This window comes from Hemibagrus wyckioides, linkage group LG03 (genome assembly GCF_019097595.1).
Source record: "Hemibagrus wyckioides isolate EC202008001 linkage group LG03, SWU_Hwy_1.0, whole genome shotgun sequence".
NCBI classification, from domain to species: domain Eukaryota; kingdom Metazoa; phylum Chordata; class Actinopteri; order Siluriformes; family Bagridae; genus Hemibagrus; species Hemibagrus wyckioides.
Window position 1 is genome coordinate 24,132,679 of NC_080712.1, and position 125,779 is coordinate 24,258,457.

Below are 125,779 nucleotides of genomic sequence, written 5' to 3' on the forward strand. Positions count from 1 at the left end.
CTAACTTAGTAAATGTCTCCGATTACTTCTTGCATTTTAGGTATAAAACACACTGTACATGGAACATAGTTATACATTTCGCTCATATTATTTCTTATTATTTCTACTCATTTACTAATATTTTTAATATAGTTTTTTTTTTTTCTTTTGTTTTTTAAGTTTGGTTTTAATTGAGTTATTTATATGCATAGCCTAGGAGGAACAAGCCAGGATTTTATTTCACTGCAAGTTGTAAAATTGTACATTGTATTTAGCTGCCTAATATTGTGTTGGTCCCCCTGTAGCTGCCAAAACAGCCCTGACCCATCGAAGCATGGACTCCACTAGATCCCTATAGGTGTGCTGTGGTATCTGGCACCAAGATGTTAGCAGCAGATCCTTTAAATCCTGTATGTTGCATTCATATCTTCCATTGCTCCAGGGTCCAGTTTTGATGCTCACATGCCCATTGCTGGTGCTTTCGGCGGTGTACAGGGGTCGGCATGGGCACCCTGACTGGTCTGCAGCTATGCAGCCCCATATGCAACAAACTGTGATGCACTGTGTATTCTGACACCTTTCTATCAGAACCAGCATTAACTTCGTCAGCAATTTGAGCAACAGTAGCTCGTCTGTTGGATCGGATCACACGGGCCAGCCTTCACTCCCCACGTGCATCAGTGAGTCTTGGCCACCCATGAATCACTTGAATAAAAATCTGAATCACTGAAACATTTATATGAATTTCAGAGTTTTTTAGTATTTAATATGTCTCCTTTTTGCTTTAATGACAGTGTGCACTCGGGCTGGTATGGACTCCACAACTTTGTATAAAATCTGATGTGACCTATTGTTGATCAAATCCATCAGTCTGAACACATGATTCAACAGAGATGAAGAAAATCTTTTGCTCAAAGCAGTTAATATGGTCAGTATCCCACATTTGCTTACATTTAAATACGGAAATAGAAATAGTGCTTTGAAGTCCAAGATTTTCATTGTGGTCCCAGACATTTGGACCCCACTGTATATGTGTCAGTAAAGTCTGTTTTTCTTTGTTTGTTAAAAGAAAAGAGGATTTGTGAATGCCAGATATTTTAGCACACTCATATTCCATACAAACCAATCCCGTATGGCAATATCTCAAGAAACGTATTATCTTCTGCGTGTAGACGGAGCAGCTGAATGAATGTCATTGGAATCAGCAGCGAGCTTCATGGAGAGATGATAATTGAAGTTTTCCCCTTCTCCAGGCGTGCTCCCTCTCCTCTGTGTGGTATTCGGTGTAAGCGGCTCTGGCTCCTGCTGAGTGCTGTGTTGAGGAAGACCAGGAGGGGCTTCGCTCAACATGCATTTTGATTGCTTTTTGCATAGAGCTGCTTCCTCTCACTTTCTCTCAGCCAGGTCATGTGCCACCCAACTGGGTTTGCTAAGATGTGTGATCCTGGGTCACCATTTTTGTTGATTTTGTTTTTGCTTTCTAATTGTGCGATCTTAGAAGCTTTTTTATGCTTTTCCCCTTGTGCCATGACGTTCTCTGCTTCTTTATTTTTCAAGACCTCTGCATTATGAGGTTCTTCCTTGAGATTTTTTCAAAAGTGATGCTAGAGTTGATGCTGTAACTGTTATTTACAGTGTCACAAGAGGGAGACTGAGACAGTTACATATGCACATGGTGCAGTTTTATATATTTAACAATAGCAGGCAGTCCAAAACACTCGGCAATCTCAAAATCATAGACAGAGGCACAAGTCAGGTGATTGACAAATGGAACAAAACCACAGGAACTGTAGGCAAAACAGGATCGATAACCAGATAAGCAACACATAAACAAGGCTTGGGATTATCAGGACACAAAGTAAGATGAGCAGGGTGTGTGTGTTCTGGGTTGTGGAGTCCACTGTGGTCATCTTTGTAGATTGCAGAGCATGATGGGAAATGGAGTTCAGGGATTAGGTAGTCCTAGCAGTGAGCAGATTTACACATTTTTTCAACATAATGTTGAAATGTTGTAGCTAATGTACATTTTTTATTTTGTTGGGTTTTTTTCTAGTGAAAAATGAATATACTTATTGTCCACTTTATTTGGAACACCTGTAAATTTATGCAGTTATTATCCAATTCATCCAAATCATGAGGCAGTAGCACAATGCAACAAATTATACAGATACAGGTCATGAAATTCTGTTAATGTTCACATCAAACATCAGAATGTGGAAAAACTGACTTTAACTGGGGCATGGTTGCTGGTGTGAGTGAGAAGCTGCTTAGAATGGGTGTCAGCTCATATACCATCTCCTGGATTGCTGACTACCTGTCAGATAGGCCCCAGTTTGGGGCCTCCCTGTCTGACACAGTGGTCAGAAACAGAGGAGCACCTCAGGGGACCTCATGCCACCTGCAGAAGTTTTCTGACAACACTGCAGTGGTGGGGTGTATTAGGGATAGACAGGAGTCTGAGTATAGAGGACTACTGGATAACTTTGTGGACTGGTGCACTAGGAATTACCTTCACCTAAATGTGATGAAGACCGAGGAGGTGGTGGTGGACTTTAGAAGGACTAAAACTTGAGCCCATGACCATCATGGGTGAAGAGGTTGGAATTGTTGACAACTACAAGTATTTGGGTGGTACACTCAAAATCATTGGACATCTATCATTAGATCTAGCATTGGACACTGGAGATGTTTGAGTCGTTGAGGATCAGGAGGTAACTGAACAAACTGCTCTCCATTATCTCACCCACTCTACAACACACTACAGAGTCAGTGGAGCTTATTCTCCAAAAGACTCATTCAGATTTACAGGAGGTCATTCTTAACAATCACAGTAACATTGTACCACAGCTCACCTGTGTGTGGCAGGTGATAACACTTTCATGTTGCACTACTACAACTATTAACATCACAATATTCCAGACTCTCAAGATATACATTATTTAATATATTCTGCCTGCTTGCACATGTGTACTGATGTAAAAACTGATGTAAATATGGTTAAATTCACAACTGTGTTTCATAGAAGTCCACAATGCTCACTGACTAATGAAAATCAGACATTACTTTTGAATTGTGGTTCAACAGAAGCATTAAAAAGAACTAATAAAACTGGCCTGGATAAAAATGATGGTACCCTTTATGTAATATTTTCTGGCATTTATTGCACAACCTTTTGAGGCAATCAGTACAATTAAGCGATTTCTGTATCTCTCAGTGAGACTTCTGCACCTGCCGACAGGTATTTTGGCCCACTCCTCATGAGCAAACTGCTCCAACTGTATCAGGTTTGAAGGGTGTCTTCTCCAGACTGCATGTTTCAGCACTTTTCACAGAAGTGCAATAGGATTTAGATCAGGGCTCATAGAAGGCCACTTCAGATTAGTCCAATGTTTTGTTCATAGCCATTCTTGGGTGTTTTTAGCTGTGTGTTTTGGGGCATTATCCAGTTGGAGAACCCATGACCTGCAATTGAGACCAAGCTTTCTGACACTGGGCAGCACATTTTGCTCCAGAATGCCTGGATGTATTTCTGCATATATTAATTACCATGTTTATCTTTTCTTGTATGAAAAACACAAAAAGGGTCCAGAGAACACATCTCACCAGAGAATATCCTGTTCGCTAGTCTACCTGTACTTCCAGATTAACTTTGTTCACATTTACTTGTATTGCAGTGAGCATTTTTTCAAAATTGGATTCATGAATATTTGATTTCTAGTCTGAAAGATGAGTCAGTATTTAAAAAAATAATTTTTTATAAAAGTATTGATCTCTTATTTTTGTGTGTTCCAAGAAAGCCGCAATCAAATCAAATTTGTTTTCCTTTTGAAATGAAAATCGACTGACCCTGATGTACACAGTCCTTGATTTTGAGGCTCACTAATGGTTCATTATATTTTACTTCAACTTCAGCTACCTTTTTTTCCTGTCCTTCACTCCTTGTCCCAGTGTGCCATTTGTGTATAAGAAGAGGTGCTAACAATCAGAGACATCCTGAGCCAAAGATCCTTGCACACCAAAGAACAGAGGATTGAGAGCTATTTACAATCAACACCCAGCAAGTTCAGTTCAGACAACTTTAACCCTTATTGCAAGTACACAGTCGATCAGTTCCTCCAGTATAAGCAAATTAATTATTTTATATCTATAAGTGTGATGTAAAATTAGTCAGGACACAGCATTCAGTGTGAGACGTGTTTTTTATCTCTGTTAGATAATAATAAATAAATAATTAGATTAAAAGCATGCCAAAAAAAGAAAAAGTTACAGTTAAAGAAAAAATATATATATATATATATATATATATATATATATCATTTTAGATTTATGCATTAACTTGTGGTTTTAGAGCCACCAGGGGTCTCTAATGGGAATAATGTTTCTGATCCCTATTTAAGTCATTATAACTGACCTTCGGTCTTTATTTTATTTAATTAGCTACAACCATTTTTCACCCTAATGTCCATCTACTGCATTTTAGTGCATGAGCAATTATCATGGACAATAATTTGAAAGATAAGAGCAGAAAAGCTGTTTAGTTGATTAGAATAGAATTCTAAAAATGGTGGTTAATATAATAAAAAATACAAAATATTTACAACATGGGAATATATTGTATAATGAAAATATAACACTACGGGACTTGCATTATTATTAAAGGACAGAACAAACATGAGAGAATATCTTGCTTATGTAGTTTAAAGTACTTATTCAATATTACTGATATTACTGATCAGAGCCAAAGCAGGGAACACTGGCATACCCTAGATAGGGAAACCAGTCCATGGCAGGGGATCATACAAATCCCTTTGCAGGCTCATTCCCTGCAATTTAGAGTCATCAGTCCACCCACACACATGTTTTCAGAGGTGGGAGGAAACCAGAGTATCAAAGGAAGTTCTGAGAAGCAGTTCAGTCATTTATTTTCAGTAAGTGCTTCACCTCTTCAAGGTTGTGGTGGATCTGGAGCCTATCTCATGAGCACTAGATGTAACTAACACACACACACACACACATATCTAGGGACATCTGGGGACTTAGATGTAGCCAATTTAGAGTAACCTTCTGCATCACCATGCAGTGCTGAAGTAATACAATAGAAAAGAAATTTCAGTTTGTGGTATCCATAAACAATCAGTCAGAAATCTCATCCATCCATCCATTTTCTGTATCGCTTATCCTACACTCCTACACAGTGTCAAAGAAAACCAAGGGCACACTAATATGGGGGACACCCTGGACAGGGTGCCAACCCATCACAGGGCACACACACTCCCACAACACTACAGGCAATTTATAGACTTTGGACCGAGGAGGAAACCTTCAAAGCTGAGGTAGAAGATACAAACTTCATGCACACAGAGGACAGCCAGGAAGCAAACCAACAACCCCAGACATGTGAAGTAAACATGCTTACCATTAAGTCAGTGTGTCCTTCAGTCAGAAAGTGATGCATGTTTGAGGTTATGATGTCACAAATTTTTCCAGAAATGCAAAAAGAATCTCTGACAGGAAGCATTACACAATTCAGAGATTTATTTTTTTTTGGTTCAAATAAATTAGACTGAAGAATTCATGATGCTTTACAGAAATCCTTCCTCACTGCCCAGAAAACTGCTTTCATGATTACAATACTTGAGTTCAAAGTTCCTTTTTATTTGTCATGTTAAATGCTGTAGTATTGACATGACTGTGAGTCTCGCTTCATAAGTGAGCCCTTCAGTCCATTCTGTTCACATGGTGACCAACTCCATACATATGGCCATAATGGCTGAGTATGAACATCCATCACCAGAGTTAATCAGTAAAGGAAAAAGGCACCAAAATCCTGAAAATCTTTAGTATAAATCATTTTTGACCAAACATCCCCATTACAGTTTTGCTTTTTTGTTACCCAAGAGTTCTTAACTAGAGAATGATGAGCAGTATTAACATCCATGGCTGAGGTGCAACAGCTATCTGGATATGGATGATGTGAGGATAGAAGCGAAATGAGGATTGAGAGGGGTGAGTATGATGACGGGGGCTGTTTCCGACAGGCCCGTCCCCTTTCATTCATCATCATTTGGCATTTTAATGGCCTGACACGGCTGGCAGTACTGAGGAACTGCTGTCTCTCTCTCTCTCTCTCTCTCTCTATCTCTCTCTCTCTCTCTCTCTCTATCTCTCTATCTCTCTCTCTCCATCTCGGTCGTCCGCCTACAACTGTTGTCGCAGTGTCGCTCTCTCTCTCTCACTGCAGATGCCATGCTGGCTTGCTTCCCGCTGGCACGGAAGGGCCAGATTGGTACCGGGATCAGCTCCAAGATGTCCAAGATCCGCTTCAGATTCAGGAAAGTCAAGCAGGACAGACATTAGCTGTGACAGATTTACTGGGCATATTGTTGAACTATAATACTGTTTGAGGGAAAAGTGATTTTGTGTGCATATCATGTGTGTATAGTGTGTACAACTGCTCGGTTAGGCAAGGGTTTGTAGTGTGGGTTTAGGATATTGCCCAATTTAGGCAGTGTACTATTACTGCACAGTTGTGTTGTAACAAAATGACATGATCTCTATCTGTTTAGTGCTTAAAAATATTTATATCTGTATCTAAATTTTGACTTGAGCCCAAAGTATGCGTACATATTTAGATACAACATACAACATACTTTTAATGGTTTTGTTTTAGTTGGCTCTATTTCCCAAAAAATGAACTATCTAGAAGTGTACTTTAAACTCCAGTGACTCTGACCAAGTAGATAGTATGTACAGGGAACCTCAGAGGTGACGGATATACAAACAGTGAGTACAAAACATACAGACTCTGAGCAAAGCCGTGGAAGGCAAAGCAACAAACAAAACACAGCATCAACAGGAGCGTGACAATGGTGTACACAGAAACCAGAATTCAAATAGGAGTTCTGATTAGAGGGAGCAAAGGACAGTTGTGAGTGTTTATTGTGACACGTGACATGCAGGGGCTGATGGGTAATGTATTCGAGTGTCAATTTTCAGCATAACCATGACATACGTTTTGTGTTGTGCCCCTTTTTTTGTTAATGAACATTGTCTTTCTTTTTTTAAGCACTCACATTTGCTGCTTCCGAGTGCATCTCTAGTCTCAACCAGATGCCCTGTGGAAAACTCTTTATAATCTGCTAATGCAAAGTCTGTCTGATTTGGATTGGAAAACATATTACTCCACTGTAGAAAAGCAACCATCACTAGCAGGGAATCTCAGGTGTGATTTCCATTACCGGGCACTGGCACCCCTGCTCTTCAACTTCATCAATCGTGATTCCCTCGGTGCCTCCTAGCCCCTCTGAAAGATAGACCCCAGGCCTTCAAAAAGGGGGTGGTGGTGGGGATTATTCAATTATCTTCAGCCACACAAAATGAAGTATGACAGGCTCCCAGCGAGCATACCGTAGGCTGCATGTCAATGTCAATGAAAGGATACCAGGCTATTAAAAGCTTTGGTCCTCAGTTTAGTTAACCTCTTTCCTTGCAGTATGTGGAACATAGGGAATTAAAATGTCCACTATTAATGGGATGCGATGGGATGAGCAGAAATGTTCTGAAAAATATAAGCAGTTCTAGAGATCTTCTATACTAGGAAATGGAAGATCATTTGCTCTTTTCAAGCTATCCATTCAGCTCTCTGTCATCAAATGATGCTTGGTTGATATCTTCACTCTGCAAGGATGAAGGTTAGGTCAAGGACAGCAAGATCGATTAGAGCAGGGTGATAGCAGTGGCCTCTGAGATGAACATAATACTTCAGTTTGCTTAATAGTTGTTTCCGTCAAATAAATCAGCGAGACTTATAGAAATTCTTCCTCAGAAGGAATGTTCTTTCAAACTTACCAACTCAAATAGTGGCCAAAAATGCATGTTTCTGTGTAGTTCTTTTTTTCAGTAGAAACAAGAAACGCAAAACAATGGAATTTTGTGTTGTGAACAAATAGTGAATTGTGCTATTAGGCTAAGATGTTAGTCCAAAAAGTGATCTCATTAAAGGATTTTTTATTACTTTCCCTTTGATCACAGAGACACAGTATCACTGTGTCGAATCTAAATTGTGTTCCATTTAACAGTATGCATTTAGATGAGAGTGTTATATTTTTTTTATTTATCTTTTAGGCATTTGTATTGTCACTTCATCGTCCCTTTTCTGTTGTGTTTCCATGGCAGAATAAAATGCAAAAGACATGCGAGTGTAATTTGGACCCGAGCTGTGTGCTCACTAATGGAGCGCTATGATGTAAATGCCACCAGAATTAAAGATTCTATTAGATCTCATATCTCTGTTCTCTGTTCATTTTGTGTCTCATTAATGAATTAAAGATTTTGAAGGTTAGCTCTAGTCGTAGCATAATTACATCTTTCTGAAGCCATGCTGTGATGATTAAAGCACATGTAAATTGGATATATGTATCAAATGCATATTAAGGTTTAGAACTGAGCCATGGAGTGTAGAAGGAAATCCGGTGTTATTTGTTACTGCACTTATTCAATCATATATTACCTGAAAGCTCAAGTTTCGATTTTCTTCATTCCTCTGCAGCAGCTGTACCTTGTATTTGCCATATCAGCCAATGTTAATCAAGTGCTGATTCAAAAATTATTTAAGCAAGCAAATGTCAACTTCCATTCATCTGACAATCCATCCATCCATCCATCCATCCATCCACCTAACCACTCAAACACCCCACCACCCCACCATCCATCCATCCATCCATCCGCGCAACCACCCACCCATACACCTAACCACCCAAACACCCACCCATCCACCCACCCACCCAAACACCCACCCAAACACCCACCCATCCACCCACCCAAACACCCACCCAACCAGCCCACCATCCCACCATCCCACCATCCATCCATCCATCCTCAGTAAACTGTCTTGATACAGCAACTCAAATAAGCATGTCAGAACAGAATTTTAAGAAAAGGATAAAAAGTGCATTTGTTGTTCTGGTTTTTTTTACATAGTTTCTACCTCAATGTTAAATTTTCCTCCTTCCTCAGAGTTCAGTAGCCTTTTCATGCTTTTTAGATTATTCATTTCATTCTTTGTTATTGTTCTTTTATTTGTTATTTTTTTATTTTAATTGGTTTCTTTTTCTTGAGAAAAACAATCATAGTTCTCATAACAGAGCTTCTAATTCAGTTGCTGTCTGAGGAATCAATAGTGGGTCTTCTGATGCTTTCATTTATCAGCACAAAACAAGATGTGTCCTCCGGTCAAAGGCCAGGCGACGCAGCATGCTAGAAGAAATCATCAATAATCATAGAATGTCAGCTCAAAGGGGAAATAATAAAAAGGAGGGGAAAAAACCCAAACACCTCTCTTCAGTGAGAGACAGGATTCTCAGAGTGCATTGTCCTTGTCAAATGCCAAGTGTTTGGTAGCCTGTTGGTATGTTGCTAACAACAGAAAGCAAAACTTTGCACTGTTTGTGTTTCAGTGGTTAGAGAACCTGATAGTTATGCAAGAAAACAAGGTATAAATATTGCCTTGTGGTTAACGTGGGAAAACTGTGGTTAACTTTGAAGAAAACTCACTGATTTGCTCGTGTATGTCTCATGCTCATTCTAATTTAGAAAATATACTACAGTTATTATGTCGTTCAGTAAAAACTGTTGAATTACATAATTCCTATTTTCGTCCTGCTCTGCTCGTTTTATTCATCCCTGGACATCTATAAGGTTATTTGGTTTGTTCCATTTAAAAAAAACTGTGTTTTTGTGATGATATAAGATGAATACAAATCCACCGGGGTTCTATAGAATCAAGTGTGTCTGAAACCAGATCAGTGCTGTGGGGAAACAGTCACACTGGTTTGGACCATAGCAATTGTGTCCAGTGTGAAGACGATTTTAAAAGAATGGTTATGTTTTTGTTGCTCATCTAGGGGAAACTCTAAAAGATATTATGTAGAACACCTGCTATATATGACAAATAAAGGTTTCTTCTCATTAGAATGAGTTACAAACTGAAGATTAAATACACAAAGAGCAATTTGAAGCACTTTTGGGTTTTTTTGTGTACATGAAACCTCTGATATGTGCAAATAATATATTGTAATCCTCAACTAGTCACACTGACTGTCTGAATGTGTACCTTTTAGGAAAAAAAGAGGTTCTTCAGCTTATCCTTCTGGGGGAATCCTTATGTATAAAACATGTTTTAACACTCTGTCAAAGAACCCCTGGGAAAGCTTGTTTTCAAGTAGTGTAATCCTCTGCTGTATGTTCTTGCCTTGAGATCTGTGTAACGTGTTTCATTATGTGTGTGTGTGTGTGTGTGTGTGTGTGTGTGACTGTACTATATCCACTAGAAAAACTCCAAACTCCAAACAACACTCTGAATACGCTTCAACCATTTATACAAACTTCAAGCTACAATTAATTGTATGATTGTTTTCAACCTTAGGTATTAGACATAAAAATGATCTTCTAAACTGTCCATTTAGTTTATAACTTGAATATAGTTACATTCATTTTTTATTTTATAGAATATCTAGACATAGAATATCTACATATTAAACAAACCACAAAGTAATTAGCTCTCCAATTCATTTATCTAATGCAATCAATTCAGTTTTATTTTTATTTATATAGCGCTTTTAACAATGGATATTGTTACAAATCAGCGTTAAAGAAACAATTAAATTCAAGATAAAAATTATACATTTAAAATGTATCATTAATGAGCAAGCCAGAGGTGATGGTAGCAAGGAAAAATTCCCTGAGACGATTTGAGAAAGAAAGCCTTGAGTGGAACCAAACTCAAAAGGAAATCCATCCTCATCTAGATGACACCAGAGACTGAAATTATAAATAACTGTATACTATCTGATTAAAAAGTAAAATTGTATGATCCGGAATGTCAAACATAATGCTATGTTACTATATTAACGTGTATGTAAGTTTTCTAGTTGTTTAATTGATCTAATTCTCCATAGCAAATAAACAACAATGCAATTCACATTTATCTGATAGTTTTGAACAGTTATAATGCTTTGTCCCCACAGTGTAAAATACTGGATATTGGGACCCTACCAGCAGATGGTGCACTAACTCTGGTGCTTTTGGGGTCATAACACAGCTAAAGTCTTCTAGAAGTTTTAGACACATTAGTGAAACTGCATGAAGCTGTGCGTATACACAGATTTTTGTGGCAAAGTTATTATTTATGTATCATTAAGGGGAGATTTTGTTCAACAGAATGCTGGCTCCTCAAGCATTCGCACAGACCCCTCATGATTTTATGAATTAAGCAATTACTATATAAGACAATCTGGCATGATTTCCATGTCCATGTCCGTTCCATGAGTAAAAAGCCTCATTTGCAAGTGTAATAGCATTAATGTGTTTGCTGCAAGCATCACGTTATCCTATTAATTATTAAAATAATGGGTGATAGGGTTCTCCATTAATCACTGTTGCTTTGGAGTGCAGCCTGTCAGGACAGCCTAATCATTTCAACGGCGAATAATTAGCACGCAGAACGCAGCCCAGCAAAAAAATATGCAGAGCCTGCTGAAATCAACCTGTTGCATGATTTCTTGTAATGGAGGAAAACATACTTTATGTTTTGAATGTAGATATGTAGATTTGTCCTGTGTGATGTAATGAAGTACTGCTTTGCAGTTTTGACACAGACAGACAGACAGACAGAAAGAAAGAAAGAAAGAAAGAAAGAAAGAAAGAAAGAAAGAAAGAAAGAAAGAAAGAGAGAGAGAGAGAGAGAGAGAGAGAGAGAGAGAGAGTTGCTTGTGAGAATCTGGACAGGATCTGGTTCAGGACCTCCTCATTGTCCCCTCGTGCTTGGCAGTACTCTCCAGAACCCCTAGTTCCCTATGTGTCATTCACGGGAAAAGAATACAATATTGTCTTCAGGCAGGCTCGATGTTAGGAAGACTGTAGCGAGAGGGCAGAGGGGAGGGCTCACAGAGAGGGGGTAATGAACAACTGAGCAGAATCTTAAAGCCTTAAAGTCTTTGTTTCTCTCACTTTATGGTCACTTACTGTGGAGATTCATATTCAAATGGACCTGGGCTGTGAATTGACTGTTCACACATTCACAGTCGTATACTCACCTCCACCCATCAACCCCTCTTAATAAAAAGAACACCCCCCCATGAGTAGAGCTAATTAGAATGAAGGTTACAATCTAAAAAGAAAGCATCTCAATCCAATAGTCACTCATGCATTAAGCACAGATTTTTTTTGTCGGCTCTTGAATGCCGAGGTGCCAAGCTTGAAAAAAAGGGTGGCTGGTGGAGGTTTGAATATAAGACCTGTGTTTGACACTAGCTCTATCATGAATAAATAGTCACACAAGTTAGACAACAATGTTTTTTTTCCCTAGTACTATAAGTTTTTAGTCAATAAATTTTAGTCAGATCTTGGATGACCTCATCTGAAAGTCATTCTCTGTGAAAAAATGTGTCATGTGAGGGAAAGCGCAGTAATGTGTTGGACATGCCTCGCTGAATAGATTAAAAAAAAAAAAAAAAAAAAACTCAGTGTAATCTGTAGCCTATGCAGCCCATGAGAGCTCTTCAACAACATGCTGGGAAGAAAAACACAACAAGCTGAAGGAAATGTGCTTTGATGCCTGCATTCTGTGCTTGCAAGTCAATTTTCCAATACACCTCCTAACAGACGTGCTGCTCTTGGATCCTCGGACAATATATATCCATTAGTGCATGTTGTCTTACAGCCTTGACAACTGAGCCATCCAGTCAATCCAAGCATTCACAGGTGTGTCTGTGCATTTGTGTGTGTGTGAGAGAGAGAGAGAGAGAATAAAGGTGAGGGGGTCACCACTCCTGATTCCTTCCATTCTAGTGACCCTTCCTTCTCCAGGGTTGTGCCTTGTCTGACAGAGATCAAATCACCTGGAATCCTTCAGATGTCTCTGGTGAGCCTGGCTTCCCTGCCGGCATTCAGGGGAGTTCCTGCAGGAAAACAGGCAGACATACTGACTGTGCTGCATGTCTCAGTCAGCAGTGAGAAGAAAAACCCAGAAGGTCAACACCCTCCAGCAGTCACAAATCATATCAACGTGTGAGGAGGATTTCCATCACAGCTGCTTCCTCATCTGGATAAACAGGACAGGAAATGTGAAACCTCTTCTTCCTCTGGCTGGCCTGGTGCAGAGAGAAAAGACAAGAGAATAAGGGGAGGGATCCTATGGTGCTCAATAGCTGATTTTTTTAACGTAAAGAGGGATGAGCTTTCAGGTCAATGTCATTCAGCCTACAGGGGGGGAATATTAGCTCAGCAGTTTTAGTGATAGTGACTGGAATGATTGCCAGTTCAAATTATAAGAGAAGCAGAAAACCAATACTGGGTCCTCAAGCTTGAACTGCTCATAAATGCTTGAAGTGCATTCTGCATTACATGTAAAAGCATTGTCCTAATGAGTGCATAAAAATGCAGTGTTCCCAAGGCACCAAGTAAGGAATAAAACATGATGTGGCATGCTATTATTGGAAAGTAATCAACAGTGAGGTTAAGCTGACCCTGCACCATCGTATGACATACTCTAAGATGAAGAAGAGAGGAATCAATAAATAATCAAAAATTATATAATTGATTTAAAAAATGTATATATATTTTTTACTTTAAGTTTTTTTTTTATTTATTTATTTATTTATTTATTTATTTACAGTTTTATAGTTTTACATTATGGAACATTCATAAGACTAGTGAGTTGCTGTAACCACTTACATTGTAGCAACTATAATCAGGTTTTCCTTCACCAGGAGCAGGACACTGGACTTTTATCTCTCTCTTAAACTCATAAAAGGAAAAAATGCTGCTTTTACAGAGGAACGGGAAAGTACAACATCCTCTGTCCTAAAGATATAGACTGACTCTTACAAAGCTACAAATTTACTCACACTGGTATCTCCTTCCATTAATGTCAAATAAATACCACCTTTCAGAAAGTGCTAACACTTCAACAATTAGATGTTTGTTCAGTAGCAAAACACATTTAAAATATGCTTATTATTAGCCATATCTCACATCAAACTGATAACGCATTTGAAGGAGCATATTTACAGAAACCTGTGATTTCCTTTCTAAGCAGCCCTTTGATTTAAAGTTTTTTTTTTGTATTAGATTATTAAGTTCTAATCTTTCAGTCATAGGTCTTTATCATATGTGATGAAGTCACTTTAAAGTAAAATGTTAGTGTTAAGTAATTACACTATGGAATCTAGAAGCCATGCCTCATTATTATTTCCTGACAGAATTCATAAGAAAATGGTGCGGTTTAGAGTCAATAACAGCTGAAGTGATTTGTTATCTCATTTCCTATGTTATGTGCATTACTAATAGGAGGTTCTAATAAGTGGCTGCAAGAACAGCAATCAGCCACTGAATGTGATATTTCAGTTGATATAAACCACCATATGCACTCCAGCATATCTAAGATGGCTCATTTGCATGGGTTTATATGATAGAACTCCCAGTGCCCTTAAGAAAGATGCTAATGGGGCCATGATCTCTAAATCCTCCCCTTCAGCTATGCGGTTTGTTCTCCTCGAAGCTCAGGTTGCTCCTCAACAGCGTATGTCGAGTCCTTTCTGTGCTCTTTTTTTTACTGGGTGCACTGGAGTGTGGGTGTTGCAGTGGTGTTGTGATATAAAACCAGACTTTTCAGTGGGATGCGTACTCTTTGGCATGCAGAAAGGAGGAGGCAAAATGCACAGCGGCCTGATGAGGCCCGGGGTAAGAGTTAAGTGTCAAATTGATGTGATGGAATTTTAATTGTTGAACTGAATAGTCGAATTAATTTCCCACTGAAAGCCTAATAGACAGTAATGCATGAAATATGATGGTCTTAATGAGTTGATAGTAACATAAATGAAATACACAAATGATCTGTGCTTTAATCGAGAAGAATTTTTACGCAGTGAGAGAGCCCTCCGAGGGTGTGTTCCAGACTAATTAATTACACTTATCTTGTTGTGTGAGGCGGCAGCAGCATGCTGTCTCTCCAAAAATCAGTGTTTGCATTCTCTGTCTAGTTCCTGTTCATCTTCTGACCCTGTGTGAACTATCTGATTCCACATTCCTCTCCTTAGAGGTTGTCATGCACAACTCTGACGGCCATGATGAGATCTAATCGGCCAGACGTCGCTGCCGATGTGGAGAGCTTTTTTGTAGTTGCCATGCGGTGAATACAAAACTGTCTGTGCTTATTGTTTTCTCTAGTGAAAACCTTTCATGACATTTTGAGATGTTTGACTGTTTTAGAAGGAACGACGTTCTTAGGCTGGTACAGAATGAGTATTTAAACAAACCCAGTGCGGTCAAGCATCACTAAGCACAGATATATGAGAAGAGGCATCCTCGATGTTCATTTATTTCTAGAATTACTTGCTAATCTCACAAGTAATGCCTTGCATCAGGCTTCTTATTAGCTATTCCACTTAATATGCATGCTTAAACTTGCTCAAAGGCTTTCTCGATATTAACAATGCATTCTAAGTGGAATGATTTCTGTCATATTTTTGAGTCAAAACTCTCTGCCTTCCCTTCACCCTGGGATCACTGTTTTCTTATTAACTCTCCCCAGTTCTGCCCAATAGGAAGTCTAGATATGAATGCCTTAAATTCCCTCATCTGCCTTTATGAATGTAAATTACGTAGCCAATGGCATAACGTGAGTTCAGGACGAAAGTAGTGTTGTCCAGGGTAAGTGGCAGCACCGTCTTCTGTCTCTCTGCAAAGCTCCCGACTCCACATGGAAAGCCATCATAGATAAGTGCAGAATAGACAACATGTGCTAGCAGTCAAAACACGCATGAGAGATGATATCAGGAACAGTTGCAGTTGCATCAGCTGGGCGTTGGGGGAAAAAAAAAGAAGAGAAGAGAGCAAAATGACTATCCTAAAGGGGGCAGCAGCTTTAGGTCCTGGTGCTTTGCGAAAAATGTGGGAAGAGCATAAAAAATAAAGCAACACCAACCATCAATAAAAAACACACATGACTGTATAATATGCACATGACAAACAATCACAATGGGCCTCACATGTGGGCAGGCAGCACACAATGGGATTTGACGTGACTATAAAATGCCCTTGCAAAGCATCTGAAATTCCCATTTAATTTCATTCGGAAGCAGACAGGCATTGCCGAAACTGCTCCAAGCTACACACATGCTGCTAATTTACACCAGGTAATGGGAGATAAAATGGTGCAAAACTTGTGGCTGCTATTTGCCACTGCCCTATGGGTATAAGGATAGCACGTCATCAAAGTTTTAGAGCCAGTCAAACTATTAGGTAGTCATTTTTCTACCCTGCAAAAGGTGATGCTGAGATGAATTATATTTTGACAGAACTGGAAGCAATCAAATGTTCAAAACCAACTGACTCATAGTAACAGCTAAAGCCAGCCACTGACTGTGAATAAGATTTGGTCTTTCATGTCATTCTCACTTGCCTTTCAAAACCAGCAGTGATACAATGTAGAGCTCATCTGCCTGCATTTCTATACTCTTGAGTTGCTCCATATCTGAATGTCTTGCCATTTCTTATATACTATCTCCTGTACTACTATCTACTGCATAATCCCTGATATCTTAATTAAAGCATCCCCTGGAATAAGAGCCAGACTGCTATGCCTTGATCTAGCTAGAAAAACCTCCTGCTTCTGCTTCCCTTTCCCTCAGCCTGACTGACCAGAAATATTCAGCAGATTAAGCATTAAGGACATGTGTCTGGGCATGAGTGCAAAAGTCTTCTTCATTTTTTATAGACATTTTATCCTATATATTTATTTTACATCTTCTGCATCACTCTGTCAGTAGAAACGTTTGTTTGCAGCAAAATATTTTTATGTCATTATAGAAATGAACAACATAATGGAGGATCTCTGGAGGATTTCCTTTGTGTGGCATATGTGATATGTGGCAGGATGCTTGAAAAAAAAAATGGACTAGCTAATTTTAATGCAATACTGTTTTAAAGACAAAGGATAGTCATGTCAAATATTGACTTTTCCATGATTTTTTCCATTACTTCTATATCCATCCATTTTCTATATATACAGCATAATTTTTTTAAATGTAGAAATATTCAGTTTCATCATTTTTGCAGGCATCTTTGCTTTATTGAATTTGGCTATATTCTTTACAATTCTTTAGAATTAATTTTCATGTGAATTTCATTTCACTGCAGTTTTATACTGTATATACATGTGTACATGACAAATAAAATCCTGAATAAATTTTGAAACATTTGCACAGTACTATTCTGTTCCATATTTTCTATTCTTAAGACTATTTTCTTTCTATTTGATTCTATTTTTATGACACAGACAGACGCATTTCCTTGCATGTCGTACTCTGTATGTGAGCATTAGGATTTAGAATTTGATTTTGAAAACTACATCTTCATGAATAATTGTTAAGGCTATGGACCTATAACCAGACCCTAACTACATTGTTGTCCAGCTCTCAAATGGCCACTTTAAAGCAATGTACAAACTCAATTTCTGGGCAAACCCTACCCCATAAATACAGAGGGTTCTTCTGTAAATGCTTTAACATCAGCTTTGAATGAAATCAGGAACATTACATTGCAAGCATTAGAAGATTTTGTAGTTAAGCTATTAGCATAAATGCAATTAATATTAAAGTGCACTAGTGGCAGCTGTATGTGTATGTGTGCTCCAGCTGCCTGCAGTGAACACTGGCTGAGTTTGGTCTGAACCTGCTGCACATCTGGGTGATAGTTAGAAGGGGGGAAGGGGTGCTGGGGGAAAGAAGGAAGGCCGAATGAATGGATGGAACACAGAGAAAGAAAGACAGACATCTAAAATGGGCGCTGTTGCTGCTTGGCCCAGGCTGAATGTTGCTCTCATTCTACGTGAGGGGCAAACAAATGGGTCATTGGCTGGCAGGGCCGAGCTTTATCTTCATTTGAAAGTCTTCCGCATTTGGAAGCTCGGCTGCTCTTAGGGAACTATCAAATATGAATGGGGAAGTCTGTGACAGCCTCCCAATGTGAAAACCCCCAATGTGAGTTTCAGTTTATATGAAGAGCAATAAAATGATTTCAGACGCCTCGTAGTTGATAGATGAAGGTGATAAGTATTTAAAATGGCACCGTATTTAAAGCTTTACACCGTATAATTACAGCAAATGTATTCACACATCTAGTCTTGAGGGTGACTTCTCTCTAGCAAAGTGTACTCGCACATTTTGTTGGCATTTGTATAAAAACAAGACAGCCACGCACAGGCACACTGGAAGCTGTCTAGACTGTTCCATTTGTCACTATGTATTTTGTCACTTGCTGCTTTTCAGAGAAATGTTGCCATACTGAATTTTTCAGCGGATTGTTCCACATGGCAGTGTTTAGGTCAACTCTGGCCTGATTACACTGAGTTTAATTTATGTCCTTTCCTCCTCTCTCTCTGGTTTAGGCAAGCCATAAAGTGGCAGCCATGTTCCTCTGCTCCCAATCCATTTAGCTGTCAGAGCATATTAAAACAGAGCTTCATCACCAAATTGTGAACAGGCGCTCCCCCAGCTAACCAAATCAATTCTATCTCTCTGAAAGGTAAAATGTAATTACCTTTTCTGTTTGGTTGTTGTTGCTGCTCATTTAAATGACAATGATCTATGTATACCGCTGAACTGACAGCAGGTAAACATGTTTCCCCAGGGCTGGCTAATAGGCCCTTCAATCAGAAGCTGCTCAGTGCTCTTTGACAAATAGCTGCAAATGAATGTACACACACACCAGCAGAAACACACACACATGCACAAAAAAATATATACAGATTTTATTGGTTTAAAACTGCCAACAAGCAAGTCGATTTATCTTTGATCTGATGCAAGCTGCAATTGAAATGAATGTGCATCATGATTTGTCTATCTGTCGGTTAAATCCTGCCTGCTTCTTAAACCGAATGTGTCATACTTTTCTCTGGAGACAGACAGAATGCTCTGAGTTGTCTTTTGCCTTTGAACAGCCTCATCGCCTGCAGCTACCCACACTATGCAGTGGCTTTTTGGGACTTGTGGGAAAAAAAATGTTCAAACGATGAAATTTTATTTTCTGCATTTATGCAGCCGCAACAATTCAACCCCTCAGCATATGAGCAGATTTAGTTAAAAACATGTTCAAGTTTAATAAAATACTAATGTGTGAATCTTTACACCGTATTTGGATAGGTTTTGTGTAACTATGAAAAGCCTGTTGGTGCCTTTAAGGAAATGCTCTTTAAACATCAAGAGTCTAGGTCAAATCCTAGCATCACTCTTTTCTTTCAGCTGGGAATTCAGCAGAATCTTTTTTTCTTCTGGTAGGTAAAAGGGTGTAAGGTTGCGTTATCTCAAAGCTCCACAAATCCAGGGGATTCAAAGCAATCAGCCTTAACTTTGAGGGAATAATATCAAGCATCACATGCTCCTCCATGTGCAAGCTTCCTCTCTTTAACTCTTCCACTTTCTACGGAAGAGTTTTCCTTGTCTTTTACTCTGAATAATAATCAATAATCAGTCAACATCAGTCTGTTGTGCTGTAGGTTTGCGCAGACGCTCCTAGTCTTACTAAACTTAATGTATTGTAAACTAAATTCTTAATGTTGGAGGACTACTACAGTTGTTCCAAATCACATTTCAGATGTCTGACATGTGGAATCGATGGACCAGGTGCAAATGTAAAACAATTACATGATTAAAGCGGTTTATTCCTTTTGGTTTTGAACAATAGCATAAATATCTGAATTATGAAGAGGGAGGCATTGTGGCTTGGTGGTCAGGTCATTTGGTTAGCACCTCTGGGTATTGGGGTTTGGTGTGTGTGTGTGTGTGTGTGTGTGTGTGTGTATGTGGAGTTGCATGTTCTCCCCATGCTTTGAATCTTTCTTCTATCTCACTCTGGTTTCCTCTCCAGTCATGTGATATAGGCTGACTGGCATCTCTAAAGTGTCTATAGTGTGTGAATATGTGTGATTGTGCCCTGCAATGGGTTGGGACTCCATCCAGGGTGTCCTGGAACTCCAGTGAAATAGGCGCCACAGCCCTGCACAGGTGCAGTTCAGAAGATGGATAGATCCTAATTTTGTAAATGCAATGAAGAAAGTGACGGACCTGTCAGCTACTCCAAGTTCAGTGTCTTTATGCCAAAAACAGAAAAACATCCGGGAGTCTACTGATTAGGAAATAGCACAGGGATAATAATAAATTGATCTGGCAGCAGTGCATATGGATAACCACATGGAATGGGATATGCTATTAGTGGCACAGTGGATTAATGTGGGAAGAGGGAGTGGAGGAATCTGAGTGATCGCCAGTGAGTGATCTAATGAGACTCAAGGTGTCTCCTGTCCCAGAAACCCTGGGGAGGGGGAACTATCAGTAATTACCATCTCATATTACACACAGCCTCCTTTACTCCTCCTGCGGGACCGGAACTCGAACAAGACTCTAAAGCCAGTGGAGCCATCGCAGGAGAAGAGCGGTGCCTTTATTTCTCTGATGTGCACTATTTGTGATGCTGGGGTAATGATTTTCCTCACACAAGCTAATTGACCGGTTTCAGCTCTTAAACCAGTTAACCCTCCGAAAATGAAGGCTTGATTATTTCACTCTGTGAATGTTTACACTGATATTAGCTGCTTTAATATATATTGTGATTTGGGCTAGGGGTTCAAATATTAAGAAATGCATCTGAACAATGTGTAACACTGATTTTTAGTAATGAAATCTTGATGATTTTTTCAACAACATAAAAAAGTGAACATTTTCTGTAATCAACATGTGATTCTAAATAGCAGGGAGTTTCTTTCTGACTGCTCCTTTTACCCTTGGAATAGCAATTTGTAGTGCCACTCCATGGCTTTTCCTGGATGACTCTTATAATGCCAGCTTTTAGAAAACCTGCCTAGACTTGCAAGCAAAGACGAAACAGACGACCATGAAATATATGCATTATTCTAGTGGTACTTTCCCATGGCCCTCTCGAATCAATCACAATGAAAAGCTGAACCCCCCACACCCCCAAACTCCATCCATTGGCCCCTGCTGCCATCCCCAGTAAACAGTTTTCTTTTGCTAAGTAAATAGAGGCAGAGAGAGTGAACAGCAGTAGAGGGACCCATGAGGAAACAAAAGATACAGCCCAATTATCCCTGGCAAGGACAGCAAGTCCGTCTCCTGTCTTCCTCCCAAACAGTCTTAGTGTGAATGTGTCTATCACTCTTCCTTCGCTGCCAACTGCAACTGCATCCTCTGATTTCCCATTGCAGAGATTTCAGTCTGTCCTGCAGTGTCTGCCTAGGCTCTGACAGCCAGTCAGTCCTCTAAGGGTCATACACAGTGTAGCGCAAAAGGACAAATGCAGCTGTTGCTGTGCAGAGATGCAACTAACAGAGTAATTATGCAACCGACAATAATGCACATAGTTGGAGTTTTTCTAAATAGTGAAAACAAGGTTCATTTAGGGACACAGCTTCATCAACCTACTTGAGTACGTTTGGAATGTTGAGCAACAAACCAAGACCAATTCAGTACTATCACTGAAGATATTTACTTATAATATAAATACACTTTCAAAAGATATATAATAACTCGAAATAGATTATACTTCTAATTTCATTTGTTCCAGTGGTACAAAGGAAAGTACCCTTCTTTTTTTTTTGAAGAAGAAGAAAAGGAGTGAATGAGAACTCTTGGGGAAAAGAATACCGAGCCTCAGGCACATCAGCAGGGATTCCTAATAAGAAATATTGATTCCTGTGTTTTCTTTAAATGGGTCCGAAGCACCAGCTGTGAGAAACATAGCATAACGTTTTAAAGGTTTGTGTAACGATCGAGACTACACATGCTGCGTGTCTGAGGGATTAGGTGGGAGATTGAGAAGTGGAACTTCTAGTATGACAGAGAGAGAGAGAGAGAGAGAGAGGGAGAGGCAGCTTAAAGAGAATAAAGAAAAAGAGAACCTGATTGTCATTACAGAGGCAGAGCTATGCTAAATGAAATGGTGGAAAGGACTTAACAGGAAACCAAATAGCTAAATGCAGTCCTAAGAGGTCCTTTTCTGGAGCCAAAGACCTCAGAGAGACATGAGCGAGAGCCAGAGTGAAAGACAAGAGAGGAAATAATTCTGACAGGCCCAGGTCACCTTCTTCCGGTTACCCTATGAAACATTGTTCAGGCCCCTGACATTGCGCTGTTGTTTAACTGCTCGGATGAGAGCACGGGAACAATAGAATATGCCATTGTTTGAAACAATGTCTACCCCACCCCCTGATATCAAGTGCATGTCAGTCATGTGCTTTCAGCAGTGGGTGGCTGCATCCTATTGCGTCTCCCCTTAACACTGTCACCCAACTGCAGTGCTCGATCAGGCAACACTTGCTCAAATTGTTCCTCTCTCTAGAAAACACGATGGGCGGCTGGGCTCTTGAGGCACGGCTGACGATGGGAATATTTGGGCCAGCACACATAGTTCTCCCAAAAGCATTACAAAGGAGTCCACAGTAAGTCCATGCTGCCAATGCCAAATACTGAATAGACCCATGACAGGAGGGGGCTAATAGAAATGCTGCGAATAGTGAGACAAAATAAAAGGAAAGATATATGTTTGTTGTTCGAGTCATGCCAGGCATTTTGAGAAGGGCTCAAATAAGGGGAGTTTTTGTTTTGTTGCTAGAAGTGGCCCCTAAGTCACCATTCATGTCCTCTCGCTCTGTCTGTTTCACACATACACATCTACACACTCATCCATGGTTGGTACATTCGGTCTATTGTGTAGGGGTTGTGAGAAAGGCTGGTTTGTTGAGGCAGAGGCTGAAACAGGGCTTGGAGGAGGACAGGAAGCATAAGCAAGTGATTGTGTTTGTATGTGAAGATGTCGCTGGTCAGCGGTTCCAGTAGGGAGCTGGTACTGGTCATGTGGACACCAACAGCCAGGGCATTATGAGGCCCCTCGCTGCCATGCTGGTGCCATCTGACAGAGCTGTGCTTGGCTGTCTAAAGAGATCCGATTCTTTATGCTTACTAATAACAGTAGCAGATTGTATGAGTATGTATTGATGTATTTTTTCCTCTTTCTTGTCTCTGTGTAGCGTTGGTATCTTTATTTCTGAGATCTGTGCATCTCTTTACATTTAACTGCACAGTAACAGAATGTCTCCACATGCTATCTGTCCTCCCTCCTGGCAGTTTTGCTAATTCTTTTTTTGAAAGACTTTTTTTGCCCTTTTTGTAGGTTGCATTTTGTAGGATATGCAGTAAAATTACATATAAAACCCACTTCCAATTACATGTACCATCATTAATTTAGGACAATAAGATTTTTTTGCCATACTCCTCCCAGCTCTGTGGAGTTTGATGAGATAAAAAAGAGAAAAAAACAAATTAACAGCTGTCTGACTGATCAAGCTCATCTTAACACCTGTGGCCTCCCTCCTCTTCCTCATCATCATCCCTCTCCCCATCAAGGCCTGCTCTGGTCTCCACAGAGACAGCTACCAGGGAAATGTGTCACACTCAGGGCAAGTGTTTTATACACACATTCTCTCTTGCACACACACACACACCTTCACTTGCATATCCTAATGGTCTGGAAAGGTGTTAATGCGTTTTTTTCAGTTAATTAACCACTTCAATTAGTACTGGGAAGCTGAGGAAGAAAGCAAGTGAAAAAAGGGAAGAAATGGAGAGAAAGAGGGAGGAAAGGGATACACCAAGGGAATAAAAGGGGGAGACAGCAAAAAAGAGGGGTAATAGTGTTGAAAGGTAATACCCTCAGAATTAAACCCAGAGTGCATCACTGCTTGTGTTCTTGTCAGAATGAGGATTTGAACAAGAACAAAATGAGAAATACTGTTCATTAATTTGGAGCTTTGCTAATGACCTGTAACTTTTCTAATGTTCTTGTTGACTGTTATTGTCTGCCTACTGTTGCATGTATCCAGAAATTAAACTTTACAAATGAAAGCTGAAATGAATCCTGAAAAGGTCATTCCTAGCAGCATGTTATTTGCATTCACTTATCGTTGGATCAACTGTGTGGCAATGGAGCTCAGGCAATACACCTCTAAAATCGATGAAGTTGCCATAAGAAAAGGACAGAGCTGTGTAAAATGGAGTTGAACGAAAAGCGTCTTATATAGCACTTAATTAAATATAGCATTGATGTATTATTCATCACTAGAAATCTATAAACCTGACTGGAGGGATTCTTATCAGTCTATTGTTGTCTCTACACGATAACCACAGTGCCTCTCATTTTCTTCCCATTCTTCCCATATTTTTCTTTCTCTCTTCAGTTATTTTCTCTGCAAGTCCTCCCTTCCTGTTCTGACCAAACTCACACCAAATCATCTATGTAACAGGTGACACACTACCAGGTTAACATGCTCCAATACATACAAGAAGGTCACATGTTATCCATCAGTGCTCTCATTCCTCTTACTCTCATTCCTCCTACTCTCTGAATGGAATTTGGATTGGATTGATAGGGGTGGTGTAGATCTAAAATAATCCGGTTGTTGTTGTCCTTCAGCTGCTCCCTGTTTGGGGTCACCACAGTGGACCATCCGATTCGCATATTGTGATTTGGCACAGGTTTTACGCTGGATGCCCTCCCTAGTGCAACCCTCACATTTTATCCGGGCTGCGGACCGGCACTGAGAATTAACCCCTCAGTGGCTGGGTTAGTTTCCTGTCCTGAAATCAAGCCCAGGTTGCAACAGTGAGAATGCGGGGACCTGCTACTGGACCACCAGGGAGCCATCTAAATTAATCTGGTAAATAGCAAAAAATTAGCATGTAAGCAAATATTTGAATCAGATTGTTTGTGGTTCATATAAACTGTATAGACCTGTCCAGGGTATACCCCTGCCTTTCACCCTATGTGTGCTGGGATAAAATAGGTGAAAATAGGTGCATGTAAACATACCTCATGCTGTCACTGTTTCTCCTTGTGAGTTGTATCACAGTTCCTATGCTGACAAAGTGCAATGTGCTTCTTCTTTTTGGTTCTGTATCCATACTTCTCTTGTGATTGGTTCTTTTCCTTAATTGCTCAGACACAATGTTCCTTGTTTTCCCTTACTTTGTTTGTTTCTCTACACCTTGTATTTACCTTTGCAGCCAATTCCAAGTCATGTTCCTATATTCCCTTTGTATCTCCAGTTGTGTGATTCTTACTTATTTGATTCTGGACTGTTCCTCTGTTAGTAATTATGGAATTGTCTTGTGTTTGTCTTTGTACTGACCTCCTCTATGTCTTCGGATTGTGGATTTCTAACTAAAAAACTGCACACTGCACACACAAACTCTGCATCGAGTCTTTAAACACCTGTTACAGTTCTAGCACATGTAACAATATTTGTATAGGTGAAGATATCGGTTACATGGCAGCATGAGGTCTGAACATAAACAAACACAGTTGAAGGATATTCATGGACATTTGAAGACCACCAAAGATGCATTTGTCACCTTTGGGTGACCTGTTATGTGCAGCCTGAGGTGGTGTGTGACGAGTGCCAGTGGAATGCTCTGTGTGACATTCTGTGGCTTCACTGTAATTGAATTGGAGCTGAACTGTGAGTTTCAGGAGCTGGTGTGCATATATTCTGTTATGGTTCAGAGGCACATTGGCAGTCCATGGGGAGCTTCATCTATGAACATCAATCTAGTAAGCATTTGGGTTTTAAGATGATTAAAATTAGTCACGCAAAGCATATCGACACAAGAGTCACTGGGGATGTAATGCTCAAGGTTCTCATTTGGTATGTCTATATAGCTCCATTTTAGAGATCAGAACTGACTGTCATGGCCTTGTGTTATGGATCCAGGTTGATTTTATGTTGATTTTTCCTTTTCTTTGGGATTTTAAATTAAATCATGGATTCTTAGAAAAAGGATAGAGACAGACCTGAGGTAGAGAAAGTCAGAGAAAGTCAGACCGCAGCAAAATGAGTAGTTTCAGGAAATGGGTTTTCTCACTCAGCTGTGTTTATGGATAATACCTAACATTCCAGCAGTGCATGACGAGGATTTGCTGCTACACAGCCATGATAAGCAACAACAGTCTATCTCAATGGAATAGTCTCAATGTGGCTCTGAATTTCCCACTTTGGTATACTTACACTTATAGTAAGATGTGACATCTTCTCACAGCATTGCTCCAAATGTCCCTTCAGCTTGTCAGAGGTCACACAAGCCCAACCTCAATCTCTAGAAAATCCTGGAGTGAGTTAATCTAATTTCTTCAACAAATAAAAAACAACAACCTGAAAGTAATCTCATATATCTTTATTACAATTAAAAGCCTGTGTGGGTTCTGTGAAGAGGTATTTAACTTAGAATTAATGGACAATTCTGAGGGGCCACAGTGCCACATTTGCCTTGCACCTCCTAGGGTGGAGGTTTTATTCATGCTAGCATCATGTATGCAAGGAGTTTAGTGTATGTTTCAATTAAATTTATTTGTATTGCACTTTTAACAATAGACATTGTCTTTACAGCTTTATAAAGTTTAAAGTTAAGTTACTAAATGTTCTCCCCATGCTTTGGGGGGGTTTCCTCCATGCCCCCCCCCCTCAAGTCCAAAGGCATGCATGGTAAGCAGATCAGCATTTCTAAATTGTATATAGTGTTAAATTAATGTTTGCAATTATGCACTACGGTGGCTTTGCATCCTATCAAGGGTGTCCACTGCTTTAGTCCACAAACTTTTGCTCATATAGTTTAGCTTATAGTGTGGGGATGTGGTAGCTCCTAGTGAAGGTCAGATGATAAAGACCCAGCTTAGAGAAGCTCTTGAAGATGAAAGTTGTGTTAATCTGCTGAATTTGGACAAAAAGGGATGATTTCCATATTGTTTATAATTTTTAACTCCTCATCAACTCAAAATGTTATTGAGCCCAAGCCCAAGGCATTATTAACCCAAATAAAGCTTCACAGATGACCTAAGAGACCTTAGTTATGTCACCATAACAGTAGACTACATGAGAAGAATCTGCCCAAAAGTTGCTGCAATCAACTCAATTTCACTTAAAAGAAGCATCTTCATCAAGATAGATAGCAGACTTAAAGTCAAACCAAAACATTTGTCAGTCTGAACAAAGAATATTGCTGCCATGGGTAGGTGCATTTTAGTGACAAACCTATGAATTGCATCCTGAGGAGAGGACAATGAGGGTGTGTTAAAAAGAAATGAAGTACCTACTAACTTCTGGTGCATGGCATCCTCTTCATGCATGAAAGTGAATCAAGGACAGCTTTTTACTGCACTGACAAGGTGAACTCAAGACTGCTTAAAGCAGACAATAGAACTGATTTCTACAATATCAGGGAGTGTTGAAGGCATGTCACACATCTGCCTGTATGGGGCTAATTAAATCCCTCAGTAGTTGTAAGTAACCAGAGAGTTAGCAGACATCACACACACACAGACAGACCCACACACACAGACAGACACATACACACAGTATATAAAGCAGTGCTTAAGATAGATTGCACATAGAGAGCAAAACTAGAAAGCAGAACACACTTGGACATAGATGAGGAAGTGAAAAACAGATATCAGCGGATGTACGTAAGCGCTCCACAAACGTGACTGTACTGGCTGCACTGCAAACTTTGTTTTAGTTATGCGCTTCATCTCAGGGAACCTAACAGAAAAAGGAAAGTCACTGTGCAATAAGCAGAACAACATTGAGGTTTTCGAGTGCAATGTATAATACAGTGAAACAATATACTGTATAATTCCTTCCAACTCATAAAACATCCAAATGTTAACAGGGAAAATAGCAAAGTCAATAAAAGTTAAAACTTTAGCTCCTGATTGCAGGAATCCTGACTTGAACTGGAGGAGAGGCTGTCTTGGGAAGGTTCTTCATTAAGCAGCACCGAACTAAAGAGGTCCTTCATTAGCAATGTCAGCATTTAACAATCACACAGGAGGAGAGCAGGCTCATCAGCAGAACCAGTTCCATGTACAGTAAGTGATGCAAAATGTTTTCCTCATTTCCTGTATAGAGAAGGAACCAAATGTGTGTGTGTGTGTCTGCAATGCAAGGCCTCAGATCCTCCACAGCCCTCACCAGGAAAAAGCAGTTACTGAAAGGGAATGAAACTGGTATTTGTTGTTATATTTTGTGAATAAAAGAGTGTTCATTTAAGAGCAAGAGTCCAGTTGCTTATTTGAGATTTGAGACTAAAGCTCCCACAAACGGATCAATGAGAAAGGCCAAGTCTAAACACACTCGTGAGCAGACTTCATGAGCTTTGCTGTGTTGCGTGTTCTCCATCGTAAATAAAAGGAATGTCGTTGTAAAGTCTGACCACTCCGTTATTACATCAGAGTTAGAGCCATGGGGCATACAGTAAAACACACTGCGGTGCTTAATCAGCGAATTCATCCATTCTCAGAGGTTCTGTGTCCACAGAAATAGATTCATCAATTTCAAGCAGATAATATATAGTCATGTTTAATAGGCCTATCTGTGCACGTACAAACAGTAATTTCATTAGATTCAATCAAGTCTTGGTAATAAAATGCTACAAAATTTATTTTAGCTAATATAAGGCCAAGCTGTTCAATTAAAAAAAGGATGTTGAGATGATTTCAGGGGAGATGGTTATAGCATCTGTAGAGAGAGGCTCTTTTAGAGTCATGTCTGAGAAAGCATTTGGATGACACATGCTATAAGACCTTCAACCAGTGCATGGTATCAGCTATTGGAAGGACTGGTATTCAAGCCAAAGCTTTAATCCTTAATCCTTTCTAATCATACATTCTTGCCTATTGTTGTGCATCCACACACACACACACACATTAAACAGGACAGCAAATGTGCAAGCTTGCTCCATGGACTTTATCTGTTAATCAGTAAAGGTGAAAAGGTCAGGAGCAGCAGATAGACTAACAAACACAAAGCCCTACAAAATCTCACATGTACACTCACTTATTTTATCCATCTATCACTCCAAATAAGGTCACTGGGAGTCGGGAGCCTATTGGAGGGTACTCTGTGCATAAGGTGGGTGACACTCTGGGCAGTGTACCAACACATCTCAGGGCAAAATCACATACTACAGACAACATAGAGATGCCAATCAGCCTACAATACATGTTTTTGGACTGGGAAGAACACCAGAAACCTCTGTCACACAGGGACAACAATGCAAACTCCTCACACAGTGCAGAGGAGGGACCTGAACCCCTAACCGCGAAGATTGTAAAGGTCACTGAACTCCACTATCCATCATGTCACATGTCTCAATCACTCTCACCTGTTTCTAGTCATACCTTGTTAACACCTATAGGTAGGTTCTAATTTTTCAGTCTCACCATCCTGCTTCTGTTGTTATTGTTGTCTGTAGTTGGTATATTTTTGCCGTTTTGCCTTATATCCACAGGTCATTTTTATGGTTTCACAACTTTTTGTTTATTGTGTTTGTTCTTTATATAATAAAATTATCTTGCACATGCATCCGCCTCCAGTAATATACAAGATCTAAATTACTATCCAAAAACAGAGCTGCTCAATTTAATGTCAAGAGCCCAACACTGTTTCTTTAGCAGTGTTAGAATTTGTGTTCACCTTCTGGTTGCTAGCGCACAGTATTAACTGTAGCGCTACCACTGATTACGATCCTTAACCTGATGTTCAGTTGCATATACAGAATATAGCCTACATAATCAAGAAATTAGCTCCTGCTGCCAAGTGTCGGGTAGCTCATCTGCTGGAACTGTTCTGCCTTCTTGCACATTAGACTCTCGTTTAGCAGCCATCTGTTTCACATTTTTGTTTGTGACAAGGGTGTAGAGACCTTTCGTATGCAACCAGTACAGCATGTATTTATAGCCACAGCAGGTAAAGTATAGATACACATCTGCAGATCTTTGAAGAAGTAATTAATAATAAATGAAGAAGTAGCAATAATTACAGCATTGCAGAAGAAAATGAGACATTTCCTAATTTCAAATCAGTTCTTTCAGGATTTCACAGTTGTTGTTTTTTTGGTATTGTTGTGGCCAAATCGCTTGATTTTTTTTGCTTGTTTGCAAAAGTTGTGAGTATTTTGGTGCTTTTTTTTTTTCCAGAAAACTACTTGAATTGGGAAAATGGCAAACACAGGATTCTTCTTTTAAACTGCTCACAGTGAAGACATATATATAATTACTTTCTATGATAGCTGTAATGATGTTCGATGAATCGAAGCAGGCTTTGGATGTGATGTGATGATGTCACATGACGTGTCTTGGTGCAAATCAGTGAAACATCGGCAGCAATTTAGAAAAATTGAAAACTCACAGTGTTTGTTGGTTTTATCTGAGAACGCAACATCGCAAAATCCTGTAGGGACTGTCTTCTCTTCCACAAGCCTCAGAACCATTTTTCTTGCACAGTGCATAGAATTTTATCAACAATATTTTTTTTTTTTTCAAGAAAAACGTAGTGTACTGTGCTATTATTTTAACACCTTTTGCTATTAAACACTTTGTTATTCTGTACAGTTATTCTCAGGATTCTTCTCCTTCATATAAATATTTGTTGACTTCATTTTTCATTATGAGTAGTAGTAGTAATAGCACACCTTTTTTTTTTTTTGCAGATCATTCAAAGTTATGACCTAATTCAAGCTAATACACTGTTTCTTGACAGCCTGTCTATCATGTGTTTAAAATAAAATGGAACAACACGGACACATCCATGTGTTTTCTGCGTGTTTATCCCTAGGTTTCTCATTGTTTAATTCATTTATAAATTAAAGAGCATTGTAGTACTAAATTTAATTACCTTCTTGAATTATTTACAGAATGTTAGACATGGAGTTCTGCATAGAAAGAAATTAGACATACCTGCCTTCAAGCACCTCTGGTGCATAATTTGACTATGTGAATACACATGCAATTACAGATGCTTTTGCTGGAGGAGAAATAATTCTAATTTGTTAGTTTAATGAATTAATTTTTGCTCTAACAAATATTATTGTCTAAGAATCATGCAGCAGCGCAATTTCAGTGTGTATGTCGGTATGTATATATATATATATATATATATATATATATATATATATATATATATATATATATATATATATATATATAATTAAAGCGTTTGCTGAAATCAGAGGTGTCCGTTTTTTCCAGAAAGAGATGGTTTTCATTCCACCTGGAAAGAAACACACCTGAATATTTTCAAAGCCAAGATTACTGACGAAACAGGTGGAATCTGGTGAGCTACTGCTTGATTAAAATAAAACCTGAAGCCACACCAAGACTGGCTTAAATGTAAGAGCTTCATATAAAATAATCTGAGCAGAGAAGTGTTTGATGTGATGTAAAGTTTACATGTGATGCACATATCTGTCAGGTAGATTTACACAACTAAACACCTCAGTATACAGGTCAGCCACAAGTTTAGTGTTTAGTGTTTCACACGCCATTGCATACATGAAAATGTTAACAAGGAGATGTCGTCTCAGCAGTTCACTGGCACGGTTTGCACCCTGAAGACGAGAGTGGCGGGCAGCAGTGGGGTGACAGATGATGAGACTTGCTGCACTTATAGGCAACAGCAGCTATTATTCAGGCACTATTCTTAGTAAGCGGTTACTGCTTGTGCTCAAATGTTACGGACTACATTATTCTGTCACTTCAACTCAAAGAGTGATGGCTGTTGTGTGTATTTGTGTTGGTGGGAGTGTGCGTGTGTGTGTGTGTGTGTGTGCATTAGTGTGATAAACTTTAATTAATAATGCCTGTTACCAGGTTGATTTGAAAGCAGAGCACTTTGTGTTTGAACTGGGTTTTTTTTGTTTTGAACTGGGTTTTGACTTGTGCTTTTTTTCATCTGCTCCCTTCTTCTTACTTTAAAACCTCTGGGGTATTCCAGTCTGGGAGTCTGGGAGCAACAAAGACAGGAGATATGCAATGTGGAAGCTTTGTAATTGTAGGTTTCTACAGATTAAATCAGAAAGCAAGTGAGTTTCTGTTGACATTCTGATGCTCTGATGTCTGCCTATCCACCCTGTTTTAAACCTAGAAGTAATCCTTCCTCCTGCTCCATAGCAGCTTGTGACCAAATTTGTAACGACCTAACCTCCAATAAAATGAAGTCTAAAGGGTATCACACTCTAATATACACTCACCATCCACTTTATTAGGAACACCTGTACACCTGCTCATGTATGCAGTGATCAAATCAACTAATCGCTTTAACTGTGGCATGGTTGTTAATACCAGAAGGGCTGTTTTGAGGATTTCACAAACTGCTGTTATCACACAACATCTCTAAATCTCTAGATTTTACACACTATGGTGTGAAAACAAAGTACATTCTGTGTACAGAGGATCTGCAGGCTGAAACAAATTGTTGATGAGAGAGATCAGAGGTGAATGACCGGACTGATCTGAACCTCCTATATCAAATAATCACTCTTTATAACTATGGTGCACAGAAAAGCATCTCAGTATGCACAACACTTAAACCCTTGAGGTGGATGGGCTACAACAGCAGAAGACAACATCAGGTTCCACTTCTATCAAGTCAAGACAGGAATCTGAGGCTATTATGGGGACACACTCGCCCAAACTGGACAGATGAAGATTAGAAAAAATATAATCTGCATTTTTTTTCAGTCTTTGACTAGTTTTGGTAAGTCTGTGCCCATGATAGCCTCAGATTCTTGTTAGTACCTGTAGTTATATGAGTTATTGAAACATTACTGGTAGCTGAAACCAATCTGACCATGTTCCTCTTTTTTTCACCAAACAGAACTGTTGGTCAGTGTTTTTTGTTTTTCTACCCGAACTGTGAAAACTGATACTTGTGAAAATCACAGAAAATCAGACGTTTCTAGAACCAACACTATTTGACCACCAAATTCATTAGTAACACTGTGAAGCTAATAGGGAAGTGAGCTCACTGCTCCATGATTGTGCAATCTATAGAAATACAAGCCATATCAATCCACAAAAAAAAAAGAAATGTCAAAGTCTGTCTGTTAAATAACACATTTAAGACATTAGTCATTCAAAAGAGGTCATTAGGATTTCAACAGAATTGAAAATGTATGAAATTGTTAATGAGGACTCAAACCTGCCCCTGCGGACAAGCCACCACTTCTGTATTTCTAACAACTTCCACTAAGCAAGTTTCCATTCTTGGTTAGACATTTTAAAAAGTGCTCATTTGTTTCCATGTGCCATTTGCGGTTGTTTGTCAGCCTCTGAAATTGGCATCGTCCATTTCATCAGACAAAAGCTTGTCTTCGTCCTTTTATCACCCCTGTGTAAATGAATGCGCATTCACCTCCAGAAATTTCATCTCCATGGTTGGCTGATCCACTAGCATGCTAATCATGCTAATTAGTTGAGACATGCAGTCAGTATGGTCATGCCGTCTGCTAGGCACCTGTGTACATCTGCATCATTTCAGCATATAGGTTTAAGATTTGCAGAATTGAGTAGATGAAGGCATGTAAACTTTATTTTAATGATAAAAAACATATATTTTAGGTGGTTTTACTATTCAGAAAACTTTTTTCAAGTCATCAGTGTGTTACAATATTTTCCAGTAGACATCTCAGTTTCAGCTTCATAACATTATAGTTTCTGGTTCATAAGCTTTTTCTTTACCTGGACCATGAATCCACAAGCACTCTGAGGAGACTGGATGGACAGGATGTCTGGTATTGGGGTTAGAATGTCCCCAATAGGACCATCAGTCTACTTTGGCTATTCACACCCATCCCCCTTTGACAAGGGCACACCTGCTCCTGGTCCACACTGACAGCATGCATCCACGGACAGCGAGCCACAAATAGCTACCTCACTCCCAGCGGCTCACCCAACCATGATTTATGAACTAAGTCTAATATCCACACAACAATGGCCTCACCTTGGGTAACAATGACTTGTCAAGCCGCTGACACTAAATGCCATGTATATTTGTTCTCTGACGTAGAGGTCATTTTAGTTCGATTGGAAGCCAGAAGGGTTGAGAAAAGGCAATTAAAAGGAAGATCTGACAGGTTATTAGATAGTGTTCTATTATCTCTGACACCAAATCTGCTTTAGTTAAGTTTGCAGGATGGAAATATTATTCTAGACATATATTTGTAACCTGCATGTACTGTATATTAAAATGACCACAGAGGGATGTGTTATTGGTTCCAATAAAGAGAATCTTACTCTCTGTATAAACACATCAGTCAATTACTATCAGAAATGCAAAAACATAGAGCAGAAGAAAAGAGGCTTCTCAGGGGGACTTGGTTCATTTCTCAGTTCAAAATCAAATTCTAAACACTATTCAAGCTGTTTAATTAGATGTTCAAATGATACACAACTCTGCAAGCTTCCTGTAGCTCTGGATTTTATGACACTGACAAACTAATGTCCCGAAGCACCACAGGTTACCCTACAGAGATTCATGGGTTTTTTTCTTTCTTCAAACACATAATTTAGCTCATGGGGGCTTTAGTAATGGCATGAGTTGAATCATGTGTGTTAAATGAGGTAGAATGTTTAACTCTTTGTGCTCAAGATCACATGAGACATAAGGAAAGACTGCACTTTAACTTTAAAGTCCAAGTAAAGACCCAGACAAACATGGCTGAATGAATGAAACTAAGTCCACACCAGAAGTTAATTAAAGTTAACAAAGACCCCAAACATGTCAGTTCAAATCAAGACCATGAATCTAAATTTGATTTCCATATTAAAACGTCTAGGTTATTTTACCTTTGGCCACTAATTACAGCTAAGTTGGAAAACAATCACATCAGTGACTTTATCAGTACTTCCTAATGGTATTGTTATTATTTCTAGCACCTAGCTAACATACTATACTATAACATTACATAACATAATATTATAGCCTGTTATTGGTTCACTGATTCTTCCTCTCCTTCCTTGGGCCTCTTTTGATAGGTGCTAGCCACTGTATACTGGGAACACCACCCAATACCTGCTGTTATGGGGATGCTCTGATCCAGTCGTCTAGCCATTACAATTTGGCTCTTGTTGCTGAATATATCCCAATGCTTGACATTTGCCATTGGTAGTATATGTGTATATCAGTTAATCTAGCTTTGTAACCTTAGCTAACCTTACATACTGTTTACATACTGTACCTAACTGTAAAAATTCAATGTAGTGCCCCGGTAAATTGTTTGTTGCACTACACAGGATTTGAAGAGCACCTAATAATGAGAGTGCATAACATTTTGCTACAGCTCCATGAGCAGGTATAGAGCATTTACATAATTATATCCATATTTACCACTATAGCAACAACATCATTCAATCATTCAGTCCAATATTGAATGTTAAACCCATTTAATCCTGGAGCCTTAGCCCAGTCCAAACTTCCAATCCAAGTGTATGACAATATCAGGTGTCAAGACTGATCTTAAATACTACAATACTACTAAACCTATGCAGTACTACAGTACTGTGGGCCACCATGACTGGAGTCTTAACACACTGGTTTGGCGCTGCATAGTCTGGTATTTCAACACTAAACTCCCGGCAGTGTGGAAGTCCAGAAGTGACCTCTCCTCCCTGTGACCTCTAGCTCCAGGCTGCGATGAGCGAATAATCTCAGCCAGAGCAGTTTCTCTGAGGCAAAGGCCTCCTCCACAAGCCCACACCCCGGTATTCTGCTCAGTTCTTCTGGCTCAGCTTGCACACTCGACTGCTTACTGGGGCCCTCGAGCAGCTGTAGAGACCCACCCAGAGGCTTTCTCCTCCTCCGCTTGGAACATTTTGTACAGATGTTGGTGTGCAATAAAGACACAACACTGCTTTAGTTCCATAAGACAGCTCCAGATAGGCAGCTAGAGGTTTAATTGTGCTGCAACGTCTCTTCCACAACGAATTGAAATTGGCTTAGTGAAAGACTTCAAACTTGTTTGACTGTTCAGTGTATGCTGAGGGTGTGTTTCATGGATCATGATCACTTCCAGCTTAACCCTAATTAATATTTGGTTTTTAAATAAATAAATATACCGGAAAAAAGAAACAGATAAATAAAAAGAATTACATAAGAGCCCAGTATCTGGTTACTTTCTAACTTCACTGACACATAAATGAATACGCCCTGATATAAAGAAATTCATTCACGCACCATCCAAAATTGTCAGGAGTCTGGGTTACATTATCTGAAGCTCAGAGTCTCATGCCCAACAGGAGAGATTGATCTTTGGAGACTGCTGACATATTGAGTGGACTGAGGTAATCTGAGGAAAACAGTTTGCTTTAACACTGAATTTTGGTCTGACTGGATAATGTCATCCATTCAAGCCCTGTCTAACCACATTTTCTCTGACAGACGGTAAAATGCGAGTGTATTGTTTGGAATGCTGCATGGACTGGATTAGAATGGGATCACTATGGAAAGATCATGTTTTCTCTGCTCTGCTGCACCTGTGCTGTTCCTGAAATAGTGTATACTCGCTCACCTTCTGAAGAAAACGGAAGGAAGGAATATGATTTTATGATGATTCTATAGATTTTTTTTGTTTGTTTTTATCATGTAAAATAAAATGCATTTTATTTTTTTCAGAATAAAAATCTGAAATGAAATAGCAACGTTTCAACATTGTAAGATAGGTGGAAATGAGGGTCCAAGGGGTTTGTCTCTGCAATCCTTTCTTTTTTATTGAATATTATTGAATTTATTATGTACTGTAAATAGGTATAGATACCTAAACAGTTACAGAAGTGTGCTTTGTATTCATTTTTTCTTTTATTTCTTTTTTAAAATCATTTGGCATCTTCACTTCAAGGTAGTTATTTGATCTACTTTATTTACAACTACGTTTTTATTCCTTTTCAAAAGCTGGTCAGTCAAGTCTAACTGATGTCATGTCTATTTACAGAAGGGAATGTTTGAATGGGAGCACGGTGCCTTAGAATTTATATGGTTGCATCACACCTCTGGTGATTGGGGGTTCAATTCCTGCCTCTGCCCTGTGTGTGTGAAGTTTGCATGTTTTCTCCCTGTGCTTCAGGGTTTCTTTTGGGTTCTCCGGTGTCTTCCTCCAATCCAAACACATAGGCTGATTGACCTCTTTAAACTATCTCTAGTGTGTGAATGGGTATGTGAGTGTGCACCCTGTGATAGGTTGGCACTTTGTCCAGAGTGTCCTTTACCTTGTGCCCTGAGCCCCCTGGGTTAGGCTCCAGGCTTCCTGTGACACTGTGAAAGATAAGAAGTACATGGATGGAAAATATGAATGAATGCTGAATACTAAATTATGCAGCATTTTATATAATGATAGTGTAGCTCAGGCTGTATGCCATAGTACTTATTAATGCTTCTTGTTTTAGCAAACATTCACTTAGGAACAAATAGATAGAGGGAGACAGGAGACAATGGGATTTAGTGCAGTACAAACAAAAGGAAGTTGCTTCATCATTCTGCTCTGGTTTATGGGTGACAGTAGCAGGAGAGATTGTGCATTGTTACAAATAACTAAAGGCACGTTAAATGGCCGTGGCTGTTTTGGACATAACTTTTCATGAACATTTTGGAGAACCATAACTGACAGCCACATGTTGGAACAATTATATTCGAAATGTATTACTTTGGAAGTGCAACATGAACTAGACACTGCTGTTTATGTTTGTTGTGTTTGCAAATCAATGAGGAGTATTAGACATGGCAGAGTTATATATAAGTAGTTACTTTAGAGTGCAAAGGTTTGCATACCTATCCAGGACATTATCCAGTCAATGCCTTAGGTTAAAACAAAATGGCAACAAAATGTAAATCATACAAGACATATAGAGTACTGGGTTATTCAGGTGGTTTCTTAAGCTATCAAATGGTGTATTACAGTTTTATTTGTGAGCTTTTGAATTTGTTATAAACAGTTTCAGATCACTTATAGTGGCATCTAAAAGTCTGTGAGTACTGGTGAAAATGCCATGTTATGAATATTTGGCATTCAATTTCATATTAACACAATTCCTTACAAATGATCTCATCAGCAATAACCAGAGAAAAAATATCTGCCTGCATTAATGAGTTTGTTAGTATTTAGTTTGTCCCAATTTTTGCAGTAATAACAGTGTACTCTCCAGCTGATAAAAACTCCACAAGTTTGTGTAAAACCTGGTGATCTATTTTAAATCAAATCCATTGGCTTGTCGCCTGTACATGTACTTGAATGGATGGGATAACAAACTTTTTTTATGGTCAATAACTTAAATTTGTTTAATATTTATGAAGTGATACAGTAATGGTGCAATATCTTAAATATTGAATAGTCAAGATGTTGCACACTTCCTTTTTTTGTCGTGTTTCCTGTTTGTTTTATAATTTTTGCCATTCTAAAACTTTCTCTTTATTGCCAATTTTGAAAAAATTCCCAGATTTTCAGTGTGGTCTCCGAGTTTTGGACTGTGTTATGCCTGCCATCTGCCTTTATAGCAGCATGGATCCCTACAGTTGTAATATTTCATAGCCCATCCATTCACCCCTGATATAACCTCACCAGATTGCTTGGCAAACTTTGGACTGTTGTCTTGTTACAGGATTCATCCACATGGAATTATATTTTTTGTAAATAATTTGTAAAATCAATGAGGCAACCCTGCTCACTCAGTGAAAATCATTAAACCAATTAAACGTTGTTTTTTGTTGTTGTTGTTGTTGTTGTTTTGTTGGTGGCTCGCTCCAGTAACCCAACCGAAATACTTACTGGGCTCCAAAATAAAAGCATATTTCTACCAAATCTCTGTATAAGCAATAAAAATGATTTTATTTATCAAGCCGTACAGGCTGCATGCCATGCACAGGGAAGAATATCACAGTGAGGAGTCCAAACATAATCATTTATTTTAAAAATGCTAACTTGTACACTTATTGCGTTTTTTTTGTCATAAATAAGTGACAGCTCTCAATCATTACTACGAGAAAATCTTCCTGGAAAATCATGAATGTAATAAAATGGTACTGGAAGGACCACAGAAGCACTCTGAGTTAGTCCAGCTTTAGTAAATATCCTAATTCCACCCATATTTTTCCCACGATTTTTTTTCCAGTAATATAACAGGCACAAAAACTAAAGTAAAGTAAATCTAAACTAAAGTAAATCTGATTAAATGTGATTGGATAGCTATTGTTGTCATTTGCTCGATTTGAGGATACAGGACCTCAGTTTGTTAAATAAATAAATAAATGAATGAATGAATGAATGAATGAATGAATGAATGAATGAATGAATGAATAGATAAACTTGGTTATTATGTGCAAAAAATAACTTTCCTGGGAGCCCTGGTTTTGTTTTTGTTTTGTTTTTTTCATATTTTTTGAGTGTTTTCAAGGCAAAGTGAATAAAAATGCCCTTCAAGTATAAACCATGCCCACTTTCAGTTAAAATATAACCATGAAACAGTTCTGAGCCCTAAATATATTTTGAACTATATTTTAAATATTATGAGCACTAAATACAAATACAGATAGTTATTTTGTGTTGTACCTCTAGTATGTACATCATTCACAGTTCCCTCTTATATAATAGTTTCATAAAAACCTAAAACCATAGTATTATATTAAGTCTAAGAGTAATTATGCTTAACTGAATAAAAGTGGTGTTTCGCTGTTATTATTGAGCTGTAGTCCATAAGAAGGAACATAACATTAGTGTTAAAATGATTTGTATAGGTACAGCTTGGGGTCAGAAACTGTTTCCATGCATTGTCTCTCTGCATTGTGGGTCACTTGGTGGCACACCACTGGGCTGTTTTGCCTCTGCTGTGGCAGTTGGGAGGAGCCCATGTTATCTGTGTATGACTCTTTGAGATCGTCCGTTGTGGTGATGTCTCCATGTTGGAAGTACGCTAATTGTCTTTGTGTCCTGATTCTGCGCTCCAGTCCCTGGCAGGTTACAATGGTGCCCAGTGTTGCTCTCTGAGAACAATCGCTCTCTCTGTCTCTGCTGGACCAGCACAGTCACCATCCGTTCAGATCGTACACACTCCCTGCGGCAATCCAAGAGATGAGAGAAATCCATGCATCATGTAGACAAAGACATTCCAGGACACAGACTCATTTGTAAATATACCTATTATATTTATGTTCATTTATGTGCAAACATGATGAATAAACACAAACACTGTCAAGCTCGCATGCAATATATCAGTGAATAATTCACAAGATAAACTGGCATTAGAGATCCACTTGTCTTTTTTTTTCTTGGAAAAAACAATAGCTATTATGAATGGGTCAATCAAATAGAGAAAAAATAGTATTGTGGTATTTAGGGAGAGAAGTCAGTCAATACTACTGGTAGCCTCTAATAGCACCATATGGATGCCAATTCAGATCTGTGTCTATACAGATCAATATTACCAGCTGATCATTTGAAGCTTATATAGTTTCAAAACAGAGTCTGATTTTGTAAGCCAACAGACTTGATTGTGAACTGTCTAAAGAAACTGCAGTCCAGTTTGAGGGCAAGGCTTGTTTTGTCCAAGGAAAGAAAACAACCTAAAAACATCTTAATGGCATAACTTTAAAATCTTTAAAGACTGATATTTATATCTGCACAGATGAATACAGAAAGCTGAGACAGTATATAGAAATGGCGTGGACTCTGACACAGGGAGATCTCTCAAACAACGCTTCCTCAGACAAAAATGGCCTTGAGCCCTTCTCAAATAAACCTCACCCCCTGCTGTGTGCCTTTTAAATTCAGTCAGCCTTATGATATGCCTGTCTGTACATTTTCTCTTATTTCATGCTTTCTCTTTTTTTCTCCTTTTTCCTAATGCATACACTTTGATATGTCTTCTACTATTCTAGCACTTTCTTCTCAGTTCTCTTCTTGCTCGCTGCCTCTGCACTTTTCCCACTGTTTCTTTCTGTTTCACTCTTTAAATCCTCACATTCTTTGCTACCCTACTAACCCCGTTCTTTCACTTTCACCCAACCGTGTTAGTTGTGATGATATGTCCTATGGGTAGAAGCCTTTTCTCTCAATGACCTGTTAATTACTTCTCTATTTATTTAGCTAGGCGGTCCAGGCGGTTGGGGGGGGTGAACGGTCAGGGATTTGGGTTTGGTTGGGGGCTGTCCATGACCGAGAGGGATTGACTCCTGCATTAAATAGCCCACATTCCAGTCCTCTGATGCCGAAGCGACCATGAGTTCCCCCCTTTTATCTCTGCAGAGCATCAAATTAGCACCCAGCTCAGTCCTAATACACAGCACCCAGTAGCTGAAAAGAAAAAAAAAAGGTAACAACCCCTCAGGAGAACCTATAGGCCTCAGTCTGATCAGCGTGTTCTCTCAGAGCAAGGTTTGTTTTGGAGCTAGAACCCATGATAAATCATCTGCATTTATTGGCGTACCCAAATGGCACCTTCCACTGAAAATAACGTCTGGTTTAATTTTATGGAACAGGGTCAAATTTAATAATGCATTTGCAAATACTTTGCACTGGTAATGAGCCTTGAAGCAGTGTGTGTGAGAAATGATTGTTATTGATATTTTATGGTCATTTTCCTAATGTACTCAATCTGTTTAAACAACAAACTAATGACGTGAACTCTTCATGTTTGTGGAATCAAAACCGTTGATTTATTGCATTTGCAACTTTTCTGTAAAACAACTAAAAGAAGCATTAATTTGAAGGGTTTTAGAATTAAATAAAAACAAATTCAGTACCTGATTTTATCTACTGATACTGTGATGGTATTGAATGAATATGGCATGGTGAATATGTTGTACTCACCAAATGGATTTGGTTTCCGTCAGTTTATGGGGTGTATTTATTTTCGCATCACTCCCACATACTGGCTCAGATGAAGTCACCAAGGAGGAAGCTTATAATGGGATCTAGGTTGCAAAAGCAGAGAAAAACTAGAGTGCTAGACAGGGAGTTTGGTAAAGTTTAGGCATGGAGAGTTGAGAGATAGAGAAGAGGGAAGGTAATAGCAGAAGAAAGTGTGGGGTTTCTCATTAGCATCTTGAACCAGACAGAGACAACCTTACTCTTTGCCGGGATTTGGGATGCATGTGTATAGGAATGCATTCATTAACACTATTCCTTGGCTCTCTCACACAAGGCTTCCGTCACCGGGTAAGTGACTGAGTGGAGAGCACTGGATTGGACGCTGCATGTGAAGGGGGGCAGTGTGCCTCAGTAGGAAGGGTTTTTGGGGTAAATAGCTCCCTCCCACGTACCCGAGAGAGAGAGGCACCCTAACATAGGCCTCCTCATCCAAGGCGATCTGCATGAGAAAGCTCAAGGCCCTACAAAAGATGAAAAGGTGCTGGGCAGGACCTGGACAATCCTTTCCTGTTCTGAACGGTGATTTGTTTCCGTGCCGTCAGGGACTGGGCCGCCTGCCCTCCTTCCCCTAACCTCACAGCCCCTTTCACACATTCTCTCCGGCTTTGTTTTCCAGCACTTTCTAAAAACACTGCCACTGCTTTCTTTCCTTTTTTCATTCACGTGAAAGCAACTGATGGGCCAATATGTGAAATCAAACAGAGACTGGAACGTTTGTTTTTGCAGCCATTTTCTAAAAGCCAGTCAGCTCTGGGCATGGGAAACATTTTGCATAACAAAAGAAGGGAGAAAACATTAAGCCAATTAACGTATATATACTAAGCTGTACTAATGAAGGGATTTAAAGCATTTGTAACTCATGTCCATTGTGTGTTTATTCTGTATCTGAAATTAGTTGTGTCCTGTGAAATACTACATCATTTATAAAATTTTAGCTATATAATTTATATAAGATTAGGTTTATATAAGAGACAAAACTGAAATCTGAAACCGAATTCAAATTCTGTTTTTAGCTAAAATGCATAACCTGCTAACCTGAATGATATGACCTGAGAAAAAAAAACAAATTAAAAGTTTGAAAAATCATAGATATTATTTTTTTTATATCTGAACACTGGGGCATATACAGTGGATATAAAAGTCTACACACCCATGTTAAAAATGAAAACATTTTTTGAAATATGAAATTTTGTGAAAAATGAAACCAAGATAATCCATGTCAGAACTTTTTCAGCCTCAATGTGGAATTATAAAAATTAGTTGAAAAGCAATGCAAAACATTTTGGAGGAAAATCAAGGAAAAATTTAAAAAGTCACTTAGTTGATAATAACTTTGTTAAATAAGTGTGCACACCCCTAAAATAGTACTTTGTTGAAGCACTGTTTGATTTTATTACACTGCTCTTCACAACGGCTTTTTGGGTAAGAGTCTTCTATCTTAACTTGGTCATATTTCCTCACTCTTTCTTGCAAAAACATTCTAGATCCATCATACTATAAGGGCATCTCCTGAGTACAGCCCACTTAGTTGAATTCAGGTCTGGTCTCTGGCAAGGTCATTCAAAAACATTGATCTTCCTTTGGTTAAGTCATTCCTTTGTTGATTTGGATGTATGCTTTGGGTCAGTGTAGTGCTGAAAGGTGAAATTTTTTATCATCTTCAGATTACTAGCAGGCACCTGAATGTTTTGCAATAAAATTGACTGGTATCTGTCGCCATATTCAGTATTTTCTCTTGATAAAAAGCCCTAGTTCTAAAAAATAAAAGCAACCCTATCACCCTGAAAAATCTTTTAACTTAAAGATAAAAGCATGATGCACTGATGAACGCCATCATGCTGCACAGGTGATTTATTAGGAGAATTATTTGTAATTATGGAATTATTATACCATTTGGAATCAGTTTTTTAGATCATAAAATATTTTGCTACAATATTTGGGGTGATTTAGTTGAGCTGAGATGTTTTTTATGACAGGGTTTCTGTCTAGCCACCCTACCCCATAGCTCAGACAGGTGAAGAATATGAGATTGTTGTCACATGCAGAGAGTAATCAGTACTTGTCAGCTATTCCTGTAGCTCCTTTAGTGTTGCTGTAGGTCTCTTGGCAGCCTCTCTGGTACGTTTTTGTCTTGTGCTTTTATACATTTTGTAGCGTGGTCCTGTTCTTGTAGTGCTTTGATTCCTCTAATTGTTGACGATGATATTTTAGAAATTCTTTTATAGCCCTCTCCTGATCAATGCCTTTCGACAAGTGAGATGCATGCATGATTTGTAAGCTCTTTGTGGATCATGTGGATCAGCAGTCAGATGAAACCAAGAAGATGTGAAGATCAGAATCAGAATAATTGAAATGATGTCAGTTGTATAATGATTACTTTTGAACACGAGATTGGTTGTGTTTGCTTCATTATGAAAAAGTGGTGATGAAGTCTAAACTTACATTTATATTTACGGCATTTGGCAGACGCCCTTATCCAGAGCGACACACAAAAGTGCTTTGAAGTCTCTATCAATGAATACATCAACACTGGTTCACTAGGTTACAGACTTAGAATATCATCACCCTAAACTCTGTTGGAAGGATTTATAGCACATAAATAATAGTTTATAGCCATTATAGCCATATGTAATTATTACATAGTCTAGATAGGAATGTTAATTTTAATTCTTGTTTATCTCATTAATTTGCTTGCTTGTTCCACTTATGGCTGGTATAAAATGCCCCTTTAATTCATTAAATGCACGGAACAGGGTCTGTAACAACATTGTACTAGCAGGATCCATTCACTGAGCCTTAGTAAGCCTCACTGTCCAGTGCTTAGCACCTTTCTGTGGAAGTTCTCCATTGAGATAAATGCCCCATTTTCACCATGATTCATTCTGATGTTCCCTGGCATTTATTCTATCACACTTTGTCTCTCTTTCTCACATTCTCACAGTATCGTAGACATTCCCATGCAGTTTGCCAAAAGGATACAAATGCATGGTGTGTCAGCATGAGGTCTATGTGATCAGAGGTGAGAGAGTGGTTAAATCCTGCACTACAGTTAAAATGTGCTTCATTTAATAAATCGGACAAGGAATTGAGTGGAGTAGGAAAAAAGTACAAAAATGGTTTGCTTAATAATTTACAAAGCATGATTAACCTAGTAAAACTTTTTTCATTTCCCCATTAAGATGCATGGATTTAAATACAAAATTTGTAAACTGGCATGTTTAGGCATGTGGTGCAATTATTAGATCTACTGTAGACGACTTAGCTATAACCCATGTGACTGTATGACTAACTCTTAAAGTAGCTTCACCCACTAAGGTCCGGCTATTGACCACGTGTAACCTAAAGTATCTCTATAAAAAAGACACAACTTTATATGAGAAGACTTGCATTTCGCAAGTACTCATTTAATAACTGCCTATGTGTTTGCCGGCGCATATATAGTAAATGTGATTATATTACCCTCTACATATATTTATACAAAGAATGTAACTGATGATAATAATGATCAGTCATGATTGTCTGGTTTGAATAAGAGACATCTTGTTATCATGTAATACGTGTAATATGATAAACGGAGTCACTGTGTGTGTGTGTGTGTGTGCGCGCGCGCGTGTGTGTGTGTGCGCGAGCGCGTCAAATCTTCCCACCCTCGGCTCGGGAGCGCGCGTTCTTTCGGGCCGGAGGGACGCGGACGTGCGGCGCGGTCACGTGACCATGCTGGCGAGTTCGGGCGGCGCAGACGGAGCTGAACGCTGACAGAAGAGCGCGCGCCAGTCCCGGTGAAGAAGCTCCGTTATTGCGAGCAAGACAGAGAGACAGGAGGAACTAGACACATTACACACACACACACACACACACGTTACGAACAGGAAGCCGTGGGGGACTCGGATTGAGGGTCACTCAAAAAAGGAAGTAAAGGACAAATCGGCTGAAATCTCAGCAGAGCGCAGCGCGGCCGGGAGTTGCCTTTCTTTTCCGAGTAACTTGTGGAATTTATCGAGCGAAACTAAAAAAGAAAACTAGATCGGCCTACCTCTGTGCCCTCGTGTACGTTTTTATTTTTGTATAATTTCATTAGATTTTTTTTTTTGCCAGCAGAATAATAGTCGTTGTTATCGAGTAAAATAACTGCAGCAGTGACAGGAAGCAGCAGCTTTTCCTCAGCACGCGAGTCTCCAGAAGTGCGACGAACACTTGCTCTTCTTCAGCGCTTCTTTTCTACTCTATTTAATATTTATACGCTGTTTGGTTTGCGGTGTATCCTGGGGCCTCGGCTGTGATTTCTTGGAATATGGTGGGGGAAATGGAAACGAAGGAGAAGCCGAAGCCGAGCCCAGACTATCTCATGCAGCTCATGAACGACAAGAAGCTGATGAGCAGCCTGCCCAACTTCTGCGGCATCTTCAACCACCTCGAGCGCCTCCTCGACGAAGGTAACGATGTCAGCGATGCGGGTTTAGCCACACATGTATGAAGACTAGTGGGGGAAAATATCACAGTCAAGGAGTGTGTGTGTGTGTGTGTGTCCGAGTCGTTGTAAGGACGCCGATGGTTATACGCGCTCATGTATCCAGCCACCTGTCATTCGTGCCTTTTGGTGCCATCCACCGTTTCTGCGTAATTTCGCTATTTTGTACAAATCCATGATCCGAGGTTTTTGGTCAGCTTGTTATTGCACTAAAATTCCTTCTCAAGTTTGTGCTCGCAGTGACCCGTTATCTCCTCTCAGCCTGACGGTAAAGTCAAGCAGAACCTGTGGAGTGCAGCTCAAAACCGCATGAAAACAAGCAAGCTGTATCCAAAACGTACACATGATTTAGACAATACCCTGCACAGTGCACTTATACAGAGATGTATGACATTTATCAAAACAGAAAAAAAAAATCAAAATGTGTTTCATATCGCCTTCTAAAGCATGCCTTCATCATGGTATATAGCTATAGTACCATAAGAGTTTATTAAACATCACAGATGTTGATTTAGTTTTGTAAAAGTGAATAAATTACTGAGAGGAGAATACAGAACACAGTCTTGGGATCACATAAAGTGTTAAAGTGCACAGTGAAAAGCAGCCCTGTTCATTATATCACGATCCTATTGGCACTGTGATGCCTTTTGGAAAAAATTGCTCCCCAAATCATCACTATATGTATTTTCTCCTAGGATTTTCAACCTGTTTAAATGGCACCTGCTGTAGTTTAGATGTGTCTAATTGCAGTGAACGCATATTTATTTAACCCGTATCACTGATCTTGATGGTCTTACAGGCTATATATTAATCACGTATCTAAAGGTAGATTTATACTCCAGCAGTGTAATACTGGGATGAAGCAAACAATATTTTAATTAAAAGAGAAAAAGTTGTTTAACAAAGCATCCTGAAGTCAATTTTGTCGTATTATAAAGAGACAGAACAGACTCCACTTTGCACGCTGTCAGTGCTACAATTTTTTCTTATCGTTTTTTCTTTATTCTTAATTATATTGGACTAAAAACAAATAGTACTTCTTACATCTTGTGACAGCAGCCTAGCATTAAATTGGCCAGTTTAGTTTATAGTAAATTTGACTGTTTTTGAACACTGAATGTGCTGGAAACTGTCATGGGAATTGCTGGCAAACTGACAGTGTTTAACTGCCGGTAATTTGGAGTAGCAATGCACCAAGGGGCTCCTTTCCAATCCTTTACTGAAGTCTTTCATCCTTTTCTCTGCTGTCGACTTTATGCAGTAGTTAATGTGGTTTATATATCACTTGTCCAAGCATAGTCTTTTCTTCTTGCAGACTGACTGTAAATGTTTTATGGTGCATCAGGCCACATGTCTTTATGGGAAATAAAATCGGAGGGGGAAAAAAATGAGATGCAAGAGAACAATTGCTAGAGATCCGGAATGCTGAGTTCGTGTCATCAATAGCATACCTTAAATCAAAATAACATGCCTGTCTTATCCGAGTGTCCTCTTGAATAATAGTCTATGAAATAAATTTTGTGGTCCGTCTACGTGCTACCCTAGTAACTCCTGCTGAGATGCTTAAGGTGTTCTGTGTCACTTACAAAGTTAAGAAAACTCAAAATTGTTTACAAGTGTGTTTTAGCTGTCAGACGGTGCCTCTCCCGAAAAGTATGACATGTCTTTTCACTGTATAACTGAATTGGCAAAAAAGTGACTCGTTTGCTGGTGCAAAAACTGTGTTTCTCCGAGTTTCTTTTTGCTTTATTAATAATTTTCGTCTTGTGCTTTAGAGAGAAAAAGAGGTATGTCAATGCAATTAAATGTTCCATAAAGCTGGAATGTCTCTAAGCCTATAGTTCATGAGTGGCCCCTTGCCTTTCCAAACTAAGCCATAATCCACTTGTGTCCTTTCAAGTACAAAACACGCATGGGGAGTAATGCATTGTCCTCTTTTCTTAGGCACATTATTGCTGCATTCTCATCGCCTATTGTGATAAAAAGAAATAAAATGAGCAAATTCTACACATTCACAGCCAAACAGAAAAGTTTTAAAAAAGATTTGAATTTGATGTCAGTCATCATTCAACAGTCCAGCAGAAGGAAAGTGGAGGTTCAGAGAGTGGAAATCTCAGCCCTGTGTAACTGCTGAGCGATCACTGGCCAGTTTTTAGTTAGTTGATGGTGTGTGTGTGTGTGTGTGTGTGATAGGCCCAGATTGCATAGTTGACAGTGAGTGAGTGGTGTGTTTATGTGAGGAGACTGAGACATCAGTTTCACTTCCAACACAAAACCTGGACCTCACAGAACCCTGAGCCCCAAACATGAACACACCACGTCATACCACCACACCACACCACACAGAGCAGCAAGATTTCTAAAATTATAGCCACAATAAATATTTATATTGTATAATTTTATATTTGACCATATAATTATTATCTAATATATATATATATATATATATATATATATATATATATATATATATAATACATATACATATATATATATATATGTATATATACAAATGATTACTGCGTGAGTCTCAATTTCTGCAAGGTAGGTCTAGCGTAGCTCATCAGTGTCATAGTCTATTATGATTACTTATTTGAGGAAGTAAAAAATTGCAATCATGATTAAAATACAATGAATAATGCACCGCCGTTATAAATGCGTACGTGAATCGGGGGACAAAGAGAACAAAGACATTTGTCAATGCAGCGAATGGGATTTTCAACATCTCCGCGGTTACAAAATGCTAAGCAAATGAAAACTTTTTTCTTGGCAAGTCTTGGCACATCACCTTCTCCAGCACTCTCTGTTCTTTTTTGGAAAGGGGGGGGGCAAAAAGCCATCACTCTTCCACAAATATTACAGAAGGTGGGAAAAGCTCTAATGGCCAGGGTATTTCCACATATATATACCCACCATCTATCTCGGTAGCGGTGCCGGTGTTGCGGTGCTATCACTAACACTGAGGCTAAATCACCGCTTTTTTGCCCAGTTCAGCATTATTCCACCTTTGTAGGAGCGAGCGAGTGTCAATTATCATCCACAGCTTGGGCCTACTCGCTACAATGATCATACATAAGGCTCTGGGTTGTGGTTTTCTGCTGGGGTCGGTTATTCTAAATCTGTGAAAAGTGCAGGATGAAAACAGAAAACAGAGTATCTTGAAAAAATCATTGGCATCATAACCGGGACAGCGAGCAGTTTGCAAACAGTGCATGAACGGTTTATGTGATATCCCCTGTGGTGGGTGCAGAATTGTAATATTCTGTGTGTGAACATGTGTGTGTGTGTGTGTTGTGTTCTTCATTCTAGTCCCATTGGTAATATCATAGAAAACGAGAAGCTGTAGCTCAGGAGCATCTTGTTTACCGACCCTGTTTCTACCAACTGATGTAATCTCTCTATTGATAACACACTATTATTTCCTCATGGCTGTTACAGGAGTTCGAACCTTTAGCCTTCGGATGATTAGCAGGGATCTAAATTCCTGACTCCACTGGCCCCAGTGCGGAGTCTTTATACATGTCACTACGCTGCATGTATCATTTCAAAAATGTGTGATTGTTATGTACTAAAGTTGTGCAGGTTAGATGTGAGCGCTGCGACCGGCCCTGCCACATTAGCTGTGAGCTGCGCAGTCATGTGGAGCAGACATGATGTGTGTAGGCCAATACACAGTCCAAGCGTAAACTCCTGGTCCCCCGTTAGTGCAGATGAATGCCCTCAATGAGCAACAGGAGCAGTCAGCCATGCCGAGCTGTGCATTTTGCACCATAATAAAGGTGATGAATTTAATCAAGAGAGCACCCGCTGCCCTGCAGTGCAGCACCTAGAATGCAGAGTAGAAGCGAACAGAGGTACTGCCACAGTCGCAAAAATTATAATAGGAAGTGTATTTGTGGCTCTGAGCCAGCATGAGACTCAATAGTTCAGTGCAGCTTGTGTAATAAATCTCTGCTCTCTAAATTATTTCTACTTAACTAACCTTAACTAAATTACCAGAAATCTCAGCTCACAATTACAAATTAAAAATGTCCTGTGTTGTGAAGCTATTCTAAAAACTACTCTAAAGTCCTAATTTTCTGGTTTTGTACTCCTAATGGTGATAGAGTGTGTACAATGTCTAGTGCAGGAGCATTGGACTAAAATTAGTAAATTTTCGGATATGGTTTGGTTGTAATAGCCTAAAGATTCATGAGATTACTGTGGATGGTTCCACTTAGAAAACATGATGATGGCTTTAGACTGCAACTGATAAGCCTCTGGCTTGCTCTCTAGGGATACATTTATACATTTAAAATGTATATCCAGAGTTTAGATATTTCTGTAGTGCTGCTGTGTCAGAGTGTCCATTTTTTAAAAGCTCAAAAGAAATAAAATAAAATTGAATTGAATGGAATTTACATTTTTATATGTTATACACTCTGACAGAGGAGAATTTGACATGGGGAGCATAAACACGTACTTCTCTGTCTATTCATTCATTTATTCATTCATTCATTCAGTAACTGAATTATACTGGACAGGGCGACTGAATCTGGAGACCAGTTAACACACACTGTCTGTATATGTGTGTGTGTGTGTGTGTGTGAGTGTGTCTGGGACTGGGTGGATGGGTCAGAGGGGTGGGTTTGTAGTAGATGTGGTAGGGGGAGTAGGAACATGCCCCTAATGAGATACCAGTCCATTTCAGAGCAGCATGCACACACACATTTACACACCCAGTGACAATTTAGTGTAGCCAGACTGGACACAGGGAAGAAACCATAAGAACCCACAGGAAACTCATACAAACATTACGAGAACACATAAACAGTACCCTGAGCTCAGGCGCAAAACCAGAGAAGGTAAATAAAATGAAGAAGAAAGAAAATCAATGAAAGTTTGTAAAAACTCATCATTTTCTCACTTTACTGTCTCTCTCGCCCTGTAGTGAATCTCTGGTCCAATGAGCTGCCTTCAGCCAAATAATAAACAAAATCAGAAGCCATGCCTGTTCATGTTAGACTACTGGAGTCACTGAGCTATAGCCATTGTTTTGCTTACATTTAATGGCTCTTGTTTTGATTGATTTATATATATTTTACTGGGTCTGCCTCTGTAACACAGTCCACCTGATGATACCTGATCTAGATCTAGGGTCTAGTGTTTAAGCCAAATCAAATGTGTCATCAAGAAAGTATCTGTTTAATCACTGCTCTGAGTCTGCACTGCAAAGACATCTTACTGAGTCTAAATATCTTTAACCTATTTTTATCCACTGTATAAGATTACAATAAATTTCTAGAGATTTAATTAATTGTAAGATTTACATTTCCTATTCACAGACTATTTTGCCAGCATTAATTTCTTAAAAGAAGCAAAATAATCTAGACAGAATAACAACATTAAAACCTAAAAAACTGTAAGATTTGCCTAGAATTAGGCTAAATAGCCTTATTGTAATCTTAAAAATAGAATTAATGGATATATTTGACTAAATTCAAGATATTATAAATTGCTAGGGTGTCATATTTTGCAATTTATTATTATTTTGATCATGATAGTGAGTTTATATGTGGAAATCTGTTGATTGTTTTTTTTTTTTTAATAAATTGTTAAACTGTTTTAAAAATATCTTAAAAATATTTATAGTTACCAAAAATGTGTATTTAAAAAATTTCTTTCCTCCATTTTAATGAATAGTTCTACAACAGAACTAGGCCTAATTACTGTAAATAACAGCTCAATAACTGCAGTACATTAACATATTACTGCCCTCAGTACTGACATAAATCAGCTATTAACAAATTAACCTGTTATTGTCCTCAGTACTGACATAAATCAGATAATCTGTGACAGCTTGAGAATACTAGTGCTTTATGAATGGAACGAGACACCCACAGTAATGCAAGTACATATTTTCCAAGTTTACTGTATGTTGTAGCTGCCTTTTAAACCGTGATTTATTCAAACGTGACTAGACAGATTCAGAAAAAAGGAATAACAAATATCAAATAGCTGTCTTGCTGAATGAAATACTCAGATATGTGTATTTCTATGATTTATACTTAGATATGTGTATATCTCAAATTAATTTTGCTTGCAATGTGTGCATGAGGCAACGCATCTTTTATGTGTAGCACTGAATAAAAAGATTTGGGATTGGCTTTTATTTTTTATTGATTTTTTGGGGGAGATCAACTTCGAACTGAATGCAAGATGGCGACTTCATGACTTGATACAATCTTAATTAAAAATGAAATATTGTGTATGCTAGGAGATGCTAGACTACGAGGCAGCCCTACATAGTGCACATGCTCCCTGACATGAGTTGTGTTTTTGAAGTGAGAAATGTTCACTAATCATTCACTTGAGTCATGTTTATCCAATCGACAAAGGAGCATGAGATAATGTTTTCTGATAAGGCAGGAGAGCTTTTAAATGTTGTTTTCATCTAGAAAACAAGTCAAAATAATGCACGATGGATAATAAGCGTGATTCAGCTTACATCATCCTTACATTGCTTCTCAGACTCTCACAAACGAATGATTACTGATTGAAATATTATTCACATGGAGACACAAATTCTGTCTTCAGACCAACAACATAGTGTAATGTTAAGAGTTCATATAATTTACAGGAGGGTTTAACATGCCGGTGTGAGTGAAGTGACGTAGCGTGCACCACAGCATGCTTCATAACACAGTAATTAATAATAAACACGCTAATCTATAATGATCTTTGTTGGCAACTTTTTTTTTAATTATCATGTTTGACTGATTTTGTTGATTAGTCATTGCAGCCCTGTTTAAATTAGTACCACTCCTGCTATTAAAGTTACTCTATCACCAACCCGACAGAATAAGCTGTCTAACAGGGCTCATTGATCGCATTAATAGATTTAGATAGAAGGAAAGTTCGGCCATGGACTGACAATCTTGCTGAGAGTCATGATTCTGATGACTTTCACCTTCTAAAAGGCAAGGTAAAGTGATAAGAATTATGGGAATCGTTGGTGTAGTCTCCTCTCTAAAGCTTTCTAGTGGTCCCACAGGGACCTAAGAGGCTCGAACAATTAGTCTAAGTGGTTGTATTCATCACTTAATTGGAGCAATTAATTAATTCACAGGGGTTTCGGCGGGGTCAAAGTCGATTTATACTGAATTAACTTGGATGCTGTCCCTAGATGAAACGTTGCCCGTAGTTATCCATTCTGGAGCTCACTGCTATCCTTCTCACTTTGTACCATTAAAAAGAAGAAATAGGAGTGTTACAGGGCTAGAAGTTTCACATAAAGAACAACCCAGGACACCAGAGAAGACAGGATTATTCCACTTTACGTGTTAAACTCCCATGTGTGGTGTATTTTGTTTTTACAGAATTACACTTTGGTGGTAAATTAAGAGAAGGGTTTGATTCCTGTCTCCACCATGTGCTTGCATGTTCTCCCCATGCTTCGGGGGTTTCCTCCTGGTACCTCCAGTGTCTTTTCCCAGTTCAGAGACTTGCACTTAGGCTGATTGACATCTCTAAATTGTCCGTGGTGCGTGAGAGTGTGTGCTCTGTGATAGACTGGCATCCTGTCCATGTTGTGCCCTGCCTTGTGCTCCTGGATTGGTTCTATGTTCCCAGTAGGACAACTGGTGTAGAGAATGGACGTATGGATGGAATAGAGACAACACAACAGTAGCAGCACTTTAGAATCACATCATATAAGTTAAATAGAAAGTGGAAAGAAAGGGTGAAATTTCATATCAAACACCACCTGTGGCTGATAGGTCTCTATCGTTAATCAGCTGTGAAATAGTTTAATGCGACCATGTCCAGAAGGAATACAAAACCTAGAGAAGCTTTTCCTTTGATCGTATAGGTTTCATGCTATTGGGTGGAATATTATGCTATGCTAATTTATAACAATAGCTGCTTAACCTTTTCCCATGGTTGATATTAACACAATAGGGCACTAAAATACTCTTTTAGATAATTAATGGTGTCATTGTGTGTGGAATCTTTTAAAGTACTATTTTGAAATTACGTTATGAAACAATAAGTGATGAACATGATGATCTTAAAAAATAAGGTTCTAATAATAGTTCTGGACAAAGTTTTCTGAAACCGGGTATTAAAGAAGATTGAAATAATGCTTTACAATGAAGATGAAATAATACAGTAGTTTGTTATTATCACATTATATGGCATTATGTCATATGTGAAAATGCAAAGTTGCAATCAGATATGTTGGCTTGTTCCATCGTTCAGATTTTCTCACTGTTTTTGTACTAATATTCTGAGAAATGCTTTGTTGGACTTTCTAAAGTTCTCAAGGTCATATGGTCACAGATCTTCGGTATGAATATCCGGACTTTAAGATTATCCCTCTCAGTGGCAGACGAACCTAAACAGAAAGAGGAAGCACAGCCAAACATACATGCGTGCACACACACAAACTCACACACACACACACAGATGCTCATCCTGCAGGACTTGTGTAAATCGGTGACAGGCATGGCACGGAGGTCACGGGGTCAGGATGCCATGAAGCCATGTGTCACTGTTATTTTCACAAACAAGACACAGGTGTTTTTAAACTGAAAATCAGTCACGTTATTTTCCCCTCTCTCCCCATTTCCTCTTATATTAGCCACGCCATATATTATTGCAGATTATTATGGCTGGCTTCCTGTGATGCTGTCATTATTAGCGAATATATCAACGTCAAGCCATGTAATGCATTCACAGCTCTCATTTTAAAAGCACTCCATATAATTGAAACGGTTTCGGCACAGACTGCTGAGTAAGTCTTTAGGCCCCGGTGGCAGAGCACGACTCGCTCAAAGAGAGCGGCACAGACTCCAAGGAGACTGTGAATAGAGTCTACCGATTCAAAAAAGTGCCGTATTAATTTAAACATAAGTGCATAGCCGAAACCGCAGCATATGGGCATGTTCATAATAGGTGCTCTTGATCTCATGGCCACCTCCGTTCATACATTTTCTCCATTAAAAGACGTCCTACTTGCCTTAAATTATTCATATTTTAATGTCCACCCGAGATCATTTATGCTAAAGCTTTTATTAATTATCAGCTACATACTTATTTTTGATGCATTAGACAGTTTTCCAGATTTAGAATCCTCTAATTCATATCTAAATGAGTCTAAATCGCAGATATATTCTGGGCTAAAGCGTAATCTGTATCCAGATAAACAGCCTTAGTACAGTCTTATATTTGCAGTGAATATTGCCAGAAACCTTTCATACTGTGGACAAACAGCTTATCTCTTATCATCCCTCGTGTCCAACAACTATGTCAGCATGTTGGTCTTGCTGCGAGCCCGGCTGCTCTTTGTCTACGGGCTATTTTTCTTCTCGCTCCAGATAGTAAGTTAACGCTTGGGCGGATTTGAAGATTGTTGTTGCTTGAGGAACAAAAAGAGATTGATGTGTTTACCTTCATCAGCAGCGCAAAGTTCAAGGTGCAGGAGAGACATTTAATTAGATCTCCCATCTCCTAAATGATTTTCAAATGTTCCAGGCTCTGGCCCAGGCCGCCGCTTTTTAAAGGACACTCCGAAGGTACCACCTAATGTGCCATCCATTAGACTCATGTGCTTAATACAGATAAAAAGCCACCCAGCCGTCCCTGAGTAATGATCGATTTTTCACCTCCTTAGTATGATTTAGCGCCTACCCCTTATAGGCCAAATGTGCACTTTAATTCTTTGTTAAAGGCTAATGGCGCTCTCAAGTTTTTACAGAACGTCACTTTCCAGCCAAAAAAATTTCCTCATTAATAGATTCATGACACTTATGCCATAATTGCTCTTGATTAGTCAGACCTCATGAAGGGTGCAGACTCCTGGTTCATTTAATTTGTGCCAGTCTTTTAAAGCTACATACTGATTTAGGACTGAATGCGGCTTTTAGTAAAGGATCAAAGGGCGCTCGGGAGCCCATCAATCATTTGGCAAGCTCAAATATGACCTTCCATTCTGAAGGCATGCGACATACACGACCGCTCATTCTGCAGCATTAAACTATTAACCCCTTAGAGGCTTGAAGTGCAATGCAATTAAACCCATGGCCTGATCTGGACTAAACTAATCCAGAGTGTAGTGGGAATGTACTCGGCTCTTCAGTCCTGGGCCTTTGATTCACCAAAGAAAAGTTTTGTGATATGATGAGATGTGGCTGATATGAGATGAGTTGTACCTTTATTAATTCACTCTAGAGGTAATTCCAGTTGGCACAGCAATATCCTTTGACTGTGTAAATTTATCTTCTGTTGTCTCACTCAGTGCTGTGTTCATGGACACATGGATCTTATTTGTCCTGGGCTTCATCACTGTATTAGTGTCTTCTCACGTGACAGGATTTAACCAAGCCTCATATTGTTATGCCATTCATTTACTGTTCCACCGTGTGTGTGTGTGTGTGTGTGTGTGTGTGTGGATTGATTCGTGCTGTGCTAGTAGAGTTGAGGGAGTCCTACAGTAGAGCTGGGGGGCGTTTGATGCTGTACACTCTTCAGTGAGAGAGTGGCCCATATGCTGTCCTCAGTGTGTTGCCCAGCGCGATGCATCTCCTGGTGCATATTGGAACCTAACCACTGAGAATCATCATTTCTTTTGTGTCACCACCCCCTGAGGCAGCAAGTGTTGAAAGGAAGAGCAGCCCAAGATTTAGATGCTCACACACACACACACACACACACAGAGCACATAATAAATTTGCCTTTTAATATTCTCCATACACACAGATGAGATGTACTGATGAGAATGAACCTTCAATACAGATCATTACACACAGCCGATGAAAAATCATTCACCTAGGTTTACTCACCTAGCGCAAATCAGGAGTGTTTTTGTATGTAATTGCAGATTAATCTGACATTTTTTTAGCCTGGTGTTATTTAAAAAGAAGTCTAGAAGCTGCTAGTTCCATACAATTCTGGAAATACCGTCTCTGCATGACTGTCTCTGATGACTCTGCACACAGCCATGCTGTTGTCATCCATCTGTGCAGGCCGCAGGGAAAGTGTACTTCATGCTTTTAGAGACACAGCAAAGCACCAGCGCCTGCTCTCCGCTGTAGCACACAGAGCTAATTGAAGTGAGTCTTTGCCAAAACCAGTCATGCAGGAAGCCTGTACCACCTTCCTCCCCTCTTCCTCCTCTTCTCTCTCATTTACATGATAAGATCTTTGTGGCGTCATTGCATTCCGGAGGATTCTTAGAGAGAGCGTCTTTTCCCTCTCCTGAGAGAAGCAACATCCACCTCCTTTTGTCACGCCTTCCTTCCTTCCTTCAACACCTCGATCTTAGTTCTTCCACAGGCGTGTGACATGAGACATGCAGTACTCATCCTTTCATTATTGTCCCTTTTATAGTACATGCACACGTTTATGCCAGTTGAGTTTCCTGAAATGGAGCATACGCACTTGCTCACACCACATGGTGCAGCAGTTAACCCTCATTAGTCAGATTCTATATCCAGCACGAAGCTATCCAAATGCTAAGCGTTGACTCATTGTTTATTTACAGTGCTGAGAAACAGTTTCCCCCAATGACATGAAAGACCCAGTGCGGGTGACCAGTCCAGAACTCAAGTTTCTTCATTCAACACAAAAATAGGTGTTTGCTTTACTAGCCAGTAGCGGTGATTTGCACTTTCCTCAGTCTTTCAGTTTGATTTGCCTCTTTTGAACATGGTTTCTTGGAATACTTTCAGAATTGTTCATTATTAGTCATTGTAGCAAGACGAGCATTTCTTTTATAGAGTTTGCTAATAAGCTGAGGTGATTATAAAGGACAGAGCTTAATAATACTAATAATTCCAGGAAGAATGAGAAGGATTTTGATTACTATGGGCAAGCCCGAACAGGATCTATTACTTGTGATCATGACTGTCAGTAAATATCTCTTCCATCTGCCTGAACCTAGTTTTCCAAGCCATGTCCATTTGCACTGGGAGCTATTCTAGGCTCTCTCTTAACATTTGTTTACCAAGCAGGTGCACTTTTTTCACATGATAGGGTTTGCAGGATATGATAGTATGTGTGCGTGTCTGTGCAGCCATGCGTGTCTGTAGGTATGTGTGGTGAAGCAGCAGGTAGTCTTGCAGGTCTGGGCAACATTACTGGTCTGCAGCCAGTACAGGCCCAGATGGCATCTCGGTTTGAGTGTGTGCCCTTTCCTTCTTTCCCCACCTGCACTCTCACTCGCAATGCATAATTACAAACACAGAAAGGTGTTACTTTCTCCAGCTCTGGCTGTCTCTCACTCCGTCCTCAGCTATCTGTCTCTGCTCTTCGCCTGTCTTCCTCGAGCCAGTCCTGCCTCTCTGATTTGCACTGACTGACAGTAGTTTTGTAGCTGGTGGGTTTGCCTGCTTCCATCTTTTTTTTTACTCAGATTGTCTTTATCCACTCATTTGTTCCTCTCCTCTCTGCCTGGACTCAACAGCAGACATACTGTACGTATGCTATTGTAACTGTCTGTGTCCATGCTGCATTTTAGACTTTCTGTCTCTTCCTATCTTTTCTTTTTCCTCTCTTCATTTTCTTGCTCGCATTTTCTGCCTGTCTGCTTCACTGACTCTCCATTTAAAGCTCAGCCTCTCTCTCTCTCTCTCTCTCTCTCTCTCTCTCTCTGAAACTCCTTAGAAATCCATCTTCCTTTTATCCTCTCTACATCTCACCGCCCTCTTTGTATTCATTCTCTCACAGGTTCTCCACTCATGTAGACCTTTCCCTGCAGTGAGTGATGGTAATAGCATGCTTTAGCCTTGTGTTTGGAAGATGGCCTCATCACACTCCATCTTCTCACATCCGGTGGTGTCACAATACAGAGCTCCTTACATCTGGGCCAAAAGCCAGAGATTCCACAGCTGTTTTATTAATATAATACCCGGAGTCAGAAATCACTGGTTCACTCTTTATGTGGTCAGCTGAGGCAGCAGCTGTGAGGTTTGGCTATCTAAACTCATCTGACTGAGAAAGGGTTATGATTAAGGCTGGAGATTGACGTCCAGCTCCTCGCACTCTGAGCTAATAGTTTTCGCACTATTTATCAGAGCACCGAAAAACACATATCAGAACCGTCTTTTATCAAAACTTCAGCACGGTTTCTCTACTGACAAGAGCACTTTGTCATTAAAAAATACAATAACCTCAAAAATACTTACAACTAGTATCATTACACCGAGTGCACTATATGCTGTGTATAATTTGTTTGCTTGTATTGTAAATGTTGATAGAGTGCTGTTGTATTGTGTGAAGAGCACTGAAAAAGTGAATTCGGTAAGGACTTGTAGTCTAAAAAACAACAATAACAATATATTATTTTTTGAGGACTTGCCTAAGGCCCTTATGAGAAGAAATTTTAATTAATAATAATTTATCTATAAATAAAATGCCCTGGCTGCTTAATCTGTGTGTTTACTGCTGTGGCACTGCAACCAAAACCTACTACACAATTTGTGTTTTTAACAAAAATGGAGATGAGTTTGTTGTGTATGTTGTTAAAATTGATGTATGCATGATGTCAAGTTGAATTTATAGTGTTACATTATATAGAGAGTTGTTTTGTAGCCTAAAGCGAAGTTCACGCGTACAGCGATTTTATCTCTAGACGTCTACAATGAAGTGGTCGGTAGGTGTTCCTACTACTGGTTGCCATGGTTTTATCAGTGGGTGGCACAACTAGCATCATAAATCAACCATTCTGGAGGTAACTTTGGCGTTTATGTATAAAATTCAGCAGTGTATATTTATATGCTTCATTTCACATGAGAAACAGTGTGTGCTCTTTGCTATGGATCACATGCTCTTAACTGTCTTAACTGCCATTAGTACAAAAGTCGCTACAACAAATTGCTCCATATTTGTATAAAGTTAAACTTCTGTTATGTGGACACGCCCACATTTAGTCACCAAAGATCGTTGATGCTCAGGTCACGGAAAGTCACCAGCTGTCACTGAAAATGAATGATCTCCAGTTACCTTGTCACTGTGAGTCAATATGTGAACATAGCATAAGTCATTCCAGGCTAAATGGCCGTCTGTGACTGTGTGCTAGTTTGGATGCGTACTGTGTGTGTTTTATCAATAAAAGAGTGTGCCGTGCCATGGCTTTTCTAACTTTTGTAGAATCTTTTTTTTAAATATGGGTTGTGTTTACTTCATGGTTTAAAATAGCATATAGTTTATGTCAGTTATATTATTCTAGATACAAACCATTTACTAACATTTATTTTACTAATCTGCATTTAGTACAAAGATACCTCGGGAAGTCTGCGGCTGAATAATTTTGAAATAATTCTAACAATACAGTTAGTTGAAAGGTGACATGCTGGCGCAGCGGGAAGCATCGCCAACTCACAGCTCCAGGGCTCCCAGCTTGATCTTGTGCTCAGGTTACTGTCATTGTGCAGTTTCCCTGCATTACATTTACGGCATTTGGCAGACAGAGCAACTTACATTTATCTCATTTATAACTAAGCAGTTGAAGGGTAAAAGCTTTGCTCAAGGGCCCAGCAGATTAGCAGGGCTAGGATGTGAACTGATGACCTTCCAATCAGTAGTCCAACACTTAACCACTGAGCTACTTCTGCCTGTGTCCGTGTGGGTTTCCTCCCAGCTCCTAAAAAACATGCCTGTGAGTGGACGGGCTACTTGAAATTGCCCATGAATTTAAATGAGTTGAATAAATGAACAGTACGTTAAATGTAATCACATACAGTATAATGCTCTGCTTGAATCTTGATTGCTTTAGTTCAGCTACTGGACTGGCTGTTAATAGACGTGAGTGAGTGTCAGTGGTCATTTTATTTCAGATAATCAGATAATCTAGGAATGAAGGTTCATAAAGAATATACACTTGTGATTAGTGAAAAAGATATCACTTTAAAAGATCGTAAATGCTATGATTTTTATCTAAACTTTGTAAAAACTATTTGTAGAAGTAGTACACTAAAGGTTATCAAGTTATTGTTGCTTTTCTTAGTGGTTCTTTGTCTAGATGCTATTTCAGAAGATGAGAGGTGTGTGTGTGTGTCTGTGTGTGTGTGTGTGATATCAGTGGCATATGTGCACAGGTGGCTGCTGTATGCTCAGTCGTGCAGCAAGTCCAGCCCTTGAGGCCAGTGATGAAAGTGATTGAATTCGGCAAGCAAGAAAGCTGACAAATCACTAAAAAGTGCTTTTAAAACGCCGTAATAACGTCATTCATAAATCACCCCTGACAGTTTAATCATCCTCAACTCTGGAGCCCTCGTCTGACCGCCGGACAGCACTCCCAGTCAGAAAGAAAACAAGCTTAAGTACACAGCCTGTTCGATCCTGTTTAAACTCTGAGCCTCGATTTCCCATAGCAGAGCATCAATGACCATCCAAATAGTATCTGACAGCTTACTTCATTTATGAAAGATATGACTGTTCTCTGAAGTTTCTACTCTTACACACTCATTCAAAATAAGGCATCCTTGTATTCGTTTGGGGGTGTGGAATGATTTCTTATATCTGTTATCAGGAAAGGGAGCAGCAGTGAAAAAGCAGGAGCTAAGTGCCAGTGTAATAACTGGAGTCTTGCTGGAGAGAGAGAGAGCAGAATGAGGCTACACTCTACAATCACAGACATCCTAGCTGATGAAAGGCTCCGTGTAGCCTGTTCGCCGCATGTAGTGAGCTAATCCTCAGCACTGCCACTGCGTTCAAGCTGCCGAGTGCCAGCAACCAAGGAGAATAGAGGCCTGTGTGCACGTGCCATGCAGATACAGCAGTCTGTGTGGAGTGGATTTACGGTTAAATTATTTTTAGAGTATTGTCAGTAGGTATTCATAGAGCTGAATGAATCTGTCAACATACAGAATTGTTATTAGGAAACTTGGGGTTGTTTGAAGGACCTGAAATGAATAAGGGGCCTCAAATAACCTCCACCTGTTTTATGCACTTCAGTCTATCTCAGCAATCAGAAAAGGAGGAATGAGGGAAGAACTAGACCTCCCAAGACTTGGATTGCATTTGAAATGCTGTTCCATTCAAGATGACATTTCAAAGCAGCAAAGTGAAGAGACTTGCTGTTTCTTCTTTTGTTCTCCACCAAGTCATCCCTGGTGCATTGATATCTCTTATGTGTGCTGCTACCTACAAGTTCACACTGTGTGGCCAGTCTGGTGTAACTGTCATATTTCTTATCATCTCTCAAAGGAACGTCTCCTTATTGGACCTCTATCAAGTCCTTGGTTGTCACAGAGAAAGCATAAATCGTCTTTTATAACAATGTGCCTGTGATTTACAGCCATCAAAAGGCTTTTTTAGACTGGGATTTATCGAGAGGGTTGGAGGTTCGATATCCCGCCTCCACCTTGTGTGCATGCAGAGTTTGCATGTTCTCCCCATGCTTCAGGGGGTATCCTCCAGGTACTCCTGGTTTCGACATGCATGGTAGGATGATTGGCACCTCTTCATTGTCTATAGTTTGAACAAGTGTGTGTGATTGTGCCCTGTGATTGGTTGGCATGCCATCCAGGGTGTATCTTAGGAAAGTCTCCGGGTTCCTGGAACCCTGAGTAGGATAAGAAGATGGTTGGATGGATTTATCGAGATGAGCTACATGTGCCATATAATATGTACTTAGTCACATTGCACACCCAAGGTACACAGAGAGCGCACGCCATGTATCTGATGAGAAAAGGCTGCCTGATGCGCAACACTTAGTATTCTAGGTTTCCTTCTATGCTTTTGATTATGCATTACAGCACAGCTTTTCCTAGAAGCTCAGTATTGTTTATTCCCCAGCTTTCTCATTTGCATTCACCTAACCCGGGATGATATATTTAAGCTGAGGCATAAATCCATAGGTGTCGATGCCCTCATAAATAAAAGCGGATTTATGAAATATGGATTGAACTGGTCATGGAAATAGCAGGATTATGGGGCTGTGCATGTGTGTCAGATGTATGTCTGTGGCCACATGTTATTTACATTGTAATTACATCTCTCCATCCTCCATCGTTTGCTCCTGAGGTTTGCTCCAGAGAATTCATCCTGCAGTAATAGAATTACACAACACACAATGGTGGCTGCTAGATTCCAGGACGTAATGTCTTTTATGAAATATTAACAGAGCTGGTGGTTTTAATTATCTCTCCCACCTTATTACAAGGCATTCTCTCTCATTTCTCTCTCTCTCTCTCTCTCTCTCTCTCTATGTCTCTCTCTCTCTCTCCCTTGCACTTTTGGTCCTCCAAAGGGATTATATGGGTTGTTTTAAGAAATGGAGACTTATTGCTTCCTTCATTAACTGACAAAAGGGATCATCTATAATTATAGTGATTATCCTTCCTGCCTGTTCTGCGGTTTCCTGCTGTAGATCCAGGCAGCAGCAATAATGTGTAACCTCTGAAGTTCACTAGAGGATGTGCTAAAGCAGACAGCTTCTGTGGCACCTCTCAGCCTAGTCTCAGCCTCAGATGATTTGTCCACAGTCCATAGTGTATCTGCTGTCTTTTGTACACATTTCTGGTCTCGAGCATCACAATCCTGATGGCTGCAGTCAGGCTCTTTGCACTTCTGTGTACACACATGAAATTAAAAAAAAAATCTGGAACACCTCATGTCAATGTAGAAGATATTGTTACAGGATAATCCCACTATCTGCTGTTCCCCTGAAGAGGATGAGTTCCCTTTTGAGTGCGGTTCTTCTAAAGATATCTTCCTCCTGTTGGCTCAGAGGCTTTTTCCTCACCACTGTCATCTCTGGTTTGCTCATTAGGGCTTGAAATCTACATATGCATTTCTGTAAAGCTGTTTTGTGGCAACGTCTGTTGTTAAAAGCACCGAACAACTTAAAATTAAAATTGCACAGAATCCTTTCTTTAAACATTATCATGGGTCTACGGTGAAAAAATCTTCGACCATCTGGTATGTTATTCAAATGCCCTGTGAAATTTGGAGGCTCTTGGTCATTGTTGATGAACCATAACACTGTAGAGAAGACAAACTTAATCTCAAACTAAGGCTTCAGTGATGCAGTAGTAAGTCTCCTTCAGGCTTTAGGACTGAAAATGGGATTCTTTGCTGGTGGTATACTATAAATGCCAAAAGATCTAAATGAAAAATGAACACACTGTTATACTCAAAACAAATCTTCCTAGAATGTTCTGCACTGGAGGTGAAAAAGCTGTGAGCTATGAGCAGACATCATAACACTGCAACACTGCCGGGTCAGTTTTGCCACCAGTTCAAAGTGTTGCCATTTATTTTTAATATTGTCTTGTTAAATGTATTTTGAGTACTCTAAATGTTACAATGCATTCTGCAGTAGTAGCCATGCTATGAGAGCCAGCAGTGTTGTGTATAGGGCTTTGATATGGATTATTGGGCTCGTATTTTCAGCAGGCTGAACAGCATTGTCGAGAGTGAGAGAAGCATAAATGTGGCAGATAGAGATGTCAGTTGTGGTGTTGGTTTATTTTCCAAAAGAAAAACACTGAAGAGACTGAGAGGAGGTGGAATTTTTGAGTTTTGAGTTGCTTCCAGAACCGCATGCAAACACACAAACAGCTGACCTGGTAATCAAACTGCCACGCTGTACAGTTCCGCAAACCATCATGTGATGTTTAAACCAATTAGAGACAGAGGAAGTCTCAGGACGGATGGTGGAGTTCTGTATGAAAGTTTGTACACAGCACAGTGTTTGACAGATATTATCTCAAGAATGAGTGTTTGTAGGATTTGTATGGAAATAGCATTGTAGCCTGCAGAGGAACTGATTGGATTTTGGAATTGATCCAAACAGGGGCAGGGTCACAGCGAGGTCAAATGTTTAGTTTTTCTTCAATAGCCTCCTTTATGTGTGAATTATATTGTAAGGGTATTTGAGGCATTCAAATTAGTAACAAAAAGGACTAGGCTTGTTGCCTGTGGAGACTTCCGCAGTTGCCATTTAGTTCTGTTTGTTCTGCTTTTACATTCTGTCTGGCATGATTTGATGCTAGAATTTACCAATACCAGTACTAGTCAGAGTCTACCATAACCCTAGTCAGAATCTATCACAATGCTGACGTCTACCACAATGCTAGTCAAAGCTCACCCAGTGCTGGAGTCTAACACTATGCTAATCAGAGTCTACACGGTGCTAGTTAGATTTTACACAATGCTGAAGTCTACCACAATGCGAGTCTGAGTCTACACAATGCTAATAAATATCTTTCATAACGCTAGTCAGAATCTATCGCAATGTTAATCTGAGTGTACACAATGCCAGAGTCTAACAATGCTTCAAAGAACAGCCTTGCTCTGGGGGCTATACACATTTTCCCTCATGAATGTTTTGATAAAAAAGGGACACACATTTGAACCACAGGGGAAAAAAAAACAGAAAACCATGCTGTCTAAATCATGCACTGATAATCTAGAGTAGTGTGTATTATGCTGTGATCACCGTGACTAAGAGAGAGTGTGTTTATTTGTTGCAGAGATCAGCAGAGTACGGAAGGACATGTACAATGACACGTTAAATGGGAGCACAGAGAAGAGGAGCTCAGAGCTGCCCGACGCGGTGGGTCCCATTGTACAGCTCCAGGAGAAGCTTTACGTGCCTGTTAAAGAATACCCTGATGTGAGTATCACCTTATTTACACCTAGAGCAGTGGGCAGACATTTCTGGGTTATAACAACCTCCTATACTGGCTACAAATAGAAAACATAAACATATACACCTACTTCTGTGCACTCTGTGAAAATATAAAGCAAAGGAAGAGGGCCAAGAATGTTTTTGTTTTATATTAATACGCTTAAAGAAGTGTGTTTCTTGAGTAAAATAAATAATAAAAGATTACTTTTACTCAACAGCTTTTAAGTAAATGGAATTATAAAATGCAGCGCTCCTTACAATATCGTATTATTTAATTACAGAGGTCTACATATCAATGTAATCTAGTTTTCCTTGCATTAGGACATGGGCACACGTCCACGTATTGATTTCATTACGAGAAGTTTAGGTAGTGAGCCACATACTGTGTTTTGCTTTATTTTATGGGCCCATTTAATCTATTATGGACTAAACAGATGGTTTGTTGTAAGCACTTACTGTCAGAGCAGCCTCAGTTTTAACCATTTTCTGCTTTAGAGCATTTCATACGTATGTCTCTGTTTTAAGTGCAGTCATTAGGAGTGGCTTGTACTCTCTGTGTCACACTGCTTTGGTGTGCACACCAGTAATAGGGGTGACATTGAACTGTGTCTCTGCTTCCCAGTTTGTGTTGAGTCAGATGCACTCAGCCGAGTCACTAGCATCCCAGCGGTTAACAAATCTTTTAAGCAATCGCTGTCAGATCCCGCTTGCCTAAGCCCTCTGGCCCAGGAGAGCACCCAGAGCACCGAGCTGATTGATCCCAATTAACTTGCACCATTCCCCCATGATTCCTGCATGGGTATCATTAATAGAGCTTTTCCAGCTCGGGCAGGGGTGCAGTGCAGAATTAGCAATCCTTCAATTTGTTGACGTTTTCTAGTTTGAAAGGCTGTTTATTTAACATTTCCCCAATGGATGGAGTTGTAAGGACAGTGTTGTCACACCACATCTGTGTGAATAATTCATTCTTCAACAGCAACACAAAATATCAGAGCTGTTCAACGATGAAATAATCATACATAACAAAGATAAATATATAATATGTTTAAATGCTGTATTGTAACATGGACTCTATCTAACTGACTAAAGTATAATAAATTTACTTCTAAAATGTCCACAAGAACAGATCGGTGATGACTCGAGGCTTATTCTTTTGAAACTGTGAGTTTCTGGAAATTGCCTGTTTTATGTTAAAAGTTATTGAAAGTAGATGAAATAAAATGATTAAAATATGACTGGTCAGTTGTTTTTGTTTGTGAATATCTCAGTAACTGGTATGTAGATACAAAAATTAATCATTACAATTATGTTAAAAACTATTACATATAATTATTATTTTTTAATAAAACACAGAACAATAGGGTTATGGTTATTTGGAAGAAGCCACAATGCTGGAGAGAGAGAGCTAAAATAATAAGTTAATATAGAAATAGGTTTCTATCCTCTGCTCCTCACCCTCCTGTTTATACCATCTGTACAATGGTGAGTTCCAAAAAGTTCACATTTAGTAAAACCACTCTTGTCTTTTGAGAACTGTGAGAGTTTATGGCTGCGCAAAGGCCATTGGGATGTGTGCATGTGTGTGTGTGTGTATGCGTGTGTGTGTGTGTCTAGGTTCTGGCTGTCCTTGCTACTCTGAAGGACGCCCAGGATCATTATTAGTGCGCTTGGGTTCATTAGGAGGAATGAGAGATGAAATAAGAGGCCTCAAATAACCGCCAGCCGAGAATAGAGTCCCAGCAGATCTAAGAGGTGTGTGTGTGTGTGTGTGTGTGTGTGTGTGTGTGTGTGTGAGTGAGTGAGAGAGAGAGTGTTTGTGTATGACTGTGTGAGTGGTCACTCATTTATAAACTCTAAATACCTGCTAAATAAATGTAATCATTTATTTAACTTTAGGAAATCCTCTTTTAGTTGTTTCTTGTTTGGTTTTAGTCAGTTATTGTTAATAAAACTATTAGCCAAAAGCTAATGACAGATTGTGGAGCACAGAGCAAAGACTCTGGTACGTGCGCGTGTGTGTATATGTGTGTGTGTGTGTGTGTGTGTGTGCGTGCGTGCGTGCTCACTTATGTATCCCACTGTGTAGCCTCTGTTTTCTCTGCACATAAATAGTGTTTCAAAATCCCCAATTAGTTCTTCATAGGTGGTCATTATGACTTCCAGGTTGGGGGTATGAGGCAGTTATAGTTTTAACGTAGAATAACAGTATTAAAGAGAGTGTCTGTGTGTGTGTGGGAGAGAGAAAGCGAGAGAGAGAGAGTGCAAGAGAGAAGATGATAACCAGCTGTGGATGCAAGATGAATGTGAGGGTATGATGAGGTCAGGGAATCAGGGCAGAGGAGCACTGGCCTGGTCTGCCTGATAAAAGAGGGAGAACAAACTCGTACACACCCTAGTGTCTCCCATACTCGCCCCCAAGACAGACTGCCAGCGGCACAGAAATTAATTTGGTCCTTCAAACTCTTGCAGCACTGTTGCTCTCTTGGCAGCACACACTCGTTCCAATTTGGTGAACAATGTTATTAGGCTGGGAAAGACAACAGTGCTAGCAGAATGTTGCTGTTCCCAGTAATTGTTACCATTCATTTGTGTGCTCATATCTATAGTAAGTGCTGTGTGTGTATGTGTATGTGTGTGTGTGTGTGTGTGTGAGAGAGAGAGAGAGAGAGTGGTGGGAGATAATGTTCAAGAGCAGACAGTGTTCTGCAGAGAAAGCGCTCTATAAATACTCCTCTCAGGCTCTGGGCCTGGACAGAGCTTTTAATTGTAGTCATTGTGGTGCGTGGTGGGTTTGGAAGTGGTAGAAAGAGAGAGGAGAAGCAGGAGAACAAGAGAAGGCTGTCATCTATCATTCCTCCCTCACTGTCCTTTTCTGGGTCACGCTCGTCCGATGTGGAGATGAGCAGCTATCACTGATTATTAATCATTATAAGCATGCAGGACAGGATTGATTCTCTCTCAGTCCTCTCTTTGGCCTTGGTCATCGTTCAGCAAGCTCAGAAAGGTAGGACGGGGTAGAGCTGAGGGACACTTTGAATATGTATGGCTGTTGGCAATGGCATATGTATGATATGCTGAACCCTCATGTTCTCTTTAGTACCTCACAATGAATTTCACTCTGAGCCTTTCCAGTTGTTTAATAGCAATAAAATATCTGTAATCTAGTTATCATCTAACAAAATCATTTCAAAATGCCTGGAGATCTATTTCATGTTGAGGTCTATGTACAGAGGAGTCTAGATAAGTGACCGAGCATATTTGACACAAAACATGGTCAAAGGCTTAGGAACACCTGACCCTCACACCTATATGTGCTTTCTGAACATCCCAATCACAAGATCATTAGTGAGGTCAAGCACTGATGTCAGGCATGGTGTCCTGGGATTCTGATATTGAGGTCAGGACTCTCAATTTTATTCAAACCAAACTTCCAGACTTTCATGGAGCTCACTTTGTGCAGACAGGCAGTGTCATGCTGAAACAGGTTTGAACCACTTAGTTCTAGTGAAGGAGAATTGTAAAGCTACAGCATACAGACATTCTATACATTTGTGTGCTTCCAACAGTGTGGCAGATGAGCCACATATGAGTGTGATGGTCAGGTGGCTTTGCTTTGGCTGTTCATCTTTTTACCTGCATATTTACAAAAAAAAAGGTAATCTTTTGAACTTTTATTTCAAACTGTTGTCGTTGCAAAAGAGCAAAACGTAAATTATCTTAACAAACATTATCTTAAGAATGTTATGGTAATATACTTTGGTACATGGGTACAGTGGTTTAATGTTTGGGGGTTAGAATCTCGACTCTGCCCTGTGTGTGAGGAGTTCTCTCTTTCCTCCGGGTTTCCTCTTGCAGTCCAAAGACATGCATGGTAGGCTGATTTGCTTCTCTAATTTGTCTGTAGCATGTGAATGAGTATTCATATATAATGAGTGCCATATAGTGTGTTGGCTCCCTGTCCAGAATGTCTCATTCTCCTCCTTGTACCCCACATCCCTACAGGGCATCTCCCCCATGACTCTGTGTAGGATAAGCGGGACAAGAAATGGATGGATGGATGGATGGATGAATGGATGGATGGATAAACTAATGTGAAAAATTACTTCTCATTTTTGTCAAATTGCAAGTTCGACAAAATCCAAAGTAATAGTTATAGCAGTGTGCTTTACAAAAGTCTGTTACAAATACCTTTTATTTAATATTTCTTCTTGCTTGTTATCAGAAATTATATCTTCCTAATGTGCTGACATGTGAGTGAGACGCTTTTTGATGTTGTGTTAATTCTAGTGTGAAATGTCTAAAGTGTCATGAGGGATGGAGGCGAGAGTTGGCCAGCTGCCCTGCTTCTCCAGGTGTCGTTGTTTTAATTGAACCGGGCTGTGAGGATGGCCCCATAACTCACTACCGAATGAGGGCCTAATGAATGCTAAACTGCTGGACGTAATCTGGGGATTGGCAGCAGTCTCCGGACCAGCTGGTCATGATTAATATGACTTAATTTTCTGCTTGCATATGAATGTGTCTTTGAATGTGTATTTGCAGTTTAGGGAGCTTTGTTCTGTGTGGTCTGAAACTGATTTCTGGTGCAGGTCTGAGACTTGTGTGACCACCCGTGAATGTTCTGTCTGGAGTGAACGCTCTCAATAAGCCAGACCGCAGCCTATACAGAAAGAAGGTCACATACCGAAACACCTACACGCCTCCCCCCCACCCCCCACCCCCAAACTATTCATTCAGACGTGATTAGGTGAGGACTGGCACACAGAGCACGAATCCTCTCATTATTCCTGACGATAATAAACAGGAATGTGCACAGGGGAGAATGCTGCGGCAGGAGCTCCTGCGTTCTGGATCATTGCAAAGCTAATGAAGGTTAATTAGGGTTCATTAGGACATGATGGCTGCTCACAACAACACCTCAGGCCCGCGTGAGGCAGCCAGACAGCCCTTCAGCTCGGCCTCCTCCCCTTCACGCTCGCGTAATGGCAGCGCTGATGCTCAGCCAGCTCAGGACTCATGTATGCTGTCAATCTGGAGCAATCACAGCCCAGTGTCAAACCAGGTAGAGACGCAGTAGGTGGGGTGTCATTTTAAAGCAGCCGGTGAAAAAGTGCCAGTGAAGGGCTATCAACATATTGGAAGCAGTGTGAGTCACTGGCTCTGTGCCACTTACAAAATATTTTTCAGTATTGTTGTTGCTGTGTAATTCAAAATGTGACTAATATAACTGTTAGGTTTGAGCAGTGCATTATATTGCAAGCTCTTATTAATGCCATGAAAATTATGTTAGGCATAATTATGTTAGGCATAACACACACACACACAAAAGTTGATAAGCAGTTGCATTTGCGATATATATATATATATATATATATATATATATATATATATATATATATATATATATATATTAAGCCCCTAATGCTGTTATATTGCCCATAATGTTTTAATGCCAAACAATAAGTTTTCACACTTTGGTTTAAAAACACTGATCCTACAGTTCTCTCATTTTTTTTGTATAAAAAGGTTCTCCTCTAAAGACATTTCAGTCCCTCCAGGATTTCATTGCTTGTTTCAGCCAAAAATTTATTTTGCTGTGCTTTTTTTTTTTTTTTTCAAAATTAGCGTTGCAACTTGCAGAGTTTTATGTGCTATATTGCAGAAAAACTTGAAAAAACTTAAAATAATACTTAAAAAAATTACTGCTTGAATGGGTGACGCCGTAAGCACAGGATTATTCTTATAAACCAGTGAAGACACATACTGTATGTAATGACTTCCTGTGATAGCTGTACACCTGTGAATCGACACACGTACATCGACGTGACGACGTCACACCACACTCCTCGACTCAAATCTGTGGAAAATCTCCTCAGAATATTACTCAATTTTGTATTTTCTCCGATTGGGATTGACATTTGGGAGAAATAGAATAGAGTAAAAAAAAAATCGACCTTGTCAGTGTTCATTACAGCTGTGATTGTATTTCACCCACATCACTGGTGCTGCTGTCGGGCTCGAGTCCACAAATAACCCACACTTAAGGCAAGTCATAACAGAATATACCCTGATGAAACTTTATACTGACGTTATATCTGTGTAATCCCTGCAAGCCCATTTATACCAGCTTCCCATGATAAATACTGTTATTGGGAGTGCTATGATAAGATCTACTAACAGGGGCATATACCCAGCTGCTGAACCAAGTCAGAGAAATCAAGTGATTCAGATATTAGATTCACCCCCACCCTCACTTAAAGGACTAGGGTAGCCTCCCTGCCCTGCATCCCCTCCCCTTGTTGCACACCGTAATGAAAACAAAAGACATCTTGCAGCAAGGAATCAGAGCGCAGTGGTATTTGAAGTCATGCAATAATTAATTTGCCTATTAGCAGTGCCAGCTCGTTTATCTTCATAAGATAATGCCATCACTCGCGCTCTCTGGCAGGCCCGTGCGCGCTGTCTTAAACAGCCCTAATTACGTCCCTGCTGCCTGTTTTATTGTAGTTGATGGAAAACACGCATAATCTCCACTGTGCAGATCATGTAAATAGGTCTGAGCTTTGAACAGTAGATATTAAAGATTCTATTACAGCCTAATGGTTTTCCTTTTTTTCGTTGGGTTATTTTTTGGGGGCTGGAAACAGTAAATACAACTGCAACTTCTGTTCAGAAAGAAAAAGCATTGAGCTGAGTTTGTTAGCTTTTTAAAATACTGCTCTTTTGGTAGACTGAAGCTTTGAAAGTGGCAACACAATATGAAAATTATCCCTAAAAGTGAGCCCTTTCTGTTAGTGTTGAGCTGTGGCAGAATCGCTGCTTTGAAAGTAAGCTAAAGGGACAATGGTGACACACTGAAAAGGACACTGTAATTCTTCACCTGCACAAAACTGGCCACACAAAGCCCTGTACCTGGTGAGTGCAGTAAATGAACAGCTACACGCTTTCAAAAGAAGAGAATGTGTCCTATGACCCAGTGCTAAACACAGCTGCTGCCGGCATCACAGAGCACCATGACACTTAAGGTTATACACAGAGACACACAGCTTATCACACACACTTTCAAACACACAGACACACAGGTGTGTTTTCAAGTAGACAAGTCTTCACCTATTCACATGGTAATGTGCCATTCAGAAAAATAGCACACATACAAGGGATGTATTTCTTCTTCTTCTTCCATCTGAAAAAAAAGAGAGAGCGTGATATCCGGAAAAGTTTTTTTTTTTTTTTTTTTGGGGGGGGGGGGGGTTCACATTCCACAACATTAGATGTAACTCTAAATGGAGAAAAAGTCATTGTGAGATAACTAGCTGTCATTTTGAGGAAACAACAGCATTATTATATTATTTGTATATATATATTATATATTATATATATCACTATAAAATAATGATATTTTTATCATTGTTATTTTATATATTTATATATAATTTAACAGTTATTTTATATATATTTATATATATTTTATATATATTAATAATTTCTTATTTATAAAATATATAGGCAATATTACATTCACAATCACAATCTGCTTAGCTGTCTTGTGTGACACTGCTCTTGTACTGAATTTTTTATTTATTTACTGTGGTTAAACTACTAATTAGAAGGTTGTGAGTTCAAATCCCCGGGCCACCAGGCTGTCACTGCTGGACCCCTGAGCAAGGCCCTTAACTCAACTGCTCAGTTGTATAAATGAAATAAATAAACCAAATATTGTTATTATAAATTTCTGTTCATTGACAGGAGGAGAAAAAATTATTTATGAGTTGTAGTTGAAAACTACAAAGCCTCACATTGCCTGAGCAGAACTGCGTGTGGTGGCATGTGTGGTACGTACGCACCTGTGTGATAAAGTAAACATCTCATGAACAGAATGTAGGAAAAACAGAACAAAATGTTCAGCACTTTTGTTTTTATACATAATGTGCTACTGCTTGTTGTCTTGTGCCTTGTGTTGGTTTATTGTTTGGTTTCTGCTGCTGTTCATATAAAAATGAATCAAAACTCTTGCACATTGCGATTGACGTATTGCTGCTTTGGTTTAGCGTCATATTCCAGCTAGTGTGTAAATTCTAATTCATACAGTGTTACCTGTCATGTCACCTACACCTAATATAGTCCCACACTTAAACTCTAATGCTCCACAAGAGATCTAGCGTACTGGTAGGAAGGAATACTGTAATTAAGTCAGCAGCTGCATTCAGCATAAGCCTTAAACTGGGCTTTCTGTAGGAACCATGCACTCACAACAGTTCTGACAATAATTCGTGCAGAAATACGGAGGTTTCAGCTCTCAAATCTATTCCGGCATATCACCTTTAGTTACCTCGACCACCTGATGGGCGGAAGATGAAAATTTAATTCCCCTCTCTCTTCTAGACTCCTTCCTAAAAAGCACACTGCAGATTTGCACTTCCTTTCCATCCCATCACGAACACACACACACACACACTCACACACAGGCATTCATCAGTGCCAAGTGTAGCAGAGGTGGTGTGTGTTGCCCAGCAGGAGAAGACCCAGCACAAAAGGCTCTGGCTCAGGAGCGTGTGCATCTGAAAGAGCAGCATCAAAGCTCAGATGACAGCTCGAGAGCAGGGGGGTAGAGACGTGATACATCCACTCAGGTAGAGTAGTTGCTGCTGTCACAGAGGCTTTGGGTGTGCATAAAGTGTATGAGTAATGCCGTGTGTGTGTGTGTCCGTTTAAGCATGTATATCTGTGTGTGGTTGTGTGGTTCTCATCTCAGAGCTGTAACTCTGTTGGTTCCTGATATTTAGTCTTTCAGCAGAGAGGTTTAGTGGGTCATGCTGTATGAACTGTTTGTGAAGGCTATGATTTGGCTTCATTTTTCACAGGCCAGGTGCAGTAATGATATTTCATCAGCTGCATTCACACAGATGCAAATCTTGTTTGTAGAAATCCTCATCAGTTTAACATGATTATGGTCATTATATTCGTTATGAATCAGAATTTTTGCCAGTGATACACTTGTGTGTGTGTGTGTGTGTGTGTCTATATTTTATTCAAAGACCAGATGCTAGATTATACCATCAATGCGTTTAATTTTTATATTTTCTATTTTTATTTTTAAAAAGCAAAGCTAAGCAAGAGGAATATAAGGACTCGTCTCACATTTGGCAAAAAAAGTTTGTCACCCATCAAGATTTTAGGATAACGTTGTGTGGAATGATGAGTGGAAAGTGGAAGATATCTGGAACACTGTTAACACCCTTCCACAAAACCTGCCTTGTGCGCCTTGTGTGATGTTGCTTAATTGCATTGATTTCTGCTCATTGTCATGAAGAACATAGACATAGAAAAGACATATTTAAGGTTGTAGTGAATCGCTCTACAGACTCAGTTTGCCTGAGCAGAGCTGTGCATGGTGGCATACGCACATGTTTACGAGTATGGTTGGCAGTGGCGTCTCTCTGGCACAGTAAACACCTCATGAACAGAATGTAGGAAAAACAGAACAAAATGTCTCTTCAGCGCTTTTGTCTTTTACACATAACGAGTCAAAAAATAGCTACGTACATATTAGGTTACATACAGTTTGTTTAGAGGTTGCAGCAAACACCAAACAGTGGAAAAATAAGTTAAGATTTCGTTTTGTTTTTTGTGCTTTGCCACTTTTAGCTGCTTAAAACCTACACTGCAAAAAGGAATATGTGGTCCATCAGATTTAAGAACGTATTACACATTATGTATAGTTTACATGAAAATATAATGTTTCTCAACAAAACTTGAATTCATTGCGTATATTAAGCAGTGAAATCTCACGAGGATGTTGATGGGAAGAACTGTATGAGTATTCAGTTTAGGACACTAAACATGTAGAGTAGAATAACACAGCTGTAATGTATCTGTTGTGAAACACCAGCATTGTGGGTTTGATTCTCAGCTCAGATGCTCACTTGCTGTATAATTTTATTCAGGGCTTCGCAAATACACACTCAAATCATGTCAGATGTATAAAACCTAGCTGTATTTCAGTGCAGCATAGTGTTCTGGGGAGTGTATATTTTATTCTCAGTCCAGATGGTAGGTCAAATCATTAATAAATTAAATCTTCTATTTTGATTTTTTAGTTATTATTTAGCCTTATGTTTCCTGAGACATAACAGTTACTATATATATAACTAGAGTTTCAGGGTTTTTTTTTTTCTATTTTCAATATCACAGTAATATCAGAGCTGTGAGAATCACCCAATGCTGTCCATTAATCCAAAACCATAAATCTGTTGAGCCTTTCAGCTACAGACTTTTGTGCTTTGGATCGTTGTCTTGCTGCATAACCCAATTGCACTTGATAGATTGAGTGATTGAGTGATTGATAGATGATCCCTCAGTAGCTTCTGGTAGAGAGCAGAATTTATGGTTTTGTCAATTACAGCAAGTCATCCAGGCCCTGAATCAGCACAGTGTTCCCACACCATCACATTAACATCACCATGTGTGACTGCTGGTGGGATGTTCCTACTTATTGTGAAACACTGTGTTCAGTTTTTGTCAAATGCTATTTGGTATTTCACCTGGGATTCATCAGTCGACAAAAACATTATCCTTACAACAAGGTATTTTCTTGGCTAATGTGAGATGAATCCTTATATTCGTCACTGAATACCATTTTTCCTAGTCTCTCTCTAAAGACAGAAACATGAACGCTGACCTTGTCTGATGCTAGCAAGCCCTGCAGTTTCTTACATGTTTGACCAGGTTCCTTTGTGACTTCCTGAAGAGATATCTTTGTGTTCTTTCTAGGAAGCTTCAGCGTTCCAAATTTCCTCCATTTGGAGCTAATGGCTCTCGCTCTGATTTGCCAGAGTTTCAGAGCCTTAGAAATGGCTTTGCAAACTGATATATTGCAAATACAAACTTTTAAATCAATTCCTTAATTTTTTGGATAGCTTCCAGCTTGTTGAGCTTACTTCACATTGATGGAAAGATTCTGATTAAGTGATGTTTAGATTCAGTAAACAGGAAAAGTGTGTGTCTCATTGTGTGTCTATTCTAAGTGAACCAAATTATCAATTCAGTTGATGTTTGATAGCATTTTTCTTTCAGTAAATGATCTTTTATAACCGGTGTTTTGTGTTTACTCCGGTTGTCTTAGTTTGATTATCTGAAACAATTCAGTGTGACAAATACAAAGATCTACACAATCAGCAACCAGCAAATCCTTTTTCATGGCACTGTAAGGCTTGAGAGAAGGCTGCTTTAAGTTGTGTCATTTGTTCAAATGCATAAAATGTGTCTCGGTTCACATCTCACACATGTTTGTGGTATAAATTGCAATGGAAATATGCAAAATGTGTTCCGACACTGATACTGTGTTACTCCATTCGGCATTATGCCGCCTGTTCAGCAGTCACTATGAGCCTCTTTAGATTACATGTGGATAAAATAATACTCGGAATTACCAGTCTAGAAATGGTTCAAAGAAAAATACCTTTAACATTTAATATAATAGTTGAAAAATGCTCTCAGTTAGAGAGAAAGGCTGTTTTATAGACCATTGCTAAAGCATCTTCCTTCATAGAAGCTGATATTTCTTTTTATTTGATTACTTATTTGTTTGTTAAAATTCCTGTGTTCAAGCTGTTTTTCTTTGTTAAACAGAAGCCATTGGTAAACCTTTACTCAGAGCACAGTGTGGTCATTTAGAAACGGAGCTTGCTGACCGAATTGTCATGGGGACATTCAGGATGCTGTGTAGGTGGAAAGCAGGTAGAAATAGCAACAGTCACAGACCTGATTAATGCTGCTGTTAGCCAGAGCACAGTTAGTTTTGTTGTGGCAGACAGCTTTACCTACCCACCTACCTTCCATCCTTTTTTTTCTTCCCAAAAGTGGAATCTGTGTATATTGCTAATAAAGATAAATGTGGAGGTCTATTCGTATAAGAATCTGTTATTTAACTCACTTGAGTGCACTGGAGCCTCAGAAGAGTATACTGACTGATGCAGCCGAAGACTTCTCAAAATGTTATCATTCTTCCCAGCTATTGCCTCAAATGTAGGTTATTACAATGTGTCATGCAAGGTGACAGTGAAATAATACCACTTTCTTACACATAAATAAATCAGAGACAATTACAGATATTTTCACCTCATTAGTTTGATGTAGTTTATAGTAAGCATGTTTACAGGGTTAGAGAAGTTAGGGAAGAGTCATCTAAACCAATATGTACATTTTTTTGTTGCATGTTATAAATACTGTAATTAGATTCAGTTATTTAATTGTTTATTTGTCACACACATAGTACGACACAAGGGAAAATGCTTTTTCGACTGTCCAAAAGTAGAATAAAATAGACCTACGAAAAATTTAAATAAAATTACCTAGCAAAAGGAAAAATATCTAGAAAAATATAGCTTTCTATATATATATATATAGTTTTCTATTTATAATTAGCTAAATATGTTAGTATTTTCTTTCTGATACTGGTATCTTAGACCATCAGATCATTTGGACAAGTGTGAGATATTCTCCAAGATCAGTGATTAAGTATGAAAACGTTTATGGAAAATCTGATTATGAAAGCGAATTGCTCATAAAACAATGTACAAAATTCTCCAACCCTCTATAATCTTCTAAATGAATCAGATGTATGAACAATGTAGTTTTAATCAAGAGATGGAGTGTAGTAATAAAGCGTGTAGTAGTCATCAACAAGTCCAGTGTGTGTCTGCATTAAAGGCAAAGAAATGTCCTTCATCTCGAGTTCTCTCACATGATGTGAATGTCACATTTTACTTATACCGAAATGCTTGCATTACATTTTTTATATAAAGGAATCACTCTCCTCAGGGACGAAAAGCTTTTTTTCACTCAGGGAGAAGTATACAGATAACAGGGTATACCGAACACTATGTCTGTGCAATTTGCCTCCACCTGTGCATGAACCAAGCTGCACGTATAAAAACGGAGGCATCCTGGAGCTCCTCGAGCCTTCCTTCTGATTTGTACCTCACCAAGGGCACCTTGAAAATCTGCACAAGACTTGAAAGAAAGCTATTTGCCTTGCACTGATCTACTGAGCTCTGTGTAGGTTCAGTTTTCAAGAATAAGAGAAAGTGAGGAGAAAGTTGAGATAAAATCGCTTGCTGGTGAGTAAAATGCGGTATAGTATTTGTGACAGTTGGTGTGAAGAAATCAAATAGTACAGTTGCCTGATGTGTGAAGAATATAACACACACACACACACACACAGATTTCTTTCCCTCAAAGGTTTTGTATGCTGATAAATACAAATGTCATGCCAGCACTGTTACTTTTGTGCCTTGAAGCACTGTTTAATTGCTCCTTTTTATTCATATCATTCCCATGTAATATGCAACAGGGGCAAAAATATGCAGTTATCAAGTACACATACACTTAGCCGTGTTTTACAAGCAGTCGATTATGCGTGGAGTCACTCATGTGAAAACGTAATTGAATCTGAATATCAAAAGCATTGATAAATCAGGCCTTGAAGGACTATTGATTAGAAAAGGGAACATTGGTGTAAACTAGGATTTCGTAGCAACCCACTGCCTCACCACAAAAATTTGTATTGACTGTTATTTTGATGAATGGAATTCATTTCAGGAGGAGGAAACGATTGTTTTAGATTGAAAAAAAAATAATCATTTGACTCGAACTGAATGTTTGACGGCAAATGCGGTCTTTGTTTACAGCATGTTTGGGAAAAACGTTAGGACAGAGAGAAACCCCTTGTTTGTCTAACCAGAATGAAGAGTATCGCATATGTAATATCACATTAGCACGTATTATACACTGATTACTTGTAGCTTTCTCCTGTAAACTACTGTAATGCATAAAACAGCAGAAAACTGGCTCACAGAAAACCAATTCATGTTTATCTCTATAAAACACTCGAGGCTGGCTTTGTTTTAGAGCTTGTCAGTCAAATCCATTCACGTGTCAGCACACAGCAGCATTCGGACTGAACCTGGTCTATTGACTGACAGTTCTCAGGTTAGCTCTGATATCCAATCGATCAGGTGAAGGATCAGTGGCTCTTATCTTGTTGTGATGGGCCTGGAGCAGGCAGGGCACACTCACCACACATCGAGCGCCATTGTCGGAGCTCAGGCTGATGAGCTTCAGAGATAACGGTCAGACAGCTTGCTGAAACAAGGTGCCTCCCAGGAAATCTCAGCGTGTCTCTCTCTCTCTCTCTCTCTCTCTCTGTCATGTGACGTGATTTTTCTCTCTCTCTCTCTCTCTCACGCGTGCGCGATCTCTCTCTGTCTCTTTCGCAGTCTCTCTGACTCTTTCTCATGTTCTCTCTCTGTCTCTCTCTCTCTCTCTCTTGCAGTCTTTCTCGCGGTCTCTCTCTCTCTTGCAGTCTCTCTCTGTCTCTGTCTCTATTGCTGTCTCGTGGTCTCTGCCTCTCTTTCTCATGTTCTCTCTCTCTCTGTCGCTCTCTCTCTCTCTCTCGCTCTCTCTCTCTCTCTCTTGCTTTCTTACCTTCTTCTTCAGACTACATGTAAATAACACTCTAATTTTGGTCTATCACTTATCATTATTCTGTGATTTTTGTGCTGAAATGATTGCAGATGTTAAAGGTTTAGTCTTCCTATTGTTCAAAATGCATGATGTAGATTTTATCCAGGTGTTAAAGGTTGCATCTCAATATCAAGCCGAGAAGAGCATTTTGGAACGAACTCAGCCCGTCCTTATGCCTTGCAGAAAACACACCATAAAGCAAATATTTTCAAGTAATTCAGTCAATCCTGTGCAGAAACTCAGATTTTGTTTTTGATTTTGTGCTTTTTAATACAATAAGGAAGCGGCATCTGTCTTCATTTGTAAGAAAAGTGGAAATCTGTCTCTATTTCATTGACCCACTTAAAATCTCCAAGGATGTACAGTAGTACTCTCAGTACCAAGGCTGTATTTTCATGTGTGTTCTTATACTTTTTGCCATATTTATCGTCATCTTTTTTATTCTTTCTTTCCTTTCTTAATATCTACTTTTACATGGTGCCTCTGAAACAAGGGCATGGTGCCCTGTCCTGTTCTGGACAGTGAACTTACTTTACCTGATATATCAGTTGTTTGTGTTGCATTGTTATTTAACACATTGAATCCAGTCAGCATGCAGTGTGTAAGCAGATGTCTAACTTTTGTGTGTTTGTGTGTTGCAGTTTAATTTTGTGGGCCGGATCCTTGGCCCTCGAGGGCTTACGGCCAAGCAGCTGGAGGCTGAGACAGGATGCAAGATCATGGTGAGAGGCAAAGGTTCCATGAGAGACAAGAAAAAGGTAAGCACATGTACATACACATGCATTGTTTACAGTGGAAGAGGGAGTACGCATCATATGGCTCGGTAAGAGCCATTCTGTAAGATGTAATATTATGGGGAAATGTTCAGCTTCCCTGACCCCCCCATGCTGCAGCGGAGAGATTTGGGCAGGTGTTCAAACATTGTCCTTGGCCTCGGATTGCATGGGGGCTGATTCCAGTGTCCCTGCCAGGACTCCTGTCCCAGTCAAATGCCAGATTGAGTGTTGCATGCTGGGTATCTATCTCTCTAGGCCAGTGGGTGTCTGGGAGGGTCTGTGAGTATGGGGTTATGTCCATAGTCTATTACCAGAGTCTCTGACCACTTGGGTAAACATAGACACTCTCAGTCTTTGGTATATGAGTTGAAGAGTTGCTCATAGTGTGGTTGTGGAATTTACTTTAGCAGCAGATAAAACAGTGGATATGATAATGTATGTCACTGGCTGCATTAGTAGTGTATTTTTTTTATACAGTATGACGTGTGTGAGAGGATGTGAGAAAGTGGTGCATGAGCAGGGCTGGTCTTCTATTTAGACAAGTGACTCTTGCAGAGATAGCTATCAAAGGTTATGTTGCTCGGTGCTGAGTGGGAGCAGGCAGAAAAACAAAACAAGCGCTCTGTGAAAAGTGCCGTTGTCATCTCACACTCCAATCCCACATCTGGATCGGTTCTGCATCCCCTCGGAGCACAGCTGGTCGCCAGTGTATCGGATCTCAGTTTTGTGTGCGCGTCCGTACTGCGTGTTTTTGTGCGTCCGTGTGTCCATGCAGGCGCGTGTGAGTTCATGTGTGCTCAGTCCTGCCCTTCACAGCTAGCACTGCTAGGGCATTTGACATAGACGGGGTCATTTGAACCTCTCGTCTGCACAGTGTAAACATTCACATGCATGCTTGAGTGTGCTTGTTTAGGTACATGGTAACTAAGGTTCTTGGTTAAATAGAAAGTTACCCCTGTGTATATCTTCTTCCTTGGACTTTCATTTTATCTTTCCTTTCTGCCTCAGATTCAGCGGATTCCTTTTACCTACAGATTTGATTGGATTACTCTTTATTTGTTCTTGTACTTTTTTCCACTTATGTGCATACACACATGCACGTGAACCAGTGTACACAGAGCTTAAATGATACAAATGCCACCTGTGTGTGTGTGTGTGTGTATGAGCACACATGTACGTGTATGTGTTTGTTTACATGTATATCTGTGTGTGTGTTTGCTTGTGTGTGTTTGTGTGAGCGCATGTATATCTGTGTGCACATGTATATCTGTGTGTGTATGTGTGTGTGTGTGTGTGTTTGAGTGAGCGTGCACAAGTGAATGTGCACAAGTGTGTTTGTTTGTGTGAGAGAGCACAAATGTGTGTTTGTGCAAATGTACCTGCGTGTGCATGTGTGTTGGTGTGGGCACACATGTACAAGTGTGTGTGTGTGTGTGTGTGTGTGTGTGTGTTTTCACACATGTGTGTGAGAGAGATAGAGAACTATAACATGTAGAAGGAACTGGGAACCTTTTGCGGATCCGCTGGCATTATTAGACGTCAGCTGCTTAAATGTTTGCTTCATTATAGTATTACACTATTATAATGCTTTCTTATGTTTCTTTAAACAAACATAATAACAACCCAATTTCTTTCTTTCAAAGTGTGAATCATTTTTCGACCTCATTTTAACAGCCTGGTCTTCAGAACCACAGCGTAGCCTCATCAGTTGTACATAACCAGACAATAGTAACAGTTATTGATGCTATCTAAATGCAATTGAGTTTCTTTTGTCTTACGCTTGCCTAAAGCACAACTTTAATGTGAGCAGCGATGGCATCTGGCAGCAGGACCATTTTCTGCTAACACCCAAGGCAAGGCTTTCCACAGCCTGCACATCTATCCCGCTCTCATTTTAAAGACATCTCACGCTGCATCCTAAAATTGAACAAAATAGACTCTCATCGTCTTTCTAAATCTCTTTTGGAAGTGTAATGGAGATGCCCAAACAATAAAGTGAGCGATTAAGGCACGCACACACACACACTCACACACACACACACACACACTCACACACACACACCTTTTTTTATACCCAATAAAGGAAATAGGTCTGTTACAATATTTACATGACTATCCTATTACAAGTAATTATTAATTATGATAACTGATTCAACAGTCAGATGTTTTCTTATAAATATATGCCTGAAAAAAACATATATTTATCTAAATATACATTTGTAAAAATATAAGACATTCAGGCTCTTAACACAATATAACCACATCAAATCAATGCTTTATTATATTTTAATTATTGTTCTCAGTCAGTGGTGCTTTTTTATATAACTATATTTTGTCATGAAACACAACAATTGTTCCAAATAAGTCAATACAAGATTTCAAATAATTCATTATAAAAACCAGCACATTATTTTTTTGTGGATTGCTGTTTTATTTTGCTTTTTTTTTTGGCAGAAAACTACTGGAATTGGTGAAATTGCAAGCACATGATTCTTCATTTAAACTCCTTCCAGTGAAGACACATGTGTAATTACATTCTATGAGAGCTGTACTCATGTTTGATGCACATGAATCCAAAAAGGCTTTGGCTGAATATGTGTTGTCATGATATCACACGACGTGTCTCGATGATATCTGTGGAAAAATTGCAAGCTTCTCTGAATGTAGCAGAGTTTTGCTTGATTTTGCGTTATTTTCTGTGATCACAAAAATCACAAATCCCTAGAGGAATTGGATATTTGTAGAATTTGTAACTGTATAAGGATCTGTATGGGGCAGGAATTAATGCAAACTGTCCAGACATGCAGCACCAGAGCAGGACAGTAATATTTTAGTAAAATTTTCTCCATCCTCCATCTCCGTCTCTGATTTTATACTTACAGTTCTAGAGTGCTAATAGTAACTGGATTTCCTATTACAGTGTTTGAATTTTAATAACCTCTCCTTCAAACCTACCGAAAGGTCTGTCTTTTTGTCTTCTGGATCCATTTCGACTAGAACATTTTATTTGAATGGAATGTTTTTCGTGTCATACTTTGCAGTCTGACTAACCTGAAGGACATGGATGTTTTAAATCTAGTGAATGTCACATTTATTCCTCCACTGGACTGTATATAAGATACACAGACGAGTGTGTGAGCAATGCCACTCAGGTTGCTGCTACTCGAGTCATGTGACAAGGTGCCTCTGCTGCGCATCACACCAAGCCAGGGTGGATTAGTTTCCTATAACAGCGTGTCCATGGTGTTTTAGTCCTCATGTATCAGATGAAGCTGAATGTGACCGCAGAAAGAGATACACCCTTTCAAACACACCTCTGGATTTTTTAAAAAGGTGTGTCAAGAAATGTAATTTCACCATTCCCATTAGGCTGGTAAGTCTAAAATATGTTACAGATGTTAAAAATGTGTAGCTGATGAGTGAAATCTTGTTTTATGGTGGCTCTGTTTAGATAAATAAGGCACTTGGCATGTCACCAATTATTGTTATTAAGGCCGTCACTTTAGTGACTTTAATCACTTTAGTGTGTGTGTGTGTGTGTGCGTGTTTGAATGTTTATTTTTATTTAGAACAACCTGCACCCCTCACAGCAGACACATATCGAACGCAATTGTTTATCCTCAGCAAACTGAAATTAGTATTTGAGGCACAACGTGACTACGCTAACAAGAAGCTAGCCACTGGCTCATTGTCTGGCGATGTAAATTTTAAGGAGCCGCGTACTACCGAATTTTAAACCCCTCTTAATTACCGTTGTCAAACACGTCCTCAAAAAGTCTGCACCTGTACAACAAGGACAACTGAGATTTAAATCAAGTGTTATCTCAGCTCAATATGAATGAGGACAAACTGACAGCATACATAATAGTAATACATAATTCAACAGTGTCATTTTGCTCTGTCCGTCTTTATTAGTCAGCCAGAGAGAAACGGAATAAAGAACAGATTCGAGGAAACTGATTTAAAGGGTGTGTGTGTGTGTGTGTCCACATTCATGTAAATGTGTCTATATGTGCGGCAGTGCAAACAGAATACTAGGATCCTGCGATTAGGAGTAACAAAGAAAATAACGCTCGATTTTTTTTCCTGTTCTCTAAATCCTTTAACAAGGAGCTTTGATGTGCTGAGGCTTTTACACAATCGCAGTGTTGTCGGGATCTCAGAGCATAGCCCTCACACAGTCTTCTCTCTTCTCTCACACCTCAGCCTGCAATCCACCGCATGCTGTAGTATCCGAAAGTGGTGCATATGGTATTCTCTCTCAGTTGCAGCTGCAGTCACAAAGCAAAGTTACATTTACACTTATACTGTAAATGCACATTTACAATGCAGAATGCACAATTTAACCCATGAATTATGTTCACACTTTGGGCCTTTTGGTACTGTTCAGGTCAAATTGACCCAGGACATTATCGAGGTTTTAAACGCCCTACAGAAATAACTAAAAAATAAATAAATAAAATATCTTAATAAACGAGACAACATTTGTGATTAATGTTTGTAATTACTAGATCACATTAAACAATAAATGTGTTGTTCAGTTTTGTGATAAAGTTAGCATTTGTGTAACAAAATGTACTTGATATAAATCTGTGGGAAAAAATTGAAAAGGAACATTGTGATGAAGAACAATAGAAGTAAGAGAAATCTGAAATACAGCTCTCAAAAACGCTTCTGCAAATGAGCATGATTTACAACAAATGCAAAATACTTTTATTAAAAATATAAAACAGATCAATTTTGTCCCAAACACCACAAAAGGGTTAATATTTTACACAGTGTTGCTTAATACACATCAGCAATCATATTTGGACTGTTATATGGCAGCACTGTTACATTTACTCTACTCTCAATCTTCTAGATTTTTTTTCCATCCCCCTGTTTTCCATGTGTGTGTGTGTGTGTGTGTGTGTGTGTGAGGTAGTCCGCTCCCTTTCCTCCCCAGGCAGCTGTGAAATTAGTTGAGGCTTCAGCAGTAGGGAGATGCCTCAGGACGACATTATTGCCTGTTCGAAGATTACAAAGGCTCTGGCCAGTGGATTTATAGACATTGATTATGCCACTGTACGGCTACTGGACGGCCAGTTAGAGACAGAGGCGGCGGGGAGGCGGATGGGGGGTTTGTAGGCAGAGAGAAGTAGTGGACGTGTAAACAAAAGGCTAGTGGACAGCAGCACAGCTGGACATGTTTCCTCTGCAGACCGTTACGGCAGGATCACCTTGACTACCACCATGTCACTGGGTGTCCTGCAGGGCCTGAGAAAGTGCAATGTGAGAAAATCTGAGCGATCCATGAGAAAAACAAGTGTTCAAAGATACACATTCACGACAGACACACACAAACGCAAACAGACTCTGGGATAGACAGGCCGACAAAAAGACCTATCATTAACCCCTTTGAAATTGGCACTCACACACCCTCCTGGCCGTCTTGGCTGAGCTTTTTCTCCGTGAGTTATTGACTGGGTGGCTATAGATGGGCGGCTGAGCTGTGACAGTCAAGCACAGAGGATCAATTTTTAGTGCTTGTCAAAACCAAGGAAAGCCGAGTAAATCAGCCGAGCAGAAAACGGACTGATGAACGGCGAGAAAAAAGGAAGTGACCTAATATGAGCGTGCTGCCTCAGTGTCAGATGATAAATCATATTGAGCGCGTCTGACGATGCTAATGCTGCAATATTTTCCCTCGTCACATCACGCGAACAGGGCCAACAATGGAGCCCTAATGAAAATCAGCAGGCAAAATGCAGCAGCACAGACGGCGGCGTGGATTGCCATCAATTTCCCATTTTGCTGGCACGAGGAGAAAAATGAGCACTGTTTGCATGTCTGATTATTGCATAAATCAAATCTTGTTTTTTTTTCATCTGGGAAAATTATATATGAAAAGAAAAGGCAAGCAGAGAACAATGCAGGGCGCTGGCAAACAAAAGACTGGCACGGGAGGAGCGGAACTCCTTTTCTTTTTCACTGCAGTGCTGTTTCCTATCAATTAAGCACTCCAGCGTTGCCAGATCTTCAGCTGGTGAATAAGAATCTCTCTAATTGTCCTGCTCTGCAACTGAGTATTATTTTGCGTTAAAGGGCTGATTTGGATTATTGTATGCAGGAAGGCAGTGAGTGTTTTGTTTTGTAGTGAAAGATCCTACTGTTCTGTGTTACCAGCTTCTGTTTGTGCCTTGTGATGCTTCCATTCTATCAGCACATTATAGCAGGGCATGTGTAAAGCTTCTTGTCCTTGGTGCAGGAATCAGATCAAAGTCACGGTTTCATTTTATGTTTATTTCCATGTCCTTTCCTGTTGCATTCTTGCTGGTTCTGTTCTCTGCTGGAGAAGTGAAAACAATGTACATTGTTTAGGTCCTGAGCAGCGAGATCTAGCAGCAAACTAGAATACAGTGTGCGAGAGTTCAAACAGCAAACACTCCTCACTCTTTGTTCAGGGCTTTCATCTATAACTTTAAATCCACTCTATTTCAGTAATAGAGCTAAGGAATGTTGTTTCATCTTCTTGTTCATTTGCTTTATTCATATTTTACTTCCAGTGAGAGTGTAACTGTGTATCAATCGCACCACACTTGCATAAGACTACCCATTCATCTCTGATCTCTCTGTTCCAGGAGGAGCAGAACCGGGGCAAACCCAACTGGGAACACCTGAATGAAGATCTGCACGTCCTAATCACCGTAGAAGATGCTCAAAACCGTGCAGAGATCAAGCTCAAACGAGCCGTAGAGGAAGTCAACAAGTTGCTGGTGCCTGCAGTAAGTAATGCTTATGTCACTTCCTGCTACAGCTTGTGACTTTTGTTCTCACTGTTGTTGCACAGGATAATTATTTCCCCCACTGAAATAAATGTGTCAGAGTGACAGAGAAGTCAGGGTAATAAGACAAAAGTTTATTATGGCTGGTAGGTGATAGGAGCTTTGTTTTCAAAAGAGAATTTTACTGTAAGTAGGAAAGGGATTAGGTATGATTGAACAAGAGATGTTCTTAATGTACAAATTGTAAATGTCTGTGAGTTGTGTATCAGACTCTGTGCATCTGTGTGTATGAGTTTCATGTGTCTCCTGCCTTGACCGATGACTTTATTTTTCAGTTTCTCCAGACCTTTTGGGTGGATATTAGAGTATTTCATTCAGAATGGCATCATCAAATCACCAGACAAAGTGTCTGCCCTTTAAAAGCAATTATCAATGATTGCACTGCTTGGCATTCCACTGTACACCGCCACAGAGTAGCTGATCATCCCAAGTGTCAGCTTTATCCTAGCAAATAAGTTTTTTCACAGTTCTGTTTTGACTTGTTTGTTGTGTAAATGGATGCTGCATGTTTTGTGCGCGTGTGTGTGTTGCGCTATTCCTTTAGCAACTCCACGATTCCTCTTTTTCTTTCCATTCGCCATCATGTCACTTGACTTGTAGGAAATGAAACTTACTCCCCTCACACTTGAGAAAGTGAAAGTGTTCCTAAGCACGGCTGTGACTGAATAATCGTTTTAGATCACTATTATTCTTTACACATGGCCTTTTAAAATATTTTCATCTGTGCTAATAAGAACATCGGGAGGAAGAAGAAGCCATTCCACTGACTTCATAGTGTCAGGAGTTTCATTTGGATCCGTTCTGGATTGAGTCACTAAAATTCCCCTAGGTGCACAGTGTGGGTGTGGGTATGGACATTGCATTACGCATAAACATTATTCTTTGTGGTACTGACGTCTCTAAACTACCACAGATGTACCTCCAAGCAGCCGAATAGTTAATAACTAATAACCTTACTCAAAAAGCCTAATTTCATCTGTCGAGTTTTGTCGTGACTTTTTATACTAGGTCATATGATACGTCAGGCTGAGGTCATGTGATGAACTGGTTGCTTCATGTAGGTCATGGTTATTGGATTATGTGAGCTGCCACTGATGAATTCAAAGCTATGGGGAGTCTGCTAACAGCTAGGGCATGACCAGAGGCCCGCTATGTTGATTTCATTAGCTGCAAGGAATTAATGAAGAACACAAGACTTCAGGGTCTGTCATTGGAGCATCTGGCTGCCCCCAAACTGTGTGTATGAGCACTATTAGTATGTAGACCTACATTCTTTAACATGAGTTTCCAGTGAGATTTTATGTGACATTTCTTTGTGTGTGTTAAATTAAAAAGATTGCCCCTACAGAGAAACTGAGAACTTCCTACCTCACTTTTGCACCTTGGAGAAGATTTCTAGGCTGCCATGCTACAACAGATGCATCATTTATGGCTCATTTGTGTATCATGATCATGATCTCTGACCTTATATCCAGCAACACGGATCAGTCTCCACCCCCAGCGATGTAGCAGCAATTTGAAGAAGGATACAGGCTTAAGGTTAAGCGTACAAGAAACCCCAGTGTAACCCCCATGACTCGAGAACCCACTCCCACAAACTTCTCTATGCCGTTGAATCAAGTGCAAAGGCAGGAAAACCGACTTTTAAACGAAATTTTATTTATTTAAAGATTAATTAGATATTCCAAAAATCTCCTTCCTAAATTAATCTGCTTTCTTTTTACTGCTGTAAAAATGCCAAAGCACTAATCACTCAAGTTCTCTAACAGTATATGTGACCGAGCAAAAAAATAACTATTATCCATTTATGTGACATTTTTCCTGTGCAGTCACTCCAAGTCAAGAATCTTTTATTGTCATTTCAACCATATTTTACTCATAGAGTACATGCAGGACACATGCACACAACACACTCGCAGAGATTCTTCACTAAAACACAGACGATTTTCAATAAATATTATCTATTAACATGGAATTAAATGATACACCTGACAAATTACCCCCAAGTGTGTTTGTTTGAATATATTTCATTTGTTCTCAATGCCACAAGGACATTCTAGACAACTGTGTGCTTCAAACGTTGATTCTGAGCTTGGGTTGCTGTCTGTGTCAAGTTCTCCCCAGTAAAAGTATTTACTGAAGATGTTTGAATGGATGGATGGAGGGATGGATGGAGGGATGATACCTTATGTGAAGGTTTATTTTTCAGACCCAAGTAAGGTTGTTCACAGAGACTATTGGTACATGTCCACCTGCTGTCACGGACTGTTTATTGCTGTTTCCAGGCAATGTTTGATGGCTGTGCTGTAGTGAGATCTGCCTCACATTATGACAGCAATAGATCAAGTCCAACTTGATGAATCATTTGACTTTTATCATTTAACGTTTAACATTTGCTTGGATGTAACTCTAAATAATTACCATGGAAGGAGAAGCTTTACCAGGTCCAGCGGGTTCTTCTGTACCGTTGCTTCCTTCTGTTAGGTTACTTCTGCTCTGCTCTACTCTGCTCTCTGTCCAGCACTCTCCCTTTCCCACTCCCTTTCACTGCAGAACCCTTCATGTTCACAATGCTATTTTTTTTTTAAATGTACTTGGGTGGTCCTCGGTTAATATCGGGTGCCTTCAAAGTGCGTAAGGAAAACAGTGACTTCGTTCTTGGCTTTCAGAGGCTCAACCCAGAGAAGGAGATAAAAAAAAGAGTCTGTTTTTCTCTGTTTGCCCTAAGAGCTGCTAGTGTTCTGCTCCAGCTCATCAAGTGCATGCCATAATCCCCACTGAAATTTACATACAAATTGAAGGAGTTCCATGGTACTGGATCTCCTAGCTGTGCTTCCAGGCAGGCAAATGAGGCAACCCAATGACGACAGCCCTTGTGGGAAATGTGCTGTCTTTAATGGTACACATTAGCAGAGGTCCTGTTGTGCCAATACTTAGCTGTCGAGTCACTGGAAAACAGTGTTACAGTGTACCTCTCATAGGCTGGCAAAAAAGAGTCAGCTTTAGCCAGCAGGGGACAAATACATGGTCTACCTGTCCACCATAACCATAGAGCTTACATCATCCAGTCCAGCTGTAATCATCATCATCATCATCATCATCATTACACATGTAATCAGAAATCATGTTTTTGCAGTGGGCTTGGTGCTGACAGGAGCGTGGTGGTCAACGGGATGCTGGTAACACAGGCAAAGCAATTATCATCAATGGCTTTGTGACAAAAATACAAAATGCCTTACTGCAGACAATCACATCTGATTGTAGTGACAGAAGCAGCAGTTCACACAAGCACACTCATACACTTACTGCACATGACACTAATCTTGCGCAACAAAGTTATTGTTAAATGTGCCAGCCATGTTCAGCTTGTGTCACCTTCAGAGCCATAGCAATACTTCGAAGTTAGGAGGCCGAGGCTAATATGGCTCTTAGCACATATACCTTTTTAATGTTTGAGGGACACTTTGTTCTTGATCTGTAGGTACGAAATACCACAGTATTCTGAGGGTTTTTTGCTTCTTTTTTTGGTTTCTGTGCTCAGAACTATACAGAAAAGAACTATACACTTCTCTGATGAAGAGTTCCTGAAGATTTATATTTTTTTCTAAATCAGAGTACTAGTGACTAAATTCAGTGACCTCATTTCTTGGACTGAGGCACACAACTCCAGCATGAAATTACACTAACATCCCCGAGAAACAATCTTCAGGGGGGAAGAAACATATTAATGTTCTTATTGAGAATATAAGCTGTTGGTCTGTTTCTTAACCTGCCAGAGAAAGTAAAGCACTCACTGATGTTACTCCACACCAAGCCAGCTCTAAATGGTCATCGCTGAAGGGGCTACTTTAATTAAAGTTCTGTCCATCAGCCTTCCCGCTGTGGCTCCCAGCCACAGTCAGGACAGATAGAGACAGCTTTAATTGTCGTTGCTGGAGATAAAGTGGGATTTAAAATGGAGGTTTGAGGAGGTTGCAAGGGCTATTCACAAACATGCGGTGCAAACACATTGGCCATCAGCTGTCAGAGAACTGAGGACACTGGGGGAACACTGAGGAGCTGTGGATTATCCTTAAGAGCCAACCACAGCATGTCAATCACGCAGCCCTTCCTGCTTCAGTTAACAGAGCCCATGCTCAGCAGTTTTACGTCAGTGCTTGTGACCTCAAGGGAACCGCTAGACATTACTTTGTGTTTTTGGTCTAGTCATTGCGTCAGTTTTAGGCATGATTCCAGCATATCACTGTCTCACTGTCTTACACTCTTTACATACACACACACACACACACACACAAACACACTGTCTGAATATCCACTGAATCATGTTCACCTTCTCTCTTGTTTCCTTCCACTGTATTATATTCAGAGAAGTGTATGTGCCTAACAAATCTCCTGCTGCTCAGAGGACACATGTAACTAGACGAGTATCTGGGTGGAGAGCTATGGACTTTAGCTTGGGGATTCCCGTTTCAAGCAAGTTCCAAGCATGCTCTCACAAATACAAGAATAACCACAGAAACACTCGCATCTCTACCATAGAGCTCAAGTGGATGCAAAATGAGAAGAGTCCCTGCGGTGGGCGACAGGCCGCCATTGCTGTTCGCGACAATGTGTGTGTTTATGAATGCAGCTGACTGGAGAAATAAAGGGCCCAGTGGTTTGTGGGAGTTCCCATCTGTTCTCTGTACAGCACAATAGGCTCCCTCTTGCATGACATGTTTTTGTGCCTCTTGCTGCTTCTCTGAGTGCTCAGCCCAGCTGCCCAGGCAGGGAGCCTCTCTTTCAACATGGCCCCTGCTTCTCTGACTGGAAATGGGCCTGTGTGTGTGTGTGTGTGCGTGTGTTAGGGACCTGGGACAAAATGAAGAACATAAATTGATGTGGAGCATTCCACAGATCTTCCTTCATTCCCTCAATTAAATTTTTGTAAACATTTTGCAGTATTAGTTGTCAATAAACTAATTGTTATCATTTTGAAAAGTTTCAGTTCTTCTTAGCAACTGTTTTTATTCAGATTGCCTGGCCATTTTAATTTTTATAGATTAGGTATTCTACAATTCTGTCCTCTTTAGATCAACTCTGGATCACAGACCTTCAAAAATGTCCTGTTTGATTTTTCCTTATGTTATGGATTGTTGTCTTATTTTCACAAACCTCTACAATTATCCATTTTAATTGTACAATTCATATCTTTTCTTTTTTTCTTAGTATTAACTGTAATATTTTATGTCAAAATCATCATTTTCCTTTTTCATCCAGGAAGGGTGCACTTAGATGACCAAAAGCAGTAAATCAGCAGCTGTCATCATTGCGTAACTATTTGACATTATGTCTCAATACCTGTTGGAAAATATGCTCAAGTCAGTGTCCATGATTTAGAGTATGTCTTTGGTAGATGTGCGAACAGCAGGCACTTCTTCTCTCTGGTCACATGATTGAGTAGTCATCCAGGTCTTTGAGGCTGAGGGAGCATCAAAAGGCCTTTTGTTTACAAGTGGAGTGTGGAAATCCTGAGCCGAGCTTTCAGCTCCTGTAGGGCTGGATATAATGCTCCCAGTGGGGCTCTCTCCCTTTCCCTGTCTCTCCCTGTCTCTCCCTGTCTCTCCCTCTCTCTCCCTCTCTCTCTCTCCCTCTCTCTCTCTGTCGTCTTTCTCCAGTACTTTATACTTTACCTCATTACAGCTTATCTCTATCCATGCCAATGTACACACTTTTTCTTTCTCATAGGTCTGCTTTATTCAGTAACGTGTGTTGTTTTTCAACCTAAGTAAGTATAGTCAAGTTTCAGCAGGAAATAAAAGAATTCTTTAATGCACCCTTAGAGAACGCATTGCCTTGGAGACCTGTAAAGAGGCTCTTAGCCCATCTTTCAAGTATACGTTCATATGAGCATGAAGACAGAGGGGCTTTAATCCTCCAGCCAAGGCCACTTTTCCAAACTCGCTTTGCCCTGGTAACAAGGACCACATAATGCTCACTCAGTGATCCGCCTTCATACACCCTCATACTTCTCTACCCTGTGTCTGCTGAATAACACATTAATCCCAGCGCAAGTGAAAAGAAGATGTTGGCTTCGAAATGGAGTCAGCGCCACAGTTGTATAGCACAAGGCTGCCCCAGGCACCACACAAACAAAATGTCACCAGTTGAAATAGTGGCACCTGTTCACGACATGTCCACTCTATCAGCATGCGTCAGTCTCTCGAACATCTCTTCTGATCATCTACACTTTAACAGGTGAGATATCTTAGCAAGTTTAAATATATTGACTCTAGTCAAATTATCTATTATTTCTTATTGTAAGAGTGCAGTAAACCAAATATGAGATTATTAAGCCTTTTTCTAAGTACTATTTTTGAGTTTTCAATTTTCTTATTCTGTTCTTATTTTGGTTTTAATATTTTTATTGAATTTTCAATATATCAACAAAACCCTAGAGCAGCACTCACACTGTCCATTAATTCCAATAATTCCAATAAGTGTTGTTTAAAAATAAATAAATAAAATAATAATAAATAAATAAATAAATGAATAAAGTAAAATAAATAAATAAAGGGGGGGGGTCAATAATAATTATTTTAAATGGTCAACATAATCAAAGAAGTTATTCTGTTCTTATTTTTATTCTGTTTCTATTCTGTCTAACTTTGTTTCTTTTCAGAAATTAATGCTTAAAATTAGCAAAATAATCTGCCAATAAAATAAGAAAACTGAAAGCTTAGAAATTTCCCTTGATACTTAGTAATCTGTCATGCTTATATTTGGTTTATTATAATCTTATATTAAGCAATAGTTAGACCATTTTCGACAATGTTCAAGATATTGTACTGGCTAAGACTTCATTTTTTGCAGTGTAACACACTCGACTCTGCCAAATGCTGAACAGCGTCTTTTTTTCTTATGAGAATGGTGCCATTCATAGGGTTTCGAAATTTTCCAGCTTTTCTCCAATGTTGAGCACATAAGGCGCTATTCCTATTCTGGGTTTTAGTCTTTACTGATATACATATACTTTTGGGTCTGCAAGTAATACGACAGCGAGACAATTTTCAGAAGTTTGCCTCTGTACACCAGCACAATGGATTCGATCACATCTTGAGCTCCTCATTTCAACTTCATTGTGGTGCTGTGCAGATAAAAATTAACAACAATTCTGTCACTGTTCAAATACTTACAAAAGGGTAGCAAGTATTAAAAAGGGGCTCGACTGTATAAAAGTGAATGATATGGCACTACCTTTGGTGCTGAGTTCCTTTAGATCCAATTAAAAGCACTTACACCTGCATTGGGTATATTTTCCTATTCTAGAAAAAATATTGCATTCCTATTCTGTCACATTTAATAGATAGCTGATACAGGTGCTCCTGTTCTGGCTATCTCGAGCAGACAGGGCAAAAGCATATGAAGTGAAGACAAAAGAACGATTTCTTTTGACCAAATCACTCGCTCCAGGGCTCCGTTGTCTAAACGTTAGAATCCATAAGGTTTTTTTTTTGGATCATTACATTTAGAGATGTCTCTGAGAGCTGTCACATCATATAACAGCAGAAAGCACTGATGTAGAACAGAAGCCCTTCATTTTAAAGAAATTTGTCCTCAGCTCTTTTCATGAAAGACAGCAATTTCTCAGCATTTTCACATCCTTCTCTCAGATCATTATCCATTTTGATCACAGGCACTTAACAATGCTTTTCATTCAGACTGGGACAGGCTTTGTCTCTCACAGAGATTTTGAATTTGGGTGGGATATTCTATAAGATACCATGCATTTTTGCAGGCCTAATTGACTCAAATCTGTTTCCGTGTGTGTGTGTGTGTGTGTGTCTGTGTGTGTGAGACAGCTTTTGGCCTCTGGTCCTACTGGAAAGATGAGAGGATTCCATCTGTGTGATGTCAAAGAGCTCTTTTTCCACTCGTCTCTTTCTTCTCGTGTTTTTTATTTCTTTGTAATGTTTTTGACTTAGTGACCAGCTGACTTGTCGCGGCACTTCTCTTGTGCATATTTTGCGCGTCTGAGGCTGTCTTTTATGAGGAGAGCGGGAATAAGGGCATGTTATTATATAGAGAGAGTACCGGACCATCTGGACCATTTCTTAAAGTGTGAATTAAAAAAGGGGAGGAAAGGGAGAGATTATGTGTTAATTTGCGTGTGTGTGTGTGTCACTTCCTGAATGATAAAGTATGTCTCCATGCCTGTCAGTCATGTGAGCAGTTAGCTAGCTTTGAATGAATTTCCCCCTCCCTCTCTCTCTCTCTCTCTCTCTCTCTCTCTCTGTCTCTCTCTTCAGTGGTTTCCTCACTTCAAAGCCAGATTGATGTATGAAAATTCCTCCCCAGTTATTTAATTTCTTTTATTTAAGTTAATTATGCATCTTTAATTTCAGTCAGGAGATTGCGTGCAATGTGACAACTAGTCCCTTTCTTTAAATTGCACTGACAGTATAAATATATGTTTGTGTATTTTCGCTCATTTTTGTGCATGCGCATTTCTCTACATATTCATCTACATAGGTTTCAGTGCAGGTCTAGCAGGCATGACAGCTGTAAATTGGAAAAGGATCTGAAACAGCACCAACTGATCTATTTAGCACTTTCCAAGAGGGATGACCCTGGACCTTTAGCACATCATTTGTACATAAGCAAAAAGACAGATGAAGCAGCAAATATGGAAGGTATTAAGATGGCAGTTTTGTTTTTTGTTTTTCTTTAACAGAGTTATGACTGTTAAAATCACTTTATGTAATATTACAACAGCATGGAAGTAAATGAAGCACGATGAAATATATTGGGTAAGTGTTAGTTTGCATATTGCGTCGTTCAGTGGATATTACTACAAGCAACACAGCTGCATTTTTATATATTTTATAATTTTGATGTATCACCAGGACCAGATTAGAATTAAAGGTGCTAGCAGTTATTATAGCGCAAGACTTTTTGTAAATCTTTCTTACATTTAGGTCACTGTGAATGAAATATCTTCTCAGAGAACAGTCTCTGGCGTGTTTCAAGCTCTGCAAATGGCATCTCTCTGTCATATTGCCTGTCACTATTGAACGATCCTCAGACCATCTATCTTACACGAAACTCATGATACACACCTAAAGCGACACATCTACCTTTTTTTCTCAAAGCAAATTAACACGGATATGCTTAGTATTAAAGGCCAGGGCCATGGAGTTTCTTCCTCAGTAGTTTGGAAGCGGGCATCTCAGACACACCCGCACTAATTAGCTAATCAGCTCAACAAATTCTTCCTAATTCTTTCCAATTATTCTCCTGTTTTCTCTCTCTCTCTCTGTGTCTCTGTCTGTCTCTGTCTGTCTCTCTCTCTCTCTCTCTCTCTCTCTATCTTGTGCTGTAGTGACTCGGAGGATTGAGTCATGTTCCACACATGCAGGAAAGGCATTTTTCCTGATCTAATTTTAAAGGGTGTGTGTGTGTGTGTCTGTGTGTGTGTGTGTGTCTGTGTGTGTGCGTGTGATGAACAAAGTATAGGCATGTCCATGTGCTTCTAGAAAGGTTTATGCTCACAGCCGTCTGTATTGTTCAGACAGACAATACACTCTCCTCCAGCTGAGTAATAAATAAACCTCAGGGGGCTCTGTGCAGTTCATTTTGCGTCATAATTTGATCTTGCACATAAAAATAAAAATAACTAAACATTGTCTCCGTTCTCTTTCTCTTAAACCTTCTAGTTCTCTCTCATTTAAGCTTTTCAGTAAAAAAAAGTTTTCTTTAACTGATGTTATCTAACACACTTGTTAAGCATGAACTTCAGCAGTGCATCAGAAATAAAAAAAAAAAAAACACTTGCATTATGTTCAGATGTTGCCATAACGATCGTGACTAAAATTATGCCCACAATGATCAACATTCATCAGTGTTTGTTGTCGTTCAATGTTAAGAAGAATGCAGTAAATTATCAACATTTAGGAAAATGTCTGCTATCTATCTATCTATCTATCTATCTATCTATCTATCTATCTATCTATCTATCTATCTATCTATCTATCTATCTATCTGTCTGCCTTTGTGTCTATCTATCTATCTATCTATCTATCTATCTATCTATCTATCTATCTATCTATCTATCTATCTATCTATCTATCTATCTGTCTGTCTATCTGTCTGCCTTTCTATCTATCTATCTATCTATCTATCTATCTATCTATCTATCTATCTATCTATCTATCTATCTGTCTGACATTCTTTCTGTCTGTCTGTCTATCTGTCTGTCTGTCTGTCTGTCTGTCTGTCTGTCTATCTATCTGTCTATCTATCTGTCTGCCTTTGTGTCTATCTATCTATCTATCTATCTATCTATCTATCTATCTATCTATCTATCTATCTATCTATCTATCTATCTATCTATCTATCTATCTGTCTATCTATCTATCTTTCTGTCTTTCTGTCTGTCTGCCTGTCTGTCTGTATGTCTATTTTCTTGTTATTTTCTTGTTATTTTCTTGGTTATATGGAATTCAGTTGAATAAACTTTAGTTAATACTGAGGTTTGGCACTAAAAAACTTAATTGAAATGCATACATCACATGACTGAACAGAGTAACATTAACACATTTGGTTTTTATACATCCGACATGATTTGAGCACGTATTTTCAAAGCAGTGAACTGAGAGTCAAACGCTGGTGTTTCACAACAGAAACATTATCAGTGTGTTATTCAACACTGCATGTTTACTTTCCTAAACTGAATACTGTAGCTAATGTAATTGGGTTACGTTAATACTTTGTGAATTAATCATGCTCACTCATTTGATACATCATCACATCTAAAAGCCTATTTCAATTGTTTTCAATTTCAATTAAGTTTATTATAAGCACAGAAAATGTTTTGTTGAGAAATATTAATATATAATATTTTTATATAAACTATATGTAGTTTATTTTTTATTTTTTTTAATCTAACTGATTGCGTATTCACATTTTCATTGTGGTTCAGTGAAGTTAACTCGTGTAGTAAATAATGTTATTTATTTAATGAAATTTAAAGCATCACCAAATCTGCTATTTTTTAACCCAAGCCAGCCAGGGGCTTTGTCAGCTTAGTATGTGTGAGACCACCGCTGAGGTCTACAATGTGCTCAGCAGCATATAAACAGCTACCAGTGCAGTTACATACAGTGATGTTAACAAACCATTCATTCATTCAGTCGTCTTCAAAAAGTGCTTTATTCTGGTCTGCTGTGGTTCAGGAGCCAGTCCCACGAACACTGGGAACTAGGCTGAAGAATTCATTGTGGATGTGATGCCAGTTTTTGGGCACATACATGTTTATGTGAAGAAATCTGAGAACCAAAGCATCATATAGTTTATAATTTACTGTTAAATATAAATAAAAAATAATGTAAACAGTTTATGTATTTAATAATAGTAGTTGTAATCATAATGGGTTTAATAGCTAGCTACTGAACTGCCTCCATGAGGTTTGTTAGTGTCTCTGTTAGCTAAATTTTTATGTGATGTGTGTAATCAGGCTACTGTACTGTATTTCTAACATTAATGACTGGGCCCTCTATCTATCTATCTATCTATCTATCTATCTATCTATCTATCTATCTATCTGTCTGTCTGTCTGTCTGTCTATCTGTCTATCTGTCTATCTATCTATCTACATATTCATAACCCAGTCAGTAGGCTCCAGACCCTCATATAAACATTAGTATTGGTGGCATAATTCAGATAGTAGCTAATTTTAACACAATAATATCGTATTTATATTATCTGTGCTTTTGTATTATAAATGTTATTGTTGTTCTTTCAGCCGCTCCCTGTTTGGGGTCACCACAGCAAATCGCTTTTGTATTATAAATACTACCTACAAATTTGCCCATTCAGCCACAAGAGCATTAATGAGGTCAGGCACCGATGAGGAGGTCTGCAGTACAATCTGTGTTCCAGTTCAGTGGGCTTGAGGTCAAAGCTCTGTGCAGGTTATTCAATATCTCTTCCACTCAAATCCCATATCTTTATGGAGCTTGCTTTGTGCACAGGGGCATTGTCATACTTGATCTGGTTTGGGCCTTTAGACCTTTGGGCCACTGACGGGAAACTGTAATGCTACAGCAATTCTATTGTGCTTGCAATTTTATGCCAGCAGCTGAGAGACTGCCCTCATAGTCGTGTAATGTCCACATAATTTTGGTCACATTGTGTTACGTTGGGTGAAATGGTGTTTGCTTGAAAGAGCGTCTAAAGGTTCAGAGAACAAAATTCTTGTTGACCAATAGATATTTAAGGTGTACAACATTTTTCCAAGACTCACTCAGACTGAAGAAAAGAGAAACAAGATGTCATGGTGAAAACGGTAGAAAGAGTGAGTTTTTTTATTCGCAATCTCTTGTTAAATTTGGATCCTGAAGATTTTGCTTGCAGTTCTTGTAATTTTGTGTAATACTTTTGGCACTAAATTAACTCCATACTTCAGTGGTAATGGGCAATTTAAATCAGACATGTATTAGAGTTGCCTCATTATCTTTGGGCATTTTCTAGACATGAGATTACTCACATTTTCTTCTCTAGGTTTATGCACCAAAGATTTAAATAATCAGACAACATTTGCTTCTCTTCAGTTAGCAAGTTAAACTGCCACTGATGGGCACATCCGTATTTTGTGTGTGTGTGTGTACAAAAGGGTGACAAATTAAAGGAGTCTCTGGAACTGTACTGGTGAGATAAACACAATTTTTAAAGCAAAGTATCTCCTCAATAGCTGTTTGGTGACGATTGTGCAAGAGCGAGCTACACGGCATGTCACTCCACTATCTACAATAGTTGGATGGTGACCAACTGAGCGCTAATGAATGCTACATGACTCAGTGAGCCATCATACCCTGTGGAAGGGGACATTGTCATTTTCGAAGTGGCCGTTCCTATCAGGACAGAAATGTTTCATCATAGGATAAACAAGATCAGTCAGAATAACTTTGTATTGATTTGCGTGACCCTTCTGTCTAAAGGGGACAGGTTGCTAGGTAAATTGCTCCCACAGCATAACAAACAGTATGGCCCTCATCCCACCCCACCCCTTCGCCATGAATGTGTGTGTTTGGAAGAGAGATAGAAAGATGGTGTGAGGAAAAAGGTAAGAGAGAGAGAAAAAATTGATATCTCTCATTTTTCAGTGTTTCAGTAGGATGGGTCAGATGAGTTGGGTTTGTGTAGCTACAGTGGAAACTTACTCTGCATTTCTCCTTTCCACCTGTCAGAATGCCACTGGCGCTAAACGTCACGATAATTTCTCTAAGAGCTCCAGACGGAGGAGATCAGGGGAAAAAAGTTAAAGCACAGTGTTACACTGGTAAAAAGCTCTGTGCAGAGAGAGGAGGGAGTGGAGATAGGATGAGGATACTATATGGTGTGTGTGTCTATGTATGTGTGTATGTGCATTCAGTAATATCAGCTGTGTGCACTGGAGGTGAGAGGCTCTTGAATGTCTGGCATCCGATTTCCATTCGTCCCAGACCATGTCTGGATGATTCAGACTCAACCAATCACAGTGTGTCTCTGTCTTTCAGTCTCAACCAATCAGAGCCTTGTCTGATGGGCAGCCCGAATCGTTGACCTTGAGTATGGTGTACTACTAACAAGATCACACATATAAAAGGATCAACCTCAGAGTTGTTCCAAATCTGATCATGTTGTAACACACTTTACATTTTTTAAGTTCTAATTATCTCAGGAGTTTTATTGTCCTTAGACCAGAGGGAGAGACTGTGTGTGTGTGTGTGTGTGTGTGTGTGTGTGCGCATGTGTGTGTGTGTGTGTAAGAGAGAGAGAGAGAGAGTTGCAAAAATAAGTAACAAGAAAGCCACAATGAATTATGTCAAGAAAAGTGCACTTAAGAGCCCTAAGTTCTCGATCCTAGAACTCTAAGCATGTGGCTTATAGTTAATCATTTTGTACTAACACAAAACCTAAAGGGTCACGCTGACCACCTCAATACATCTCAATACAAGACTCTTTTCCTCCCCAATAAAAAAGGGAGACAAGCCAACCAACATATAAATCTGGAATGATTTACAAGGTTAATGGAGAATGTTTTGAGTTCATTAATTAATACCTAATAAGCATTAGACACACATATGGTTAACATGATCTAAGAACATTTTCAGAAAAGTTTCAGCAGAAAATGGTCAAAATCTGCAGTTTAAACCTGAACCCTGAAATTGTGGAAATGCTTGATATTTGTGGATTGTTTTGTTTGCTTGTATGTTCTAGAAGATGAGAATCATTTATCATGATGTTTATATGGTAAATCGCAAGCAGGAAAAAATCTGTTTTAAACACAATCTAGTAGTTGCCTTAATGCTATAATAAAGGTGTAGAATGCTGCAAAGTAAGGAAATAATCCCATTACAAATTTTATTACTGTTAATGTTCGAATATCTAAAGATAAACAACATGCTTTGGCTTTTGCCACACTAATAGCCAGAAGGAGAAAACTTCTACAGTGGAAGTCACCTAAACCATCATCATCATCATCATTATCAAATGATAGAATTTGGGACACTTTACTGACTTATTTTGAGAAAACATGTACTCCTTTCTCTTTAAAGTAAATAATTTTTTTTTTAATTCTGTTTTTTTATTTGTTTGTTTGTTTGTTTGTTTATTATTATTGTTGTTTTATATAAATATATATATATATATATATAAAATAGAATATATTCCTGGATCCAGAGTGTACAGAAAGCTGAGGCATTATTTATTTAATGTTTGTGTCACTGCTGTTATATTGCACACTGGATTCTGAGTACACTTAAAGCATAAATACGATAATGATAAAATTATGAATTCTGCCAAAAACCAAAAAAAAAAGCCAAGGCTGAGGTATGTTAAAGTACTACAGAATAGTAGAGTACTTGGCAAATAATAATAGGATAATCCCAGAATGCCTGTTAAAGTGGGTACAACCTGTAGAGAAAGTGGTTGAATGAATAGGTGAGAGAGAGAGACAGCGAGAGAGAGAGAGAGAGAGAGAGAGAGAGAGACAAAGAAAGAAGAGAAGGAGTCAGAGTCAGCTTGACAGCTGGTGATGGAGGGTTAGGCAGGCAGGCATTGTACTCCAAAGGTCATTATAGTCCCAGGCTGAATAGCTCCAGAGTGATTCCTCTTTATGCAGACAGACATTAAAAGCATTCCACTGCAGCTGAACTGTGCTGTAGCCCCACTATAAGTGCTCTAGTTTCCCTCTCTTCCCCCTCTCGCTCTGCTCGGACCACTGCTTAGTGACTGAATGATGACACTAATAAATCTCTGTATCTTTAATTTGTTATTTGAAGGTCATCAGCTACTATATGCGCACTCAGGCTGACTGAGCTATATGTCTTCATTAGACTCTTCTGAAACTGATATTTATTAAAAAAAAGTCAAAATGACTTTTATTTGCATCTACTCAGACATTCAGAGTGTTATGTCTGTTCCTTCAAGCATCTAAATCAGGGCATATTCATTATACTTTAATATAACATTATCATACTATTTTTAATAATAGCTTGATGGTTGAGATCATATTGATTGCGATGCTAAGTAATCGATCAGTTCATTTTGCTAGCAGGTTTTAAGGGAAACCCAGGCTCGCTCAGTTGCTGTTACATCTCCTTTTTTCTGTGAGCTGTCTGACAAATAGTTTTTGGGCAGCCGTTTTGTGTTGTCTAGTTGCTGGGAGCCTTCTGACAAAGTTTCTGCACAGCCTGAGATTTGTATTGTGCTTTTGAAAATACTTCAGCGCTCCACACCACACAAGAAAAGACAAGCAGCTGAACCCCACGGCGCCTGGTGGAAAACTGAGAATAAGATTTAGCAGCTTTGGCATCCTAGAGCATTCCTTATATTAAACTGAGATCGACCATATTGATGTTTGCTACAAGCATCAGGAACCACACACACACGCACACACTAGCATAATCACTTAGGTTTTGTGCAGCTTTGTCTGGCACGATTGTGCTGTGCGTGCAGGAAGGCCCTGGGCAACTTTGTCACAGAGAATGTGAGTGAGTGAGTGAGTGAGTGAGTGAGTGAGTGAGGGATGTGGATGGAGCAGTGAAAAAGCAGAGGGAAAAGAGAGAGCTATAGGGTGCAGTAGATGGATAGAGAGAACAGTGGGTGCATGGCAGAGAGTTAGCAGGTCTGTAATAGATTACTAAGGTGTGTGCCAAACTGACAACTGACTCACTTTCTGCTATAAAGAGATGAGCAGAGAGAGAGAGATAAGGGCTAAGCACAAGTGTGGAGGAAGAAAATGTTTTTATTTGAAGAGTGAAAAGTGGATGGAAGCTGTGTGGAAGGAAAGCGGAATAAATCACAGTGTGAATTAGAGGCTTTACTCCACAGCACTCTCTAACTTCTGTGCTGGATTTGGTTGGGAGCTCAGGTTCAAGTTGTGCGTGAATAAAAGTCACTTTTATTATGTGTGTGTGTGTGTGTGTGTGTATCAGTGTGTGTTTGTACACGTGAGTATGTGTGTGTGTGTACACAGGTGGGTGGGTGTGCAGGCATGTGTGTATTGTGTGAGTGTGTTTGAGAGAGAGAGAGAGAGAGAGAGAGAGAGAGACAGACAGACAGAGAGAGAGGGTAAGAAAGGCAGCTTGTGTCTGTTTAGTGTGTTTAGAAGCACTGTATTGCCAGGCTTTAACACATCACTATAATGACAACACAGCTCCTCCCACTGGCTCATAGCTGATACTGCATCATCATAAGGAATCTGGTACCATATCAAAAAGCTGCTATTTTTTATTTATTATGTCTTTTGCATGGCAGGATGTGTATGAATTATGTTGCAAAAATAGTCCAGTGAATTTATAATGCTAATTCATATATCAGCAATTTTTTACAGTATAATTTAGTATCTAAAGCCTAAATCCTTACCTCTATGTAGGTCATTGTCAGCAAAGTTCCCAAAATCTCCTCCTTCTTTTCCTAGGACTCATAAAGCCGAGTGTGAGCAAAGCAGTCAGCAGGCCCTAGAGGCCTCTCAAGGACAGTGCCCATTAGGCTGATTACATAAAGTCAGAGAGTGATTTATAACAGCTCTCCGTCTCTCCCCTACGATTCATCACAAGCCACTTGACTTAATAAAGTATTGATATTTAGACATAGCCAAAGCAGGCTGAGTGTTTTGAGACCTTGCGAAATCTCCGCAGTGGCATTCCGACAGGCCACAAAATACATCTCTCCTTCTCTGTTTCATCTGGAGAGGACTCAAACAAATCAAAGATGAAGACGGATTGAAGTCAGAATGCATTACACTTGGCGAGTTAATTGCTGCAGCGGGCCTGAGACATCAAACAGAGCTGTGATGTGGGATGTAGAAAGAATAATGAAACAGAGGGTTGTTGTGTTTCTGCCACTGTTCCAGCCACGCAGATTAGCTATGTATAAATATAAGATATTTTGCTCTAATTAGTTTTTAATTGGGTTTTTTTCCACTCTATTCCAAGTAAAATACTTTAAAAGATTGATAATTGCCTGTTGAGTCATCATTAAATCACTCAGAAGTGTGTGTGTGTGTGTGTGTGAGATGCTTTGCTGAATTGTTCCCATTTACAGTCATGTCTCCTGTTCATCTTTGCTGACTGCAGACTGTTTGTCCTGTTGTTATGTGTGTGTGTGTGTGTGTGTGTGTGTGTGTGTGTGAAGAAGGACTGATACACATGGACTTTGACAGAGCTTTGAGTCTTGTTTAATTTCAGTGTGCTTCAACAACTCTACAGAAAAAGCTAAATACAGCACACTCCTATATTTTCAGGGCTTTCCCATCACTAAAGTTCATCAACACTTTCCAAACTCTTGCTCAGTGTGTGTGTGTTATGTGCAACCTCTCTCAGCTCTGTCCCTCTCGCTGGTTCGCAGCATTCTCCCTTGAAAGGACAAACAAAGCACACATAAGTAAACTCGCTGTGATCACACACAGGTGAGAATCATCGTGCCCTACCTGCCGGTCCATCCCGCCTCCTCCTCTCTGTCTGCAGCTGTTGATCGTCCATGTCCACCCCACCACTGAGCTGTATAAATCATCCATGTCAATTTGTACAAGAGCTCTATACTTTAATTAACTGCTTGTGAAATGTCATTCTCTTGAGTGTCCTGGTCATTTCTTGGATAAAGGTCCAGCATCTCATCCCGATGGGTCATACTTCCCAAAATTAGAGCTTGTGTTCAAACTAAATCCTCCAAGATGAATTACCATTGAATTCCCATGTAAGGTGCATGTATGCAGTGTGTTGTGTGTGTGTGTGTGCCTCTAATTTAATTGCCACTCCTTTGTGTTTTTGCCAGGCTGAAGGAGAGGACAGTCTGAAGAAGATGCAGCTGATGGAACTGGCCATTCTAAACGGCACCTACAGGGATGCCAACATTAAATCACGTAAGTGCCTCCTCATCTCTCTAGAGGGATTTGTTTGTAACACAGGTTTTTTTTTTTTTTTACCAACAGTGCTGGCATTGTGGAAGGCCTGTGTGATCCCAGCTTTTACTAATGCCCAACACTGCACTCTCAGATAACCCTGATTCTCAGATAAGAGCACTCAAAACAGCTCACTAGTTTGATTCTAAATTGCCACAGAGAGCTGTACGCCTGCATAAGCTTGCAAACGCTCAAAAAGGTATGCTGTTAAAAAAAAAAGCATGTTTCATTTTTTAGTCTCTGAAAACTGCATTATTTGGTTCTTTGCTATGTTTGCTTTTACAAATGCTGCTGCTGAAGTGCCACGCTTGTGAAGTTTTGTAATAGCTGTGGCAAAAGTGCCACTGAATTGGCTTCCTTCTCCCTAACTAACTAAACTGGCTGCCCATGCTGACTTGCTTTATGTGCCATGTACAGCTCATGGCTAATACTAACTCTTGTTTTGTTTCTCCTTCTCTTCTTCTTCTCTCTTTTTCTCACCCTCTACGTTCCTTCTGTTCACTGCAGCTGCCCTTGCCTTCTCTCTTGCAGCGAGTGCCCAGGCCCCGCGCATCATCAGCGGCCCAGCGCCCGTGTTGCCCCAAGCCGCCCTGCGCACCCCCGCACCTGCTGGCCCCACCATCATGCCCCTAATTCGACAGATCCAGACTGTCGTGCCCAACGGGTCAGCCCACGCCCATGCAGCCGCCGCCACCCTGGTGCCTCCCGGCCCGGAGTCAGCTGGCCTGATTTACGCCGCACCCTACGAATACCCATACACACTGGCACCGGCCACCTCCATCCTCGAGTACCCCATCGACTCCAGTGGTGTGTTAGGTAAGCACAGTTGTGAGTGCTCTGGAATGCCACCTCACCAACACCAGCACCCACTTGGGCAGTGGGGCGCAGCACCTACCTTACTCCTGCGTCACTCTTCTTAAACCCCGACCACCACACACCCCCCACCTCCTCCCCAAATGCTGCCTGTCGATATAGATGAGCTTTCTATATTTACTGCCACCCTCATCCACCCATTTCCCATCACCTTAGGATATATAAAAAGGCAACAGAATAACAATCCAAACATTTGCTTATTTAATCCATTTAGTTACAGTTATTTAATCCATTTAGTTACAAAGTCATTTCTCATTGCAAATAAAATATATTCAAGAAATGTGCCATAAATGATCAGGCTGCTAAGTGCTCTGTTGGCTTTATATGAATTATAGGAGAGGGATCTCTTTTGCTTTCCGCCCTCACTCTTTCCCCCTCCCTCTTTTTCGCACGCTCTCTCTTTCTCACTCTCTGAGGCCCTGTCCTTCCCTCTCCACACAAGCTCTATGGCTTCATTAAGGCACTTGAGAAAAGCCGATTATGAGTATCATGTTACAAACAGCATTCTGCCAGTTTAACACAAGCTGCTCCCAGAGGCACAGTGTTAAGTTGAGAAATGACAAAAAAGTACGTCCATGAGGCAAGATCAGTGTGTCCAATGAGATGAGCCAGAGCAGGGTTTAGTCTCTGTCTAATAAAGCAGCCTTTATTCTGCCAAGTTCAGGCTGACTGCTCCAAGTGTTCTAAGCCCAGTACGGTAGCGCCGTATTAGAAACCTGATTTTAGCAGCTTTGGTGTTTGGGTTTGATCATGACGGCACATCAGTGAGACAGCAAAGGAGGTGAGGAGTGTTGTGGCGGGAGGAGAGTGGAAGATTTCATCCATGTCTTCTCTCTTGTGTACACCTATACAGCATCCTCAAAGGCCGAAGAGCTGCCGCTGTACCTGGGCTTTCAGACCTGTCACTTTCCCATCACTGTGCAGCGCGCAGAGCCAGCCGGCCGGCCTCCTTTTTAAAGCAGACCCACTCCCCTCATGCCCCTTCCTGACCCTCACTCACCCTGCACACACCCCCTTCGACACCCTCACGTCCCCCTGAAAACACTCATCTTATTGGACTGACCGGAAAGCACCCCCTCTTCCAGGAGCCTGTGCTCCCCAGCCTTTCACTGTTTGTCTCTTCTGCGACCTGAAGCCTGTTTTGTTTTTGGTTTAATTTAATGTCATGTGTTGAAACTGTGTGTACCATAATGAGGGAGAAAAAGCACTGAGCCCCAAACTGCTGCAAACCCTCTCTGGATGCTCCCTCCCTCGGTGTGGAGGGTGCATCAGGAGAGGTAACATGAAGACGGTGAGGGGACAGTGGGGGTCAGACAGGGGCTGCTTTGGGGGTCATGGGATGGTGGGATTGTTCTAAAAGTCAGACCTATTCGAGTTCTACTCACACAGATGGTGCTCTGTGGCAGTGAGTTCCAAGGTTGTTTACAGTATGATAAGAACCAATATTAAAAACATAGCCTTATGCATGCAGTGACCAAATCCAGCATCTCTGCTTTTCAAAGGTCCTAGGCACAGACTGCTCGAAAATGGCTTTGGTAACGCATGGAATTGTAGTGTGTGTTGCTTCTTGAGGACAGACACTCCTGGCACTAATTTCACATTCCCTTCCTTTATTCTTTAGGTGTGGCTTTCCCCATGAAAGGCTAAAAGTGCTTTCGAGGATCCTTACTGAGCCCCTCATCCGATCTGAGTGTTAACACACATGCGCTTTCGTTTCACAGCGGCCTTGTTATTTCTTGAGTGTTAATGAATTATGAAATCGAGCCTAGCAGTCAGTCGGACACACTACTGTTTTGTTTACACTGGCCACCCCTCTGTCCAAAGAGGCTCAGCATATGCTTAGAAACATTGTGTCTGTGCCTGATGCCCCTTCAGCAGTAAAGGAATCTGTGTGTATGTGTAGATCACAGAACTGTTCCACTGACTGCTATGTTTTACGGTTTAGGAGAAAAGAGAGTAAAAGTCAAGGAGACTGCTTTACTAATCACTTTAATCATTGCCGTTGTATTTTCTATCCTTTTTTTTTTTTTTACTACTGCACATGTGCCTACGCACTATCCTCTCTGTGTCTTTGCTCAGAGAGTGAGTTTATCAGTATTATATTTAAATGTGGAACTGGAGAGATGCACTTCCCTGTTGCTTCTGTGCAGGATTATGTGAATAGTAAAGCTCCCTTCTCCCTCTCTCTCTCTCTCTCTCTCTCTCTCTCTCTCTCTGTCAATGTGTATGTGTGTGTGTGTGTGTGTGTGTGTGTGTACTTGTCACTAATGTCCATTATATTATCCAAGCATGGATCCACCACTTGGAATGAATGCAACGTTGTTTTTTTCCACTTTCAATATGCTACATTCAAAAATGAATAAGTATTATTTGTGCCTTAACTTGTATTTTTTATTATTTGCATAAGAATTGTTACACATCTTTGGCCACACAGATAAATGAAATCTGTTCAATTTGATTGATTGATTTGATGGGATTATTTTTTTTAATCTAATCTGTGTATTTGGTGATATTATTGCAATCCAAGCAGGTGCGGTGGCAACTAAAGTTCGAAGGCACGAAATGCGGGTCCATCCTTACCAAAGGGTAGTGACCACAGACAGAGGTTAGTTTAGTTCACATGCTTTTGTGTTTTCGTGACTTGTAGTCACTTCCTTTTAGACCTGATCTGTTGTGACCAGCTTCACTCCAGGCAGAAATGTTAAACCCTCTAAAGTTTGGGAGTACAGTACAAACACAGCACCTGGATTTTCGACTTCATTCCATTATTTTGATGACCTTGTGACCGTGACATGATGTTGATGACAAATAATGGACTTCTTTTGTTTTGAAATTTCTTGAGGTGCGATCACATAACCTCATTTAGATTTACTATTTATGTTTACTTAAAATGCAGGCCCGAGTTAAAAAATGGTGATACATTACTGAGATTTGCATAATAAATATACATTATTACAAACAAAAAAAAGAAAGAAAGAAATTTAAAGTAGCAAAAATCAACATTCTGATCCTTTTCTCAACAAATTCTTCATCTTCTGTAACGGCTTTATCCTGTTCACAGAAGAACACTGGGTGCTCTAGGTGCGAATCCACCCTGGATGGCATGCCAGTCACCATGCATACACACACACACTCACTCACACACACATTCACACCTGGAAGTCATTTAGTGTAGTCACTGGCATGTTTTTGGGAGGCAGGAGGAAACCAGAGAAACCAGAGGAAAACTCCTGAAACTCTGTAACCGGAGCTCAGGATCAATTTTTATTATTTGTTTTTTTGTTTTGTTTTTTTGATGGGAAATCAGATTATAACATGACTGTTAGATAAATTGTTTGATGGATCAGTTCCACATGTTCGTGGATGTAATGGAGCAAGAAGAAATCATCTAAACCAATAATTGGGTGAAATAATTATAAGCAATGAGTAATGTTTGTGAAAAATATACATTATTCGATTTTATAGGCCAAAACCTTGAATTCAGTCCAGCAGAGAAACAGATCCTCAAAATATCTAGATTGCGTAATCATTGTCTGGTTTTAGTTTTGCTTTATGCAGCTGTGGTCTGATTCACATTTCGGGTCCTGTGGTACTTCTGCTTGACTGAATGAGAAGGAAGGAGATAGTTCTTAAGTGCCATTTTTAAGCTTGATGCCCTTTACCAGCTGCAACTACAGATGGCAAGCGGGAAAAAATTGTCTCTATATTTTTTACTCCTTTTTTTTTTTCATTCTTATCATTTATCATGTATTTCTCATATCCTTTTTGTTTTATACTGCGAATGTTTTATATTATGGTACTACTGCTTTCCAGAAAATATACTTTTGAGAACCCATTTGCACAGAACTTCCGATTTACCAATCTGTGCATTTTTACTGGACTGCCAGTCTTCAGAGGTCTCACTTTTTTTATTTTATTTTAGTTAAGTTACTTTTTTTTTGTTTGTTTATTTCAAACTCTTGGTATTTGCCTCATTTGATACAGAGATGCTATGTGGCACAGCTATTATTTTGCACTGAACAAGTCAGAAGCATTCATCTCTTCTGTTCGGCAAAGAACAGACATGTTGAAAAAGTGAAAACGACATCAAACCTCAGATGACAGAACTGAAAAGAGTATTGAATACATGTGTGATCGAAGCTGCATAGTCTTACGGTTGACCACTATTTGTGTGGACAGAAATGTCAGAGTATAGATGCATTTATGAAAAAGAAAAAAAAATTATATTCCACTTGATACTTTTTTTTATGTTTTACTGTAAGCATCATTTTTATTTTTTTGTTGTTTGTTGAAAAGAAAATAGTATTTACTTGTTGCTTCTTAAAAATATATATAAATCTAAATATATATAAATATAAAGCAGGAATGTATATGAAATGTCAATTTACTTGCAATTTGCAAAGAAATAGCAGTGATATTATAGAGGGCTATTTGTAGGAAAGGCAAATATGCATAATAGTTGCTTTATAGTATCATCTTAGAGAATTTCCTATATTTTTGGATATATGTTAGGGCTTTATATGAACGACAGGACTTTTCCAGTGTTTATATGCAAAAGCATTTTATATTATGTGTCCTGTGAATTGTCAATAGTCTGCAAAGCTGAGGGTGATGGCTAAAATTCCCACAGCTTGTGTTTCCATGGCTATTATGTTATCTAGAGAATTCAGTGTAGTGTTGCTTTGTATCATTAAAGGCCAAGATTTTTATGTTGTTGTAAATAGAAGGGAAAAAAAACATGAATTTGAAAAGGCAATAAAAATTTTATTGAGTACAACAACAACCAACAACTGTTTTGGCCCTAAATTATTTCGGTGTTCAGTTACTTGTTTCCTTGACATTATAATCCATCTCCATCATAACTGTCAGCTTGCCGCTTAAACCTCTGAAGAGCTCTAGTGCTTAATAGCAGTCAGGTAACAAGACACTACACCGCCTGCTCTCTGGTCTGTCCTCTCCTTTCATTAGCAGCTATATCTGACCCTTCACTTGACTGCTACTAACCATTAGACATGTTTGCCACAGTTGGGTTCTTTTTTTTTTCTATGTCAGGAATTTTCTCTTTTCATTTCCTCCTTCTTAACATGTAACCTATTGGTTCACACTGGCTGCCATCCTGTCAGTAAAATCACGCTCTGATTTTACTGCGTTTGTGTAAATGAAGACCAACAGTTCTTCCAGTGCTCCCACATTCAGTCGGCCTTGTCCTAAATTGTTAAATCGTTTCATGCCTCACACATTACTGAACAGGTGTTGTGTAAGGCATGAACTCAGTAAAGCTTAGGTATTGACTCAATTCAATCTGGAGCCTAATTGTGATGGGTTTATCATATTGTCATCCTGCCTTCACTAGCTGAAACTAATCTCCTCTGTATCTTTTTTCTTTTCCTCCCTCTTTTGTTGCCCTCCTTTTTCCTTTGTTTTTTTCCCCCCTTGTTTCCTTTTCTCTAACCACCCAGCCACCACCGGCAACTAACCCCTGACCTTCTGACTTCTCAACTTCATCCAATGATGACCTGCCCATTGCCTGCCTGCAGATCACTTCTCTGCTCTAAAAACACAACAAATGAGTGAATAATAGAAAGAAAGAAAATGAGCATTAAACAGCTTTCACTGCACTGGCAGTGGAGATGCAGCGTCTCTGCACCTGATCTGTGGACACGCAGCAAAGCCTGGAAGACGCCCTCCGGTTGGAAAGGTCTGTAGGGAGCAGACCGTCCTGCTACTGTAGACCTGCACTGAGTCATTTGTAAGCAATAAGCAATAACAGTTAGCCCACTCGGACCTGATCCTAACACTTACACCACATAATCTACAGCCCCACAACACATAACACTTGATGTTCATGCAAACACAAGAGCCTTCAGTCAAGAGTGAAAAAAGAAAAACAGCCCTTGTTGCTCTGGCCGTCACCCAGGTGTGACGGTGACACATCTGTCTGAATGTATTATGTGATGGTGTGGCATCAGTGCATGCACCTCTCTGTCCCTGTCCATTAGCTGTGTGAACTGGTCACGTTACATCTCTGTGTTCTTCTCTGAAAACTGATTAAGGGATCGAATGGAACTTTGACTCATGTGAATTGAGATTTGGCGCATTAATATAGGCAGTGCAAAGCGAATGACGAACATAAAGTGGTGTGTTTAGCATTTTGCCCAACAAACAATCGAACACTTTTCAGTGGATGAGTTTTTCTGAGGATGTATAAGCCATGCTTGCCTACCTGCTGTACAAATGTATCAAATTTGTAGATAAATGTTCAAAGACGACAAAAAAAAACAACAACTCAAAGAATATATGTACAGAAAACTTTTATTATCCTCCAGTTCAGGGGAAGAGAAAGTATCTATTTTTACAAGTGAATCTTTTCTACAAGTATTGTAAAGTGAAAAAAAAAACCAGAACACTGAACCCTTTATGTGAAAACAATCCCGTTTTCTGTAATTGGATGTAGAAACGGACGACCAAACCGACCTTTTCGTTCTGCTGACGGGGGGTTGAAACAGAAACATTACAAAGTGCCTTATTGTGGTTCTCATGGTTTCTTCAGTCTGAATGTGTCATCATCAGTGGCGAATGAGCAGGCCGGGGCTCAGTGCACACAGCTTTCTCTGAGGACAAGTTGCGCAGTCTTCTCTTCTTTCCCCTTTCCGTTCAACACAAGTCAGTGATTACTGCAGACGTGTAATATTGCACTGGATGTGAATCCTAAATCTGAATCGTAATCCTTAAATCCTCTACTAGGAAATGTAAATTACTATATGATCTCTTTGGGTAATTAGTATTCTTCGAAAAAGTTGAGAAAAATTCATGCCTCCAGCCTCTGACATCCGGATTATGATTTAATATTGTAGCCAATATTCCACCTGTGATCCTTTAATAACCTTTAAACCTTCTCGGTGGAATTTATTGTCTTGTGTTTTTTCAGCCTAACAATAAAAGATGATGCCACTGTGAAACATTGCAATATGAGAGAATCGCCGCAAAGTTGCACCACCATCACTGTATTTTTCACTGGGAGCTGTGTGCACTGCTCATGCTGGACTGCACCGTGTGTTGCGTGTCTCCCATCCCCCAAATCTTTCTTTACTATGCAACAAAATGGCCTCTGATGTCTTGTGGGGGGTCTCTGACTCATTGAACATGTCTTCCTGTACCATCCTCACTTCACTACTGCTTTCAGTTGGAATTATGCAGTACCGTGACCGTATTATTGTAGTTATGAAGGCATTAAAAGTTGAAGTTGAAGCTTGTATTTTGGAATAAGATGAAAGTAGCCTGTATGTGAAAAAAGCATTGCTCCTTAGTAGTTGAGATTATGAAAATGAAGTTGAATTTGAAAAAATTTTGTGGAAACAGTCTTGACGCTACAATAACAGGTTAGCTCTATCTGTGGAAGAGTCACACCATACTCAATATCGCATGATATTTCACCCTAGATAGCAATTAAAAGTATAAAACCGGTTTGTGTTGGTTTCTGATTATTTTCCCCCCAGATTCTTGATTTTATTTCTGTGAATGTTCTTTAATATATGAGTGAATAAGTGTATTACACCTGCAGACATAAGACTGTGTTAGATTCATGCTATGTGTGCCCCTACCCAGGTATTGCCTATGAGAAAAAATGTATGTCTGTATCAACAGCCATTGTTACAAGTTTATACCTTATTTTTCTATCTTATTTTATATGTATGTAATAAACTACATTAAATGCCTTGTCTCAGTGCTATGTGTATATGCAGAATCCTTATCATCCCATACCTAGCCTAGCATCTCCACTTATAAACTTATTATTACATCCTATGTCCCCATCTATCTAGTATCTAGTAGAATTTCGCTGCTAGTCTGTAAATAACGTCCTTGGTGGAACTATATGCAGTTATAAAGGATGTTCATATTGATGGAGCTGTGCCAGGAGAGCACTTTCCAAATGAACAGAGCCATATTTTATTTGTTCCAACCAATCAGTGCTCTGACAGCTTTCTTCATTTGATTCAAAAGTAGCCTACCTAATGCACAGGAATTATGCTTCTTAAAATGAAAAAAGCCATATAATTTAATACTCACTGAACTCATTGGACCATATTCTGAGTTGTCTTGGTGGGCAGCAGTGGGGAGTTAATACTAAAACAGCACATCAGTATTCAGACCCAGGATTAACTACAGACTTAAGCATTTTCATGGACAGTTATACACTAATGGCTTTGTTGGATGTTGACCAAAACAGAAGTTTGTCTTAGATATGACCTTCTATTTCAGTTTTTCTTAAGTTCTACTGCAAGATATTGACTCAGGAAAGGAGGGGTATGGTCCAGTATGACTTCTCTCAATTTGTCAACTAGTTTAACCCGCTACAGTATCCTGGATAGGTTTTTGAGAAATGTACATTTGGCTAGTAAACCTTGAAAAATATCATTACATGCAAAGGCAATGTTTTTGGAGCAGAATTCTATATAAAAAGTTTTTTTTGTACACAGTGTACCTACTAGAGTGGGTTGTCAACATTAATAGATAATTTTATGTCTTCTTCAGAGTTTCTTAAGTAGCGAACAGGAAATAACTAACTAAGAACATGAAAATGCACATTACACACAGTGCCTGTGATTTGCCACATTATACTAAATATGTGTAAAAATAAATCTTTAAAATTAATGAAGCCAGTTGTTAAAATTTAAATGGGTATCTCTTTATGGCATTCAGATGAGCATGTATAGAAAAAATCACAAATTTCACATAGAAATGCAAATGTCCAGAAATTTGAACTCTCTGTACACAGAAGGTGGTCCTTTTTAAGCTGTTGGCTTTTTGAAAAGATTTTTTTGTCATATTCTTCTTGATGCCCACAAAGAGAAGATTTATTTCAGATATTAAGAGTTGTTATTTTTATTTTTACACAAATACAAAGAGTTCCTCATGACAGAAAAAAGACTATTATAAGCCATAAAAAAATAATTATTACACACAGGACATGTCTTTGCTTATTGTCTTTACTGGCATGCTATGCATTATCAAACTTTCATGGAAGGAAATAATAATCATTTTCAGCTCCAGCTTTCCACAGTGCAAACCGTCATAAGTCAAACAATTCAGTTGAGCAAGTGCCCCCCTCTGTGTGCCCTCCTTTGTCTCTCTAGCCCTTTCTCTGTGCACCATCCTTCCCTCATTCGCATCCTCTGCATCGTCTTCTTCGAGTCCAAGCATGTGCAGCGGAAATTACCGTGTCTATCACAGGGCTCAAATTGCCTGGGCCTCTGTGCTCCTCTGCTCACCACTGATAAGGCATGCCGAGGATCCTGCTGGCTGTTTGGAGGAAGAAATCGCATCTTGAGTCACCACCGGCTGTTCAGCCATGAAAGTGTTTGTTTGTGCTGGAGAGAAAAAGACCACATGACCAGAGCTGCGGGACACACGGCTCACTCGCCTGACTTTTTCTCCCTCCTTCACTCTCGCCTCCGCTCTCTGCTTCTCTCAGCTGTGTCTGCACTCGAGGGTGTAGGGGGGGTTTCAATTATACAGTGACAGTGTGAGAGAATATTAAGTCTGGAATGCACTGCGTTATAAAGAGATAAGGAATGCACAGTGAAATAAACTAGTTCATCTTGTATTGAAAGCATCATCTAACACAGTGGTATACTCAGGCAAAGTGCGATAGTGTGTGTGGTGTCTGTGAAGGAGGAATATTTTCTTTTGTTGTCAAAAAATGTCACACCTCAAGTAATCACAGCCCTTTCACCCAGGAGCTCCTGCATGTTTACAAGTAAAAGCGACTGAACTTGAGCAGATAGAAAATCTTCTTTATAAATCCTGAAACGAGTACCTTTTATCCACTGTCATAAATAAATAAACAGGAACATTAAATCCTGTCTTAGTCACTTGGGGCTGTCTAAAATATTCGGCTAATTTAAATGAGAAACGGTCAGGACAGAGAAAGAGCAAGGTTTTGTGGACAGAGGAACAAGAGCGAGATTAGAATGAGAGACAAAACTCTTGGTGAGATCAGTTTCCTTCTGAATATGCAAACGTCAGACACTGCTCTTAAGAGCTCCCTTTCCCTCTCACATACACACACACACACACACACATTAGCCTGCCCTCTTTATCCTAATGTAATACAATGCAGTGTGCCTGGGAGAGAGGAAGGGGATGGGGCTAATGAGAGAGTAATTGTGCTGCTAAGATGCAGAGGGGACTGCTCGGATAGGCAGACTGGAGGAAAAGCGAGCCGACCAGGCTGAGTTAAAGAGTCCTCAGAGAGTGTTTAGCAGGAACACGGGGATCACCTTAGCCATGCGAGGAACACTGCTGACCTTCATGTGTGAGCAGGGTGCTCCAGCTCAGCTTTCTGGAGACAGAGAGGCGTTCTGCACCGGAACACTGGATCTGCGGTCTGCCTCTCCTCTCACTCCAGCTAGTGCAAGTAGTAGTTTCTGTTTCAGTAACATCAATGCTTTAATCATTCCACAAACATGTCATTAGAAAAGCTTAGCAGCAATGCACATTAAAAGAAAACAGACAGTTCCTATTCGTAAACGTTTCTTTCAATCACTTCCAAATTTATTGCAAATACATTAATATATTAAACTTAAAGCACCTGGAGAATCTGTGTGGCTTTTGTCTGCTTTTTTCACTAACCATATTCCATTCTGTCTGGAATAATAGCATTTTGTATTTCCATAAAGAATATTTTAAATAAATGCTTTTCTTTTAAATTGATCACCTTCACACCTTCAACACAGCAAAGTAACCAGAGCTTCAGATGAAACCCTGGACCCTTCATCACTACCTGATCCTATCATAACACACATGAGCTGTGAGATAACATTTGGAAGCAACCCACAGAATCCAACACCTTAACATCACTCAATATATTTCATTCCATTCCATTTCTATTCAATCTTATTTCCATCATGCTTTTAACTATAGACATATTGTCCCAAAGCAGTTTTACAGAAATGCAAATATGGATTTAAAATAATCCCTAATTAACAAGCCAGAGGCGAGAGTAGCAAGAAAAAACTACCAGAGCTGAAATAAGTAAGAAAAGAAGAAACCTTGAGAGGAATCCATCCTCATCTGGGTGACACCGGATAGCATGATTCCGAGTCATTACTGAGTCCACAACTGTATTCCATAGAGTCAAGTTTTAATCAGAGTGCTAGGTGTGATGAACAGATCAAATACCAGTGTAAATATTAGAGTCCTTTTTATTTAGAGGTTTAGTTCTATAGTATTCTATAGTATTATTTTACGTCTATAGTACTCAAGTAAAGATATTCAATTTAATTCATTTTTATTTGTATAGCATTTTTATCAATGGATATAAATTATAAATGTTTAACTTCATGAGGAAGAAACTTTGAGAGGAACCAGACTCAAACTGAAACCCATCCTCATTTTGGTGACTCTTGATTTATACTGAATATCCAAATAAATACATCCACAGACATTTTGAGGTTATCTGTGTGGTGCCACCCTCAGCAATCTCACGGCAAACCTGAGGCTAGCCATGCATGGCCATCTTCATCGATTCTCATGAGTGATTCTCAGGTGAAGCAGAAGCATCAGGATGGATCAGCCAGGTCCAGAGGGCATGTATCTCATCAGGCATTCTGGTATTAAGGACCACAATTATCTGCCAAACCTTTTGTTCATACTCACCAACACTGAATACAAGGAAAAGCCCCTGACCTCAGAGTAAATTATGGCTGTGGATCTTTTAGGGCTGTTTCACACCTTGTGGAGTTCCCAAGTGCTCTCAAATTAGTTTAGATCAGTGTCTGATATGAGATGAGCATCACAGTGTCTGGAAACATGAGGTCCAAACTAAAGAATGCAGTCCACAGGGCCAAATCAAAATATATATAAAGGGACCTAAAATGTTCTGCATTGATGAGTGGCACAAGATCCCTCGACAAGTGTCCCCAACAATTTTAGACATTATAGGAAGAGGCTCAATACAGTTATTCTCTACAGGGAGACTTTACTAAATATGCTGTAGGGGTTGCAAAGCAAAAGCATTATTTTTTTTCATTTTTAAATGCATTTGGGAAAACATCATGTTAAAATAAAAACCTAATGTTTGAGCTCAAAATATCACTCAATTCAATTTTACTTTTTGTAAAGTGCTTTTAACAATGGACACTGTCACAAAGCAATTGTACATAAGTATAAAAATTCTGAATAAAAATTGCAAAGTTGAAAATTAAATTTATATTTATCCTCATTTTATATTTATCCTCAATTTATAATCAAGACAAAGGTGATGATGGCGAGAGAAAAAAGAAAAAGAAACCTTGAGAGGAACCAGACTTAAAAGGAAACCCATCCTCATCTGGGTGACTCCAGAGAGTGAGATTATATAAATAATGTCCTGGAATTGTGTAACCGGGAGAATATGAGCAACCTATAAATCAATGCCATTTCTGAAATCATAGATTAAATTATTATACAGTTAATCCCTTCCTGCTGAAGTCATCAAATGACCCGAGACCCGCCTCACTCATTTTTGCTCATTTTCATTGTTAATCATTATGGAGTTCACTGTATTTTTTTAGTTTTGTGTTTTAGAAGAAAAAAGTGAAATGCTATCTGATTCTCATCACTGTGAGATTTAGTGATCCCTGTTCTCTGAGGTTGCTGGCCCTGTGTAGATTTGCTGTGTTGCAAACATGAGAGTCCCTCAAACGTAAGAGAGAAGGATTTCCCTTATCTCAAGCCACTTTCTGAAACATTCTAAAACCCATTAAAATGACACCCAACAAGACAGTGTATAATTTAATGCTTCTTCCAGAATGTGTCAAGACTTATCAGTGCAATGCTTTCATTTGCTTCCCTCATCTGCTAATGAGGAGAAAAGACAAAATTATATTCAACCTCGATGAGAAAAGCTTAGAATATAAATACATATTCACAAATAGCCTTTTAAGAGGAAATTAGTAAATGATCATTCAAGACAGTGTTCATTAAAATCATTGCTGTATATATATTTGCCTGAAAAAGAGCTGCTTTCTCATGCGTGCATTAAAAATGTGATGAACGTTAGTGCTGCTGTGGTGAAATCATTTGAGGTCTTCAAAATGATTCATCTTCAGATGTAACTGCAACTGCTTTTAATTCACTTTTACTGTAGACTATAGAAGCCTCATAAGCACGATCAAACTACTTTCCAGACCTAACTCACTCTGACGGAGCAATGCAGCAGTGTGCAGAGAAAAAAGTAGGTAAAGTATTCCACTTCTCTTTTTTTTGTTTTCCTAAAGAATGTGTCAGGCTATGTTTCTTATGTTAATCCCCTCTGTAGTCCAAGCTCGGTGAGAATCAGTTGAGCTCTAAATAGTTATTGTCATTGTTTAGCATCCAACAGAAAAACACCATAGTGACAGTGAAAATTAGCCTAAAGTGACCCTGAATGGAAGCCAAATGAGCAAGAAAAGTCTCTTTGCAAAGTACCGTGAGAACCTTTCCATCTTCAAAAGAATTCTCTCAGCCCTAAAGACTTGATTTGGTACGCTGAAGCTACACATATACTGTCATTATGCCTCTTTTAATCAATGCTCTGCCACTGTTAATACTTCTGGTTTTGTTTTCCTTTCTCGACTTGACGGAACATTGATGTTGAAAATGAACAATGAGAAATGCTACAAGAAATTAGGACATAAATCTGCACGGCATGTAACAATCAAGTGGAATTTTAGTGAGATGATAAAAGACAGTATGCTGCAGCACTGCAATATTTTTTCCGGCAGTTGAGCGGTATTTAAAATTCTCAGCATGTCTCTGTGAAAAAGCTTTGGCTGACTGTAGAGGATCTTTTGAGATCACAAACTCCATTAGACTTTCAAACCTTTGTTTGAGTAAAAGCCTAGAAATTGAAGGATTACAAATTTGTCTTTAAACATGTCCAAATTCCTGCTCATTCCGGTCTCATCGTCCCCACGCCCCACCCGTCCCCGTCTCATCGCCTCCGAACTGATTTAAAAGACTGCTACCCTCAAACCCCTGCACTGTTTCCATGTTTCCATAGCAACCAAGTCTGAGGGTTTCTTTGGATTTGCAGTGAGATGCAGCCCCATAATGGGGATCTAAATGGAACAGGAAGAGAACAGTAGGGTGGGTAGGAGGGTGAGTGTGAACAGAAGAAGGAGGGGGGGGTTTAGGAAAGCAACAAGAACAGTAAGAAAATGCATTGATAATGACATCACCCGCATTTCCCACAGCGGCCGATGCCTTAGCGGGAGCTGGGTCTTTCATTTGCTGGCTTTGGGGTTCGCCTTTCAGGAGGCCTGGGGAGGCCAGCGCGCCCTTCATCTCAATGGGCTTTTTGTTGAGGAACAGAGGAGCTGTTTCTCGACCCACAGAAAGGCCTGGCTAATTCACTTCACGGTTGCCAGGAAGCCAAGGCCTGTGAGCTCTGCAACAATGGCAAACTTCATTGCCTCACTTCGGCGGCCCGAGAACTCACAGCTGCAGCTCCAGAATTCTAATGGGAACTTGTTCCTCCTCTCTTTCTGTTCTCTCTCTCTCTCTCTCTCTCTCTCTCAGACAGAGAAGACGGAGTTGCCAGAATCAGTGAAGGTTTGCAAGACCAGTCCAAGTCCACAGTAAACCACAGCGTGCATGTAAATTATATTTAAATTCAATTAAATATTTAGATTCATGGTTATGTTGAAATCAACATAAAACTGATGTCTTGAAATAACAGATGAATCAAATGGCTGCTCAGGTAACTGCTTCTTTGGGCAATTCTGCACAGAAAGGTAGTTTGAATGAGCTGGTTCTTTTCTTGGTAGTTGGATGCCCTCTGTTGGTTTGAATCTGTAAACTGACTGAGTTGACTTTACTGGGATTTTACAAAATGTACTAAATGATATGTGCACTTTTGACTCCTGCGATTTTAGTCATCTCTGTATCTTTATAAATAATATCAGAGGAATTTATATATAATTTAAATCCCTTTAATAATAATAATAATAATAATAATAATAATAATAATAATAATAATAATAATAATAATAAGTAATAGTAGAATTGTTGTTTCTTTATTTATGTTGAATTATTATTTGTTGTTATTCAACTAAAAACATTGCAACCACTTTGTATACAATTATTTTTATCAGGTACACTTGCGATATGGATGCATTTAATAAATAGCCTGCACTAATTGTAGACTCTCAGTTGAAAGTGACCAGCATATAACACATCGAACCAGTCATACACAGTACAGCAGTGACACTGCTACTGAGGTCCATCAATGTGTTTGAGGTAAAGTTATCACCTTAGTCTCTGCATTCTGTTTAGTCTCATCAGGCATCTGTCCATTTCTTTTTTTATTTTGGGTATGGAAATGTGTGCCAGCTCCTGGCTCAGAGTAAATTAAAGCCTTCACATTTCAGTGTTTTGGCTACATCATTACTTTAATGTGTACTGAAACGGCTTTATGGATATCAAAAACGTTGTATTAATGTTCTACACTGATCAGGCAAAACATTACGAGCAGTGAGAGGTGAAGTAAATAAGACTGATTATCTCCTCATCATTGCACCTGTTAGTGGGTGGGATGTATTAGTGAAAATTTTGTCCACAAAGTTGATGTGTTAGAAGCAGGAAAAATGGGCAAGTGTAAGGATTTGAGTGAGTTTGATGAAGGTCCAAATTGTGATAGTTAGACAACTGGATCAGAGCATCTCCAAAACTGCAGCTCTTGTGGGGTGTTGCCAGTCTGCAGTGGTCAGTATCTATCAAAAGTGGTCCAAGGAAGGAACAGTGGTGAACCAGCAACAGGGTCATGGGTGGCCAAGGCTCACTGATGCACGTGGCTAGTGAAGGCTGGCCTGTGTGATCCGATCCAGCAGACGAGCTACTGTTGCTCAAATTGCTGAAGAAGTTCATGCTGGTTCTGATAGAAAGGTGTCAGAATACACCGTGCATGATGGTTCAGGGCTGTTTTGGCAGCAAAAGGGGCACCAACACAATATTAGGCAGGTGGTCATAATGTTATGCATGAACAGTGTATATTACTGCACTTATCTCTGATTTGGTGCTTGTTCATCATACACTGCATGGCCAAAAAAATCACCACCTGGATGAAAAGAGGTAAGAGCCTGCCACTGTATAATTAGTGCAGTGATTAAATATGTTTTAGCTGGTAAACAACTTATTTAACCCTAAATGATGCAGTGAGTAGCTTCTCATTTCTTAAACAACCATATTGGTAGAAATATTCTGTGGTTATTGAAAACATTTACTCTGTTTCAGAAGGGTCAAATTATTGGCCTGATTCAAGCAAAGAAAACAACTTAGAAGACCCCTGAAACTATTAAAATTGGATTAAGAACTGTCTATTTCATCAAATGTGGTCAGAATCTTGAATGATTGTGGTCAGAGATCACTTAAACCTTAAAACAACAGTAGAACTCAAGCTTATGTTTAATAGTGAAAGTAAAAGCATTTCCACATGCACAATGCAAAGAGATTATAGGACTAAACAGCTGTGTAAGCCTTAAGAAAACCACTTAGCAGTGAGGCTAATTGAAAAAAAGGCAAAAAATTCTAGGGACATAAACATTGGACACTGGAGCAATGGGAAATGGTCATGTGGTCTGATGAGTCCCGATTTCTGATGGTCATGTGGTCTGATGAGACCACCCTGTTCCAGAGTGATGAAACAAGATAAAAAGAGAAGTGATGCACCCATCATGCCTAGCGTATAAGCCTATGATATTAGTGTTATTAGCCTAGTGTTATTATTTGGGGTTGTTTCAGGTCAGGTCTCGGTTCAGCAAAAAAATGATGTCAGGCAAGTACCTGAATATACTAAATGAACTGGTTTTTCCATCAACTGATTTTTTTCCCCCTAATGGCACAGGTATATTCTAAGATGACAATGGCAGGATTCATCAGGCTCAGAGAGATCATCGGGCCTCATCAGGATTCATCGTGCCCACCACAGAGTCGAGACCTTAACCCCACTGGGAATCTTTGTGATGTGCTGGAGAAGACTTTATGCAGCGGTCTGACTCTCCCTTCATGAATACAACATCTTGGCGAGAAATGAATGCAACTCTGGATGGAAATAAATGTTGTGACATTGCATAAGCTTACTGAAATGATGCCACGGTGAATGTGGTGAGGAAGAGGTGACATTAATAACAATATGACCTCAAATATAAATCAAGAAGCTGTCGCATAGTGTATCTTATTCTATAAGCCAGTGAGTTGAGAGTTGGGAGTCGACATCCATCATGCAGACTAGCAGGTTATTTTCCTGGATTTTAGACATACCTTTGTTTAACTGTATTCAGGATAATATCATTAACCAAAATATACATGTTTCAGCTAGATTTCCAGCCCAACTACACCTCAAAGCCCACATGAATTACCTGAAACTAGTCCGGCAGTTAAAGACAAAAAGGAGACATTTTCTTCTTTGCATGGGAAAACAAATATTGCATCTGCATTTCTGATGTTTGGGAAATATTTACAATACAAGTATTTCAGGGAATAGTAGACATACTGCAATTTCACTGTGCCTTGTGTGGAAATGTATTAGATTTACAAGATCGTTCAAACTAGCCTAATTTAACATCCATGTTATTAACAGTCTTGACATTAACTTGTGCTGCTCATCCAAAACTGAAAAGTGAGAATGAAGCCCTGGGAATTCTTTGGCAATGAACCTCCATTAGGCAGTTGCTGCAGTTCCCATTTTTGACCACCAGCTGTCATAATATCTCAAAGAATCGCGCTGCCCATGACTTGGGCAAAATGTTAATTCAAAGGGACGTAAGCTAGTCAGATATTTAATTTCTTTAGTGTAATTTTATTATTGTTGATCAGTCAAACTAAGTTATTGCCATTTCAACTACATTTAAAATGCAAGAAATTGTTCATGACACTTGTTTGATACATAACACAGACATTTTAGAAATATAAACATAATCATCTGAATGCTCAACAACTCTGAAAACCAGTGTGAAATTCTGACAGCACTTCAATTACACACTGGTTTTCGGAGTGGTTGAGCAGACAGATGATTATGTTTTGAAAATATCTGTTACGTATCAACTGGTAAATGACTTTAAAAGGCACTGTGTACACGATACTATGCTATGTTCTTGTTATGTAATTTGTCATGAGCATAAATGGCTCCCAGTGCAAGTGGTTTCCTGTTTTTTTCTGATGACATTGCTACTGACAAAAGCAGACGGATGAATTCTAAAGGAGGGCTACATTATATTGCCAAAAGATTTTGTACACCCCTCCAAATCATTGAATTCAGGTGTTGTTTTTCAGGGGTTGGCCCCTTAGTTCCAGTAAAAAGAACTATTAATGCTTCAGCATACCAAGACATTTTGGGAAGGCTTTCCACAAGGTTTAGGATTGTGTTTATGGGAACTTTTGACCATTCCTCTAGAAGCACATTTGTGAGGTCAGGCACTGATTTTGGACGAGGAAGCCTGGCTCAGAGTCTCTGCTCTAATTCATCCTAAAG

General features: G+C 39.5%; 1 protein-coding gene across 6 annotated transcripts; it reads left to right on the top strand.

Moving 5' to 3' along the window:
- Positions 1 to 45,486: 45,486 nt before the first annotated feature.
- Positions 45,487 to 115,076, top strand: LOC131348291 (KH domain-containing RNA-binding protein QKI-like). 6 transcript variants are annotated; one of them, XM_058383142.1, is made up of 8 exons: positions 45,487 to 46,219; positions 65,712 to 65,854; positions 81,034 to 81,150; positions 87,789 to 87,932; positions 106,290 to 106,377; positions 106,948 to 107,232; positions 109,820 to 109,894; positions 112,749 to 115,073. In XM_058383142.1, the coding sequence occupies exons 1-8, from the start codon at positions 46,078 to 46,080 to the stop codon at positions 112,763 to 112,765; spliced, it is 1,011 nt and encodes a 336-aa protein (XP_058239125.1). In that variant the 5' UTR covers positions 45,487 to 46,077; the 3' UTR covers positions 112,766 to 115,073. The 6 variants fall into 6 exon arrangements, 5 of the variants coding, with proteins under 5 accessions (XP_058239125.1, XP_058239107.1, XP_058239114.1 ...); XM_058383124.1 differs by having other exon boundaries at positions 106,924 to 107,232; positions 109,817 to 109,894; positions 112,749 to 115,072; XR_009203906.1 differs by having other exon boundaries at positions 45,488 to 46,219; positions 106,924 to 109,894; positions 112,749 to 115,076.
- Positions 115,077 to 125,779: the final 10,703 nt, after the last annotated feature.

Excerpts from the sequence above, each read along its gene's own strand:
- LOC131348291 (XM_058383112.1), top strand. The coding sequence starts at position 46,078 with ATGGTGGGGGAAATGGAAACGAAGGAGAAGCCGAAGCCGAGCCCAGAC. Across the intron at positions 46,220-65,711 it reads CGAGCGCCTCCTCGACGAAG|AGATCAGCAGAGTACGGAAG; the intron begins GTAACGATGTCA and ends TATTTGTTGCAG. Across the intron at positions 106,378-106,923 it reads GGATGCCAACATTAAATCAC|CTGCCCTTGCCTTCTCTCTT; the intron begins GTAAGTGCCTCC and ends TGTTCACTGCAG.